The following is a 113607-nucleotide window of genomic DNA, read 5'->3' as shown; positions in this document are numbered from 1 at the left end:
GGTCTGCTGGCGCTGTGAGGCAGCAGTGCTAACCACTGTGCCACCGTGCCGCCCTTAAAGCAGTTATTCTTATCCCTGAACATTTGACCGACTTCTGCAGCTGTTAACAACTGCAGCAAAAACTTTACAAAAGCTGGGAACTGAATTCATTTGACAGATAGAAGGTATAATTGGGAACAATGCTTGTTGAATTCATTCCAAACTTTTAAATTTGAACAAATTGCGTAATAGGAATAATTGAGATTTTTTAACTGACCATTCGGACTCTGTCAGACTTTGATATTCAGTGTTGTTCTCTGCTGAAGTCAGAGTTTTCACCTAGCCCTGAATCTCTCATTGCAATGAGCAACTATCGGTTAGTCAAACCAATTTAATGTTTGCTAGACTTACTATTTGTCACTTTGCTCTGCTCCAATTGTAACATCAGGCTGTCAAAGCAAGTAATAATTCCTCCTAATGCAGAAGCAAACAATGCAGGGAGAACTTAATGGGTCAGACAACATCTGCTGAGTAGACAAATAATGTTTTGGTCACTTAGTCACAGAGATGTACAGCCCAGAAACAGGACCTTCGGTCTAACTCATCCATGCCGACCAGATATCTCAAACCCTTCCTATTCATATACCCATTCAGATGCCTTTTTAATTGTACTAGCCTCTACCACTTCCTCTGGCAGCTCATTCCATACACACACCACCCTCTGTGTGAAAAGGTTGCCCCTTAGGTCTCTTTTATATCTTTCTCCTCTCACCCTAAACCTTTGCCCTCTAGTTCTGGACTCCCCCCGCCCCAGGCAAAAGACCTTGTCTATTTATCCTATCCTTGCCCCTCATAATTTTATAAACCTCGATAAGATCACCTTCAGCCTCCGAAACTCCAGGGAAAACAGCCCCAGCCTGTTCAACCTTTCCCTAGAGCTCAGATCCTCCAACCCTGGCAACATCCTTGTAAATCTTTTCTGAACTCTTTCAAGTTTCACAACATCTTTCCGATAGGTTCTGCGAACCTTCCCCATTCTGAGCAATGGGTTATATCTAAAACCAAATCAGAAATTGCTGGAGAAACCCAACAGATTTGGCAGCATCAGTTGGAAGAAAGCAGAGTTAGTGTTTGAGTCCAGTGACTCTTCATCAGAACTAAGAAGGTTGACAGATTTCTGCACAAGCTGTCAGAGTATTGAGTACAGGAGTTGGGAGGTCGTGTTGCAGCTGTACAGGGCATTGGTTAGGCCACTTTTGGAACATTGAGTGCAATTCTGGTCTCTCTCCCTATCGGAAGGATGTCGTGAAACTTGAAAGGGCTCAGAAAAGATGTACAAGGATGTTGCCAGGGTTGGAGAATTTGAGCTATAGGGAGAGGTTGAATAGGCTGGGGCTGTTTTCCCTGGAGTGTCGGAGGCTGAGGGGTGACCTTATAGAGGTTTATGAAATCATGAGGGACATGGATAGGGTAAATAGACAAGGTCTTTGCCCTGGGCGAGGGGGAGTCCAGAACTGGAGGGCCTAGATTTAGGGTGAGAGAGGGTGGTGCATGTATGGAATGAGCTGCCAAAGGACATGCTGGAGGTTGGTACAATTACAACATTTAAAGGGCATCTGGATGGGTAGATGCTGGAAAAGCGCAGCCGGTCAAGCAGCATCCGAGGAGCAGGAGAATCAATGTTTCAGGCTTAAGCCCTTCATCAGGAATCAGGCTTGTGGCCCAAGGAAGTGGGGAGATAAATGGGAGAGGGATGGGGAAAGGGGCTGGGGAGACGGTAGCTGAGAGGGCAATAGGTAGATGGAGGTGGGGGTAATGATGATAGGTCGGAGAGGAGGGTGAAGCGGATAGATGGGAAGGAAGATGGACAGGTAGGACAATTCAAGAGGGCAGTGTCAAGTCGGAAGGTTGGATCTAGGATAAGGTAGGGGGAAGGGAAAATGAGGAAATTGGTGAAATCCACATTGATCCCATGTAGTTGGAGGGTCCCAAGGCGGAAGATGAGGTGTTCTTCCTCCAGGCATCAGGTGGCGGAGTGGGAGGGGGAGTTCAAGTATTCGGCCACAGGGCAGTGGTTGCAGTTTTTCGCAGTGGCACGTCGGTACTGGCGATCGATGAGTTGAGCACTGTATCTTTCAAAACATTTAGTTATCTGTATTTGTAATATTTTCCTTATTGTCCATCGCCTTGATAAATTATGATCTCTCTACCTGAATTAGTTTGTGTAGTTTTGGATGACTTATTACTTTGGTCAGACCCTTTGGCATGTCACTCTTCTGCTTACCATGTTATCCCAGTCAGGTAAAAACTGAAAGAACTGCAGATGCCGTAAATGAGGAGCAGGGGCAGGGGTTGCTGGGCTGTGGGAGGGAGGGAGGGAGGGGAAGCGGGGACAGCTCTGTGGGTCTGATGGCATCCATGAGGAAAAATCAGAGTTAATGCTTGGGGTCTGGACATCCTTCCCTCTGGTTTTTCTTCACAGAAGCTGTCGGACCTGCTGAGCTTTTCCAGCAGCTTCTGTTTTCATTGCATTGTATTATTTGCAGTCATTTGATTTGTTTCCAACACCAGCTTAATTTTAATTTTTTTTTTGGCATTATGTCTGTGCCTCATCTAATCGGATTATAGGGTTCGCCCAGAAATTCTGCTCTCTGTGTTCTTCCCTCTCACTTCACCCGACGGAAAGCTTATGATTTCAAATAAGCAGGTTGGACTGCAGCCTGGTTTGTCCTGTTTGGTTTCTGACCTGACCCAACACAACACCAGCCCCTCCACACGTCTCGTCTGCAAAGGCACGGCTGCCCCGCAGAAGTCCCGCCGTGCCCCCAACAAAGATGGCGGCGAGGCCCTCTACCGTCGTCCCGTCCCCGGCAAACCGCGGGACGGGGAGTTTCTTCAATCGGGTCTGACACCGTGCACCCGATACTCACTGAAACCCCGCAGACGCTACCACCTTTCTGCGGCTGCCAGCTGTCTCTGCCCCTTTAACCCCCTACACCCTCTAAGGCCACACTTCAGGCAGTGCGGCTGCGCGGTTCCTGCTGGGGGAGCATGCGTCACGTTCTTGGTCCCGCCCCACCTTCGTTTGGATTGGTTGGAGACGCGGTAGCGTGCACCTGCCAACAACCGCCCACTTCCTATTGGACGTAGGATGCCGTCAATCAAGCGGCTCCCACTGTGAGCTGGACATTGCGCAGTAAGGTCCCTGTTTTTATGAATGGGGTGCAGCAGCAAGAACTCTACTGAGTCTCTGCAAATCTCTGACTCATCCCGCCCATCAGGAAAGATGTCCAAGGTCTTGGAGGAAATACGGGCACAGTTTCCTCAGGATAATATCAGGCATCATTGTGTTTTTTTTAAGTCCTGGGAGGGACAGGAGAAACTACCGAGAGACCAACTCTCACTTCACGGAAGGAAGTTAAAAATCACACCAAATCACAGGTTATAACCCAACAGGTTTATTTGGAAGCACTAGCTGTTGGAGTTCTGCTCCTTCATCAGGTGGTTAGGGGAAGGAGACTTTGTTTGCTAAGTCCACCCTCCCAGCAAACCCCATCCTGCAATAATGGAGTTGCAATCCTACATAAAACAAATAACTGCAGGTGCTGGAGTCTGAAACAGAAACTGATGGCAAAACTGAGCAGTGTAGAGAGCCATACAGTATGGAAACAGACCCATTCGGTCCAACTCGTCCATACTGACTAGATATCTTAAACTGATCTCATCCCATTTGCCAGCACCCGGCCAATATCCCTCCAAACCCTTCCTATTCATATCCCCATCCAGCTGCCTCTTAAATGTTGTAATTGTACCAGCCTCCACCACTTCTTTGGGGCAGCTCGCTCCATGTATGCACCACCCTCTACCTGAAAAAGTTGTCCCTCAGTTTTAAATCTATCCTCTCTCACCTTGAACCTATTTACCCTATCCATGCCCCTCATGATTTTACAAATCTCTAAAAGATCACCCCTCGGCTTCCGATGCTCCAGTGAAAACAGCCCCAGCCTTTTCAGCCTCTCCCTATAAGTCACACCTTCCACACCTGGCAATATCCTTGAAAAATCTTTTCTGAACCCTTTCAAGTTTAACACTTTTCCCATAACAGGGAGACCAGAAGTGGACAAAAATCACACACCAGGTGAGAATGCAACAGGTTTACAAACTTGACTTTTAACTTTGTCCAGCCTAGTCCAACATCTGCACCTCTGTGGAGAGATAGTAGAGTTAACATTTTGAGTTAGGTGAGTCTCTCAGAACTGCTAACCAATCTTACCAATTAATCCACTTCAATTCATCTATGACAGGGAAATACGATTGTTCTTCTTCACTTTGTATTTACTCAAGATGATCAGATCTTTAATTGGAACAATCAGATGATTTTGTCCTCGATGGAGCTTGACTTTTGAGGATTGCAATGTTTTCACTAATCTCCGTCGATCGTATTCAGAAAAGCTGCAAAGGTTGGGAGTCAGAGTTTCACAGCATGCAAAAGAGGCCCTTCAGCCCATCACGTCTGCACCAATACGATGGGAGAGATAACACAGCATTTGTGTGTCAAAGTTCAGTGACATGTGATCACTTACCAGTGGACGTGAGACACATAACTCAAATAGTGATAGCCACTGAAAGTGACCCTACAGACTCATAGAGATGTACAGCATGGAAACAGACCCTTTGGTCCAATCTGTCCATGCCGATCAGATATCCCAACCCAATCCCACCTGCCAGCACCCGGCCCATATCCCTCCAAACCCTTCCTATTCATATACCCATCCACTGTTGCAATTGTACCAGCCTCCACCACTTCCTCTGGCAGCTCATTCCATACACGCATCACCCTCTGTGTGAGAAAGTTGACCCAAAGGTCTCTTTTATATCTTTCCCCTCTCACCCTAAACCTATGTCCTCTAGTTCTGGACTCCCCGACCCCATGGAAAAGACTTTGCCTATTGACCCTATCCATGTCCCTCATAATTTTGTAAACCTCTATAAGGTCACCCCTCAGCCTCCGACGCTCCAGGGAAAACAGCCCCAGCCTGTTCAGCCTCTCCCTGTAGCTCAAATCCTCCAACCCGGGCAACATCCCTGTAAATCTTTTCTGAACCTTTTCAAGTTTCACAACATCTTTCCGATAGGAAGGAGACCAGAATTGCACGCAATATTTCAACAGTGGCCTAACCAATGTCCTCTACAGCTGCAAAATGATCTCCCAACTCCTGTACTCAATAGTCTGACCAGTAAAGGAAAGCATATCAAATGTCTTCTTCACTATCCTATCTACCTACCTGTGACTCCACTTTCAAGGAGCTATGAACCTGCACTCCCAGGTCTCAATAAGGAAAGAACCAAGATGGTGCAGACCCACCCAGCTGGAGAGGTACAAAGGGGATCATGGATCTACTGAACCTCTCTCTCACCTCCTGTTTTCTGATTTCCGGCATCTTCAGTTTATCGCTTCAATAAAAAGCTGGTCCCTGTGATACTGACGTTGTCATTGTAACTCACCAGTCCCGCTAATGGTGTTTAAGAAAAGGGATCTGTTGTCCTGGTATATATGTGACTCCAAACTCACCCTGATGTGGCTGACTCTTAACAGTAAAACAGTGAGCTAGCTGATAATGTTTAAGGTCAATTAGGGTTGGACAACAGATGTTGAAGTTGCCAGTCACGCCCATGTCCCTGAAAGAATACTGAAAACAAAGGGTTGACTTTATGGAGGAGGAGTTGATGACGGCAATTGGTTTGTACTGGGTAGCACAGTAGTTAGCACTGCACCCTCACAGTGCCAAGGACCTGGATTTGATTCTAACATAGTGCAAACTCTACACAGACAGTCGCTCATTCTTCCCGTGACTGCGTGGGGTTTTCTGCTCGCTTTCCTCTCATAGTCCACAGATGTTCAGGTTGGGTTGGACGAAATGCAGGATTATCGATCAAGAGTTGGGGAGGGCTGGGGTTTGGGTGGGATTTACTTCGGAGGGTCGGTGCAAACTTGATGGGCCGGACGGCCTCTTTCCCTGCTGTCGAGAGTCTAAAACTAAACAAAAAATCCTCGTCTTTTGGTGCAAACCTCCGAGCAGGGAGGTTTTATTCCGAAGCTGAGCATTCTGCAAAGCTCAATCCAAGTCTGAGCACTGGCTGAGGGCTCATCAGTATCATGTGACTCCCTTCTTAAAGGGACACCATCCACCATAACGTGCACCAACTATAATACCTACCTGTAATCATGAATCCCTTTACAGGGAATGGACATGTATTTGAAGATAATCAGAAGATTCGACACAGTATCTGTTGACGCAAAATTGATTTATTTGACTTTTATCTGGAATACTAACACCTACAACTGGGCTGGAGCTTATCAACGTCAGCAATAAACAGATGCCAATGGATGTGGCTGTGACAAAACCGCAGTATGTAATCACTGTTGTTACTTGTGAACGCGCTTATGCCCAAGGAGGTGGGATGACCGAGTGAATCCCTTCCCGCACTCGGAGCAGGTGAATGGCCTCTCACCGGTGTGAGCACGTTGGTGGACAGTGAGCTGGGACGAGTGCTTGAACCCTGTTCCGCAGTGGGAGCACCTGAACGGTCTCTCATTCGTGTGGACACGTTGATGGGACATCAGTTCCCCGGAGCTTTTATAGCCCTTCCCACAGTCCGGGCACTGAAAGGGTCTCTCATCGGTGTGAACGCGCCGGTGTCTCAGTAAGTTGGACGACTGAGTGAAGCCCTTCCCGCACTCAGGGCAGGCGAACAGCCTCTCCCCGGTGTGAAGCCGCTGGTGTATCAGCAGGGTGGACGACTGAGTGAATCTCTTCCCGCAGTCCGAACAAGTGAACGGCCTCTCCCCGGTGTGAATGGTCTGGTGTCTCAGCAAGATGGACAACCGGGTGAATTCCTTCCCGCACTCCGAGCAGGGGAACGGTCTCTCCCCGGTGTGAACGCGCTGGTGCCTCAGCAGGGTGGAAGACTGAGTGAAGCCCTTGCCACACTCTGAGCAGGTGAAGGGCCTCTCCCCGGTGTGGCTGCGCCGGTGAGTTTCCAGCTCAGAAGGGGATTTGAATCCTTTCCCACAGTTCCCGCATTTCCACGGTTTCTCCACCATGTCGCTGCGCTGATGCCTCAACAGGCCCGAGGACCGGCTGAAGCCTCGTCCGCACACAGAACAGACGTACGGTTTCTCCCCGCTGTGAATGGCACTCTCTCCTTTCATGTTCAAAATCCGACGATATTCAGGTTAAAGGTAAATTGGCTGCCCCAGTCGGATCCTGATGTGATGCTTTGTAGTTTCCCGACTGCAAATCTCCTTGCTCTAATATCCTCTGACTTTGATTTGAAACAGTAACAAGGTGAAGTGAGAGGACCCCCACAGAAACACAACGGTGGACTCTGACACCGAGCTGAATGAATGTTGCAATTTATGGGGTTGACACTCAGCAAAGTGAGCCCGAAAGCTGCCAGACTCTCAAAAACACAACTGGTTCACTACTGTCTAGATTAGAGTTGTGCTGGAAAAGCACAGCAGGTCAGGCAGCATCCGAGGAGCAGGAAAATCGACGGTTCAGGTAAAAGTCCTTCATCAGGAATCTGTCCACCCTGTCTGGACGTACACAAGACTGGCCACAATGAAGCAGAGACACAGAGAGAGGGGCGAACAGAGAGAGAGAGAGAGAGAGAGAGAGAGAGAGAGAGAGAGAGAGAGAAAACATGAATTTTATTTATTTACAAACTCAAGCAAAACTTTAAGAGCATCTCCCAAATCCTGAACTTCCAGCCCCTCAGAGGACCAGGATAGTAGGTGTATCTGAACACACCAACTTCCCTCAATGTCACACACCCCATCCTGACTGGTCTGAAATTCAGTAGCGGATAAGCAGGAACCCCCTCCATTTCAAATCTTGGCAAGATTGAAGCTGTTGACTTTAATTCTCACTACAAACCCCCACTCCCTCACCAGTGACTCCATTCCTCTCCCTGCTAACTGTCTGACGAGCTGAACCAGACTGTTCACAATCATGGGAAAATATTTAACCTCAAGAAGAGCTTCCACGTACATCATCCCCCGTTTCCATCTCAGTAACACCACCTGACTCCACCCTGGTCGCAGCTCATTTGCTGCTGCAAATCCCATCCATTGGTTTGTCATCTCCAGACTGAATTGTTCTTTAACAATCTCCTGTTCGGCCTCCCACATTCAACCTTCCTTTCTCCTCAAAGTCATCCAAAAGTCACGTGCTTATTGTCAACAACTGTTGTTCGTCTCCCACCCATGTGCTTACTGACCCATAAATGCTCCCATTTGAAAAATACACTTCTAAAACTAAGTAACATAATATATAGAACATCCAAACAAACTCTAACAAATTTGTAAAATACTTTCACTGGTTACAATTTGAAACCCTCCCGTGAAACCTGCAGCTAGAAAGGCATCTGCAAACTGGAGTCAGAGAAAAATCTCACAGAGGAGGTAAGGTCACTGTGCAATCGTCGCCCACAGGAACCCAGGGCCTTCGGGTCTGTGCAAACCAGAGATCACCACACATTGTGGGAGGATGGGAGATTCTCACAACAGCTTCAAATAAGGCAGAGAGAAACAATTTATTGCCAATAACTGATCTCCTGTGGAGTAGGGACGGATTGAAGGTTTGAAGTTCAATACATGGGGAGATGTGCTTACAACATTTTCACAACAGCGACTGGTAACCATCTGCAATTTGCTGCAAGGGGGTGGGGGAATAGAATGGGGTGATTGATTTCAAAGCAAAATTTAATACATGGTTTAGAGAAATAAACATGCAAGACTAAAGGTCTTATATCTGAACGGACACACACATATGGAATAAGGTAAATGAGCAGTTCGAAATTGGCTTTCCTTTATTGGTCAGAGTATTGAGTACAGGAGTTGGGAGATCATGTTGCGGCTGTACAGGGCATTGGTTAGGCCACTGTTGGCATATTGCATGCAATTCTGGTCTCCTTCCTATTGGAAAGATATGGTGAAATTTGAAAGGGTTCAGAAAAGATTTATAAGGCTGTTGCCAGGATTGGTGGATCTGAGCTATAGGGAGAGGCTGAACAGGCTGGGGCTGTTTTCCCTGGAGGCTGAGGGGTGACCTTACAGATGTATACAATATCATGAGGGGCATGGATAGGGTAGAGATACAAAGTCCTTTCCTTGGGGTCATGGAGTCCAGAACTAGAGGGCTTAGGTTTAGGGTGAGAGGGGAAAGATAGAAAAGAGACCTAAGGGGCAACTTTTTCACACAGAGGGTGGTACGGGTATGGAATGAGCTGCCAGAGGAAGTGGTGGAGGCTGGTACAATTTGCAACATTTAAGAGGCATCTGGATGGGTATATGAATAGGAAGGGTTTGGAGGGATAAGGATCAGGTGCTGGCAGGTGGGACTAGATTGGATTGGGATATCTGGTCGGCGTGGACGGGTTGGACCGAAGGGTCAGTTTCTGAGCTGTACATCTCTATGGCGGGCATCATGGAGATGTGGCTGCAAAAGAATCAGGATTTTGAGCTGAATATTCAAAAAGGTGGGCAGAGGGGGTGGACTGTCTTATTAGTAAGAAATGAAATTAAATCAATAGTAAGAAACCAAGTAGGGTCAGATGGTGCAGAATCTGTGTGAGTGGACTTGAGGAATCACGAAGGTTAAATAAAAAACATAGTTGGTGTTGTGTACAGGCTTCCAAACAGTAGTCAGGAGCTGGGGCACAAGATACACCAGGAGGTCAAAAAAAATGTGTAGAAAAGGCAAAGTTAAAGTGATCGTGGGGGAATTTCAATATGCAGGTGGACTGGGAAAATCAGGCTGGTAGTGGATTGCATTTGTGGAATGTCTATGAGATGACTTCTTGGAGCAGCTTGTGGTGGAACCCACCAGGGAACAGGCAATTCGGGATTCAGTGTTGTGCAATGAGGCAGACTTGATAAGGGAGCTTGAGGTGAAGGAACCCTTGGGAGGCAGTGATCATATTATGATTGAATTTACGCTGCAATTTGACATGGAGAAGGTAGAGTCAGAGCGCTCACAGTATTACAGCTGAATAAAGGCAACAAGAGAGGCACGAGGGAGGAGCTGGATAGAATTGACTGGGAGAAGAGCCGAGCAGGAAAAACCGTGGAATGGCAGGGGTTTCCAGGAGTACTTCCGGAGACGTAGCAGAGCGTGGTACAGGGAGAAGGGCTCATGCCCCGAAACGTCGATTCTCCTGCTCCTTGGATGCTGCCTGACCTGCTGCGCTTTTCCAGCACCACATTCTCAGCTCTGATCTCCAGCATCTGCAGTCCTCACTTTGTCCTACAGGGAAGGTGAGGCGACCATAGCTGACTAGGGAAGTCAGGGATAGAATAAAAGCAAAAGAGCATATAATGTGGCGAAGGGCAGTGGGAAACCAGAGGATTAGGAACATTACAATGACCAACAGAGGGCAAAAAAAAGTTAGAAGATTGTAAGCTAGCCTGTAATATAAAGGAAGATTGGAACAGGACAAGAGAGAGGCAAAAGTGGATATTGGTCTGCTGGAAAATGACGCTGGAGAGATCGTTGTGGGGAACAAGGGAAATGGCTGAGGAACTTAATAGTTACTTTGCGTTAATCTTCATGATGGAAGACATGAGTAATATTGCAAAAATTCAAGAGAGTGAGTGGGCAGAACGGAGTATGGTGGCCATCACCAAGGAGAAAGTGTGAGAAAAACTGAATGGCCTGAAGGTGGATTAATTACCCGGACCAGATGGACCATACCCTAGAGCTCAAAGCGAGATAGCTGAAGAGATAGTGAAGACATTAGTCGTGATCTTTCAGGAATTGCTAGAGTCAGCAAGGGTCCCAGAGGACTGGAAAAATCGCTAACGTAACGGTTCTGTTTAAAAAGAGAGAGGAAGGAAAAAGACAGAAAATTACAGAGCGATTAGCTGAACCTCGGTCGTGGGTAAGATCCTGGAATCCATTGTGAAGGATGAGATTTCCGAATACTTGGAAGTGTATGGTAAAATAGAGCATGGGAGGCCATGCCTGACAAATCTGCTAGAATTCTTTGAGGAGGTAACGAGCAGGTTAGACCAAAGACAGCCAATGGATATTATCTCCCTGGACTTCATGATGGCCTTTGACAAGGTATTGCACAGGAGGCTACTGAGTAAGATAAGGGCCCATGGTATCAGAGGCAAGCTGCTAGCATGGATAGAAGCTTGGCTGCCTGGCAGAAAGCAGAGTGGGAATAAAAGGGGTACTTCTTAGGATGACAAGTGGTGTTCCACAAGGGTCGGTGTTGGGACCAAAACTTTTCACTTGATATATTAACGATCTAGAAGAAGGAACTGAGGGAATTCTGACTAAGTTTGCAGATGATATAAAGATAGGTAGAGGAACAGGGAGCATTGAGGTGGTGGAGAGGCTGCAAAAAGATTTGGACAGGATAGGAGAGTGGGCAAAGAAGTGGCAGATGGAGTACAATGTGGGAAAGTGCGAGGTCATGCATTTCGGTGGGAAGAACAGAGGCATGGACTGTTTTCTAAATGGGGAGAAAATTCAGAAGTCTGAAGTGCAGAGACTCTTGGGCGTTCTAGTCCAGGATTCTCTCAAGGTAAGCTTGCAGGTTGAGTCAGTAGTTTGGAAGGCTAATGCAATGATGGCATCTATTTTGAGAGGATTTGAATATAGAAGCAGGGATGTACTTCTGAGGCTCTATACGGTTCTGGTCAGACTTACATTTGGAGTATCGTGCGCAGTTTTGGGTCCCATATCTCAGGATGGATGGATTGGCCCTGGGGTGTGTTCAGAGGAGGTTCACCAGAATGGTCCCAGGAATGAAAAGCTTAATATATGAGGAACTTTTGAGGACTCTGATGAAGTTTAGACGGATGAGGGAGGATCGAGCTGAAACATACAGATTATTGATTGGCCTGGACAGAGTAGATGCTGGGAAGACGTTCCCATTGGTAGGAGAGACTAGGACTTGAAGGCATAGCCTTGGAGTAAAGGGAATACCTTTTAGAAAAGACGTAAGGAGAAATGTCTCCAGCCAGACAGTGACGAATCTATGGAATTCACTGCCTGAGAAGGCCATGTCTTTGACTATGTTTAAGGCTGAGATAGATAGGTTCTTGAGTATCAAGGGAATCAAGGGTTATGGAGAAAAAGTGGAAGAATGGGGTTGAGAAATTTTTCAGCCATGATTGAATGGCAGAGCAGACTGGATGGGCTGAATGGCCAAATTTCTGCTCCTCTGTCTTATGATACGAGGTTACAGCAGGGACAGTGACTGACTGGCTTGGAGAGCTGCGTGTACTCAGTGGACAAATGGTCTTGTCTGAGTCATATTGACTCAATCATACTTTGTCATCTGTTACAATCCTTCCAAGGCCATTAGATCCTTCTGAAGGTTTGCTATCCACAGCAGAACACATTTCTCCAGATGCGCTCTAACCAGGGTTTGTTGCAGTTCTGTGCAACTCTCACTGATACCTGAAATCTTTTCCCACGGATCAGCAAACAAACCTTTCCCTTCCACATTCAGAGGAGGATGACATCCAGGTCCTGGTGGATCCAGCCAATCTGTTCAATCTTGATGTGGCGTTCCGGTCTCTCAGCCCTCGACTTCCAGGACCCTGTAGGTTTACAAAATTCCTCACCGTCAGTGCAAAATAGAAAATCAGGAGAGACCAAGATTTCTCTTGGTTCCAGGTTGCTGTGTGCAACGCCTCTCCCTCCCTGACCAGCTGCAGAACAAGGTAGCGCATGCGCCCTGCCAAAACCTGCCCCCTACAAAGATGTCGACCGCGCAGGCGCCCTGATGTCCCGCTGCCCCCAACAAAGTTGGCGGCGGTGGGGGTCCCGTGCCTGAGCAAAAAGGAGAAACACAGTAACGTCGCCCCTCGCTGCGAGGAAGGAGGGGGGGGAACCAATCCGCTCTCAATTCTGCGCCACTAACCTTCACTTCGGCTTTATGAAAACTTTCTTGCCCACCTCGCTTGCTCTAACCCTTCCTCCGCCGCCCACTTCTATTGTTTTTTTCTGTCACACGTCGCCATTTCCCCACCAACTTCGTCCAGCTCCAAGCACCGTCTGACAATGCGCATGCTCGGATCCCGATGTGACACTGCGCATGCCTGAGGCCAGGCCGTCCGCACACCCTGAGCCCAACCGCCCCGCGCATGCGTCCGGGGCTGAGCCAAGTTCGAATCTCATGTTCGTCCCGCTGTGAATGCTGGGTAAAACCTTGACCATTGAATGAGATTTAGATGAGATTGGATTCCCTACAGTGTGGAAACAGGCCCTTCGGCCCAACCAGTCCATACTGACCCTCTGAAGAGTAACCCACCCAGACCCATTTCCCTCTGGCTAATGCACCTAACACTATGGGCAATTTAGCATAGTAAAAAGTGAGGTCTGCAGATGCTGGAGATCACAGCTGAACATGTGTTGCTGGTTAAAGCACAGCAGGTCAGGCAGCATCTAAGGAACAGGAAATTTGACATTTCGAGCATAAGCCCTTCATCAGGAATGAGGAGAGTTTGCCAAGCAGGCTAAGATAAAAGGTAGGGAGGAGGGACTTGGGGGAGGGGCGATGGAGATGTGATAGGTGGAAGGAGGTCAAGGTGAGGGTGATAGGCCGGAGTGGGGTGGGGGGGCGGAGAGGTCAGGAAGGAGATTGCAGGTTAGGAGGGCGGTGCTGAGTTGAGGGAACCGACTGAGACAAGGTGGGGGGAGGGGAAATGAGGAAACTGGAGAAATCTAAGTTCATTCCTTGTGGTTGGTGGGTTCCCAGGCGGAAGATGAGGCGCTCCTCCTCCAGCCATCGTGTAGTTATGTTCTGCCGGTGCAGGAGTCCAAGGACCTGCATGTCCTCGGTGGAGTGGGAGGGAGAGTTAAAGTGTTGAGCCACGGGGTGGTTGGGTTGGTTGTCCGGGCGTCCCAGAGGTGTTCTCTGAAGCGTTCCGCAAGTAAGCGGCCTGTCTTCCCAATGTAGAGGAGGCCACATCGGGTGCAGCGGATGCAATAGATGATGTGTGTGGAGGTACAGGTGAACTTGTGGCAGATATGGAAGGATCCCTTGGGGCCTTGGAGGGAAGTGAGTGAGGAGGTGTGGGCGCAAGTTTTACATTTCCTGCCGTTGCAGGGGAAGGTGCCGGGAGTGGAGGTTGGGTTGGTGAGGGGTGTGGACCTGACGAGGGAGTCACGAAGGGAGTGGTCCTTGCGGAACACTGATAGGGGAGGGGAGGGAAATATATCCCTGGTAGTGGGATCCGTTTGGAGGTGGCGGAAATGACAACATGATATGTTGTATGCGGAGGTTGGTGGGGTGGTAGGTGAGAACCAGTGGTGTTCTGTCTTGGTGGCGGTTGGAGGATCGGGGCTCAAGGGCGGAGGAGCGGGAAGTGGAGGAGATGCGGTGGAGGGCATCGTCGATCACGTCTGGGGGGAATCTGCGGTCCTTGAAGAAGGAGACCATCTGGGCTGTGCGGTGTTGGAGCATAGCCAATTCACTTGAGCTGCACGTCTTTGGACTGTGGGAGGAAACCGGAGCAGTTGGAGGAAACCCACGCGGACAAGGGGAGAACGTGTTAACTCCACACAGACAAGTCGCCCAAGGCTGGAATCGAACTTGGAACCCTGTTGCTGTGAGGTAGCCGTGGTAACGCTGAGCCACCCTGGCCCCCCCACTGCCTTTTTAACGGCCCTTCATCCCAACAGGTCCACACCAACCCTCTAAAGAGTAGCCCACTGTTGGGACAGGTCTTCTGTCCCCGTGTTCGTTTGGAGGAGAGAGACACCGGGTCTGATTAGAAGTATAAACAGGTTTAATGAGAGAGAATCGTACACAGAACAGTGAGGTGTCTAGCTCACTGGAGAAGGCACGTTCTGAAATCTTTCCAAAACCCCTGCTTGATATATTGTTCGCTAAGCTAACGCTACGTAATCACTCACACACGTGATCTCTCACAGACAAAGGCCTCCTGTGAACAGGCCTCGGCCTTGGCAGGTATCCATGAGATGGTCTGTCTCGTAAACAAGGTCTCCGAGTAAAGGCAGCCATTGTATTGGTCTGACCTTGGTAGTCCAGCTGCACAGGCAGTTTCGGTAAACAGTCCAAACAACATCTCCGTAGCGCCCCCCGATTTCCCAAGAAGTAACTACATCTCTACCCTCCCTAGGCCTATGATATATCCATCCCAACACCACCCAGACCCATTCCCTTACCTTATATTCACCCCTGACTAATGCACCCAACAGATGCTGCCAGCCCCACTGGCAGTTACCAATGGCCAATTTACCTCAACTACACATCTTTATACTGTGGGAGGAAACCAGAGCAAATCCGCATAGAGACAGGGAAAATGTGCAAACTCCACATAGACAGTCACCCAACATGGGAATTGAACCTAGGTCCCTGATGCTGTGAGGCAGCAGTGCTAGCCACCGTGCCACCCCATGGGAAAAAAAACATTTTCCATTACAAATCTTCAACATGTGACTGTGCAAACTGTTTTCTCAATCCTCAACTGCCACTTAACAGTCGAGTATTTCCACCATTTTCTGTTTTCAATTTGCTTCTGAATAGCTCAAGATTAGAGTAATTAACTTTTAATCGGATTCATTGACAAACAGAAATAGCTTCCACACACCTATCCTGCAAACCTTGATGGTGGAAATATTGAATACCAGACGCTGTGGTTACTGGCTGGGTCCAGCTGGCTTTTTTTTTAAATCTTCAATTCTGGCTTTGCCTCAAATCTCTCCAAAACACAAAATAAAATTTCCAGATGGACATTAGAAGAATGATTTCCTCATGTGAGACACTAGAAGCAGAGCCACCATTTAAACATAAGGAGTCTTCTATTTAAGATGGCGTCTTCTTATCTTTTCGCCCTATTAAACGGTCCCGAGTATTGAGAACTCATTTCCTGGACTGTGGGGATGGCAGAGTCATTTAATTAATTTTTTTAAGGCAGGAGGTGGAAATAACCATAGAAAAGGTACAATGCAGGAAAAGGCTGTTCGGTCCGTGTGGTCAAAAAGCACGCATTCCATTCTAATTCTACCTTCCAGCACCTCGTCTGTCACCTGGCAGGTTACGGTACAAATCCAATTACCTTTTCACTGCAGAGAGAGATTTTCTACAGCGAATTCCAGGCAAACACCATCCCTCCAAGGTGAAAAGATCCTTTCCCCACATCATGCCCTGTATACAAAGCCTACCTCATCAACATGCATCAGGAAGGAAAGAGATCTACAAAGTGAACCCACGTGCAAACCAACTGCACACCTTCAAGCAATCCAAATCCAACTGTTATTGGCTACAACGTTTACTGATGCCTAGCCAATGCTGTATCTATGTTGCGAATGCTCCTTGCATTCATTAGCTCTTAGATCTGCTCAGCAGACAGCTCAGTGGCTTCTTTCTAATTTTCCAGTCCGCGTTCATCACACAAACACACCCAGAATACTGAAGGGAACTTATGTCCTCTTGAGGTTCTGCACTTTCTTCCTCACGGTTCGACACGTTTCTTGGCTTCACACCACCTGCAGGTTTTAAAGGCTGCATCTGCTGACATTGTGGAGCATGGACACTACCAGCCATGAACACGAGCTGTGTATTAACGGCTGTGGACGGGCAGAAGGACAGTGCAGGTAGGGGAGAGATCAGCCTGGAGTTGGTGCAGACCCATCCCCGTTGTTCTCTCCCCATCCCTACAAACCTTAACTCCTACGATGATGGATGGTGGTGCCGGCTTCAAGGCCTACCCCCGTTTGGAACTTGTGTGTGTCCCCGGTCGGCTCTGACATTGGATAATGGACGTAAAGGAAACGGAGATGATTTGAAGCAATGAGCTGGCCACAATGAACGAGGGACAGCACAGGCAACAGCAAACATTTAACAAATGCCTCGAGGAACTGCAACAATTGTTCCATCCCGTCTGTCACAGAAATAAAACGGGAAAGGTGGCCCAACTCTGGCTAACGATGAGAATCAGGGACAGTAGTAGAACCAAGAAAGGGGCATACACCAATGACTACCTTCAAGGTGGCGGGGTGGAGAATAGAGAAAGCTTTTGGGGAAACAAAACTGTCTGTAAAAGTCAGAAGGGTGCTCCCAATGACAGAATCAGGTGGGGTCGAGATCTAGGAATATGTGGTTTGCCATTTGGGATTGTAACGGGCAGGACATTTGTCACCCGGAGAGCGGTGGGACAGTGGAATTCTCCACCACAGAAGTTGGTTGAGGCTAAAACACAATGTTTTCAAGGAGGAGGAATATATCGTTCTTAGGGCTTAACGGGTGTGGGATGAAAGGGAGAACAGCTTACTTAGTTGGACGATCATCCGCGATCACACTGAAAGGCCGAACAGTTTCTCTCCAGTGTGAATGTGATGCTGTCCAATGAGTCAGGAATTCTACAATCCCACGCTATTGTTTGACTTTTATTGGGCCCAATACTCGGGCAGGAGTTTACCAACATCAGCAGCACCAGTCCATGAACATGGTTCAGACCGGGGTGTGAAGAAGATCAAAACCTAGTCACTGCGGGTGACCGTGAACCCGCTGGTGGGTCAGCAGGTTGGTCGAACGGGTGAATCTCCTCCCGCACTCGGAGCAGGAGAACGGCTTCTCGCCGGTGTGGACTCGCTTGTGCCTCAGCAAGGTGGACGAATCAGCGAATCCCTTCCCGCACTCGGCGCAGGAGAACGGCCTCTCCCCGGTGTGGACTCGCTTGTGCCTCAGCAGGGCGGACGAATCGGCAAATCCCTTCCCGCACTCGGCGCAGGCGAACAGCTTCTCCCCGGTGTGCACCCGCTGGTGGGTCAGCAGGGTGGACAGCTGAGTGAACCCCTTCCCGCACTCGGAGCAGGTGAACGGTCTCTCCCCGGTGTGCGTGCGCTGGTGTATTTGCAGGTTGTACGACTGAATGAAGCCCTTGCCGCACTCGGAGCAGGTGAACGGCCTCTCCCCGGTGTGGACTCGCTTGTGCCTCAGCAGGGTGGACGGATCGGCGAATGCCTTCCCGCACTCGGCGCAGGCGAACGGCTTCTCCCCGGTGTGCACCTGCTGGTGGATCAGCAGGTTGTACGACTGAGTGAACCCCTTCCCGCACGTGGAGCAGGTGAACGGCTTCTCCCCGGTGTGCACCCGCTGGTGTGTCAGGAGGTGGGACGAATCAGTAAATCCTTTCCCACACACCGTGCAGGTGAACGGTCTCTCCCCGGTGTGCGTGCACTGGTGTAATTGCAGGTTGTACGACTGAATGAAGCCCTTGCCGCACTCGGAGCAGGTGAACGGCCTCTCGCCGGTGTGGACTCGCTTGTGCCTCAGCAGGTTGGACTGCTGAGTGAACCCCTTCCCGCACGTGGAGCAGGTGAACGGCCTCGCCCCGGTCTGAAGCCTCGCCTGCACACCGCGAGTGGGCCTTTGTCGATCCATGTTCAATTCCCAGCGACATTCAGGTTACCAAAGGCCGGACGGATGGGGTCAGATCCTGATGTGGCCTTCGCACTGTATCTGGCTGCAACTCCTGCACAAATCGCTTAAACAGGGGAAAAAGAAACGGAGATGAGACAGTATCCACAACCACAAAACTGCCAGGCACAAAAGGTGCATTGGAGCGGAGTCATTCTGCGGGGTTAATGCCATAGAACGGAACAGACCACAAGTGCTGCTGCTAGGATGTCTTCAGCACCACTCACGTCACTATGTGCCCACCAGCACAGCAAAACTGCCAACCCGTTGTGGGCTGGCACAAGACCCAGGCTTCAGTAGAAGCACTGGGAACAAAGGAAGTGGTAGTGGTGGTGGTGGTGGTAGAGGTCAGGGTGAAGGAGAGGGACTTTTATAAACGGCTGCATTTACTGCGAATAGGTGATGAAATTAGGACACAGACAAAAACACATCAGTGCAAAGGACAGTTGTCTGTCACAAAGGTACGATTACACGGTTGCAAGGAACACAGCACGTATATTTTGGGAACAATTCAAAAGCTCGCCAACCTGTTATCATTCATTTTATGCAAGTTTGAGCTCAAGAATAATGAAGTCTTACAGTAAGAAACTGGCAGCAGTCTGGACGGTTGTTGCTTCAATCTAAGACAGAACCGTCCTCTCAATAGTGGTGGGGGGAGGAATATTCTTACAAACGTACATTTTGTACACAAACTAAATCCTGCTCGATCTCAGTTGTAATTCACAGGTAATGCTGAGAGTCTGCACTTGTTGAATGTAGGAATGATAGTTTATCGATGTCTCTGTGCTGCACTAAGAGACTCTCCTCTGCAATCCCCTAGGATTGAGGAACTGTAGATCAAGACACCACATGCAGGTCTACATCAAGGCAGGCTGACATCCTCACAACTTGAGGGTGGACATCAGATGCTAACAGTAGTCCTGTTGCAGCCAACTGACATTAAGGAGGTGCCATCTGCAATGGGTGCAGGTTCTCAGTTCCACCTTTCATGTTCGGGACAGATATTCACTTCAGGCATGAAAGGTTGGGAGAAATCGATTGGTCAAATAAATCAGAGAACTGCTGATGCTGGAGAACACAAGCAAAAACAGAAATTGCTGAGAAATCTCAGCAGGTCTGCCCGGGTCAGTGGAAAGGAAGCTGCGTTAACATTTTGAGTCCAGTGACTCTTCATCCTAACTGTCAGCAGTGAGAAAGACTGGTGGTTGCATTAGTTGAAGAGGTTCGGTGATGGGATTGGGGTGGGAGTGAGCAGATAGGTGGAGACAGAGCACAGAGAGAGAGAGAGAGAGAGAGAGAGAGAGAGAGAGAAAGAGAGAGAGAGAGAGTAAACAAGGAGGAAGATAATTGATAGCAGGCCAGGTCAGACGAAGAGCTGAATAAGAGATAACAAAAGATAAAGAGTGAGAAAATGTGTTGGCTGTGCTGAACGCAACACTTTTTTAAAAAAAATCCCTACAATGCGGAAACAGGCCCTTCGGCCCAACAAGTCCACACCGACCCTCCGAACAGTAATCCATTCCCCAATCCTATGATTCTACATTTACCCCTGACTAATGCACCTAACCTATACATCCCTGAACACTATGGGCAATTTTAGTATGACCAATTCACCTAACCTGTGCATCTTCAGATTGTGAGCGGCACGGTGGCACAGTAGTTAGCACTGCTGCCTCACAGCGCCTGAGACCCGGGTTCAATTCCCGCCTCAGGCGACTGACTGTGTGGAGTTTGCACGTTCTCCCCGTGTCTGCGTGGGTTACCTCCGGGTGCTCCGGTTTCCTCCCACAGTCCAAAGATGTGCGGGTGAGGTGAATTGGCCATGCTAATGTAGGGGCAAATGGGTGGGTTGTGCTTCGGTGGGTCGGTTTCCACACTGTAAGTAACCTAATCTAATCTGTGGGAGCACACCCACGCAGACACGGGGAGAATATCCGAACTCCACACAGACAGGCGCCCGGAGCTGGAATCAAACCTGGCTCCCTGACGCCGCGAGGCAGCTGTGCTAACCACCGAGCCACAGGTATGATATGATGATGGGCCTGGGTGTACGTGGGAATGGCTGACTGTGCTAAAAGCAACCCATGTTATATCAGGACCGGGGGTGGGGTGGGTTAAAGAAAGGAAAAGGATGGGAATCAGGGTCTAAAGTTATTGAACTCGATGTCGAGTCCTGGAGGCTGCCAAGTGGAAAGTGAGATGCTGTTCTTTGAACTTGCACGAAGGTTCACTAGAGCACTGCAGTGGGCCTGCCACAAACAGGCTGTGATGAGGAGGAGCCGGTGTTGGACTGGGCTGGACCAAGTTAAATATCACACAACACCACATTACAGTCCAACAGGTTTATTTGGAAGTACTAGTTTTCAGAGCACTGCTCCTTCACTGGGCAGCAGGAGGATAAGAAACAGAATTTATAGCAAAAGAATTACAGGGCCATGTAACTGAAATGATATATTGAACAAACCGAGATTGCTGTTAAGTCTTTCATAGAGTCATAGAGATGTACAGCATGGAAACAGACCCTTCGGTCCAACCCGTCCTTGCCGATCAGATAAGCCAGCACCCGGCCCATATCCCTCCAAACCCTTCCTATTCATATACCCATCCAGATGCCTCTTAAATGCTCTAATTGTACCAGCCTCCACCACTTCCCCTGGCAACCCAGTTCACACATGCATCACCCTCTGTGTGAAAACCTTGCCGTTTAGTTGTCTTTTATATCTTTCACCTCTCACTCTAAACCGATTCCCTCTAATTCTGGACTCCTCAAACCCAGGCAAAAGACCTTCTGTATTTATCCTATTTATGCCCCTCATTATATTATAAACGTTTATAAGGTCACCCCCTCAGCCTCCGACGCTCCAGGAAACAGCCCCAACCTATTCAACCTCTCCATATAGCTCAAATCCTCCAATCTTTTAGAATGGGTTGTGGTTCATTAATATGTAAATCCCAAATCTCCAGAATCTGACTTGAAAGAAGTTCTGGGATGTACATATTAATGCACCGAAACCTGTAACCCATTCTAAAAGATGAAAAACTTAACAGCAATCTAGATTTGCTCAACATATCATTTCATTACACGATGCTGTAATCTTGTGCTATAAACTCTGTGTCTTATGATCCTCTTCCACAACCACCTGGTGAAGGAGCAGCGCTCCGAAAGCTAGTGCTTCCAAATAACAGACATGTTGGTTAGGGAACACAGTGGAACTGACAGGCATTTGGAAGCTCAGGATCATTTTTGCAGACAGGCTCTAGGTGTTCTGCAAAATTTGCATTACATCGCCCTAAGACAGAGGGGGCCACATTGGGAGCAGAGAATACAATAGATTAGACTGAGTGAAGTGCAGGTGAATCACTGCTTCTCGCGGAAGGTGTGTTTGGAGTCTTTGGATGGGGAAGAGGGAAGAGGTAACTGGGCAGGTGTTACATCTTCTGCAGTTGGATGGAAAGATGCCATGGGAGTGTGAGAATGTAGGAGAAGCGGACCAGTGTCCTGGAGGAACGCTGACAAGACAGGGAAGGAAAGAACTGTTGGAAATAGGAAATTGGCATCCCGTTGGAGGTAACTGACAATTGGTTGGACGTGGAGCCTGGCGGGTCAGTAAGCGAGGACCAGAGGGACCCTATTGTTGTTGTGAGGGGGAAGAGGTGAAGGCAGAAGTGCGGGAAATGGGTCGAACATGGCTAAGGGCCCTGTCAGTTGAGGGAAATGGTAGACATTTTGGAGACCCCTCTGCAGAAAGTGGCATCATCGTCAGTGTAGCTGAGATGGAGAAACTGGGTGAGTTGCCTGGACTCCTTAAAGGAAGCAGAGTGTGATGGTGGATGGTCTGGGTAACTGCAGGAGTCAGTGGGTTTACAGAGGTAATTGGAGGCCAAAGTATGCAAACAGAGATATGAAGGAAGGGAAAGGAGCAGTCAGGAATGAGCCAGGTGAAGGGGAGGGCAGGATAGAAATGATTTTTTCCAATTCCGAGCAAAAGAAGGAAGCAAAATCAATGACGCCATTGATATACTGGAGAAAAAAAGTCATGGGGAAGAAACTGAGTAAATTTGGAACAAGGAATGCTCTATATTTCCCACAAAGAGACAGGCATAACTGAAGCCCATGAAATATGTATGGCCTTTGAACTGAAGAAAGTTGGAAAAGCCCAAGGTTGTAACTTGGTCAAATGCCTTTAAAGAAAACTTACTCGCTTTTGTTACAAGCAAATGATGTAGAATTTAAAGCTTTTGTTGGACAGGTTTGACGATAGTAATAATATTTGTTTTACATGGACTTGCAAAAAAAAGTAATACAGTGGCACAGAAGAAACAAGTGAGCAAGGATTAGAGATCATGTAAGTATCACGACAGCAGATACATGGATATGCTTAGGCCAGGAGACCGGATAACAAAGCAGTCATGAATGATTTTGGGCCAGAGGAAGATTTCTATTGGAGTTCCACAGGCATTCATACAAGGACCCATCTTTAGCCAAGGGAAATATGGAGCAGGGTGTGCAGAGCACTACTTCAATATTTATGGACAATGATTCAGACTGTTTTACAAAAGATGAACTTGGTAGGCTTAATGCATTTGTTCTATGTCATAATGAATGTAGTCATGATTTGGAGACGCTGGTGTTGGACTGGGATATACAAAGTTAAAAATCACACAACACCAGGTAATAGTCCAACAGGTTTATTTGGAAGCACTAGCTTTTGGAGCACTGCTCCTTGATCATCCAAACGCTAGTTGGACTATAACCTGGTGTTGTGTGATTTGTGTAATGAATGTGTACTGCCTATGTTTTACCTTGCCTCATAATTCAACTGCTAGACTCCAGGTATTATTCGGATAAATCTTATCTGTGCATCCTCCAAGGATAGTAATGTTTGTACTTCCTCAGGTGCAGTGCCCAGAACTGAGTACATGCTCCAGGTGTGATTTAAACAGGATATTGAACAATGCCTCAGTCTATTCAGTCACACGCAGTCCTGAAACCTTACCCCCTCAAAGTACAGAGAAACCTTTTCCCCTCCACGGTAAAAGGCCAGAGATATTCAAGTGCTGACGAATCGAGTTACTTGGACTTCTGCTCTGACATCATATGGTCATCTGATCAGATCTTGATGGAATAATGAGTTTCCAGGCTACAAATTTAATATCCTGCAAAGAGAGTTGACAAAAAAAATGCTTCTGTCAGTACACAACAGAAATCGAGAACAGACCAAGATTTCTCTTGGTTCCAGGTTGCTGTGTGCAACGCCTCTCCCTCCCTGACCAGCCGCAGAACAAGGTAGCGCATGCGCCCTGCCAAAACCTGCCCCCTACAAAGATGTCGACCGCGCAGGCGCCCTGATGTCCCGCTGCCCCCAACAAAGTTGGCGGCGGTGGGGGTCCCGTGCCTGAGCAAAAAGGAGAAACACAGTAACGTCGCCCCTCGCTGCGAGGAAGGAGGGGGGGAACCAATCCGCTCTCAATTCTGCGCCACTAACCTTCACTTCGGCTTTATGAAAACTTTCTTGCCCACCTCGCTTGCTCTAACCCTTCCTCCGCCGCCCACTTCTATTGTTTTTTTCTGTCACACGTCGCCATTTCCCCACCAACTTCGTCCAGCTCCAATCACCGTCTGACAATGCGCATGCTCGGATCCCGATGTGACACTGCGCATGCCTGAGGCCAGGCCGTCCGCACACCCTGAGCCCAACCGCCCCGCGCATGCGTCCGGGGCTGAGCCAAGTTCGAATCTCATGTTCGTCCCGCTGTGAATGCTGGGTAAAACCTTGACCATTGAATGAGATTTAGATGAGATTGGATTCCCTACAGTGTGGAAACAGGCCCTTCGGCCCAACCAGTCCATACTGACCCTCTGAAGAGTAACCCACCCAGACCCATTTCCCTCTGGCTAATGCACCTAACACTATGGGCAGTTTAGCATAGTAAAAAGTGAGGTCTGCAGATGCTGGAGATCACAGCTGAACATGTGTTGCTGGTTAAAGCACAGCAGGTCAGGCAGCATCTAAGGAATAGGAAATTCGACATTTCGAGCATAAGCCCTTCATCAGGAATGAGGAGAGTTTGCCAAGCAGGCTAAGATAAAAGGTAGGGAGGAGGGACTTGGGGGAGGGGCGATGGAGATGTGATAGGTGGAAGGAGGTCAAGGTGAGGGTGATAGGCCGGAGTGGGGTGGGGGCGGAGAGGTCAGGAAGAGGATTGCAGGTTAGGAGGGCGGTGCTGAGTTGAGGGAACCGACTGAGACAAGGTGGGGGGAGGGGAAATGAGGAAACTGGAGAAATCTAAGTTCATTCCTTGTGGTTGGTGGGTTCCCAGGCGGAAGATGAGGCGCTCCTCCTCCAGCCATCGTGTAGTTATGTTCTGCCGGTGGAGGAGTCCAAGGACCTGCATGTCCTCGGTGGAGTGGGAGGGAGAGTTAAAGTGTTGAGCCACGGGGTGGTTGGGTTGGTTGTCCGGGCGTCCCAGAGGTGTTCTCTGAAGCGTTCCGCAAGTAAGCGGCCTGTCTTCCCAATGTAGAGGAGGCCACATCGGGTGCAGCGGATGCAATAGATGATGTGTGTGGAGGTACAGGTGAACTTGTGGCGGATATGGAAGGATCCCTTGGGGCCTTGGAGGGAAGTGAGTGAGGAGGTGTGGGCGCAAGTTTTACATTTCCTGCCGTTGCAGGGGAAGGTGCCGGGAGTGGAGGTTGGGTTGGTGAGGGGTGTGGACCTGACGAGGGAGTCACGAAGGGAGTGGTCCTTGCGGAACACTGATAGGGGAGGGGAGGGAAATATATCCCTGGTGGTGGGATCCGTTTGGAGGTGGCGGAAATGACAACATGATATGTTGTATGCGGAGGTTGGTGGGGTGGTAGGTGAGAACCAGTGGTGTTCTGTCTTGGTGGCGGTTGGAGGATCGGGGCTCAAGGGCGGAGGAGCAGGAAGTGGAGGAGATGCGGTGGAGGGCATCGTTGATCACGTCTGGGGGGAATCTGCGGTCCTTGAAGAAGGAGACCATCTGGGCTGTGCGGTGTTGGAGCATAGCCAATTCACTTGAGCTGCACGTCTTTGGACTGTGGGAGGAAACCGGAGCAGTTGGAGGAAACCCACGCGGACAAGGGGAGAACGTGTTAACTCCACACAGACAAGTCGCCCAAGGCTGGAATCGAACTTGGAACCCTGTTGCTGTGAGGTAGCCGTGGTAACGCTGAGCCACCCTGGCCCCCCCCCACCCGCCTTTTTAACGGCCCTTCATCCCAACAGGTCCACACCAACCCTCTAAAGAGTAGCCCACTGTTGGGACAGGTCTTCTGTCCCCGTGTTCGTTTGGAGGAGAGAGACACCGGGTCTGATTAGAAGTATAAACAGGTTTAATGAGAGAGAATCGTACACAGAACAGTGAGGTGTCTAGCTCACTGGAGAAGGCACGTTCTGAAATCTTTCCAAAACCCCTGCTTGATATATTGTTCGCTAAGCTAACGCTACGTAATCACTCACACACGTGATCTCTCACAGACAAAGGCCTCCTGTGAACAGGCCTCGGCCTTGGCAGGTATCCACGAGATGGTCTGTCTCGTAAACAAGGTCTCCGAGTAAAGGCTGCCATTGTATTGGTCTGACCTTGGTAGTCCAGCTGCACAGGCAGTTTCGGTAAACAGTCCAAACAACATCTCCGTAGCGCCCCCCGATTTCCCAAGAAGAAACTACATCTCTACCCTCCCTAGGCCTGTGATATATCCATCCCAACACCACCCAGACCCATTCCCTTACCTTATATTCACCCCTGACTAATGCACCCAACAGATGCTGCCAGCCCCACTGGCAGTTACCAATGGCCAATTTACCTCAACTACACATCTTTATACTGTGGGAGGAAACCAGAGCAAATCCGCATAGAGACAGGGAAAATGTGCAAACTCCACATAGACAGTCACCCAACATGGGAATTGAACCTAGGTCCCTGATGCTGTGAGGCAGCAGTGCTAGCCACCGTGCCACCCCATGGGAAAAAAAACATTTTCCATTACAAATCTTCAACATGTGACTGTGCAAACTGTTTTCTCAATCCTCAACTGCCACTTAACAGTCGAGTATTTCCACCATTTTCTGTTTTCAATTTGCTTCTGAATAGCTCAAGATTAGAGTAATTAACTTTTAATCGGATTCATTGACAAACAGAAATAGCTTCCACACACCTATCCTGCAAACCTTGATGGTGGAAATATTGAATACCAGACGCTGTGGTTACTGGCTGGGTCCAGCTGGCTTTTTTTTTAAATCTTCAATTCTGGCTTTGCCTCAAATCTCTCCAAAACACAAAATAAAATTTCCAGATGGACATTAGAAGAATGATTTCCTCATGTGAGACACTAGAAGCAGAGCCACCATTTAAACATAAGGAGTCTTCTATTTAAGATGGCGTCTTCTTATCTTTTCGCCCTATTAAACGGTCCCGAGTATTCAGAACTCATTTCCTGGACTGTGGGGATGGCATAGTCATTTAATTAACTTTTTTTTAAGGCAGGATGTGGAAATAACCATAGAAAAGGTACAATGCAGGAAAAGGCTGTTCAGTCCGTGTGGTCAAAAAGCAAGCATTCCATTCTAATTCTACCTTCCAGCTCCTCGTCTGTCACCTGGCAGGTTACGGTACAAATCCAATTACCTTTTCACTGCAGAGAGAGATTTTCTACAGCAAATTCCAGGCAAACACCATCCCCCCAAGGTGGAAAGATCCTTTCCCCACGTCATGCCCTGTATACAAAGCCTACCTCATCAACATGCATCAGGAAGGAAAGAGATCTACAAAGTGAACCCACGTGCAAACCAACTGCACACCTTCAAGCAATCCAAATCCAACTGTTATTGGCTACAACGTTTACTGATGCCTAGCCAATGCTGTATCTATGTTGCGAATGCTCCTTGCATTCATTAGCTCTTAGATCTGCTCAGCAGACAGCTCAGTGGCTTCTTTCTAATTTTCCAGTCCGCGTTCATCACACAAACACACCCAGAATACTGAAGGGAACTTATGTCCTCTTGAGGTTCTGCACTTTCTTCCTCACGGTTCGACACGTTTCTTGGCTTCACACCACCTGCAGGTTTTAAAGGCTGCATCTGCTGACATTGTGGAGCATGGACACTACCAGCCATGAACACGAGCTGTGTATTAACGGCTGTGGACGGGCAGAAGGACAGTGCAGGTAGGGGAGAGATCAGCCTGGAGTTGGTGCAGACCCATCCCCGTTGTTCTCTCCCCATCCCTACAAACCTTAACTCCTACGATGATGGATGGTGGTGCCGGCTTCAAGGCCTACCCCCGTTTGGAACTTGTGTGTGTCCCCGGTCGGCTCTGACATTGGATAATGGACGTAAAGGAAACGGAGATGATTTGAAGCAATGAGCTGGCCACAATGAACGAGGGACAGCACAGGCAACAGCAAACATTTAACAAATGCCTGGGAGGAACTGCAACAATTGTTCCATCCCGTCTGTCACAGAAATAAAATGGGAAAGGTGGCCCAACTCTGGCTAACGATGAGAATCAGGGACAGTAGTAGAACCAAGAAAGGGGCATACACCAATGACTACCTTCAAGGTGGCGGGGTGGAGAATAGAGAAAGCTTTTGGGGAAACAAAACTGTCTGTAAAAGTCAGAAGGGTGCTCCCAATGACAGAATCAGGTGGGGTCGAGATCTAGGAATATGTGGTTTGCCATTTGGGATTGTAACGGGCAGGACATTTGTCACCCGGAGAGCGGTGGGACAGTGGAATTCTCCACCACAGAAGTTAATTGAGGCTAAAACACAATGTTTTCAAGGAGGAGGAATATATCGTTCTTAGGGCTTAACGGGTGTGGGATGAAAGGGAGAACAGCTTACTTAGTTGGACAATCATCCGCGATCACACTGAAAGGCCGAACAGTTTCTCTCCAGTGTGAATGTGATGCTGTCCAATGAGTCAGGAATTCTACAATCCCACGCTATTGTTTGACTTTTATTGGGCCCAATACTCGGGCAGGAGTTTACCAACATCAGCAGCACCAGTCCATGAACGTGGTTCAGTCCGGGGTGTGATGAAGATCAAAACCCAGTCACTGCGGGTGACCATGAACCCGCTGGTGGGTCAGCAGGTTGGACGAACGGGCGAATCTCCTCCCGCACTCGGAGCAGGAGAACGGCCTCTCCCCGGTGTGGACTCGCTTGTGCCTCAGCAGGGCGGACGAATTGGCGAATCCCTTCCCGCACTCGGAGCAGGTGAACGGCCTCTCGCCGGTGTGGACTCGCTTGTGCCTCAGCAAGGTGGACGAATCGGCAAATCCCTTCCCGCACTCGGCGCAGGCGAACGGACTCTCCCCGGTGTGCGTGCGCTGGTGTATTTGCAGGTTGTACGACTGAATGAAGCCCTTGCCGCACTCGGAGCAGGTGAACGGCCTCTCCCCGGTGTGGACTCGCTTGTGCCTCAGCAGGCTGGACGGATCGGCGAATGCCTTCCCGCACTCGGCGCAGGCGAACGGCTTCTCCCCGGTGTGCACCTGCTGGTGGATCAGCAGGTTGTACGACTGAGTGAACCCCTTCCCGCACGTGGAGCAGGTGAACGGCTTCTCCCCGGTGTGCACCCGCTGGTGTGTCAGGAGGTGGGACGAATCAGTAAATCCTTTCCCACACACCGTGCAGGTGAACGGTCTCTCCCCGGTGTGCGTGCACTGGTGTAATTGCAGGTGGTATGACTGAATGAAGCCCTTGCCGCACTCGGAGCAGGTGAACGGCCTCTCGCCGGTGTGGACTCGCTTGTGCCTCAGCAGGTTGGACTGCTGAGTGAACCCCTTCCCGCACGTGGAGCAGGTGAACGGCCTCTCCCCGGTCTGAAGCCTCGCCTGCACACCGCGAGTGGGCCTTTGTCGAACCATGTTCAATTCCCAGCGACATTCAGGTTACCAAAGGCCGGACGGATGGGGTCAGATGCTGATCTGGCCTTCGCACTGTATCTGGCTGCAACTCCTGCGCAAATCGCTTAAACAGGGGAAAAAGAAACTGAGATGAGACAGTATCCACAACCACAAAACTGCCAGGCACAAAAGGTGCATTGGAGCGGAGTCATTCTGCGGGGTTAATGCCATAGAACAGAACAGACCACAAGTGCTACTGCTAGGATGTCTTCAGCACCACTCACGTCACTATGTGCCCACCAGCACAGCAAAACTGCCAACCCGTTGTGGGCTGGCACAAGACCCAGGCTTCAGGAGAAGCACTGGGAACAAAGGAAGTGGTGGTGGTGGTGGTGGTAGAGGTCAGGGTGAAGGAGAGGGACTTTTATAAACGGCTGCATTTACTGCGAATAGGTGATGAAATTAGGACACAGACAAAAACACATCAGTGCAAAGGACAGTTGTCTGTCACAAAAGTACGATTACACGGTTGCAAGGAACACAGCACGTATATTTTGGGAACAATTCAAAAGCTAGCCAACCTGTTATCATTCATTTTATGCAAGTTTGAGCTCAAGAATAATGAAGTCTTACGGTAAGAAACTGGCAGCAGTCTGGACGGTTGTTGCTTCAATCTAAGACAGAACCGTCCTCTCAATAGTGGTCGGGGGGGAATATTCTTACAAACGTACATTTTGTACACAAACTAAATTCTGCTCGATCTCAGTTGTAATTCACAGGTAATGCTGGGAGAGTCTGCACTTGTTGAATGTAGGAATGATAGTTTATCGATGTCTCTGTGCTGCACTAAGAGACTCTCCTCTGCAATCCCCTAGGATTGAGGAACTGCGGATCAAGACACCACATGCAGGTCTACATCAAGGCAGGCTGACATCCTCACAACTTGAGGGCGGACATCAGATGCTAACAGTAGTCCTGTTGCAGCCAACTGACATTAAGGAGGTGCCATCTGCAATGGGTGCAGGTTCTCAGTTCCACCTTTCATGTTCGGGACAGATATTCACTTCAGGGATGAAAGGTTGGGAGAAATCGATTGGTCAAATAAATCAGAGAACTGCTGATGCTGGAGAACCCACAAGCAAAAACAGAAATTGCTGAGAAATCTCAGCAGGTCTGGCCGGGTCTGTGGAAAGGAAGCCGCGTTAACATTTTGAGACCAGTGACTCTTCATCCGAACTGTCAGCGGTGGGAAAGACTGGTGGTTGCATTAGTTGAAGAGGTTCGGTGATGGGATTGGGGTGGGAGTGAGCAGATAGGTGGAGACAGAGCACAGAGAGAGAGAGAGAGAGAGGGGGGGAGAGAAAGAGAGAGAGAGTGTAAACAAGGAGGAAGATAATTGATAGCAGGCCAGGTCAGACGAAGAGCTGAATAAGAGATAACAAAAGCTAAGAGTGAGAAAATGTGTTGGCTGTGCTGAACGCAACACTTTTTAAAAATAAATCCCTACAATGCGGAAACAGGCCCTTCGGCCCAACAAGTCCACACCGACCCTCCGAACAGTAATCCATTCCCCAACCCTATGATTCTACATTTACCCCTGACTAATGCACCTAACCTATATATCCCTGAACACTATGGGCAATTTTAGTATGACCAATTCACCTAACCTGCGCATCTTCAGATTGTGGGCGGCACAGTAGTTAGCACTGCTGCCTCACAGCGCCTGAGACCCGGGTTCAATTCCCGCCTCAGGCGACTGACTGTGTGGAGTTTGCACGTTCTCCCCGTGTCTGCGTGGGTTTCCTCCGGGTGCTCCGGTTTCCTCCCACAGTCCAAAGATGTGCGGGTGAGGTGAATTGGCCATGCTAACGTAGGGGCAAATGTAGGGGTATGGGTGGGTTGCGCTTCGGTGGGTCGGTTTCCACACTGTAAGTAACCTAATCTAATCTGTGGGAGCACACCCACGCAGACACGGGGAGAATATCCGAACTCCACACAGACAGGCGCCCGGAGCTGGAATCAAACCTGGCTCCCTGACGCCGCGAGGCAGCTGTGCTAACCACCGAGCCACAGGTATGATATGATGATGGGCCTGGGTGTACGTGGGAATGGCTGACTGTGCTAAAAGCAACCCATGTTATATCAGGACCGGGGGTGGGGTGGGTTAAAGAAAGGAAAAGGATGGGAATCAGGGTCTAAAGTTATTGAACTCGATGTCGAGTCCTGGAGGCTGCCAAGTGGAAAGTGAGATGCTGTTCTTTGAACTTGCACGAAGGTTCACTAGAGCACTGCAGTGGGCCTGCCACAAACAGGCTGTGATGAGGAGGAGCCGGTGTTGGACTGGGCTGGACCAAGTTAAATATCACACAACACCACATTACAGTCCAACAGGTTTATTTGGAAGTACTAGTTTTCAGAGCACTGCTCCTTCACTGGGCAGCTGGGGAGCAGGAGGATAAGAAACAGAATTTATAGCAAAAGAATTACAGGGCCATGTAACTGAAATGATATATTGAACAAACCGAGATTGCTGTTAAGTCTTTCATAGAGTCATAGAGATGTACAGCATGGAAACAGACCCTTCGGTCCAACCCGTCCTTGCCGATCAGATAAGCCAGCACCCGGCCCATATCCCTCCAAACCCTTCCTATTCATATACCAATCCAGATGCCTCTTAAATGTTGCAATTGTACCAGCCTCCACCACTTCCTCTGGCAACCCAGTTCACACATGCATCACCCTCTGTGTGAAAACCTTGCCGTTTAGTTGTCTTTTATATCTTTCATCTCTCACCCTAAACCGATTCCCTCTAATTCTGGACTCCTCAAACCCAGGCAAAAGACCTTCTGTATTTATCCTATTTATGCCCCTCATTATATTATAAACGTCTATAAGGTCACCCCCTCAGCCTCCAACGATCCAGGAAACAGCCCCAACCTATTCAACCTCTCCATATAGCTCAAATCCTCCAATCTTTTAGACTGGGTTGCGGGTTTCGGTTCATTAATATGTAAATCCCAAATCTCCAGAATCTGACTTGAAAGTAGTTCTGGGATGTACATATTAATGAACCGAAAAGATGAAAAACTTAACAGCAATCTAGATTTGCTCAACATATCATTTCATTACATGATGCTGTAATCTTGTGCTATAAACTCTGTGTCTTATGATCCTCTTCCACAACCACCTGGTGAAGGAGCAGCGCTCCGAAAGCTAGTGCTTCCAAATAACAGACATGTTGGTTAGGGAACACAGTGGAACTGACAGGCATTTGGAAGCTCAGGATCATTTTTGCAGACAGGCTCTAGGTGTTCTGCAAAATTTGCATTACATCGCCCGAAGACAGAGGGGGCTACATTGGGAGCAGAGAATACAATAGATTAGACTGAGTGAAGTGCAGGTGAATCACTGCTTCACGCGGAAGGTGTGTTGGAGTCTTTGGATGGGGAAGAGGGAAGAGGTAACTGGGCAGGTTAACATCTTCTGCAGTTGGATGGAAAGATGCCATGGGAGTGTGAGAATGTAGGAGAAGCGGACCAGTGCCCTGGAGGAACGCTGACAAGACAGGGAAGGAAAGAACTGTTGGAAATAGGAAATTGGCATCCCGTTGAAGGTAACTGACAATTGGTTGGACGTGGAGCCTGGCGGGTCAGTAAGCGAGGACCAGAGGGACCCTATTGTTGAGAGGGGGAAGAGGTGAAGGCAGAAGTGCGGGAAATGGGTCGAACATGGCTAAGGGCCCTGTCAGTTGAGGGAAATGGTAGACATTTTGGAGACCCCTCTGCAGAAAGTGGCGTCATCGTCACTGTAGCTGAGATGGAGAAACTGGGTGAGTTGCCTGGACTCCTTAAAGGAAGCAGAGCGTGATGGTGGATGGTCTGGGTAACTGCAGGAGTCAGTGGGTTTACAGTGGTAATTGGTGGTCAAAGTATGCAAACAGAGATATGAAGGAAGGGAAAGGAGCAGTCAGGAATGAGCCAGGTGAAGGTGAGGGCAGGATAGAAATGATTTTTTCCAATTCTGAGCAAAAGAAGGAAGCAAAACCAATGACGCCATTGATATACTGGAGAAAAAAAGTCATGGGGAAGAAACTGAGTAAATTTGGAACAAGGAATGCTCTATATTTCCCACAAAGAGACAGGCATAACTGGAGCCCATGAAATATGTATGGCCTTTGAACTGAAGAAAGTTGGAAAAGCCCAAGGTTGTAACTTGGTCAAATGCCTTTAAAGAAAACTTACACGCTTTTGTTACAAGCAAATGATGTAGAATTTAAAGCTTTTGTTGGACAGGTTTGACGATAGTAATAATATTTGTTTTACATGGACTTGCAAAAAAAAGTTATACAGTGGCACAGAAGAGACAAGTGAGCAAGGATTAGAGATCATGTAAGTATCACGACAGCAGATACATGGATATGCTTAGGCCAGGAGACCAGGTTAGCGGGTTAGTTAGTGTCAATCTACAAAAGAAAAGCTTTGCCCATTTGTAACCGACAAAAGAACATGATGGGAGAGCAAACTTTTTCACAGTCAGAGTCAAGGCATGGAGAGCACTGGCTGATTGGGTAGAAATGGTAAGCAGCACAATGGAGAATCCGCAGGATGTTGTCACTAGGGAATGGAACATGCTCGGAGTGTGATGAAGTACTCTCCAGTTAACTGAACTGGCGCATCTCCCAACAATACAGTAACTCAAAAAAGAGAAAATGCTGGAAAATCTCAAGTCTTGCAGCAGCATCTGTAAGGAGAGAAAAGAGCTGACGTTTCGAGTCTAACTGACCCTTCGTCAAAGCTGTGTCAGCTCTTTTCTCTCCTTACAGATGCCGCAAGACTTGCTGAGATTTTCCAGCATTTTCACTTTTTTGGTTTCAGATTCCAGCATCCGCAGTAATTCACTTTTAATACAGTAACTCACCCTGGCTCCAAACCCATGACCTCTATCACTGAGAATGACAAAGGCAGCATTATCATCTGCACAATTCTCTCCAAGCCATATATCATCCTGACCTGCACCTGTACCACTGCCGTATGTTCACTGTTCCAGGTTTGACTTTTAACTGTTACTGTTCCCAACTGTGTCTGAAAGACATAGTACATAGAAAAATACAGCGCAGTACAGGCCCTTTGGCCCTCAATGTTGCGCCGATCCAAGCCCACCTAACCTACACTAGCCCACTATCCTCCATATGCCTATCCAATGCCCATTTAAATGCCCACTGCTGATCAGCTCCTGAGCCATGTGCTGTTTACTTACCAGTTTTGTCTTCTCATGCAATCTTTCATTGTTTCTCCTGTGCTAGAGTCAGTTTCCCTTCCATTTTGAGTTGGTATTGACAATCTCATTCTGTACGGTTATTTTTTACCTGATAATTCATTCTGCGTATCACGAAACATTAATTTTGCTTCACCGGTGTAAAAGGGCGACCCTCAACTGGGGACAAAGAGTCAGGAAGCTGACATGATTCAGGCAAGTGGTGGACTTTTATTCAAACAATAATCAGTTAGTGCAGGGAGAGGCCCAAGAATCTTCCCCGAACCTAGCTTCGAATGTGAGAACACGATGTGTAGCTCAGATTGGAAGAGAGATCAATGACATACGCTCATTTTTACAGTGAAAATTAGAATTTTTATACATTTCTTGTTACAACATTATTCCCTCCTCTTTTTCCCTACTACCAAAATATGTAAAATACCTGATCAACGGTGGACATCCCTATGGACAGCCCTACGTTTCCTTAGTTTTTTTTATGATTTTTAACAATTCTTATAATCGCAAGGCCTTGGGATCTTTCAATGTTGCATTCCAAAGTTACTGGCTGTTCTATTTTGGGCATGTCCCTGATCGTTTATCTCTAAGGACTGCCTGAATTCATTGTACTCTATCAAATTCCATTCCCACTTATAAAGTAAGTTGATGCTGTTATAGAAACTCAATATTAATAATACTATAATTTTTATAATTATTTCTACTGTAAACAGTTTTTAGCTAATCAAACAAGATAAGCCAGGCATCTCTTTCATGGTTTCTCTTGGTGCTTTCATTATAAGGTTTTAAAGTTATATTGAAATCTATCTCTGTAATTATTTAACGATTCTTTAACTAGAACTTATTAATATTGTGAACAGCTTCAAACAGACAATAATTTCTGCAAGACAACTTCAGCTGTTGTTTTTGTGGTTGAATACATTCTTAACGAGACTAGCATTAATTACTTGCTGTAGTTTAGTGATTTTTCAACTTTTTCATAAGTTACAATTTCATTGTTTCTTCTGTGTTTTGTTACAAATCATTGAAATGTACATCCTTAAATATTTCTTGTTTAGATAATGCTCCCTTTTGCCTTGGAAAGGCCCCTTCTCAAAGGCACTATTGTTTTCGCTAAACTGCTGAAGCAAGCTTTTTTTCCGAAAAGTCCAGTCATTTTGTGTCTCTTAGGAACAGGTAGCTCCAACAAGAGATACCAGCAGAAAGTTGGTAATTCCCAGTCGACTATGGATGTTTGACCTTCCCGAATTCATACTTATGGTGAAGATGCTCCCACAATGGGTAGACAGTTACAGGTTATTCACCTAGCGATGAAGAAGCAGTGACATATGTAGAAATCAACAATTTGTATTTAAATAGCACCTTTCATAGAATATGCCAAGATGTTCCCCAGAAATTAACATTTGACAAGGTGGAGAGGTTAGGGCCTGTCGCAAAAAAACTGTGAGCTAGACAGGGGTTTCTGGGATTACTGTAAATGAGGTTGAGAGACAGAACGTTCTAGGGAGTAAATTCCAGAGCAGACGGCCTTGGAACTGGAAACAGGAGCTTTTGGGTTATAAAACCCGGTTGGATAGACTGGGACGTTTTTCACTGGAGCGTAGAAGGCTGAGGGGTGACTTTATCGAGGTTTATAAAATCATGAGAGGTGTTGATAAGATAAATAACGAGGGTCTCTTTCATAGGGTGGGGGAAATCCATTATAAACAATTTAAAAGCAGAGCATTTTGATATTGGTGATAGGATTTGGAGTTGGGAGGTCATGTTGCAGCTGTACAGGGCATTGGTTAGGTCTCTGTTGGAATATTGCGTGCAATTCTGGTCTCTTTCCTATTGGAAAGATGTTGTAAAATTTGAAAGGGTTCAGAAAAGATTTACAAGGATGTTGCCAGGGTTGGAGGATTTGAGCTATAGGGAGAGGCTGAACAGGCTGGGGCTGTTTTCCCTGGAGGCTGAGGGGTGACCTTACAGATGTATACAATATCATGAGGGGCATGGATAGGGTAGAGATACAAAGTCCTTTCCTTGGGGTCATGGAGTCCAGAACTAGAGGGCTTAGGTTTAGGGTGAGAGGGGAAAGATAGAAAAGAGACCTAAGGGGCAACTTTTTCACGCAGAGGGTGGTGCGTGTATGGAATGAGCTGCCAGAGGAAGTGGTGGAAGCTGGTATAATTGTAACATTTCAGAGGCATCTGGATGGGTATATGAATAGGAAGGGTTTGGAGGGATATGGGCCGTGTGCTGGCAGGTGGGACTCGATTGGGTTGAGATATCTGGTCGGCATGGACGGGTTGGACCGAAGGGTCAGTTTCCGAGCTGTACATCTCTATGACTCTATGGTGGGTATCACATGGTGGGAATCGTGGAGACGTGGCTACAAAGGAATCAGGATTTTGAGCTGAATATTCAAAAAGGTGGGCAGAGGGGGTGGACTGTCTTATTAGTAAGAAATGAAATTAAATCAATAGTAAGAAACCAAGTAGGGTCAGATGGTGCAGAATCTGTGTGAGTGGACTTGAGGAATCACGAAGGTTAAATAAAAAACATAGTTGGTGTTGTGTACAGGCTTCCAAACAGTAGTCAGGAGCTAGGGCACAAGATACACCAGGAGGTCAAAAAAAAAGTGTAGGAAAGGCAAAGTTACGGTGATCGTGGGGGAATTTCAATATGCAGGTGGACTGGGAAAATCAGGCTGGTAGTGGATTGCATTTGTGGAATGTCTATGAGATGACTTCTTGGAGCAGCTTGTGGTGGAACCCACCAGGGAACAGGCAATTCGGGATTCAGTGTTGTGCAATGAGGCAGACTTGATAAGGGAGCTTGAGGTGAAGGAACCCTTGGGAGGCAGTGATCATATTATGATTGAATTTACGCTGCAATTTGACATGGAGAAGGTAGAGTCAGAGCGCTCACAGTATTACAGCTGAATAAAGGCAACAAGAGAGGCACGAGGGAGGAGCTGGATAGAATTGACTGGGAGAAGAGCCGAGCAGGAAAAACCGTGGAATGGCAGGGGTTTCCAGGAGTACTTCCGGAGACGTAGCAGAGCGTGGTACAGGGAGAAGGGCTCATGCCCCGAAACGTCGATTCTCCTGCTCCTTGGATGCTGCCTGACCTGCTGCGCTTTTCCAGCACCACATTCTCAGCTCTGATCTCCAGCATCTGCAGTCCTCACTTTGTCCTACAGGGAAGGTGAGGCGACCATAGCTGACTAGGGAAGTCAGGGATAGAATAAAAGCAAAAGAGCATATAATGTGGCGAAGGGCAGTGGGAAACCAGAGGATTAGGAACATTACAATGACCAACAGAGGGCAAAAAAAAGTTAGAAGATTGTAAGCTAGCCTGTAATATAAAGGAAGATTGGAACAGGACAAGAGAGAGGCAAAAGTGGATATTGGTCTGCTGGAAAATGACGCTGGAGAGATCGTTGTGGGGAACAAGGGAAATGGCTGAGGAACTTAATAGTTACTTTGCGTTAATCTTCATGATGGAAGACATGAGTAATATTGCAAAAATTCAAGAGAGTGAGTGGGCAGAACGGAGTATGGTGGCCATCACCAAGGAGAAAGTGTGAGAAAAACTGAATGGCCTGAAGGTGGATTAATTACCCGGACCAGATGGACCATACCCTAGAGCTCAAAGCGAGATAGCTGAAGAGATAGTGAAGACATTAGTCGTGATCTTTCAGGAATTGCTAGAGTCAGCAAGGGTCCCAGAGGACTGGAAAAATCGCTAACGTAACGGTTCTGTTTAAAAAGAGAGAGGAAGGAAAAAGACAGAAAATTACAGAGCGATTAGCTGAACCTCGGTCGTGGGTAAGATCCTGGAATCCATTGTGAAGGATGAGATTTCCGAATACTTGGAAGTGTATGGTAAAATAGAGCATGGGAGGCCATGCCTGACAAATCTGCTAGAATTCTTTGAGGAGGTAACGAGCAGGTTAGACCAAAGACAGCCAATGGATATTATCTCCCTGGACTTCATGATGGCCTTTGACAAGGTATTGCACAGGAGGCTACTGAGTAAGATAAGGGCCCATGGTATCAGAGGCAAGCTGCTAGCATGGATAGAAGCTTGGCTGCCTGGCAGAAAGCAGAGTGGGAATAAAAGGGGTACTTCTTAGGATGACAAGTGGTGTTCCACAAGGGTCGGTGTTGGGACCAAAACTTTTCACTTGATATATTAACGATCTAGAAGAAGGAACTGAGGGAATTCTGACTAAGTTTGCAGATGATATAAAGATAGGTAGAGGAACAGGGAGCATTGAGGTGGTGGAGAGGCTGCAAAAAGATTTGGACAGGATAGGAGAGTGGGCAAAGAAGTGGCAGATGGAGTACAATGTGGGAAAGTGCGAGGTCATGCATTTCGGTGGGAAGAACAGAGGCATGGACTGTTTTCTAAATGGGGAGAAAATTCAGAAGTCTGAAGTGCAGAGACTCTTGGGCGTTCTAGTCCAGGATTCTCTCAAGGTAAGCTTGCAGGTTGAGTCAGTAGTTTGGAAGGCTAATGCAATGATGGCATCTATTTTGAGAGGATTTGAATATAGAAGCAGGGATGTACTTCTGAGGCTCTATACGGCTCTGGTCAGACCACAATTGGAGTATCGTGTGCAGTTTTGAGTCCCATATCTCAGGATGGATGGATTGGCCCTGGGGTGTGTTCAGAGGAGGTTCACCAGAATGGTCCCAGGAATGAAAAGCTTAATATATGAGGAACTTTTGAGGACTCTGATGAAGTTTAGACGGATGAGGGAGGATCGAGCTGAAACATACAGATTATTGATTGGCCTGGACAGAGTAGATGCTGGGAAGACGTTCCCATTGGTAGGAGAGACTAGGACTTGAAGGCATAGCCTTGGAGTAAAGGGAATACCTTTTAGAAAAGACGTAAGGAGAAATGTCTCCAGCCAGACAGTGACGAATCTATGGAATTCACTGCCTGAGAAGGCTGAGGAGGCCAGGTCTTTGACTATGTTTAAGGCTGAGATAGATAGGTTCTTGAGTATCAAGGGAATCAAGGGTTATGGAGAAAAAGTGGAAGAATGGGGTTGAGAAATTTTTCAGCCATGATTGAATGGCAGAGCAGACTGGATGGGCTGAATGGCCAAATTTCTGCTCCTCTGTCTTATGATACGAGGTTACAGCAGGGACAGTGACTGACTGGCTTGGAGAGCTGCGTGTCCTCAGTGGACAAATGGTCTTGTCTGAGTCATATTGACTCAATCATACTTTGTCATCTGTTACAATCCTTCCAAGGCCATTAGATCCTTCTGAAGGTTTGCTATCCACAGCAGAACACATTTCTCCAGATGCGCTCTAACCAGGGTTTGTTGCAGTTCTGTGCAACTCTCACTGATACCTGAAATCTTTTCCCACGGATCAGCAAACAAACCTTTCCCTTCCACATTCAGAGGAGGATGACATCCAGGTCCTGGTGGATCCAGCCAATCTGTTCAATCTTGATGTGGCGTTCCGGTCTCTCAGCCCTCGACTTCCAGGACCCTGTAGGTTTACAAAATTCCTCACCGTCAGTGCAAAATAGAAAATCAGGAGAGACCAAGATTTCTCTTGGTTCCAGGTTGCTGTGTGCAACGCCTCTCCCTCCCTGACCAGCTGCAGAACAAGGTAGCGCATGCGCCCTGCCAAAACCTGCCCCCTACAAAGATGTCGACCGCGCAGGCGCCCTGATGTCCCGCTGCCCCCAACAAAGTTGGCGGCGGTGGGGGTCCCGTGCCTGAGCAAAAAGGAGAAACACAGTAACGTCGCCCCTCGCTGCGAGGAAGGAGGGGGGGAACCAATCCGCTCTCAATTCTGCGCCACTAACCTTCACTTCGGCTTTATGAAAACTTTCTTGCCCACCTCGCTTGCTCTAACCCTTCCTCCGCCGCCCACTTCTATTGTTTTTTTCTGTCACACGTCGCCATTTCCCCACCAACTTCGTCCAGCTCCAATCACCGTCTGACAATGCGCATGCTCGGATCCCGATGTGACACTGCGCATGCCTGAGGCCAGGCCGTCCGCACACCCTGAGCCCAACCGCCCCGCGCATGCGTCCGGGGCTGAGCCAAGTTCGAATCTCATGTTCGTCCCGCTGTGAATGCTGGGTAAAACCTTGACCATTGAATGAGATTTAGATGAGATTGGATTCCCTACAGTGTGGAAACAGGCCCTTCGGCCCAACCAGTCCATACTGACCCTCTGAAGAGTAACCCACCCAGACCCATTTCCCTCTGGCTAATGCACCTAACACTATGGGCAGTTTAGCATAGTAAAAAGTGAGGTCTGCAGATGCTGGAGATCACAGCTGAACATGTGTTGCTGGTTAAAGCACAGCAGGTCAGGCAGCATCTAAGGAATAGGAAATTTGACATTTCGAGCATAAGCCCTTCATCAGGAATGAGGAGAGTTTGCCAAGCAGGCTAAGATAAAAGGTAGGGAGGAGGGACTTGGGGGAGGGGCGATGGAGATGTGATAGGTGGAAGGAGGTCAAGGTGAGGGTGATAGGCCGGAGTGGGGTGGGGGCGGAGAGGTCAGGAAGAGGATTGCAGGTTAGGAGGGCGGTGCTGAGTTGAGGGAACCGACTGAGACAAGGTGGGGGGAGGGGAAATGAGGAAACTGGAGAAATCTAAGTTCATTCCTTGTGGTTGGTGGGTTCCCAGGCGGAAGATGAGGCGCTCCTCCTCCAACCGTCGTGTTGTTATGTTCTGCCGGTGGAGGAGTCCAAGGACCTGCATGTCCTCGGTGGAGTGGGAGGGAGAGTTAAAGTGTTGAGCCACGGGGTGGTTGGGTTGGTTGTCCGGGCGTCCCAGAGGTGTTCTCTGAAGCGTTCCGCAAGTAAGCGGCCTGTCTTCCCAATGTAGAGGAGGCCACATCGGGTGCAGCGGATGCAATAGATGATGTGTGTGGAGGTACAGGTGAACTTGTGGCGGATATGGAAGGATCCCTTGGGGCCTTGGAGGGAAGTGAGTGAGGAGGTGTGGGCGCAAGTTTTACATTTCCTGCCGTTGCAGGGGAAGGTGCCGGGAGTGGAGGTTGGGTTGGTGAGGGGTGTGGACCTGACGAGGGAGTCACGAAGGGAGTGGTCCTTGCGGAACACTGATAGGGGAGGGGAGGGAAATATATCCCTGGTGGTGGGATCCGTTTGGAGGTGGCGGAAATGACAACATGATATGTTGTATGCGGAGGTTGGTGGGGTGGTAGGTGAGAACCAGTGGTGTTCTGTCTTGGTGGCGGTTGGAGGATCGGGGCTCAAGGGCGGAGGAGCAGGAAGTGGAGGAGATGCGGTGGAGGGCATCGTTGATCACGTCTGGGGGGAATCTGCGGTCCTTGAAGAAGGAGACCATCTGGGCTGTGCGGTGTTGGAGCATAGCCAATTCACTTGAGCTGCACGTCTTTGGACTGTGGGAGGAAACCGGAGCAGTTGGAGGAAACCCACGCGGACAAGGGGAGAACGTGTTAACTCCACACAGACAAGTCGCCCAAGGCTGGAATCGAACTTGGAACCCTGTTGCTGTGAGGTAGCCGTGGTAACGCTGAGCCACCCTGGCCCCCCCACCGCCTTTTTAACGGCCCTTCATCCCAACAGGTCCACACCAACCCTCTAAAGAGTAGCCCACTGTTGGGACAGGTCTTCTGTCCCCGTGTTCGTTTGGAGGAGAGAGACACCGGGTCTGATTAGAAGTATAAACAGGTTTAATGAGAGAGAATCGTACACAGAACAGTGAGGTGTCTAGCTCACTGGAGAAGGCACGTTCTGAAATCTTTCCAAAACCCCTGCTTGATATATTGTTCGCTAAGCTAACGCTACGTAATCACTCACACACGTGATCTCTCACAGACAAAGGCCTCCTGTGAACAGGCCTCGGCCTTGGCAGGTATCCACGAGATGGTCTGTCTCGTAAACAAGGTCTCCGAGTAAAGGCAGCCATTGTATTGGTCTGACCTTGGTAGTCCAGCTGCACAGGCAGTTTCGGTAAACAGTCCAAACAACATCTCCGTAGCGCCCCCCGATTTCCCAAGAAGTAACTACATCTCTACCCTCCCTAGGCCTATGATATATCCATCCCAACACCACCCAGACCCATTCCCTTACCTTATATTCACCCCTGACTAATGCACCCAACAGATGCTGCCAGCCCCACTGGCAGTTACCAATGGCCAATTTACCTCAACTACACATCTTTATACTGTGGGAGGAAACCAGAGCAAATCCGCATAGAGACAGGGAAAATGTGCAAACTCCACATAGACAGTCACCCAACATGGGAATTGAACCTAGGTCCCTGATGCTGTGAGGCAGCAGTGCTAGCCACCGTGCCACCCCATGGGAAAAAAAACATTTTCCATTACAAATCTTCAACATGTGACTGTGCAAACTGTTTTCTCAATCCTCAACTGCCACTTAACAGTCGAGTATTTCCACCATTTTCTGTTTTCAATTTGCTTCTGAATAGCTCAAGATTAGAGTAATTAACTTTTAATCGGATTCATTGACAAACAGAAATAGCTTCCACACACCTATCCTGCAAACCTTGATGGTGGAAATATTGAATACCAGACGCTGTGGTTACTGGCTGGGTCCAGCTGGCTTTTTTTTTTAAATCTTCAATTCTGGCTTTGCCTCAAATCTCTCCAAAACACAAAATAAAATTTCCAGATGGACATTAGAAGAATGATTTCCTCATGTGAGACACTAGAAGCAGAGCCACCATTTAAACATAAGGAGTCTTCTATTTAAGATGGCGTCTTCTTATCTTTTCGCCCTATTAAACGGTCCCGAGTATTGAGAACTCATTTCCTGGACTGTGGGGATGGCAGAGTCATTTAATTAATTTTTTTAAGGCAGGAGGTGGAAATAACCATAGAAAAGGTACAATGCAGGAAAAGGCTGTTCGGTCCGTGTGGTCAAAAAGCACGCATTCCATTCTAATTCTACCTTCCAGCACCTCGTCTGTCACCTGGCAGGTTACGGTACAAATCCAATTACCTTTTCACTGCAGAGAGAGATTTTCTACAGCGAATTCCAGGCAAACACCATCCCCCCAAGGTGGAAAGATCCTTTCCCCACGTCATGCCCTGTATACAAAGCCAACCTCATCAACATGCATCAGGAAGGAAAGAGATCTACAAAGTGAACCCACGTGCAAACCAACTGCACACCTTCAAGCAATCCAAATCCAACTGTTATTGGCTACAACGTTTACTGATGCCTAGCCAATGCTGTATCTATGTTGCGAATGCTCCTTGCATTCATTAGCTCTTAGATCTGCTCAGCAGACAGCTCAGTGGCTTCTTTCTAATTTTCCAGTCCACGTTCATCACACAAACACACCCAGAATACTGAAGGGAACTTAGGTCCTCTTGAGGTTCTGCACTTTCTTCCTCACGGTTCGACACGTTTCTTGGCTTCACACCACCTGCAGGTTTTAAAGGCTGCATCTGCTGACATTGTGGAGCATGGACACTACCAGCCATGAACACGAGCTGTGTATTAACGGCTGTGGACGGGCAGAAGGACAGTGCAGGTAGGGGAGAGATCAGCCTGGAGTTGGTGCAGACCCATCCCCGTTGTTCTCTCCCCATCCCTACAAACCTTAACTCCTACGATGATGGATGGTGGTGCCGGCTTCAAGGCCTACCCCCGTTTGGAACTTGTGTGTGTCCCCGGTCGGCTCTGACATTGGATAATGGACGTAAAGGAAACGGAGATGATTTGAAGCAATGAGCTGGCCACAATGAACGAGGGACAGCACAGGCAACAGCAAACGTTTAACAAATGCCTGGGAGGAACTGCAACAATTGTTCCATCCCGTCTGTCACAGAAATAAAACGGGAAAGGTGGCCCAACTCTGGCTAACGATGAGAATCAGGGACAGTAGTAGAACCAAGAAAGGGGCATACACCAATGACTACCTTCAAGGTGGCGGGGTGGAGAATAGAGAAAGCTTTTGGGGAAACAAAACTGTCTGTAAAAGTCAGAAGGGTGCTCCCAATGACAGAATCAGGTGGGGTCGAGATCTAGGAATATGCGGTTTGCCATTTGGGATTGTAACGGGCAGGACATTTGTCACCCGGAGAGCGGTGGGACGGTGGAATTCTCCACCACAGAAGTTAATTGAGGCTAAAACACAATGTTTTCAAGGAGGAGGAATATATCGTTCTTAGGGCTTAACGGGTGTGGGATGAAAGGGAGAACAGCTTACTTAGTTGGACGATCATCCGCGATCACACTGAAAGGCCGAACAGTTTCTCTCCAGTGTGAATGTGATGCTGTCCAATGAGTCAGGAATTCTACAATCCCACGCTATTGTTTGACTTTTATTGGGCCCAATACTCGGGCAGGAGTTTACCAACATCAGCAGCACCAGTCCATGAACGTGGTTCAGTCCGGGGTGTGATGAAGATCAAAACCCAGTCACTGCGGGTGACCGTGAACCCGCTGGTGGGTCAGCAGGTTGGACGAACGGGCGAATCTCCTCCCGCACTCGGAGCAGGAGAACGGCCTCTCCCCGGTGTGGACTCGCTTGTGCCTCAGCAGGGCGGACGAATTGGCGAATCCCTTCCCGCACTCGGAGCAGGTGAACGGCCTCTCGCCAGTGTGGACTCGCTTGTGCCTCAGCAAGGTGGACGAATCGGCAAATCCCTTCCCGCACTCGGCGCAGGCGAACGGACTCTCCCCGGTGTGCGTGCGCTGGTGTATTTGCAGGTTGTACGACTGAATGAAGCCCTTGCCGCACTCGGAGCAGGTGAACGGCCTCTCCCCGGTGTGGACTCGCTTGTGCCTCAGCAGGCTGGACGGATCGGCGAATGCCTTCCCGCACTCGGCGCAGGCGAACGGCTTCTCCCCGGTGTGCACCTGCTGGTGGATCAGCAGGTTGTACGACTGAGTGAACCCCTTCCCGCACGTGGAGCAGGTGAACGGCTTCTCCCCGGTGTGCACCCGCTGGTGTGTCAGGAGGTGGGACGAATCAGTAAATCCTTTCCCACACACCGTGCAGGTGAACGGTCTCTCCCCGGTGTGCGTGCACTGGTGTAATTGCAGGTGGTATGACTGAATGAAGCCCTTGCCGCACTCGGAGCAGGTGAACGGCCTCTCGCCGGTGTGGACTCGCTTGTGCCTCAGCAGGTTGGACTGCTGAGTGAACCCCTTCCCGCACGTGGAGCAGGTGAACGGCCTCTCCCCGGTCTGAAGCCTCGCCTGCACACCGCGAGTGGGCCTTTGTCGAACCATGTTCAATTCCCAGCGACATTCAGGTTACCAAAGGCCGGACGGATGGGGTCAGATGCTGATCTGGCCTTCGCACTGTATCTGGCTGCAACTCCTGCGCAAATCGCTTAAACAGGGGAAAAAGAAACTGAGATGAGACAGTATCCACAACCACAAATCTGCCAGGCACAAAAGGTGCATTGGAGCGGAGTCATTCTGCGGGGTTAATGCCATAGAACGGAACAGACCACAAGTGCTACTGCTAGGATGTCTTCAGCACCACTCACGTCACTATGTGCCCACCAGCACAGCAAAACTGCCAACCCGTTGTGGGCTGGCACAAGACCCAGGCTTCAGGAGAAGCACTGGGAACAAAGGAAGTGGTGGTGGTGGTGGTGGTAGAGGTCAGGGTGAAGGAGAGGGACTTTTATAAACGGCTGCATTTACTGCGAATAGGTGATGAAATTAGGACACAGACAAAAACACATCAGTGCAAAGGACAGTTGTCTGTCACAAAAGTACGATTACACGGTTGCAAGGAACACAGCACGTATATTTTGGGAACAATTCAAAAGCTAGCCAACCTGTTATCATTCATTTTATGCAAGTTTGAGCTCAAGAATAATGAAGTCTTACGGTAAGAAACTGGCAGCAGTCTGGACGGTTGTTGCTTCAATCTAAGACAGAACCGTCCTCTCAATAGTGGTCGGGGGGGAATATTCTTACAAACGTACATTTTGTACACAAACTAAATTCTGCTCGATCTCAGTTGTAATTCACAGGTAATGCTGGGAGAGTCTGCACTTGTTGAATGTAGGAATGATAGTTTATCGATGTCTCTGTGCTGCACTAAGAGACTCTCCTCTGCAATCCCCTAGGATTGAGGAACTGCGGATCAAGACACCACATGCAGGTCTACATCAAGGCAGGCTGACATCCTCACAACTTGAGGGCGGACATCAGATGCTAACAGTAGTCCTGTTGCAGCCAACTGACATTAAGGAGGTGCCATCTGCAATGGGTGCAGGTTCTCAGTTCCACCTTTCATGTTCGGGACAGATATTCACTTCAGGGATGAAAGGTTGGGAGAAATCGATTGGTCAAATAAATCAGAGAACTGCTGATGCTGGAGAACCCACAAGCAAAAACAGAAATTGCTGAGAAATCTCAGCAGGTCTGGCCGGGTCTGTGGAAAGGAAGCCGCGTTAACATTTTGAGACCAGTGACTCTTCATCCGAACTGTCAGCGGTGGGAAAGACTGGTGGTTGCATTAGTTGAAGAGGTTCGGTGATGGGATTGGGGTGGGAGTGAGCAGATAGGTGGAGACAGAGCACAGAGAGAGAGAGAGAGAGAGGGGGGGAGAGAAAGAGAGAGAGAGAGTAAACAAGGAGGAAGATAATTGATAGCAGGCCAGGTCAGACGAAGAGCTGAATAAGAGATAACAAAAGCTAAGAGTGAGAAAATGTGTTGGCTGTGCTGAACGCAACACTTTTTAAAAAAAAATCCCTACAATGCGGAAACAGGCCCTTCGGCCCAACAAGTCCACACCGACCCTCCGAACAGTAATCCATTCCCCAACCCTATGATTCTACATTTACCCCTGACTAATGCACCTAACCTATATATCCCTGAACACTATGGGCAATTTTAGTATGACCAATTCACCTAACCTGCGCATCTTCAGATTGTGGGCGGCACAGTAGTTAGCACTGCTGCCTCACAGCGCCTGAGACCCGGGTTCAATTCCCGCCTCAGGCGACTGACTGTGTGGAGTTTGCACGTTCTCCCCGTGTCTGCGTGGGTTTCCTCCGGGTGCTCCGGTTTCCTCCCACAGTCCAAAGATGTGCGGGTGAGGTGAATTGGCCATGCTAACGTAGGGGCAAATGTAGGGGTATGGGTGGGTTGCGCTTCGGTGGGTCGGTTTCCACACTGTAAGTAACCTAATCTAATCTGTGGGAGCACACCCACGCAGACACGGGGAGAATATCCGAACTCCACACAGACAGGCGCCCGGAGCTGGAATCAAACCTGGCTCCCTGACGCCGCGAGGCAGCTGTGCTAACCACCGAGCCACAGGTATGATATGATGATGGGCCTGGGTGTACGTGGGAATGGCTGACTGTGCTAAAAGCAACCCATGTTATATCAGGACCGGGGGTGGGGTGGGTTAAAGAAAGGAAAAGGATGGGAATCAGGGTCTAAAGTTATTGAACTCGATGTCGAGTCCTGGAGGCTGCCAAGTGGAAAGTGAGATGCTGTTCTTTGAACTTGCACGAAGGTTCACTAGAGCACTGCAGTGGGCCTGCCACAAACAGGCTGTGATGAGGAGGAGCCGGTGTTGGACTGGGCTGGACCAAGTTAAATATCACACAACACCACATTACAGTCCAACAGGTTTATTTGGAAGTACTAGTTTTCAGAGCACTGCTCCTTCACTGGGCAGCTGGGGAGCAGGAGGATAAGAAACAGAATTTATAGCAAAAGAATTACAGGGCCATGTAACTGAAATGATATATTGAACAAACCGAGATTGCTGTTAAGTCTTTCATAGAGTCATAGAGATGTACAGCATGGAAACAGACCCTTCGGTCCAACCCGTCCTTGCCGATCAGATAAGCCAGCACCCGGCCCATATCCCTCCAAACCCTTCCTATTCATATACCAATCCAGATGCCTCTTAAATGTTGCAATTGTACCAGCCTCCACCACTTCCTCTGGCAACCCAGTTCACACATGCATCACCCTCTGTGTGAAAACCTTGCCGTTTAGTTGTCTTTTATATCTTTCATCTCTCACCCTAAACCGATTCCCTCTAATTCTGGACTCCTCAAACCCAGGCAAAAGACCTTCTGTATTTATCCTATTTATGCCCCTCATTATATTATAAACGTCTATAAGGTCACCCCCTCAGCCTCCAACGATCCAGGAAACAGCCCCAACCTATTCAACCTCTCCATATAGCTCAAATCCTCCAATCTTTTAGACTGGGTTGCGGGTTTCGGTTCATTAATATGTAAATCCCAAATCTCCAGAATCTGACTTGAAAGTAGTTCTGGGATGTACATATTAATGAACCGAAAAGATGAAAAACTTAACAGCAATCTAGATTTGCTCAACATATCATTTCATTACATGATGCTGTAATCTTGTGCTATAAACTCTGTGTCTTATGATCCTCTTCCACAACCACCTGGTGAAGGAGCAGCGCTCCGAAAGCTAGTGCTTCCAAATAACAGACATGTTGGTTAGGGAACACAGTGGAACTGACAGGCATTTGGAAGCTCAGGATCATTTTTGCAGACAGGCTCTAGGTGTTCTGCAAAATTTGCATTACATCGCCCGAAGACAGAGGGGGCTACATTGGGAGCAGAGAATACAATAGATTAGACTGAGTGAAGTGCAGGTGAATCACTGCTTCACGCGGAAGGTGTGTTGGAGTCTTTGGATGGGGAAGAGGGAAGAGGTAACTGGGCAGGTTAACATCTTCTGCAGTTGGATGGAAAGATGCCATGGGAGTGTGAGAATGTAGGAGAAGCGGACCAGTGCCCTGGAGGAACGCTGACAAGACAGGGAAGGAAAGAACTGTTGGAAATAGGAAATTGGCATCCCGTTGAAGGTAACTGACAATTGGTTGGACGTGGAGCCTGGCGGGTCAGTAAGCGAGGACCAGAGGGACCCTATTGTTGAGAGGGGGAAGAGGTGAAGGCAGAAGTGCGGGAAATGGGTCGAACATGGCTAAGGGCCCTGTCAGTTGAGGGAAATGGTAGACATTTTGGAGACCCCTCTGCAGAAAGTGGCGTCATCGTCACTGTAGCTGAGATGGAGAAACTGGGTGAGTTGCCTGGACTCCTTAAAGGAAGCAGAGCGTGATGGTGGATGGTCTGGGTAACTGCAGGAGTCAGTGGGTTTACAGTGGTAATTGGTGGTCAAAGTATGCAAACAGAGATATGAAGGAAGGGAAAGGAGCAGTCAGGAATGAGCCAGGTGAAGGTGAGGGCAGGATAGAAATGATTTTTTCCAATTCTGAGCAAAAGAAGGAAGCAAAACCAATGACGCCATTGATATACTGGAGAAAAAAAGTCATGGGGAAGAAACTGAGTAAATTTGGAACAAGGAATGCTCTATATTTCCCACAAAGAGACAGGCATAACTGGAGCCCATGAAATATGTATGGCCTTTGAACTGAAGAAAGTTGGAAAAGCCCAAGGTTGTAACTTGGTCAAATGCCTTTAAAGAAAACTTACACGCTTTTGTTACAAGCAAATGATGTAGAATTTAAAGCTTTTGTTGGACAGGTTTGACGATAGTAATAATATTTGTTTTACATGGACTTGCAAAAAAAAGTTATACAGTGGCACAGAAGAGACAAGTGAGCAAGGATTAGAGATCATGTAAGTATCACGACAGCAGATACATGGATATGCTTAGGCCAGGAGACCAGGTTAGCGGGTTAGTTAGTGTCAATCTACAAAAGAAAAGCTTTGCCCATTTGTAACCGACAAAAGAACATGATGGGAGAGCAAACTTTTTCACAGTCAGAGTCAAGGCATGGAGAGCACTGGCTGATTGGGTAGAAATGGTAAGCAGCACAATGGAGAATCCGCAGGATGTTGTCACTAGGGAATGGAACATGCTCGGAGTGTGATGAAGTACTCTCCAGTTAACTGAACTGGCGCATCTCCCAACAATACAGTAACTCAAAAAAGAGAAAATGCTGGAAAATCTCAAGTCTTGCAGCAGCATCTGTAAGGAGAGAAAAGAGCTGACGTTTCGAGTCTAACTGACCCTTCGTCAAAGCTGTGTCAGCTCTTTTCTCTCCTTACAGATGCCGCAAGACTTGCTGAGATTTTCCAGCATTTTCACTTTTTTGGTTTCAGATTCCAGCATCCGCAGTAATTCACTTTTAATACAGTAACTCACCCTGGCTCCAAACCCATGACCTCTATCACTGAGAATGACAAAGGCAGCATTATCATCTGCACAATTCTCTCCAAGCCATATATCATCCTGACCTGCACCTGTACCACTGCCGTATGTTCACTGTTCCAGGTTTGACTTTTAACTGTTACTGTTCCCAACTGTGTCTGAAAGACATAGTACATAGAAAAATACAGCGCAGTACAGGCCCTTTGGCCCTCAATGTTGCGCCGATCCAAGCCCACCTAACCTACACTAGCCCACTATCCTCCATATGCCTATCCAATGCCCATTTAAATGCCCACTGCTGATCAGCTCCTGAGCCATGTGCTGTTTACTTACCAGTTTTGTCTTCTCATGCAATCTTTCATTGTTTCTCCTGTGCTAGAGTCAGTTTCCCTTCCATTTTGAGTTGGTATTGACAATCTCATTCTGTACGGTTATTTTTTACCTGATAATTCATTCTGCGTATCACGAAACATTAATTTTGCTTCACCGGTGTAAAAGGGCGACCCTCAACTGGGGACAAAGAGTCAGGAAGCTGACATGATTCAGGCAAGTGGTGGACTTTTATTCAAACAATAATCAGTTAGTGCAGGGAGAGGCCCAAGAATCTTCCCCGAACCTAGCTTCGAATGTGAGAACACGATGTGTAGCTCAGATTGGAAGAGAGATCAATGACATACGCTCATTTTTACAGTGAAAATTAGAATTTTTATACATTTCTTGTTACAACATTATTCCCTCCTCTTTTTCCCTACTACCAAAATATGTAAAATACCTGATCAACGGTGGACATCCCTATGGACAGCCCTACGTTTCCTTAGTTTTTTTTATGATTTTTAACAATTCTTATAATCGCAAGGCCTTGGGATCTTTCAATGTTGCATTCCAAAGTTACTGGCTGTTCTATTTTGGGCATGTCCCTGATCGTTTATCTCTAAGGACTGCCTGAATTCATTGTACTCTATCAAATTCCATTCCCACTTATAAAGTAAGTTGATGCTGTTATAGAAACTCAATATTAATAATACTATAATTTTTAAAATTATTTCTACTGTAAACAGTTTTTAGCTAATCAAACAAGATAAGCCAGGCATCTCTTTCATGGTTTCTCTTGGTGCTTTCATTATAAGGTTTTAAAGTTATATTGAAATCTATCTCTGTAATTATTTAACGATTCTTTAACTAGAACTTATTAATATTGTGAACAGCTTCAAACAGACAATAATTTCTGCAAGACAACTTCAGCTGTTGTTTTTGTGGTTGAATACATTCTTAACGAGACTAGCATTAATTACTTGCTGTAGTTTAGTGATTTTTCAACTTTTTCATAAGTTACAATTTCATTGTTTCTTCTGTGTTTTGTTACAAATCATTGAAATGTACATCCTTAAATATTTCTTGTTTAGATAATGCTCCCTTTTGCCTTGGAAAGGCCCCTTCTCAAAGGCACTATTGTTTTCGCTAAACTGCTGAAGCAAGCTTTTTTTCCGAAAAGTCCAGTCATTTTGTGTCTCTTAGGAACAGGTAGCTCCAACAAGAGATACCAGCAGAAAGTTGGTAATTCCCAGTCGACTATGGATGTTTGACCTTCCCGAATTCATACTTATGGTGAAGATGCTCCCACAATGGGTAGACAGTTACAGGTTATTCACCTAGCGATGAAGAAGCAGTGACATATGTAGAAATCAACAATTTGTATTTAAATAGCACCTTTCATAGAATATGCCAAGATATTCCCCAGAAATTAACATTTGACAAGGTGGAGAGGTTAGGGCCTGTCGCAAAAAAACTGTGAGCTAGACAGGGGTTTCTGGGATTACTGTAAATGAGGTTGAGAGACAGAACGTTCTAGGGAGTAAATTCCAGAGCAGACGGCCTTGGAACTGGAAACAGGAGCTTTTGGGTTATAAAACCCGGTTGGATAGACTGGGACGTTTTTCACTGGAGCGTAGAAGGCTGAGGGGTGACTTTATCGAGGTTTATAAAATCATGAGAGGTGTTGATAAGATAAATAACGAGGGTCTCTTTCATAGGGTGGGGGAAATCCATTATAAACAATTTAAAAGCAGAGCATTTTGATATTGGTGATAGGATTTGGAGTTGGGAGGTCATGTTGCAGCTGTACAGGGCATTGGTTAGGTCTCTGTTGGAATATTGCGTGCAATTCTGGTCTCTTTCCTATTGGAAAGATGTTGTAAAATTTGAAAGGGTTCAGAAAAGATTTACAAGGATGTTGCCAGGGTTGGAGGATTTGAGCTATAGGGAGAGGCTGAACAGGCTGGGGCTGTTTTCCCTGGAGGCTGAGGGGTGACCTTACAGATGTATACAATATCATGAGGGGCATGGATAGGGTAGAGATACAAAGTCCTTTCCTTGGGGTCATGGAGTCCAGAACTAGAGGGCTTAGGTTTAGGGTGAGAGGGGAAAGATAGAAAAGAGACCTAAGGGGCAACTTTTTCACGCAGAGGGTGGTGCGTGTATGGAATGAGCTGCCAGAGGAAGTGGTGGAAGCTGGTATAATTGTAACATTTCAGAGGCATCTGGATGGGTATATGAATAGGAAGGGTTTGGAGGGATATGGGCCGTGTGCTGGCAGGTGGGACTCGATTGGGTTGAGATATCTGGTCGGCATGGACGGGTTGGACCGAAGGGTCAGTTTCCGAGCTGTACATCTCTATGACTCTATGGTGGGTATCACATGGTGGGAATCGTGGAGACGTGGCTACAAAGGAATCAGGATTTTGAGCTGAATATTCAAAAAGGTGGGCAGAGGGGGTGGACTGTCTTATTAGTAAGAAATGAAATTAAATCAATAGTAAGAAACCAAGTAGGGTCAGATGGTGCAGAATCTGTGTGAGTGGACTTGAGGAATCACGAAGGTTAAATAAAAAACATAGTTGGTGTTGTGTACAGGCTTCCAAACAGTAGTCAGGAGCTAGGGCACAAGATACACCAGGAGGTCAAAAAAAAAGTGTAGGAAAGGCAAAGTTACGGTGATCGTGGGGGAATTTCAATATGCAGGTGGACTGGGAAAATCAGGCTGGTAGTGGACTGCATTTGTGGAATGTCCATGAGATGACTTCTTGGAGCAGCTTGTGGTGGAACCCACCAGGGAACAGGCAATTCGGGATTCAGTGTTGTGCAATGAGGCAGACTTGATAAGGGAGCTTGAGGTGAAGGAACCCTTGGGAGGCAGTGATCATATTATGATTGAATTTACGCTGCAATTTGACATGGGGAAGGTAGAGTCAGAGCGCTCACAGTATTACAGCTGAATAAAGGCAACAAGAGAGGCACGAGGGAGGAGCTGGATAGAATTGACTGGGAGAAGAGCCGAGCAGGAAAAACCGTGGAATGGCAGGGGTTTCCAGGAGTACTTCCGGAGACGTAGCAGAGCGTGGTACAGGGAGAAGGGCTCATGCCCCGAAACGTCGATTCTCCTGCTCCTTGGATGCTGCCTGACCTGCTGCGCTTTTCCAGCACCACATTCTCAGCTCTGATCTCCAGCATCTGCAGTCCTCACTTTGTCCTACAGGGAAGGTGAGGCGACCATAGCTGACTAGGGAAGTCAGGGATAGAATAAAAGCAAAAGAGCATATAATGTGGCGAAGGGCAGTGGGAAACCAGAGGATTAGGAACATTACAATGACCAACAGAGGGCAAAAAAAAGTTAGAAGATTGTAAGCTAGCCTGTAATATAAAGGAAGATTGGAACAGGACAAGAGAGAGGCAAAAGTGGATATTGGTCTGCTGGAAAATGACGCTGGAGAGATCGTTGTGGGGAACAAGGGAAATGGCTGAGGAACTTAATAGTTACTTTGCGTTAATCTTCATGATGGAAGACATGAGTAATATTGCAAAAATTCAAGAGAGTGAGTGGGCAGAACGGAGTATGGTGGCCATCACCAAGGAGAAAGTGTGAGAAAAACTGAATGGCCTGAAGGTGGATTAATTACCCGGACCAGATGGACCATACCCTAGAGCTCAAAGCGAGATAGCTGAAGAGATAGTGAAGACATTAGTCGTGATCTTTCAGGAATTGCTAGAGTCAGCAAGGGTCCCAGAGGACTGGAAAAATCGCTAACGTAACGGTTCTGTTTAAAAAGAGAGAGGAAGGAAAAAGACAGAAAATTACAGAGCGATTAGCTGAACCTCGGTCGTGGGTAAGATCCTGGAATCCATTGTGAAGGATGAGATTTCCGAATACTTGGAAGTGTATGGTAAAATAGAGCATGGGAGGCCATGCCTGACAAATCTGCTAGAATTCTTTGAGGAGGTAACGAGCAGGTTAGACCAAAGACAGCCAATGGATATTATCTCCCTGGACTTCATGATGGCCTTTGACAAGGTATCGCACAGGAGGCTACTGAGTAAGATAAGGGCCCATGGTATCAGAGGCAAGCTGCTAGCATGGATAGAAGCTTGGCTGCCTGGCAGAAAGCAGAGTGGGAATAACAGGGGTACTTCTTAGGATGACAAGTGGTGTTCCACAAGGGTCGGTGTTGGGACCAAAACTTTTCACTTGATATATTAACGATCTAGAAGAAGGAACTGAGGGAATTCTGACTAAGTTTGCAGATGATATAAAGATAGGTAGAGGAACAGGGAGCATTGAGGTGGTGGAGAGGCTGCAGAAGGATTTGGACAGGATAGGAGAGTGGGCAAAGAAGTGGCAGATGGAGTACAATGTGGGAAAGTGCGAGGTCATGCATTTCGGTGGGAAGAACAGAGGCATGGACTGTTTTCTAAATGGGGAGAAAATTCAGAAGTCTGAAGTGCAGAGACTCTTGGGCGTTCTAGTCCAGGATTCTCTCAAGGTAAGCTTGCAGGTTGAGTCAGTAGTTTGGAAGGCTAATGCAATGATGGCATCTATTTTGAGAGGATTTGAATATAGAAGCAGGGATGTACTTCTGAGGCTCTATACGGCTCTGGTCAGACCACAATTGGAGTATCGTGTGCAGTTTTGAGTCCCATATCTCAGGATGGATGGATTGGCCCTGGGGTGTGTTCAGAGGAGGTTCACCAGAATGGTCCCAGGAATGAAAAGCTTAATATATGAGGAACTTTTGAGGACTCTGATGAAGTTTAGACGGATGAGGGAGGATCGAGCTGAAACATACAGATTATTGATTGGCCTGGACAGAGTAGATGCTGGGAAGACGTTCCCATTGGTAGGAGAGACTAGGACCTGAAGGCATAGCCTTGGAGTAAAGGGAATACCTTTTAGAAAAGACGTAAGGAGAAATGTCTCCAGCCAGACAGTGACGAATCTATGGAATTCACTGCCTGAGAAGGCTGAGGAGGCCAGGTCTTTGACTATGTTTAAGGCTGAGATAGATAGGTTCTTGAGTATCAAGGGAATCAAGGGTTATGGAGAAAAAGTGGAAGAATGGGGTTGAGAAATTTTTCAGCCATGATTGAATGGCAGAGCAGACTGGATGGGCTGAATGGCCAAATTTCTGCTCCTCTGTCTTATGATACGAGGTTACAGCAGGGACAGTGACTGACTGGCTTGGAGAGCTGCGTGTCCTCAGTGGACAAATGGTCTTGTCTGAGTCATATTGACTCAATCATACTTTGTCATCTGTTACAATCCTTCCAAGGCCATTAGATCCTTCTGAAGGTTTGCTATCCACAGCAGAACACATTTCTCCAGATGCGCTCTAACCAGGGTTTGTTGCAGTTCTGTGCAACTCTCACTGATACCTGAAATCTTTTCCCACGGATCAGCAAACAAACCTTTCCCTTCCACATTCAGAGGAGGATGACATCCAGGTCCTGGTGGATCCAGCCAATCTGTTCAATCTTGATGTGGCGTTCCGGTCTCTCAGCCCTCGACTTCCAGGACCCTGTAGGTTTACAAAATTCCTCACCGTCAGTGCAAAATAGAAAATCAGGAGAGACCAAGATTTCTCTTGGTTCCAGGTTGCTGTGTGCAACGCCTCTCCCTCCCTGACCAGCTGCAGAACAAGGTAGCGCATGCGCCCTGCCAAAACCTGCCCCCTACAAAGATGTCGACCGCGCAGGCGCCCTGATGTCCCGCTGCCCCCAACAAAGTTGGCGGCGGTGGGGGTCCCGTGCCTGAGCAAAAAGGAGAAACACAGTAACGTCGCCCCTCGCTGCGAGGAAGGAGGGGGGGAACCAATCCGCTCTCAATTCTGCGCCACTAACCTTCACTTCGGCTTTATGAAAACTTTCTTGCCCACCTCGCTTGCTCTAACCCTTCCTCCGCCGCCCACTTCTATTGTTTTTTTCTGTCACACGTCGCCATTTCCCCACCAACTTCGTCCAGCTCCAATCACCGTCTGACAATGCGCATGCTCGGATCCCGATGTGACACTGCGCATGCCTGAGGCCAGGCCGTCCGCACACCCTGAGCCCAACCGCCCCGCGCATGCGTCCGGGGCTGAGCCAAGTTCGAATCTCATGTTCGTCCCGCTGTGAATGCTGGGTAAAACCTTGACCATTGAATGAGATTTAGATGAGATTGGATTCCCTACAGTGTGGAAACAGGCCCTTCGGCCCAACCAGTCCATACTGACCCTCTGAAGAGTAACCCACCCAGACCCATTTCCCTCTGGCTAATGCACCTAACACTATGGGCAGTTTAGCATAGTAAAAAGTGAGGTCTGCAGATGCTGGAGATCACAGCTGAACATGTGTTGCTGGTTAAAGCACAGCAGGTTAGGCAGCATCTAAGGAATAGGAAATTCGACATTTCGAGCATAAGCCCTTCATCAGGAATGAGGAGAGTTTGCCAAGCAGGCTAAGATAAAAGGTAGGGAGGAGGGACTTGGGGGAGGGGCGATGGAGATGTGATAGGTGGAAGGAGGTCAAGGTGAGGGTGATAGGCCGGAGTGGGGTGGGGGGGCGGAGAGGTCAGGAAGGAGATTGCAGGTTAGGAGGGCGGTGCTGAGTTGAGGGAACCGACTGAGACAAGGTGGGGGGAGGGGAAATGAGGAAACTGGAGAAATCTAAGTTCATTCCTTGTGGTTGGTGGGTTCCCAGGCGGAAGATGAGGCGCTCCTCCTCCAACCGTCGTGTTGTTATGTTCTGCCGGTGGAGGAGTCCAAGGACCTGCATGTCCTCGGTGGAGTGGGAGGGAGAGTTAAAGTGTTGAGCCACGGGGTGGTTGGGTTGGTTGTCCGGGCGTCCCAGAGGTGTTCTCTGAAGCGTTCCGCAAGTAAGCGGCCTGTCTTCCCAATGTAGAGGAGGCCACATCGGGTGCAGCGGATGCAATAGATGATGTGTGTGGAGGTACAGGTGAACTTGTGGCGGATATGGAAGGATCCCTTGGGGCCTTGGAGGGAAGTGAGTGAGGAGGTGTGGGCGCAAGTTTTACATTTCCTGCCGTTGCAGGGGAAGGTGCCGGGAGTGGAGGTTGGGTTGGTGAGGGGTGTGGACCTGACGAGGGAGTCACGAAGGGAGTGGTCCTTGCGGAACACTGATAGGGGAGGGGAGGGAAATATATCCCTGGTGGTGGGATCCGTTTGGAGGTGGCGGAAATGACAACATGATATGTTGTATGCGGAGGTTGGTGGGGTGGTAGGTGAGAACCAGTGGTGTTCTGTCTTGGTGGCGGTTGGAGGATCGGGGCTCAAGGGCGGAGGAGCAGGAAGTGGAGGAGATGCGGTGGAGGGCATCGTTGATCACGTCTGGGGGGAATCTGCGGTCCTTGAAGAAGGAGACCATCTGGGCTGTGCGGTGTTGGAGCATAGCCAATTCACTTGAGCTGCACGTCTTTGGACTGTGGGAGGAAACCGGAGCAGTTGGAGGAAACCCACGCGGACAAGGGGAGAACGTGTTAACTCCACACAGACAAGTCGCCCAAGGCTGGAATCGAACTTGGAACCCTGTTGCTGTGAGGTAGCCGTGGTAACGCTGAGCCACCCTGGCCCCCCCACCGCCTTTTTAACGGCCCTTCATCCCAACAGGTCCACACCAACCCTCTAAAGAGTAGCCCACTGTTGGGACAGGTCTTCTGTCCCCGTGTTCGTTTGGAGGAGAGAGACACCGGGTCTGATTAGAAGTATAAACAGGTTTAATGAGAGAGAATCGTACACAGAACAGTGAGGTGTCTAGCTCACTGGAGAAGGCACGTTCTGAAATCTTTCCAAAACCCCTGCTTGATATATTGTTCGCTAAGCTAACGCTACGTAATCACTCACACACGTGATCTCTCACAGACAAAGGCCTCCTGTGAACAGGCCTCGGCCTTGGCAGGTATCCACGAGATGGTCTGTCTCGTAAACAAGGTCTCCGAGTAAAGGCAGCCATTGTATTGGTCTGACCTTGGTAGTCCAGCTGCACAGGCAGTTTCGGTAAACAGTCCAAACAACATCTCCGTAGCGCCCCCCGATTTCCCAAGAAGTAACTACATCTCTACCCTCCCTAGGCCTATGATATATCCATCCCAACACCACCCAGACCCATTCCCTTACCTTATATTCACCCCTGACTAATGCACCCAACAGATGCTGCCAGCCCCACTGGCAGTTACCAATGGCCAATTTACCTCAACTACACATCTTTATACTGTGGGAGGAAACCAGAGCAAATCCGCATAGAGACAGGGAAAATGTGCAAACTCCACATAGACAGTCACCCAACATGGGAATTGAACCTAGGTCCCTGATGCTGTGAGGCAGCAGTGCTAGCCACCGTGCCACCCCATGGGAAAAAAAACATTTTCCATTACAAATCTTCAACATGTGACTGTGCAAACTGTTTTCTCAATCCTCAACTGCCACTTAACAGTCGAGTATTTCCACCATTTTCTGTTTTCAATTTGCTTCTGAATAGCTCAAGATTAGAGTAATTAACTTTTAATCGGATTCATTGACAAACAGAAATAGCTTCCACACACCTATCCTGCAAACCTTGATGGTGGAAATATTGAATACCAGACGCTGTGGTTACTGGCTGGGTCCAGCTGGCTTTTTTTTTTAAATCTTCAATTCTGGCTTTGCCTCAAATCTCTCCAAAACACAAAATAAAATTTCCAGATGGACATTAGAAGAATGATTTCCTCATGTGAGACACTAGAAGCAGAGCCACCATTTAAACATAAGGAGTCTTCTATTTAAGATGGCGTCTTCTTATCTTTTCGCCCTATTAAACGGTCCCGAGTATTCAGAACTCATTTCCTGGACTGTGGGGATGGCAGAGTCATTTAATTAATTTTTTTAAGGCAGGAGGTGGAAATAACCATAGAAAAGGTACAATGCAGGAAAAGGCTGTTCGGTCCGTGTGGTCAAAAAGCACGCATTCCATTCTAATTCTACCTTCCAGCACCTCGTCTGTCACCTGGCAGGTTACGGTACAAATCCAATTACCTTTTCACTGCAGAGAGAGATTTTCTACAGCGAATTCCAGGCAAACACCATCCCCCCAAGGTGGAAAGATCCTTTCCCCACGTCATGCCCTGTATACAAAGCCAACCTCATCAACATGCATCAGGAAGGAAAGAGATCTACAAAGTGAACCCACGTGCAAACCAACTGCACACCTTCAAGCAATCCAAATCCAACTGTTATTGGCTACAACGTTTACTGATGCCTAGCCAATGCTGTATCTATGTTGCGAATGCTCCTTGCATTCATTAGCTCTTAGATCTGCTCAGCAGACAGCTCAGTGGCTTCTTTCTAATTTTCCAGTCCGCGTTCATCACACAAACACACCCAGAATACTGAAGGGAACTTATGTCCTCTTGAGGTTCTGCACTTTCTTCCTCACGGTTCGACACGTTTCTTGGCTTCACACCACCTGCAGGTTTTAAAGGCTGCATCTGCTGACATTGTGGAGCATGGACACTACCAGCCATGAACACGAGCTGTGTATTAACGGCTGTGGACGGGCAGAAGGACAGTGCAGGTAGGGGAGAGATCAGCCTGGAGTTGGTGCAGACCCATCCCCGTTGTTCTCTCCCCATCCCTACAAACCTTAACTCCTACGATGATGGATGGTGGTGCCGGCTTCAAGGCCTACCCCCGTTTGGAACTTGTGTGTGTCCCCGGTCGGCTCTGACATTGGATAATGGACGTAAAGGAAACGGAGATGATTTGAAGCAATGAGCTGGCCACAATGAACGAGGGACAGCACAGGCAACAGCAAACATTTAACAAATGCCTCGAGGAACTGCAACAATTGTTCCATCCCGTCTGTCACAGAAATAAAACGGGAAAGGTGGCCCAACTCTGGCTAACGATGAGAATCAGGGACAGTAGTAGAACCAAGAAAGGGGCATACACCAATGACTACCTTCAAGGTGGCGGGGTGGAGAATAGAGAAAGCTTTTGGGGAAACAAAACTGTCTGTAAAAGTCAGAGGGTGCTCCCAATGACAGAATCAGGTGGGGTCGAGATCTAGGAATATGTGGTTTGCCATTTGGGATTGTAACGGGCAGGACATTTGTCACCCGGAGAGCGGTGGGACAGTGGAATTCTCCACCACAGAAGTTGGTTGAGGCTAAAACACAATGTTTTCAAGGAGGAGGAATATATCGTTCTTAGGGCTTAACGGGTGTGGGATGAAAGGGAGAACAGCTTACTTAGTTGGACGATCATCCGCGATCACACTGAAAGGCCGAACAGTTTCTCTCCAGTGTGAATGTGATGCTGTCCAATGAGTCAGGAATTCTACAATCCCACGCTATTGTTTGACTTTTATTGGGCCCAATACTCGGGCAGGAGTTTACCAACATCAGCAGCACCAGTCCATGAACATGGTTCAGACCGGGGTGTGATGAAGATCAAAACCTAGTCACTGCGGGTGACCGTGAACCCGCTGGTGGGTCAGCAGGTTGGTCGAACGGGTGAATCTCCTCCCGCACTCGGAGCAGGAGAACGGCTTCTCGCCGGTGTGGACTCGCTTGTGCCTCAGCAAGGTGGACGAATCAGCGAATCCCTTCCCGCACTCGGCGCAGGAGAACGGCCTCTCCCCGGTGTGGACTCGCTTGTGCCTCAGCAGGGCGGACGAATCGGCAAATCCCTTCCCGCACTCGGCGCAGGCGAACAGCTTCTCCCCGGTGTGCACCCGCTGGTGGGTCAGCAGGGTGGACAGCTGAGTGAACCCCTTCCCGCACTCGGAGCAGGTGAACGGTCTCTCCCCGGTGTGCGTGCGCTGGTGTATTTGCAGGTTGTACGACTGAATGAAGCCCTTGCCGCACTCGGAGCAGGTGAACGGCCTCTCCCCGGTGTGGACTCGCTTGTGCCTCAGCAGGGTGGACGGATCGGCGAATGCCTTCCCGCACTCGGCGCAGGCGAACGGCTTCTCCCCGGTGTGCACCTGCTGGTGGATCAGCAGGTTGTACGACTGAGTGAACCCCTTCCCGCACGTGGAGCAGGTGAACGGCTTCTCCCCGGTGTGCACCCGCTGGTGTGTCAGGAGGTGGGACGAATCAGTAAATCCTTTCCCACACACCGTGCAGGTGAACGGTCTCTCCCCGGTGTGCGTGCACTGGTGTAATTGCAGGTTGTACGACTGAATGAAGCCCTTGCCGCACTCGGAGCAGGTGAACGGCCTCTCGCCGGTGTGGACTCGCTTGTGCCTCAGCAGGTTGGACTGCTGAGTGAACCCCTTCCCGCACGTGGAGCAGGTGAACGGCCTCGCCCCGGTCTGAAGCCTCGCCTGCACACCGCGAGTGGGCCTTTGTCGATCCATGTTCAATTCCCAGCGACATTCAGGTTACCAAAGGCCGGACGGATGGGGTCAGATCCTGATGTGGCCTTCGCACTGTATCTGGCTGCAACTCCTGCACAAATCGCTTAAACAGGGGAAAAAGAAACGGAGATGAGACAGTATCCACAACCACAAAACTGCCAGGCACAAAAGGTGCATTGGAGCGGAGTCATTCTGCGGGGTTAATGCCATAGAACGGAACAGACCACAAGTGCTGCTGCTAGGATGTCTTCAGCACCACTCACGTCACTATGTGCCCACCAGCACAGCAAAACTGCCAACCCGTTGTGGGCTGGCACAAGACCCAGGCTTCAGTAGAAGCACTGGGAACAAAGGAAGTGGTAGTGGTGGTGGTGGTGGTAGAGGTCAGGGTGAAGGAGAGGGACTTTTATAAACGGCTGCATTTACTGCGAATAGGTGATGAAATTAGGACACAGACAAAAACACATCAGTGCAAAGGACAGTTGTCTGTCACAAAGGTACGATTACACGGTTGCAAGGAACACAGCACGTATATTTTGGGAACAATTCAAAAGCTCGCCAACCTGTTATCATTCATTTTATGCAAGTTTGAGCTCAAGAATAATGAAGTCTTACAGTAAGAAACTGGCAGCAGTCTGGACGGTTGTTGCTTCAATCTAAGACAGAACCGTCCTCTCAATAGTGGTGGGGGGAGGAATATTCTTACAAACGTACATTTTGTACACAAACTAAATCCTGCTCGATCTCAGTTGTAATTCACAGGTAATGCTGAGAGTCTGCACTTGTTGAATGTAGGAATGATAGTTTATCGATGTCTCTGTGCTGCACTAAGAGACTCTCCTCTGCAATCCCCTAGGATTGAGGAACTGTAGATCAAGACACCACATGCAGGTCTACATCAAGGCAGGCTGACATCCTCACAACTTGAGGGTGGACATCAGATGCTAACAGTAGTCCTGTTGCAGCCAACTGACATTAAGGAGGTGCCATCTGCAATGGGTGCAGGTTCTCAGTTCCACCTTTCATGTTCGGGACAGATATTCACTTCAGGCATGAAAGGTTGGGAGAAATCGATTGGTCAAATAAATCAGAGAACTGCTGATGCTGGAGAACACAAGCAAAAACAGAAATTGCTGAGAAATCTCAGCAGGTCTGCCCGGGTCAGTGGAAAGGAAGCTGCGTTAACATTTTGAGTCCAGTGACTCTTCATCCTAACTGTCAGCAGTGAGAAAGACTGGTGGTTGCATTAGTTGAAGAGGTTCGGTGATGGGATTGGGGTGGGAGTGAGCAGATAGGTGGAGACAGAGCACAGAGAGAGAGAGAGAGAGAGAGAGAGAGAGAGAGAGAGAGAGAGAGAAAGAGAGAGAGAGAGAGTAAACAAGGAGGAAGATAATTGATAGCAGGCCAGGTCAGACGAAGAGCTGAATAAGAGATAACAAAAGATAAAGAGTGAGAAAATGTGTTGGCTGTGCTGAACGCAACACTTTTTTAAAAAAAATCCCTACAATGCGGAAACAGGCCCTTCGGCCCAACAAGTCCACACCGACCCTCCGAACAGTAATCCATTCCCCAATCCTATGATTCTACATTTACCCCTGACTAATGCACCTAACCTATACATCCCTGAACACTATGGGCAATTTTAGTATGACCAATTCACCTAACCTGTGCATCTTCAGATTGTGAGCGGCACGGTGGCACAGTAGTTAGCACTGCTGCCTCACAGCGCCTGAGACCCGGGTTCAATTCCCGCCTCAGGCGACTGACTGTGTGGAGTTTGCACGTTCTCCCCGTGTCTGCGTGGGTTACCTCCGGGTGCTCCGGTTTCCTCCCACAGTCCAAAGATGTGCGGGTGAGGTGAATTGGCCATGCTAATGTAGGGGCAAATGGGTGGGTTGTGCTTCGGTGGGTCGGTTTCCACACTGTAAGTAACCTAATCTAATCTGTGGGAGCACACCCACGCAGACACGGGGAGAATATCCGAACTCCACACAGACAGGCGCCCGGAGCTGGAATCAAACCTGGCTCCCTGACGCCGCGAGGCAGCTGTGCTAACCACCGAGCCACAGGTATGATATGATGATGGGCCTGGGTGTACGTGGGAATGGCTGACTGTGCTAAAAGCAACCCATGTTATATCAGGACCGGGGGTGGGGTGGGTTAAAGAAAGGAAAAGGATGGGAATCAGGGTCTAAAGTTATTGAACTCGATGTCGAGTCCTGGAGGCTGCCAAGTGGAAAGTGAGATGCTGTTCTTTGAACTTGCACGAAGGTTCACTAGAGCACTGCAGTGGGCCTGCCACAAACAGGCTGTGATGAGGAGGAGCCGGTGTTGGACTGGGCTGGACCAAGTTAAATATCACACAACACCACATTACAGTCCAACAGGTTTATTTGGAAGTACTAGTTTTCAGAGCACTGCTCCTTCACTGGGCAGCAGGAGGATAAGAAACAGAATTTATAGCAAAAGAATTACAGGGCCATGTAACTGAAATGATATATTGAACAAACCGAGATTGCTGTTAAGTCTTTCATAGAGTCATAGAGATGTACAGCATGGAAACAGACCCTTCGGTCCAACCCGTCCTTGCCGATCAGATAAGCCAGCACCCGGCCCATATCCCTCCAAACCCTTCCTATTCATATACCCATCCAGATGCCTCTTAAATGCTCTAATTGTACCAGCCTCCACCACTTCCCCTGGCAACCCAGTTCACACATGCATCACCCTCTGTGTGAAAACCTTGCCGTTTAGTTGTCTTTTATATCTTTCACCTCTCACTCTAAACCGATTCCCTCTAATTCTGGACTCCTCAAACCCAGGCAAAAGACCTTCTGTATTTATCCTATTTATGCCCCTCATTATATTATAAACGTTTATAAGGTCACCCCCTCAGCCTCCGACGCTCCAGGAAACAGCCCCAACCTATTCAACCTCTCCATATAGCTCAAATCCTCCAATCTTTTAGAATGGGTTGTGGTTCATTAATATGTAAATCCCAAATCTCCAGAATCTGACTTGAAAGAAGTTCTGGGATGTACATATTAATGCACCGAAACCTGTAACCCATTCTAAAAGATGAAAAACTTAACAGCAATCTAGATTTGCTCAACATATCATTTCATTACACGATGCTGTAATCTTGTGCTATAAACTCTGTGTCTTATGATCCTCTTCCACAACCACCTGGTGAAGGAGCAGCGCTCCGAAAGCTAGTGCTTCCAAATAACAGACATGTTGGTTAGGGAACACAGTGGAACTGACAGGCATTTGGAAGCTCAGGATCATTTTTGCAGACAGGCTCTAGGTGTTCTGCAAAATTTGCATTACATCGCCCTAAGACAGAGGGGGCCACATTGGGAGCAGAGAATACAATAGATTAGACTGAGTGAAGTGCAGGTGAATCACTGCTTCTCGCGGAAGGTGTGTTTGGAGTCTTTGGATGGGGAAGAGGGAAGAGGTAACTGGGCAGGTGTTACATCTTCTGCAGTTGGATGGAAAGATGCCATGGGAGTGTGAGAATGTAGGAGAAGCGGACCAGTGTCCTGGAGGAACGCTGACAAGACAGGGAAGGAAAGAACTGTTGGAAATAGGAAATTGGCATCCCGTTGGAGGTAACTGACAATTGGTTGGACGTGGAGCCTGGCGGGTCAGTAAGCGAGGACCAGAGGGACCCTATTGTTGTTGTGAGGGGGAAGAGGTGAAGGCAGAAGTGCGGGAAATGGGTCGAACATGGCTAAGGGCCCTGTCAGTTGAGGGAAATGGTAGACATTTTGGAGACCCCTCTGCAGAAAGTGGCATCATCGTCAGTGTAGCTGAGATGGAGAAACTGGGTGAGTTGCCTGGACTCCTTAAAGGAAGCAGAGTGTGATGGTGGATGGTCTGGGTAACTGCAGGAGTCAGTGGGTTTACAGAGGTAATTGGAGGCCAAAGTATGCAAACAGAGATATGAAGGAAGGGAAAGGAGCAGTCAGGAATGAGCCAGGTGAAGGGGAGGGCAGGATAGAAATGATTTTTTCCAATTCCGAGCAAAAGAAGGAAGCAAAATCAATGACGCCATTGATATACTGGAGAAAAAAAGTCATGGGGAAGAAACTGAGTAAATTTGGAACAAGGAATGCTCTATATTTCCCACAAAGAGACAGGCATAACTGAAGCCCATGAAATATGTATGGCCTTTGAACTGAAGAAAGTTGGAAAAGCCCAAGGTTGTAACTTGGTCAAATGCCTTTAAAGAAAACTTACTCGCTTTTGTTACAAGCAAATGATGTAGAATTTAAAGCTTTTGTTGGACAGGTTTGACGATAGTAATAATATTTGTTTTACATGGACTTGCAAAAAAAAGTAATACAGTGGCACAGAAGAAACAAGTGAGCAAGGATTAGAGATCATGTAAGTATCACGACAGCAGATACATGGATATGCTTAGGCCAGGAGACCGGATAACAAAGCAGTCATGAATGATTTTGGGCCAGAGGAAGATTTCTATTGGAGTTCCACAGGCATTCATACAAGGACCCATCTTTAGCCAAGGGAAATATGGAGCAGGGTGTGCAGAGCACTACTTCAATATTTATGGACAATGATTCAGACTGTTTTACAAAAGATGAACTTGGTAGGCTTAATGCATTTGTTCTATGTCATAATGAATGTAGTCATGATTTGGAGACGCTGGTGTTGGACTGGGATATACAAAGTTAAAAATCACACAACACCAGGTAATAGTCCAACAGGTTTATTTGGAAGCACTAGCTTTTGGAGCACTGCTCCTTGATCATCCAAACGCTAGTTGGACTATAACCTGGTGTTGTGTGATTTGTGTAATGAATGTGTACTGCCTATGTTTTACCTTGCCTCATAATTCAACTGCTAGACTCCAGGTATTATTCGGATAAATCTTATCTGTGCATCCTCCAAGGATAGTAATGTTTGTACTTCCTCAGGTGCAGTGCCCAGAACTGAGTACATGCTCCAGGTGTGATTTAAACAGGATATTGAACAATGCCTCAGTCTATTCAGTCACACGCAGTCCTGAAACCTTACCCCCTCAAAGTACAGAGAAACCTTTTCCCCTCCACGGTAAAAGGCCAGAGATATTCAAGTGCTGACGAATCGAGTTACTTGGACTTCTGCTCTGACATCATATGGTCATCTGATCAGATCTTGATGGAATAATGAGTTTCCAGGCTACAAATTTAATATCCTGCAAAGAGAGTTGACAAAAAAAATGCTTCTGTCAGTACACAACAGAAATCGAGAACAGACCAAGATTTCTCTTGGTTCCAGGTTGCTGTGTGCAACGCCTCTCCCTCCCTGACCAGCCGCAGAACAAGGTAGCGCATGCGCCCTGCCAAAACCTGCCCCCTACAAAGATGTCGACCGCGCAGGCGCCCTGATGTCCCGCTGCCCCCAACAAAGTTGGCGGCGGTGGGGGTCCCGTGCCTGAGCAAAAAGGAGAAACACAGTAACGTCGCCCCTCGCTGCGAGGAAGGAGGGGGGGAACCAATCCGCTCTCAATTCTGCGCCACTAACCTTCACTTCGGCTTTATGAAAACTTTCTTGCCCACCTCGCTTGCTCTAACCCTTCCTCCGCCGCCCACTTCTATTGTTTTTTTCTGTCACACGTCGCCATTTCCCCACCAACTTCGTCCAGCTCCAATCACCGTCTGACAATGCGCATGCTCGGATCCCGATGTGACACTGCGCATGCCTGAGGCCAGGCCGTCTGCACACCCTGAGCCCAACCGCCCCGCGCATGCGTCCGGGCCTGAGCCAAGTTCGAATCTCATGTTCGTCCCGCTGTGAATGCTGGGTAAAACCTTGACCATTGAATGAGATTTAGATGAGATTGGATTCCCTACAGTGTGGAAACAGGCCCTTCGGCCCAACCAGTCCATACTGACCCTCCAAAGAGTAACCCACCCAGACCCATTTCCCTCTGGCTAATGCACTTAACACTTTGGGCAGTTTATGCATGGCCAATTCACTTGAGCTGCACACCTTTGGACTGTGGGAGGAAACTGGAGCACCCAGAGGAAACGCATGCAGACACGGGGAGAATGTGTTAACACCACACAGACATTCGCCCAAGGCTGGAATCAAACCTGGGACCCTGGTGCTGTGAGGTAGCCGTGCTAATCACTGAGCCACCATGCCACCTATTGCATTGCAATGGGACAGAAAATTATATCTTTTGCTTCAAATGATTGTAGCCAGAGAGCCAAGACATGAGACTGCTCAGTCTATTGCCACAGCAACCAAGGTGCACCAGCTCTCCACCACAGTTCTACACAGCAGAAGAAACTGTTAGATGGAAATTCACTGGAGTCTCAAGTGAAAGGAAGCAAAATGAACAAAATGCTGGATAAACGGAAGCAGGTTTGGCAGCACGGCTGAAGAGAAAACAGAGTTAAAGTTTCAAGTCCAATGGCAGTACTTTGGAACTGTTAACTCAGTTTCCTCTCCACAGATGCTGCCAGACTCACTGAGTTCCTCCAGCAATTTAAGTTTTCAGTTTCAGATTTCCAGCTTCTGCAGTTCTTTGATTAGTGATGATCAAGTGATTTTACGTTCCATGCTCAGAGCATCCAGACAGTAAGAATGAGCTGACTGTAGACCAAATTCTGGGATCTTTTAAAGACTGGCTGTAGGTGGGGAAGTGAGTAATGTCTTTCACATACGAAAAGCAACTGAAAGGTGCTACTGCATCAGCTAATTACCGAATGGTTAAATAACTTTACACTTCCGCATGGACAGCTGCCTTCACGAGTTTCCAACACAGATGTCAATCTCACTGATAATGGGTTCCACATTCTCATCACTGTCTGTTGGGATGGATATATCATAGGCCTAGGGAGGGTAGAGATGTAGTTACTTCTTGGGAAATCGGGGGGGCGCTGCGGAGCTGTTGTTTGGACTGTTTACCGAAACTGCCTGTGCAGCTGGACTACCAAGGTCAGACCAATACAATGGCAGCCTTTACTCGGAGACCTTGTTTACGAGACAGACCATCTCGTGGATACCTGCCAAGGCCGAGGCCTGTTCACAGGAGGCCTTTGTCTGTGAGAGATCACGTGTGTGAGTGATTACGTAGCGTTAGCTTAGCGAACAATATATCAAGCAGGGGTTTTGGAAAGATTTCAGAAGGCGCCTTCTCCAGTGAGCTGAAAACCTCACTGTATTTGTGTACGGCTCTCTCTCATTAAAACAGCTTATATTTTGAATCAGATCCAGTGTTTCTCTCCTTCAAACGAACACGGGGACGGTAGCCCGTCCTAACATGTCCAACAACATATGCTCTAATCTGAAGTTTTAAAAAACACTATAAATTCCAGAAGATTCAGCAAATCTACCAATTTCGGAGGAGAGGGATTAGATTAGATTCCCTACAGTGCAGAAACAGGCCCTTCAGTCCAACCAGTCCACACCAACCCTCCGAAGAGTAACCCACCCAGACCCATTTCCCTCTGACTAATGCACCTAACCCTATGGGCAATTTACCTGACCTGGACATCTTTGGACTGTGGGAGGAAACTGGAGCACCCGGAGGAAACCCATGCAGACACGGGGAGAATGTGCAAACTCCACACAGACAGTCGCCCAAGGCTGGAATTGAAACTGGGACCCTGGTGAGGCAGCAGTGCTAACGCTGAGCCACCGTGCCCCCCCGCCTTCTTTTTAACAGGCCCTTCATCCCAACAAGTCCACACCAACCCTCTAAAGAGTAGCCCACCCAGACCCATTCCCTTGCCATATATTCACCCCTGACTAATGCACCCAACACTATGAGCAGTTACCATGGCCAATTCACCTGAAATGCACATCTTTATACTGTGGGAGGAAACCAGAGCAAATCCACACAGAGACAGGGAAAATGTGCAAACTCCACACAGACAGACAGTCACCCAACATGGGAATTGAACCTAGGTCCCTGATGCTGTGAGGCAGCAGTGCTAACCACTGAGCCACCGTGCCACCCCATGGGAAAAAAAACATTTTCCATTACAAATCTTCAACATGTGACTGTGCAAACTGTTTTCTCAATCCTCAACTACCACTTAACAGTCGAGTATTTCCACCATTTTCTGTTTTCAATTTGCTTCTGAATAGCACAAGATTAGAGTAATTAACTTTTAATCTGATTCATTGACAAACAGAAATAGCTTCCACACACCTATCCTGCAAACCTTGATGGTGGAAATATTGAATACCAGACGCTGTGGTTACTGGCTGGGCCCAGCTGGCTTTTTTTTAAAATCTTCACTTCTGGCTTTGTCTCAAATCTCTCCAAAACACAAAATAAAATTTCCAGATGGACATTAGAAGAATGATTTCCTCATGTGAGACACTAGAAGCAGAGCCACCATTTAAACATAAGGAGTCTTCTATTTAAGATGGCGTCTTCTTATCTTTTCGCCCTATTAAACGGTCCCGAGTATTCAGAACTCATTTCCTGGACTGTGGGGATGGCAGAGTCATTTAATTAATTTTTTTAAGGCAGGAGGTGGAAATAACCATAGAAAAGGTACAATGCAGGAAAAGGCTGTTCAGTCCGTGTGGTCAAAAAGCAAGCATTCCATTCTAATTCTACCTTCCAGCACCTCGTCTGTCACCTGGCAGGTTACGGTACAAATCCAATTACCTTTTCGAGGCAGAGAGAGATTTTCTACAGCGAATTCCAGGCTAACACCATCCCCCCAAGGTGGAAAGATCCTTTTCCCACGTCATGCCCTGTATACAAAGCCTACCTCATCAACATGCATCAGGAAGGAAAGAGATCTACAAAGTGAACCCACGTGCAAATCAACTGCACACCTTCAAGCAATCCAAATCCAACTGTTATTGGCTACAACGTTTACTGATGCCTAGCCAATTCTGTATCTATGTTGCGAATGCTCCTTTCATTCATTAGCTCTTAGATCTGCTCAGCAGACAGCTCAGTGGCTTCTTTCTAATTTTCCAGTCCACGTTCATCACACAAACACACCCAGAATACTGAAGGGAACTTATGTCCTCTTGAGGTTCTGCACTTTCTTCCTCACGGTTCGACACGTTTCTTGGCTTCACACCACCTGCAGGTTTTAAAGGCTGCATCTGCTGACATTGTGGAGCATGGACACTACCAGCCATGAACACGAGCTGTGTATTAACGGCTGTGGACGGGCAGAAGGACAGTGCAGGTAGGGGAGAGATCAGCCTGGAGTTGGTGCATACCCATCCCCGTTGTTCTCTCCCCATCCCTACGAACCTTAACTCCTACGATGATGGATGGTGGTGCCGGCTTCAAGGCCTACCCCCGTTTGGAACTTGTGTGTGTCCCCGGTCGGCTCTGACATTGGATAATGGACGTAAAGGAAACGGAGATGATTTGAAGCAATGAGCTGGCCACAATGAACGAGGGACAGCACAGGCAACAGCAAACATTTAACAAATGCCTCGAGGAACTGCAACAATTGTTCCATCCCGTCTGTCACAGAAATAAAATGGGAAAGGTGGCCCAACTCTGGCTAACGATGAGAATCAGGGACAGTAGTAGAACCAAGAAAGGGGAATACACCAATGACTACCTTCAAGGTGGTGGGGTGGAGAATAGAGGAAGCTTTTGGGGAAACAAAACTGTCTGTAAAAGTCAGAAGGGTGCTCCCAATGACAGAATCAGGTGGGGTCGAGATCTAGGAATATGCGGTTTGCCATTTGGGATTGTAACGGGCAGGACATTTGTCACCCGGAGAGCGGTGGGACGGTGGAATTCTCCACCACAGAAGTTAATTGAGGCTAAAACACAATGTTTTCAAGGAGGAGGAATATATCGTTCTTAGGGCTTAACGGGTGTGGGATGAAAGTGAGAACAGCTTACTTAGTTGGACGATCATCCGCGATCACACTGAAAGACCGAACAGTTTCTCTCCAGTGTGAATGTGATGCTGTTCAATGAGTCAGGAATTCTACAATCCCACGCTATGGTTTGACTTTTATTGGGCCCAATACTCGGGCAGGAGTTTACCAACATCAGCAGCACCAGTCCATGAACGTGGTTCAGTCCGGGGTGTGATGAAGATCAAAACCCAGTCACTGCGGGTGACCGTGAACCCGCTTGTGGGTCAGCAGGTTGGACGAACGGGTGAATCTCTTCCCGCACTCGGAGCAGGTGAACGGCCTCTCCCCGGTGTGCACCCGCTGGTGTGTCAGCAGGCTGGACGAGTCAGTAAATCCTTTCCCACACACCGTGCAGGTGAACGGTCTCTCCCCGGTGTGCGTGCGCTGGTGTATTTGCAGGTTGTACGACTGAATGAAGCCCTTCCCGCACTCGGAGCAGGTGAACGGCCTCTCCCCGGTGTGGACTCGCTTGTGCCTCAGCAGGGCGGATGAATCGGCGAATCCCTTCCCGCACTCGGCGCAGGCGAACGGCTTCTCTCCGGTGTGCACCCGCTGGTGGGTCAGCAGGTTGGACAGCTGAGTGAACCCCTTCCCGCACATGGAGCAGGTGAACGGTCTCTCCCCAGTGTGAACCCGATGGTGAGCCAGCAGGGTGGACGAGCGGGTGAACCCCTCCCCACAGTCGGAGCAGGTGAACGTCCGCTCCCCGGTGTGGGTGCGCCGGTGCCTCAGGAGAGCCGAGGAGTCCGCAAATCCCTTTTCACACTCGGGGCAGGTGAAGGGCTTCTCCCCGGTGTGAGTCCGCCGATGAGTCTCCAGCTTTGACGGGGAAATGAATCCCTTCCCACAGTCCCCGCACTTCCACGGTTTCTGCACGCCGTGACTGCGCTTGTGCCTCGACAGAGCAGACGACTGTCTGAAGCCTCGCCTGCACACCGGACACATGTACAATCGCTCCCCACTGCGAGTGGGGCTTTGTCCGTCCATGTTCAAAACCCAGCGACATTCAGGTTACCAAAGGCCGGACGGATGGGGTCAGATCCTGATCTGGCCTTCGCACTGTATCTGGCTGCAACTCCTGCGCAAATCGCTTAAACAGGGGAAAAAGAAACTGAGATGAGACAGTATCCACAACCACAAAACTGCCAGGCACAAAAGGTGCATTGGAGCGGAGTCAATCTGTGGGGTTAATGCCATAGAACGGAACAGACCACAAGCGCTGCTGCTAGGATGTCTTCAGCACCACTCACGTCACTATGTGCCCACCAGCACAGCAAAGCAAAGCTGCCAACCCGTTGTGGGCTGGCACAAGACCCAGGCTTCAGTAGAAGCACTGGGAACAAAGGAAGTGGTAGTGGTGGTGGTGGTGGTAGAGGTCAGGGTGAAGGAGAGGGACTTTTATAAACGGCTGCATTTACTGCGAATAGGTGATGAAATTAGGACACAGACAAAAACACATCAGTGCAAAGGACAGTTGTCTGTCACAAAGGTACGATTACGCGGTTGCAAGGAACACAGCACGTATATTTTGGGAACAATTCAAAAGCTAGCCAACCTGTTATCATTCATTTTATGCAAGTTTGAGCTCAAGAATAATGAAGTCTTACGGTAAGAAACTGGCAGCAGTCTGGACGGTTGTTGCTTCAATCTAAGACAGAACCGTCCTCTCAATAGTGGTTGGGGGGAGGGGGGAATATTCTTACAAACGTACATTTTGTACACAAACTAAATCCTGCTCGATCTCAGTTGTAATTCACAGGTAATGCTGGGAGAGTCTGCACTTGTTGAATGCAGGAATGAGTTTATCGATGTCTCTGTGCTGCACTAAGAGACTCTCCTCTGCAATCCCCTAGGATTGAGGAACTGTAGATCGAGACACCACATGCAGGTCTACACCAAGGCAGGCTGACATCCTCACAACTTGAGGGTGGACATCAGATGCTAACAGTAGTCCTGTTGCAGCCAGCTGACATTAAGGAGGTGCCATCTGCAATGGGTGCAGGTTCTCAGTTCCACCTTTCATGTTCGGGACAGATATTCACTTCAGGGATGAAAGGTTGGGAGAAATCGATTGGTCAAATAAATCAGAGAACTGCTGATGCTGGAGAACACAAGCAAAAACAGAAATTGCTGAGAAGCCTCAGCAGGTCTGGCCGGGTCTGTGGAAAGGAAGCCGCGTTAACATTTTGAGTCCAGTGATTCTTCACCCTAACTGTCAGCAGTGGGAAAGACTGGTGGTTGCATTAGTTGAAGAGGTTCGGTGATGGGATTGGGGTGGGAGTGAGCAGATAGGTGGAGACAGAGCACAGAGAGAGAGAGAGAGAGAGAGAGAAAACAAGGAAGAAGATAATTGATTAATTGATAGCAGGCCAGGTCAGATGAAGAATTGAATAAGAGATAACAAAAGCTAAGAGTGAGAAAATGTGTTGGCTGTGCTGAACGCAACACTTTTTTTGTAAAAAGAATCCCTACAGTGTGGAAACAGGCCCTTCGGCCCAACAAGTCCACACCGACCCTCCGAACAGTAATCCATTCCCCAACCCTATGATTCTACATTTACCCCTGACTAATGTACCTAACCTATACATCCCTGAACACTATGGGCAATTTTAGTATGACCAATTCACCTAACCTGCGCATGTTCAGATTGTGAGCGGCACGGTGGCACAGTGGTTAGCACTGCTGCCTCACAGCGCCTGAGACCCGGGTTCAATTCCCGACTCAGGCGACTGACTATGTGGAGTTTGCACGTTCTCCCCGTGTCTGCGTGGGTTTCCTCCCACAGTCCAAAGATGTGCGGGTCAGGTGACTTGGCCATGCTAAATTGCCCGTAGTGTTAGGTAAGGGGTAAATGTAGCCACGAATGATTTTGGGCCAGAGGAAGATTTCTATTGGAGTTCCACAGGCATTCATACAAGGATCCATCTTTAGCCAGATACATATTAATAATATGGAGCAGGGTGTGCAGAGCACTACTTCAAATATTTATGGACAATGATTCAGACTGTTTTACAAAAGATGAACTTGGTAGGCTTAATGCATTTGTTCTATGTCATAATGAATGTAGTCATGATTTGGAGACGCTGGTGTTGGACTGGGCTATACAAAGTTAAAAATTACACAACACCAGGTTATAGTCCAACAGGTTTATTTGGAAGCACTAGCTTTCGGAGCACTGCTCCTTGATCACCCAAAAGCTAGTGCTTCCACATAAACCTGTTGGACTATAACCTGGTGTTGTGTGACTTTTAATAATGAACGTGTGCTGCCTATGTTTTACCTTGCCTCATAATTCAACTGCTAGACTCCAGGTATTATTCGGATAAATCTTATCTGTGCATCCTCCAAGGACAGTAATGTTTGTACTTCCTCAGGTGCAGTGCCCAGAACTGAGTACATGCTCCAGGTGTGATTTAAACAGGATATTGAACAATGCCTCAGTCTATTCAGTCACACACAGTCCTGAAACCTTACCCCATCAAAGTACAGAGAAACCTTTTCCCCTCCACGGTAAAAGGCCAGAGATATTCAAGTGCTGACGAATCGAGTTACTTGGACTTCTGCTCTGACATCATATCAGATCTTGATGGAGTAATATCTTTGAGTTTCCAGGCTACAAATTTAATATCCTGCAAAGAGAGTTGACAAAAAAAATGCTTCTGTCAGTACACAACAGAAATCGAGAACAGACCAAGATTTCTCTTGGTTTTGAGTTTGCTGTATGTAAACACTCCACTGCTCTGTCAGTGAAGGACAGCAGAGCATGCGCTCTGCCACAGCTCGCCCCCTACAAAGATGGCGTCTACAAATACAGCCCGCGGCAGGTGCCCCTGACAAAGATGGCCGCGGCAACCGGAGCCTGTCACCGCCTTCGGCCCGGAGTCGTTTACCGCAAACGCGGGGCAGGGAGTTTGCTAACTCTATTCCGGGGGGGGGACCTACAGCGGACATTTACGCAAGTTCTTAGTCCACACTGTCTTCATTTCGTTGTCTGCTCGAACTCCCTCTTTACCGTCGCCTGCAGCAGCAGCGGCGTTCGGCCAGACCGCGGTCGCCGCAGTAACGCGCATGCGCGGGCATCACGTGGCTGGACGTTAGCCCCACCCCGATTGGTTGAAGGAGCTTGTCCTGTTCAATGGAGGCAGAGGGGACAGGGAGGGTGGTAGGAAAATGAGTTGGAGCTTAAGATGGGATAAAGGGAGGAAAAGCTCGACCTTAATGCACTCATAGAGCCGCCGTATTTGTCAATAGCAACGTGTTGCATTGACTGGGAGGAGCTTGCTGCCCATCAAGCTGTCAATTTTTTTTGGATACAGCTGAGCAAGGATGGTTCCAGCAAAAATGAAGAACTTCAGCTATTAGGATAGATGAAAGAAGTTGGTGCTGTTCTCCCAGGAGAGGAGAAGGAGAAGGAGATTTGATAGAAGCTTGCCAAAGCGGGTTAGTTAGTGTCAATCTACAAAAGAAAAGCTTTGTCCGTTTATAACAGACAAAAGAACATGATGGGAGAGCCAACTTTTTCACAGTCAGAGTCAAGGCATGGAGAGCACTGGCTGATTGGGTAGAAATGGTAAGCAGCACAATGGAGAATCCGCAGGATGTTGTCACTAGGGAATGGAACATGCTCGGAGTGTGATGAAGTACTCTCCAGTTAACTGAACTGGCGCATCTCCCAACAATACAGTAACTCAAAAAAGAGAAAATGCTGCAAAATCTCACAAGTCTTGCAGCAGCATCTGTAAGGAGAGAAAAGAGCTGACGTTTCGAGTCTAACTGACACTTTGTCAAAGCTTTGTCAGCTCTTTTCTCTCCTTACAGATGCTGCAAGACTTGCTGAGATTTTCCAGCATTTTTACTCTTTTGGTTTCAGATTCCAGCATCCGCAGTAATTCACTTTTAATACAGTAACTCACCCTGGCTCCAAACCCATGACCTCTATCACTGAGAATGACAAAGGCAGCATAAGACCATTATCATCTGCACAATTCTCTCCAAGCCACATATCATCCTGACCTACCGTTCGTTCACTGTTATAGGTTTGACTTTTAACTGTTACGGTTCCCAACTGTGTCTGAAAGACTTTCCACTGCTGATCAGCTCCTGAGCCATGTGCTCCCATGCAATCTTTCGTTGTTTCTCCTGTGCTAGAGTCAGTTTCCCTTCCATTTTGAGTTGGTATTGACAATCTCATTCTGTACGGTTATTTTTTACCTGATAATTCATTCTGCGTATCACGAAACATTAATTTTGCTTCAAAGGTGTAAATGGGGACAAAGACTCAGGAAGCTGACATGATTCAGGCAAGTGGTGGACTTTTATTCAAAGAATAATCAGTTAGTGCAGGGAGAGGCTCAAGAATCTTCCCCGAACCTAGCTTCGAATGTGAGAACACGATGTGTAGCTCAGATTGGAAGAGAGATCAATGACATACACTCATTTTTACAGTGAAAATTAGAATTTATATACATTTCTTGTTACAACATTATTCCCTCCTCTTTTTCCCTACTACCAAAATATGTAAAACACCTGATCAACGTGGACACCCCTATGGACAGCCCTATGTTTCCTTAGTTTTTTTATGATTTTTAACAATTCTTATAATTGCAAGGCCTTGGGATCTTTCAATGTTGCATTCCAAAGTTACTGGCTGTTCTATTTTGGGCATGTCCCTGATCGTTTATCTCTAAGGACTGCCTGAATTCATTGTACTCTATCAAATTCCATTCCCACTTATAAAGTAAGTTGATGCTGTTATAGAAACTCAATATTAATAATACTATAATTTTTAAAATTATTTCTACTGTAAACAGTTTTTAGCTAATCAAACAAGATAAGCCAGGCATCTCTTTCATGCTTTGCCTTGGTGCTTTCATTATAAGGTTTTAAAGTTATGTTGTTTTTATGGTTGAATACATTCTTAACGAAACTAGCATTAATTACTTGCTGTAGTTTAGTGATTTTTCAATGTTTTTCATAAGTTACAATTTCATTGTTTCTTCTGTGTTTTGTTACAAATCATTGAAATGTACATCCTTAAATATTTCTTGTTTAGATAATGCTCCCTTTTGCCTTGGAAAGGCCCCTTCTCAAAGGCACTATTGTTTTCGCTAAACTGCTGAAGCAAGCTTTTTTTCCTAAAATTCCAGTCATTTTGTGTCTCTGAGGAACAGGTAGCCCCAACAAGAGATACAGCAGAAAGTTAGCAATTCCCAGTCGACTATGGATGTTTGACCTTCCCGAATTCATACGTATGGTGAAGATGCTCCCACAATGGGTAGACAGTTACAGGTTATTCACCTAGCGATGAAGAAGCAGTGACATATGTAGAAATCAACAATTTGTATTTAAATAGCACTTTTCATAGAATATGCCAAGATGTTCCCCAGAAATTAACATTTGACAAGGTGGAGAGGTTAGGGCCTGTCGCAAAACAACTGTGAGCAAGACAGGGGTTTCTGGGTTTACTGTAAATGAGGTTCAGAGACAGAATGTTCTAGGGACTAAATTCCAAAGCAAACGGCCTTGGAACTGGAAACAGGAGCTTTTGGGTCATAAAACCAGGTTGGATAGACTGGGACGTTTTTCACTGGAGCGTAGGAGGCAGAGGGGTGACTTTATCGAGGTTTATAAAATCATGAGAGGTGTTGATAAGATGAGTAACAAGGGTCTCTTTCGTAGGGTGGGGGAAATCCAAAACTAGGGGGCATTTTTTATGGTGAGAGGAGAAAAGTTGTCCTGAGGGGCAATGTTTTTACATAGCAAGTATGTGCAATGAATTGCCAGAGGAAGTGGTGGATGCAGGTACAGCTACAACATTTAAAAGATATTTGGGTAAGTACTTGAATAGAAATGTTTGGAGGGAATACAGGCCAAACACAGGCAAGCAGGACTAGTTTAGATTAGGAACACGGTCGACATGGACTGTTGGACCAAAGGGTCTGTTTACATGGTGTATGATTCTATGATACGGTCACCAATGGTGAAGTAATTAAAATCCACAATATTCAGGAGGACAGGAAAAGAGAAACCCAAGATATGGAAGGTGTAGAATCTGAAGAACCGCAAAGGATCCTGATGCGAGTTATGTACAGGCCTCCAAGCAGGAGTCAGGATGTGGAGCAGAAAATAAATCGGGCGGTTGTGCCGCTACAGAGTACAGAGCTCAGAAGGTTTGTGAGGCTGGAGGGGATTGGAGATTGGTAGGAATTTGAAAATCAGGAATGAGAATTCCTGGCAAGGTGGCTCAGTGGTTAGAACTGCTGCCTCATAGTGCCAGGGACCCGGGTTCGATTCCCATCTCGGGCAACTGTCTGTGTGGAGTTTGGACATTCTCCCTGTGTCTGTGTGGGTTTCCTCCGGATGCTCCAGTTTCATCCCACAGTCCAAAGATCTGCAGTTCAGGGTGAATTGCCTATGCTAAATTGCCCATAGGGTTAGGTGCATCAGTCAGAGGAAAATGGGTCTGGGTGGGTTACACTTTGGAGGGTCGGTGTGGACTGGTTGGGCCGAAGGGCCTGTTTCCACACTGCAGGGAATCTAATCTGATCTGCAAAAGATCCTGATGGAAGTTATGTATAAACCTCTGAGCATTCATCAGGATGTGGGGCAGAAAATAAATCACGAGATACGAAAAGCATATAAGGAAGGCAAGTAAATTGGTCCGCACATTGAGTATAGGAATTGGGAGGTCATGTCCCAGCTGTACAGGTCATTGGTGAGGCCACTTCTTGGATACTTCATTCAATTCTGGTCTCCCTGTTGTAAGAAAGATGTTATTAAACCTGAAAGTGGGCAGAAAAGATTTACAAGGATGTTGCCAAGGTTGGAGGGTATGAGCTACAGGGAGAGGCTGAATAGGTTGGGGTTATTTTCCCTGGAGCATCGGCGGCTGAGGGATGACCTTATGGAAGTTTATAAAATCTTGAGGGCATGGATAAGGTGAATAGTCAAGGCCTTTTCCCCAGGGTAGGGGAGTCCAAAATTAGAGCGTTTAGGTTTAAGATGAGAGGGGAAAGATATAAAAGGGACCGAAAGGGCAACTTTTCCATGCAGAGGGTGGTGTGTGTATGGAATGAGCTGCCAGAGGAAGTGCTAGAGGCTGGTACAATTACAACAATTAAAAGGCATCTGGATGCGTATGTGAAGAGGAAGGGTTTAGAGGGATATGGGACAAATGCTGGCAAATGGGACTACTGGGAGTCCCTGGGTTATGAACGCCCGTCTTACAAACATCCCATGCTACAAACCAACCTTTGGCTTCTCATTTTCAAAGATTATTTTAAAATATCCGAGTCACATACAATGTTTCGTCGTAATGAACGGGTGGATTAATTAGCCCGTATCTGTTCCGACTTCCTCACAAATTTGGTGTAACGAACAGCGCAAAAAAAACTGAACTCGTTCGTAACCTGGGGACGTAAATTAACTCGGGCTGTCTGGTCGGCAGGAAGGAGTTGGACCGAAGGCTCTGTTTCCCTGCTGGACATCTCTGTGACTCACATGCATCTTCGATATGCAGACGGACTGGGATAATCAGGTTGGTAGCAGAATGTGGAATGTCCATGAGACAGAACTCTCTCGGGAACAGGCAATAGTGGTGTGTCATGAGACAGACTCGATTAGGTGCGTAAAGTGAAGGAACCCTTGGTGGCAATTATCATAACGTGATAGAATTCACCCCGCAGTTTGACAGGGAGAAGCTGTAATCGGATGCAATGGTATTCTAATTGAGTAAAGGAAACTGTGACGACATGAGGGAAGAGCTGGCCAGAGTTGATTGGAGAGGGTAGGCAGGGAGGATGGTGGGGCAGCAATAGCACTGGGGTTTCTCGGGATAAATCGGGAGAGACAGCAGAAATTCTTTCCGAGAAAGAATAACGCTCCACAAACAGTCCGGAATACAGGATCTAGTGAGATGGAGGAACTGAAGGAAATCAGTATCAGTAGGAAAATAGCCTGGGGGATATTGATGATATTGAAGGCTGATAAATCTCCAAGATGCGATCACCTACATCACAGAGTACCTAAGGAAGCAGCCCAAGATTTAGTGGATGATTAGATTAGATTAGATTCCCTACAGTGTGGAAACAGGCCCTTCGGCCCAACAAGTCCACACCGACCCTCCGAAGAGCAACCCACCCAGACCCATTACCCTACATTTCCCTCTGGCTAATGCACTTAACACTTTGGGCAATTTAGCATGACCAATTCACCTGACCTGCACACCTTTGGACTGTGGGAGGAAACTGGAGCATCCGGAGGAAACCCACGCAGACACGGGGAGGACGTGAAAACTCCACACAGACAGTTGCCCAAGGTGGGAATTGAACCCGGGTCCCTGGCGCTGTGAGGCAGCAGTGCTAACCACTGAGCCACCGTGCCCTTTCTTTAAGAATCTAGAGACGCTGGAATTTCCTATGAATTGGAATGTAGCTGATACAACGTCACTACTTAAAGGAGGTAGAGGAGGTATGGATTGGTTAGCCTGAAATCAGTAGTGCAGAAAACGTAAGAGTCCATTATAAACAATTTAAAAACAGAGCATTTTGATATTGGTGATAGGATTGGCCAGAGTTAGAATGGAATTTATGAAAGGGAAATCAAGTTTGACAAATTCACTGAAATGTTTCGACCGATAAGAGGAGGGGCAGTGGATACAGTTTACCTGGACTTTCAGAAGGCTTTCAATGAGAGACCACATAAGAGATTAGCGTGTAAAACTGAAGCGCATAGGATTCGGATACTGTACTGACGCAGATAGAGAACTGGTTTGGCAGACGGGAAACAAGGAGTTGGAATAAATGGGTCTTTTTTCAAGTGGCAGTCACTGATGAGTGGGGTACCACAGGGATCGGCGATTGGACTCCAACTGTTCACAAAAATATGAATGATTTTGATGAGGGAACAAAATATAGTTTCTCCAAGTTTGCAGGCAATTCAAAGATAATTGGGAGGGCAAACCGAGGAGGCTACAGTGATGTTTCAGTGTGATTTGGATGAATTGAGTAAATAGTCAAATGCATGATCAGTTAAGTATAATCTGGATAAATGCGAGCTTATCTGTTTTAGTCACAAAAACAGAAAGGCAGATTATTATTTGAATGGTGATTGGGGGAGATGTTAGGAGGTACCTGAGACCTGGGTGTCCTTGTACACCAGTCACTGAAGGTAAATACGCAGGTACAGCAGGCAGTGAAGGAGGCAAATGCTATATTGTTCTTAGTAGTCAGGAGATTCAAGGATAGGATCAGGGATATCTTGCTGCAATTGTGCAGGGTCTTGGTGAGACCACAGCTGGAATACTGAATGCAGTTTTGGTCTCCTTTATCTGAGGGAAGATTTTCTGGATCTGAGGGAGTAAAATAAACTAACGTTCTGGTATGGCAGAACTGATGTATGAAGAGGGATTGCATCGGTTAGGACCATATTCATTGGAGTTCAGAAGACTGGGGAGGTGGAGTGGTTCTCATGGAAACCTACTAATGTCTAACAGGGCAAGACAGGGTAAACACAAGGGTTTCCCAATGACCGAAGTGCCCACAAGCAGGGATTAAGGTTCAGGATATAGGATAGGCGGTGTAAGATTGAGGTGAGCAGAAATCTCTTCACCCAGGTAGTGGCAAACCTGTGGAAATCTCTGCCACAGAACTCCACTGTGGAGCTAAAACATTGAATACTTTCAAGAGGATAGATACAGTTTTTTGGACTCGAGGGATCAGACAACATAGGATGAAAGCAGGAACAGGACACTGAGTTGGATGATCAGCCGTGATCGCATCAGATGGCAGGGAAGGCTCAAAGGACCAAATAGTTTCTCTCATTGTGAACGTGATCCTACAAATCCATATTTGACATTTACTGGCCCTCATACAAGGGGTGGAGTTTACTAACATCAGCAGAGGTGGACCAAGAGCATACATCATTACTGGATGTAATTAATATCAAAATCCAATCACTGTATCTGATTGTGAACTCTCTGGTGTGTCAGCGGGTTGGATGAATGAGTGAATATCTTCCCACAATCAGAGCAAATGAATGGCCTCTCCCCAGTGTGAACTTCTTAGTGTGTCAGCAGGTTGGATGAAGCAGTAAATCCTTTTCCGCACAGACGGCGGGTGAATGGTCTCTGCCGAGTGTCGGTGTGCTGGTGTACCTACAGCTTGCCTGACTGAATTAATCCCTTCCCACATTCAGAGCAGGTGAATGGCCTCGACCAAGTGTGCATCAGTAAGGTGGATGAATCGGTGAATCTCATCCCATACTCTGTGCAAATGAATGGCTTCTCTGCAAGTTTCAGTTCATTAATACGTAAATCCCAGTGCTTCTTTTAAGCCACATTCTTGACATAACTTAAGGTTTTATTTAAAAAGTGATATCTCAGCTCAGACAATCTCTGAAATGTGTGAGTTTAGAGTCTGTCTGTATCACAACCTTGAGTCACACAGGTTCTATTTCCAAAGTAGGAATGGATAGAATGTTATATAGATTGATTGTCTGCAGGTTGTGTGCTTTTTGAGCAAAAATATAATGTAAGATGTTCATGAATCGACACCTGCAACCCAGTCTAAAAGATGACAGACTTAACAGCAATCTAGGTTTGTTCAATGTATCTATGTATCATGTTCTATGTTTTTAATTGCATGACACTGTAATGTTTTGCAATAAATTCTGTATTTATGATTCTGCCCCATGAGTTACCTGATGAAGGAGCAGCGCCCTGAGAGCTGGGGCTTCGAAATAACCCAAGTGTTGTGTGATTTCTAACTTTCCCAAAAAAAACACATTCAAGTTTGTGAGACACGATTCCCCTCGCACAAAGCCATGCTGACCACCCACTACTTGCCTCTCCAAATGCAAGTAAATCCCATCTTTCAGAATCACTTACCCACCACCAAAGGCTGAAAATGAAGGACACCCTGCTGCAACTCGCCCCCGACAAAGATGGCGCCTGCGGCCGTGTGTCGCCAAATCTCGCCCCTAACAAATATGGCGGCGGCAAACGGGCCTGTCACCACCTGAGGCCCGCAGCCCGTTTTTCTTCCTCTTTGCCTCAAACACGGCACTGGTCGTTTCTAATTCAGACATGGGAAAGTACACCGGATGTTTATGAAATCTTCCAACCGAAACGAGCGTCCTTTCGTTTCCCCTCTCCATTATTATTGCACTTTTACAGTCGCGTTAGTTCTGGCAAGCGGCCAGACGTCGCGCACGGTAGACCCGCCCCCACTTCACTCCGATTGGTTGGAGGACCGGTCCCCTGCGGTCCTCCAGCCCCGCCCCCGTGCTGGCTACTGGCCGGACTGGACGGTCGATCATTCGCCGCCAGCGAGAGCGTATGCGCAGTGCGTCCCGGAGGCGGCCGGTGGTTTGTCAGGCGCACGCGCAAGCCGCCATTTTCCTCGCGCCGCCGGCGATCGGACGGAACGTCGGCTCCCAACGGTCGCGGGAGAGGAGCCCGGGGTCAGTTTTGGGGCCGGGGCCCTGGGTGATGGGGGATACTGTGTTGGTGGTGGTGGTGGTGGTGGTGGTGGTGGTGGTGGTGGTGGGGGTGGGGGGGGGGAGAGAGGGGATACTGTGTAGGGGGAGAGGGGATACGGTGTTGGGGGATACGGTGTGGAGGAGGGTTGGGGGTGTGATTTGGGGGGATACGGTGTGGAGGAGGGTTGGGGGTGCGATTTGGGGGGATACGGTGTGGAGGAGGGTTGGGGGTGCGATTTGGGGGGATACGGTGTGGAGGAGGGTTGGGGGTGCGATTTGGGGGGATACGGTGTGGAGGAGGGTTGGGGGTGCGATTTGGGGGGATACGGTGTGGAGGAGGGTTGGGGGTGCGATTTGGGGGGATACGGTGTGGAGGAGGGTTGGGGGTGTGATTTGGGGGGATACGGTGTGGAGGAGGGTTGGGGGTGTGATTTGGGGGGATACGGTGTGGAGGAGGGTTGGGGGTGCAATGTGGGGGGAGTTTGGGGGGGATACGGTGTGGAGGAGGGTTGGGGCTGCAATGTGGGGGAAATTGGGGGGGTACACGGCGTGGAGGGTGGTTGCAGGGTGGGGTTGGGGGGATAAGGCATGAAGGGGGTTGGGGTGCGATGTGGGTGGGTTTGGGTGTACGGTTTTGGGGGGGGGATGCGATGAGACGATGCAGTGTTGGGGGAGTGGCAGGATAGGGGGTGACGGGATGAATGGGGAGGGGGTGCGAGGTTGGGGGGGGTTGAGGCCGCTACAACATTGGGGGTTATTGTGAGGGGCTGTGACGTTGTGGGGAATGGGGTTGGACATTGGGAGGGAATGGGTGTTGCGAGAAGAATTGTGGAGAGGGCAAAGAGGGTGGTGGGGGCAAGAGGGGAGTGGAGGGCAGAGAGGGAAGGGGTAGGTGGGAAGGAGCAGAGTGTCAGGAAGGAGTGGCACATCGTTTGTGCACATTCACAGCTGCCATGTTTGTTAAAAGATATTATTTGGATTGACTTGGAGGAGGTTGCTGCCCATGAAGCTGTGATTTCTTTGTATTGGATGGTGAAATAATTTGCAAGGGTGATTCCGGCAATGAGAAACTTTAGTTGTTTGGATAGATTGACGAAGTGGACCTGTCCTCTCTGGAGTGAAGGGGACTAAGAGGAGATCTGAGTTTTTCAAAATCATGAATGGAAACTATCGATGGGAGGAAGGTTTTTGCCATTTTGGAAAAGAAAAACAAATCCGATGTGCAAAAGATTCAAGGGGGTTGTGAGAGAGAACATTTTCACACAATACTCATTAGGATGTGGAATGTATTGCCTGGAAATGTGAAGGCAGGTTCAGTTGAAGTATTGAAGAGCGCGTTGGATCATTGTTTGGATGGAAATGCCTTGCAGTGACATTGGGAAAAGATGTGAGATTGTCATCAGGGAATGGAGTCATAGAGATGTACAGCACGGAAACAGACCCTTCTGTCCAACCTGTCCATGCTGACCAGATATCCCAACCCAATCTAGTCCCACCTGCCAGCACCCGGCCCATATCCCTCCAAACCCTTCCTAGTCATACACCAATCCAGATGCCTTTTAAATTGTACTAACCTCCACCACTTCCTTTGGCAGCTCATTCCATACACGTACCACCCTGTGCATGAAAAGAATTGCCCCTTAGGTCTCTTTTATATCTTTCCCCTCTCACCCTAAACCTACGCCCTCTAGTTCTGGACTCCCCTACCTCAGGGAAAAGACCTTGTCTGTTTATCCTATTCATGCCCCTCATGATTTCAGAACTTCTTTAAGGTCACCTCTCAGCCTCCGACGTTCCAGGGAAAACAGCCCCAGCCTATTCAACCTCTCCCTGTAGCTCAAATCCTCCAACCCTGGCAACATCCTTGTAAGTCTTTACTGAACCCTTTCAAGTTTCACAACACCTTACCAATAGGAAGGAGACCAGAATTACACGCAATATTCCAACAGTGGCCTAACCAATGTCCTGTGCAGTCGCAACGTGACCTCCCAACTCCTGTACTCAATACTCTGACCCATAAAGGAAAGCATACCAAACGATAAGATAAAAACATCTTTGGCCCAACGACCATTTTCTGTCACATTGAATGGGCCTTGCAAATCCGAGGGTCGCAGACTAAGCATTCTTCTAGTCTACGTGAGATTGAGATGAGAAATTTCTTCATGCAGTGAGTGAGGATCCTGTGGAATTCTGTTAGAGAAAAGAGGCTAAAGGATATGGGGTGAAGGTGGCAATAGTACACTGAGTTGGATGAGCATGTGTGGTAATGCTGGCTAGGAGGAGGGGATACAGTTAATTTCTGTCCTGAACTGACAGTGATGGATTTTGGTAACTCCTTTGACGGGTGGTTAAGGTTCGGAGAATTGAGAAACCGCAAGTGGCAGACCCAAATGTATGGAGAGCCTGAGCAGTATGACAGCATCTGTGGAGAGAGAACATGCTGATGTACCTGCTGAGTTTCTGCAGAAACGTGTGCTTGTTTTTTGATTCTCACCGTCCACAACTCTTTTATGAAACCACAAATAATGTTTAGCACTTTTGATTTCCTATCCTTGACCTACTGCCTGTGATTGCTTTTGTATTCGACTTTTACAGGATGTTACAAAAGGATTTGCAAGCAGGAATCTGAAATCAAACGTCACGTGATGGATTCAACTGTTCTTCAGAACTGTATTAGAAGCTTTTTGCTCTAACTGTCCATTTCCAGGTAATTAGCACTCACTGCATAAAATTTCTGATTGCCTCATAGTCATACAGCACAGAAACAGATCCTTCAGGTCCAACCAGTCTATGCTGAACATTATCCCAAATTAAATTAGTCCCATCTGTCTGCTCCTGGCCCATATCCCTCCCAACCTATGCGTCTATCTATCCAAATGTCTTTAAATCTTGAAAGTGTACCTGCATCCATTACAACTGAACCACCCAGTATGTTTAAAAAAAAAGCTTCTCTTCTCTCACCTTAAAACTGTGTCCCCTGGTCTTGAAATCCCCCATTCTAGTGAAAAGACAACTACCATTAACTCTACACCTCTTATTATTTTACAAACTTCTATCAGGTCACCTCAAAGTCCAGTGAAAAAAAAAGTCCTAGCCCATCAGACTTTTCTTAATAACTCAAACCTTCTATACCCGGCAACATCCTGATCAATCTCTTCTAAACATTCTCCCTCATGTTAATATCCTTCCGATAACTGGGTGACCGGAACTGGACACAGTATTCCAGGAGAGGCCTCCCCACTGTCCTGTACAAACTCGAGTGTGACTTCCTAGCTCAAAGGACTGAGCAACAAAGGCAAGCATGTCAAACACCTTTTTAATCACCCTGCAAATTTCAAAGAATTATACACCAGCACTCCCATGTCCCTCTGTTCTATAACACTACCCAGTGTCCAGCCATTAATTGTATAAGGCCTCCCCTTGTTTGTTGTACCAAAATGCAATACTTTGCATTTATCCATTTCTGCCATTTTTCAACCCTTTCATCAATGGGTAAAAACTTTGCCATTGAATTAGATTAGATTATATTAGATTCCCTACAGTGTGAAAACAGGCCCTTCAGCCCAACCAGTCCACACCGACCCTCTGAAGAGTAATCCACCCAGACCCATTTCCCTCTGACTGATGCACCTAACACTATGGGCAATTTGGCATGGGCAATTCACCCTAACCTGCACGTCTTTGGACTGTGGGAGGAAACCGGAGCATCCCCACACAGACGCGGGGAGAATGTGCAAACTCCGCACAGACAGTCACCCGAGGTTGGAATCGAACCTGAGACCCTGGCGCTGTGAGGCAGCGGTGCTAACCACTGAGCCACCATGCCGCCCCATCTTAGAAAGCCGCCTTCAGCGTCCACTTATGGCACCAATTTTGCTGTCGTCCTCTTTGAATCTCCTTCAATAATCTGTCCCGTAATCCTTTTACCATCAGCTAGTCGGAAAACTTTTTCTACCTTATTTAACATTATTTTTTCGATCGCACTTCGGTCAAATCTCCTCTTGATATCGTTTGCAGCAAGGAGGAAATCTGTTTCTCCAACCTCCTGACTCCCCAGTTTCTCCAAAGCACAGCTCAGAAGTGTGAATGAGACACCCTCGATTTAAGTGAATTGGTGCAGCTCCCAACAGAGGGTTTTAGAAACCCGGCACCATCCAGGGTCAAGCAGTGCATTCGAATTTTTCTTTCTTTCTTTTTGGTTTTATCGCCTTCAGCATCCACTGACGCTGCAAGGTCTACCACACACAAGAATGCACTGCAGTAACTCACCCTGTCTCCAAACCTATGACCTCTACTACTGAGAACAACAAAGGCAGCATGAGAGAATCGCCATCTGCAAGTTTTCCCTCCAAGCCCCCCCACAGTCTTGACTCACCTGTATCACTGCCATTCCATCACCGTCATGGCCGAAATCCTGGAAGTCACTTGCTGCCGGCACAACGGATGTACCTACCACCCAAAGAATTTTGAGAAGGAAATTATGGACGAGCATTAAATGTTACTTTAGCCAAGGATGCCCCCTTAACCGTGGGCCAAATATGAAAAATTCCCGAACCTTGCAACTCCAGTTCCTCATCCCTCGAACCATTCTGGTAAATCTCCTCTGCATCTTCTTGGAGATCCTCCCCATCTTTCACAGTGTGTGTTGATCACTGGTGTGCAGAGACACAGATGCTCTGTGTTCCCTTGTGTGTTTTTGAGCTCTCGGGATTCCTTCAGCTGAGGTTTTTCTCTGACTGACTGAGGTGAAAGATGAGTAATTGTGTTAAAAATTTGGAGCAGCTGTAGTTGGCTGAAGAGCCACCATCTGCACCATAACGTTTTCCTGATTGTCCAGAGGATGTGGGTGTCGTAGAGTATGGGAACAGACCCTTTGCCCCAACCCGTCTATGCTGACCAGGTTTCCCTAGACTGAACTAGTTCCATATGGCTCATATCCCTCTAAACCATTCCTATCCCATTTTGGAGGAATTCTGGTCTCCTTTCTGTTGGAAAGATATTGTGAAATTCGAAAGGGTTCAGAAAAGATTCACATGGATGTTGCCAGGATTTGAGCCATAGGGAGAGGCTGAATAGGCTCGGGCTGTTTTCCCTGAAGGCTGAGGGGTGACCTTGTAGAGATTTATAATATCATCAGGGTGCATGGATAGGGTAAACAGACAAGGTCTTTTCCCTGGGCTAGGGTAGTCCAGACCTAGAGGGCATAGGTTTATGGTGCGAGTGGAAAGATTTTAAAAGGGACATAAGGGGCAACTTTTTCACACAGAGGGTGGTGCGTGTATTGAATGAACTGCCAGAGGAAGTGGTGGAGGCTGGTACAATTCCAGCATTTAAGTTATCTGGATGGATGCATGATTAGGAAGGGTTTAGAGGAATATGGGCCAAGTCTGGCAAATAGGACTAGATTAGGTTAGGATATCTGGTCGGCATGTTGGACTGAAGGGCCTGTTTCCATGCTGTGGACCTCTGACTCAGTCCATGGACCTGTCCAAATGTCTTTTGAATGTTATAATTGTAGCCACCTCTTCTGCTTCCTCTGGCAACTCATTCCATATATGCACCACCTTCAGGAAGGAAAGGTTGTCCCTCAGGTCCTTGTCCAGTCTTCCCCCTCGCCCTCTTAAACCAACTGCCTCTATTTTGGGCACCCCTTCCCTGGTGAAAAGACTTTATGTAAGTCCGTCATGACTTTATAAACCTCTGCAGATCGCCCCTGAGCCTCCCAAGCTCCAAGGAAAAATGTCCCAGTCTACCTCGCCTCTCCTTATGATGCACCCCTGGCAGTCACAGTCGCATGGCTGTACCTCTTTTTTTGTGGCTTTCCTATATCAGAATTGTACACAGTATTCCAGACGTGGCCTTAACAATATCTTGTATAGCTGTAACACGATGTCCCAATTTCCGTACTCGATGCTCTGACCTGTGAAGTCAAGTGTGCCAGACACCGCCTTCAGCCTGCCTAGCTGTGATACCACTTTAAAGGAACTATGTTACTGCACCCCTAGGTCCCTGTTTGACAACACACCCCATGGCCCTCATATTAACTATGCAAGTCTTGCCCTGTTTGTCTTAGCAGAAAGCAACACCTTCCATTTGTCTACATTAAACTCCATCCACCATGCCTTGACTCACTGTCCCAATTCATCAAGATCCCATTGTACTCTTAGATAACCATCTTCACTGTCCGCTCCACCACCAGTTTATGTTGTCTGCAAACGCACTAACCGTGCCTCCTATATTCTCATCCAAATTGCTCATATAAATGACAAACAGCAGTGGACCCAGCACTTAGCCACTGGTCACAGACCTCGTACCTGAACAACAATCCTCTACCACCAGCCTCTCGCTCCAATTGCCATCGAGCCAATTTTGAATCCAGTTGGCTATCTCCCCTTGGATCCTATGTGATCTAACTTTACTAGCCAATTCACAATGTGGAAGCTCGCTGAAGGCCTTGCTGATGTCAGTATAGGCAGGGTGGTTTAACATAACACCAGAAACCAGGGAATCTGAATAATTTATAACAGTGGGCAGCACAGTGGTTGGCACTGCTGCCTCACAGCACCAGAGACCCAGGTTCAATTCCCGCTTCAGGCAATTGACTGTGCGGAGTTTGCACATTCTCCCCGTGTCTGTGGATTTCCTTCCACAGTCCAAAATTGTCCAGGTTAGGTGAATTGGCCATGCTAAATTGCCCGTAGTGTTAGGTGCAGGAGTAAATGTAGGGGAATGGGTCTGGGTGGGTGCGCTTCGGTAGGTCGGTGTGAACTTGTTGGGCCGAAGGGCCTGTTTCCACACTGTAATTAATCTAATCTTAAAAAAAAAAGTCTGCTCTCATCTCAAACTCAGTCAAGTTTGTGAGGCGTGCTTTTCCACGTACAAAGCTCTGCTGACTATCCCAAATCAGTCCTTGCCTTTCCGAATGCATGTAAATCCTGTCTCTCCGAATCCCCTCCAATGACTTACACACTGATGATGTCAGGCTCCTTGGTCTGTAGTTCCCTGGTTTTCCTTGCAACTTTTCTTAAGTAATGGTGCAACATTGGCCACCCTCCAATCTTCTGGCACCTCACCTGTGGCTGTCAACGATACAATTATTTATGCTTGGGACACGACAATTTCTTCCCTAGCTTTCTACAATGTCGTGGGATACACTTGATGAGGTCCCAGGGATTAATCTACCATTAAGACGTCCAGCACCACCTCTTCTGTAATACGGACCCTTTTCAAGCCATCACTATTTATTTTCCCCGGCTCTTAAGGTTCCATGTTGAATATTGATTTGAAATGTTCATTTAGGATCATTCCCCCATCTCCTGTGGTTCCACATATAGACAGCCTTGCTGATCTTTATGGGTCCCTATTCTCTCCCTTGTTACTCTTTTGCTGTTAATGTACTTAGTAGAATCTCTTTGGATTCTCCCTAATGTGATCTGCCAAAGCTATTTCATTCCCCCTTTTATTTTGCCTTCCTGATTTTTGTCCTTGAGCACACTCCCTATACTTCCCTACCACCTCAAGGGATTCCCTTGACCCCAACTCTCTATTTTGACATATGCCTCCTTTTTCTTGATCGGGGCCTCAACATCTGTCGTCATCCCATGTGCCCTACTCCTGGCAGTCTTGCCCTTCACACTAAGAGGAACATGCTGATCCTGAACTCTTGTTTTCTTGCTTTTGAAAGCCTCTCACTTGCCGGCCCTTTACCTATAAACAACCTCCATCAATTAACGTTCCTGTCTAGCACCATCAAAGTTGGCCTAGCTTCAATTTCGAACTTGTGGGCCAGGCCTGTCTCTTCCGAAGCAATTTTAAAACGAATAGAATTGTGGTCACTGGTCCAAAAGTGCTAGGCTAACACCGGAGTCACTTGGCCTGAATTATTTCCCAGGAGGAGGTCAAGTTATTGCCCCATCTCTTGTCAGGCGCTGAGGGCATCTCGCGGGTGTTTGTGCTCCCATGTGTCTGCTGCTTTTGACCTTCAAGATGGAAGTAGCTGTGAATTTGTAGCTGATGTCTTTGAAGACCTGAGGCTGAAGTCTATCAGGACCGAGAGATGGGTTTCAGAGGTGCTGTCCAAGTAGGAGAAAGCGAGGACTGCAGACGCTGGAGATCAGAGCTGGAAAATGTGTTGCTGGAAAAGCGCAGCAGGTCAGGCAGCATCCAAAGAGCAGGAGAATCAACGTTTTGGGCATGAGCCCTTCTTCAGGATTTTCAATAATAATCATTCCTGAAGAAGGGCTCATGCCTGAAACGTCGATTCTCCTGCTCTTTGGATGCTGTCTGACCTGCTGCGCTTTTCCAGCAACACATTTTCAGTGCTGTCCAAGAGGCCTAGGTGAATATCTGCGGTGTTTATTTGTAGATGCAACACACTTGCTCCAGAGTGCTGGTGGTGGAGTAAGGAGATGTTTGTGGATGTGATGCCAGACAAGCGTGGCTGCTTTGTCCTGCACAATGTCAAGCTTATTGAGGGTTGTTGAAGCTCCACTCGTCCAGGGAGGTGGGGAGTACTCCATTACACCTCTGGCTTGTGCCTTGGAGATGTGGACAAACTTCAGGGAGTCACTGACCTTCTCACTGTCGGATTTCTAGCCTCTGACCTGCTCCTCGGCCCGCTTATTTCTATGGCTTGTTCCATTTCTGGTCAAAGGTAACTGCCGGCAAGTTGAGAGTGGGAATCCAGTGCTAGTGTTGAATGTCAAGAGATGATGTTTACACACTGTGAAGCGAATCTTGCTGTTAGAAGTATTTCCAAGGCTTTGCTGCTGGTGTGGCTCCTTTACTGTTGATCTCGCCCATGTCCATCCATTGCTGTGTTTCAGTTAGAGTCACAGACGTACAGCTCGGAAACAGACCTGTCAGTCCAACCCGTCCATGCTGACCAGATGTCCCAATCCAATCTAGTCCCATTTGCCAGCACTTGGCCCGTATCTCTTGAAACTCTTCCGCTTCATGTCCCCATCCAGCTGCCTTTCAAATGCTGCAATTGTCCCAGCCCCCACTACCTCCTCTGGCAGCTGATTCCATATACACACCACCCTCTGCATGAAAAAGTTGCCCCTTCGGTCTCTTTTATATCTTTGCCCTCTGACCCCAAACCTATGCCCTCTAGTTCTAGATTTTCCCACCCCAGGGAAAAGACCTTGTGTATTTATCTTGATTTTATAAACCTCTAAAAAGGTCACCCCCTCAGCCTTCGACACTCCAGGGAAAACAGCCCCAGCCTGCTCAGCCTCTCCCTATACTTAAATCCTCCAACCCTGGCAACATCCTTTTCTGAGCCCTTTCAAGTTTTACAACATCTTTCCGATAGGAAAGAGATCAGAATTACACACAATATTCCAACAGTGGCCTAACCAAAGCCCTGTACAACCGCAACATGACCTCCCAACTCCTGTACTCAATACTCTGACCAATAAAGAAAAACATACCAAATGCCTTCTTCACTATCCTAAGTACCTGCGACTCTACTTCTGCCCTCCTTGGTCACTTCTCTGCCAGTGTGTAAAAATAATAATAGTTTTAAACAGACTTGATATTTAAGCCCAACTTCCTACCACTGACTGTCCCCTGAGTATGTGCTGTTGACTTACCAGCTTTACCTTCCCACAGGAAGGTACTTTCACAGTCAGGATTTGGTTTTCCTGCACTAGTGTCCATTTCCCTTTCACTTTTCGGCTCACATTAGCCACTTTCTGCCCCGTTTTTGTTCCCAAAAGTTCATTCTGCACATTGTGAAATTCAGTTTCACAGATGGGGACAGCACGATGGCTCCATGGTTAGCCCTGGTGCCTCACAGCGCCAGGGACCCGGATTTGATTCCATCCTCGTGCGACTGTCGCTGTGGAGTTAGCACGTTCTCCCTGTCTGTGTGGGTTTCCTCCCACAGTCCAAAGATGTACAGGTTAGGTGCGTCCGTCATGCTGATTTGCCTCATAGTGTCCATGGGTGTGCAGGCGGGGTAGTGTAGCCATGGGAATTGCAGGGTTGCAAGGATAGGGTGGGGGAATCTGGGTGGCACGGTCTTTGGAGAGTCTGTTGGGTTCGGACTGAATAGCATGCTTCCATACTGCGTACAGTTCTGGTCGCCACAAGACCAAAAAGATGTGGAGGCATTGGAGAGAGTGCAGAGGATGCTCATCAGGACGTTACCTGGCATGGAGGGCGCCAGCTATGAAGAGGGGTTGAGTAGACGAGGATTATTTTCATTAGAGGGAGGTTGAGAGGGGACCTGATTGAGGTCTACAGAGTCATGAGAGGTATAGACAGGGTGGATAGCAAGAAGATCCCCCCCCCCCCCCCCCCCCCACCAGTGTGGGCGACCCAATTACAAGGGGTCACGAGTTTAAGGTGAGGCGGAGGGAAATTAAGGGAGATATGCGTGAAAAGTTCTTTCCACAGGATGCCTGGAAAGTGTTGCCAGCAGAGATGGTAGAGGCAGGCACGATAGCATCATTTAAGATGTATCCTGGGCAGAGAGCAGAGGGGTACAGATCCTTAAGGAAATGGCGACAGGGTTAGATACAGGATCTGGATCGGCGCAGGCTTGGAGGGCCGAAGCATCTGTTCCTGTGCTGTAATTTTTTTGTTCTTTTGTTTTTATCATGGGGAATTCTACGATTCTGAAATTTCAAAGAGACCAGCAGACATTGCCAATCCGCAGTGGCCTGTGGAAAAGGTAACATTTTATTTCCTTGAGCTGTTGGGTCCGCGTGAAGGTGCTCCCACTATTCCGTTAGCTAAACAGCGACAGGTTATTCACCCAGCAGTGATGCAGCAGTGACGTATCTGAGCTAGCAACAACTATTTCTTACTTGGGTAGCGCCTTTTACATAATAGAATATTTTAAAGGTGTTCCACAGCAACGGCTGACACAGTGCCACAAATGGGGCTATGAGGACCAGGGTAAAAAGCTGAGGAAAAAGAAGGGGTTTCAAGGGAGGTTGAGAGACAGAGTGTTTCAGGAGGCAACCTCCAGAGCAGGCTGCCCTAGCAATCGAAGGTACGGCCCCCATTGGTGGAACAATTCAAATCTGTATTATTCAGGAGGAAAGAGAAACCATGATTTGTGTGTCGAGATGAGAGACAGGGAAGTTTGAGAGGCTGGAAGACATTAGAGATGGGTAGGAATTTGAAAGACACGGATGAGAGGTTAAGTATTTTGCTGATTCTGAAGCGGGAGCCTGTTTAGGTCAGTGAGCACAGGGGTGATTGGTGCGAGTCAGCACGTGGACAGCGGAGCTTTGACTGGCCTTGAGATTGCAGGGAGGTTTACTGTGGGAATCTGACCAGGAGTGTGGTAGGACAGTTAAATCTTGAGGTAACCAAAGAAGGAATGACAGTTTCAGCATCAATCTGCTGGAGTTGTCACCGAGGTGGAAATGGCTGGTCTTGATGAAATTTGAGATGTGGGTGGAAGCTCATCTTGGGCTGAGATACTTCACTGTGGTTGTGAACAGTTGAGGTCACACATCAGACAGTTGCCAGGGTGGGGAGAGAGAGTGAGTCGGTGGTGAGGGAGTGGAGTTTGTAGCAGGGACCGAAGGTATTGGCTTCAGTCTTCTCAAATTTAAATTGATGGAATTGTGTTCATCCAGACTTGGATGTCAGACAAGTCAGAATGGAGTGTGACTGGGAGGTGATAGAATTTACAGGCAGTGGAGGTGGAGGGCTTGGGAGAATCGAACAGTGTTGTCATCCGGTTACAGCTGAGATAAAATCTGCCCCTCTCACTGATTCTCTTCCCAATCATCTTTTGTCAGTGGAGTCCAAGTGACCAATTCCCTTCCATGAACGATGGTTAGTGAACTGGTTGGGCTTTCATGACAATCCCAGGAGCTTTTGTGATCACTTTTTTTTTCTCTCCAGAGCTGGCCTTGCAAGTTGCCATATTCGTTCAGCTGCAGTTTCACAACCTGCCTCTTGTTTTTTTTTAGATTGTCTCACGCTCCCTGTATTTTTTTTTTTCTGTTTCATATCTGGTTTCACAGGGTGTAAAAAGGATAGAATTAGCAATTGGGAAACAAAACGTGAACGTCCCTCTGGAGCTGCTGACGTTGCCCAGTTTATCGTAATCTGGACCTCGATGGATTTGGAACATGGACGACAAAAGGACTGTTGACAATGAAGAGAAACTGTACATGTGTTCTGTGTGTGACCAAGGCTTCAGTCGATCGTCTGACCTGTTTGAACATAAATGCAGTTACAGTGGTGAGAAGCAATGTAGGGATTGTGAGATTGGATTCCGATCCCAGTCTGAGTTGGAAACACATCGGCGCAGTCACGTTGGAGAGGGGCTGTTGATCTGTTCAAAGTGTGGAAAGGGATTCACTTCCTCTTCCACCTTGCAGACACACCAATGCACTCACACTGACGAGGGACCATTTAAGTGTCCAGTCTGCAGCAAGTGCTTCACTAGTTCTTGGGACCTGATTTTCCACCAAAGTGTTCACACCAATGAGAGACCGTTTGGGTGTTCTCACTGTGGGGCTGGCTTCAAATCGTCATCTGACCTCACCGCACACGAGTTAGTTCACACTGGGGAGAGGCCGTTCAGCTGCTCAGAGTGTGGGAAGGGATTCACGCGCACCTCCCACTTGCTGAGGCACCAGCGAGTACACACTGGCCAGAAACCATTCACCTGCTCCCAGTGTGGGAAGGGATTTGCCCAGTCCTCCCACCTCCTGAGACACCAGCGGGTTCACACTGGGGAGAGACCGTTCACCTGCTCTGACTGTGGGAAGAGATTCGCTCAGTCATCCACCCTGCTGGCACACCAAAGACTTCACACCGGGGAGAGACCATTCATCTGCTCATTGTGTGGGAAGGGATTCGCCCAGTCATCCAAGCTGTTGATACACCAGCGGCTTCATACTGATGAGAGACCATTTCAGTGCCCAGACTGTGGGAAGTGCTATAAAAGTTCTGGGGAACTGATGTCCCACCAGCTTGTTCACACTGACGAGAGACCATTCAGGTGCTCTCACTGTGGGACTGGGTTTAAACGATCATCTGACCTTACGGTACACCAGCGAGTTCACACTGGGGAGAGGCCGTTCACCTGTGCAGAGTGTGGGAAGGATTTCACTTCCTCATCGACGCTGGTAATACACCAGCGGATTCACACTGGGGAGAGGCCGTTCATGTGCTCTGAGTGTGGGAGGGGCTTCACTGAATTAGCCAGCCTGACGAAACATCGGAGTATTCACACTGGCGAGAAGCCGTTCATCTGCACTGAGTGTGGAAAGGGATTCAGTCGGTCGTCTACGCTGGTGATTCACCGGCGGGTTCACACTGGGGAAAGGCCTTACACTTGCTCCGAGTGTGGTATGACGTTCACTCAATTATGCAGTCTGTTGAGACACCAGCGGGTTCACACTGGGGAGAGGCCATTCACCTGCTCAGATTGTGGGAAGGGATTCACTCGATCATCTGCATTGCAGAAACATCAGAAAATTCATAACTAACTTCAGTCATTGGATTTTGCTGTTAGTTGCATCCAAGCCTGTGTTGTGTGTCTTGGGTCCATATATTGTTAATGTTAGTGAACCCCACAGCATTAAAAGGGGTTAATATTGTGGATAAAGGTCAAATAAAGTAACTTAGCTTTAAATTCTTGCTGTGTTAAATCACTTTTAATACCTTTGATTAACATTGGGTCCTGTTTGAAGTGCTGTCCCTCCTCCATTCTCATTATTAGCAAGAGGAATGAGGTCATATAGCTTCTTTGTCACTAAGATTGAGGCAATCCAAACAGTTGCTTCCATCTTTTCCTCTGGCCCACCGGGACAAACTCTCTCTTAAAGCTTACTCCTTTTCCGAGACTGCCCCTCATAGTTCTCTCTGTCGTCTCCCTATCTCACTTTGTGGCCTCTGGGCTGATAACTCAACTCGCCCCCAGCCCCCTAAGCCTGTCACTGAATGTCCTTTCCCACTGCACTTTGTGAATCCCTAAGGTAATTGCTGTTGTGTCCTGAGTAAATCCGTTTCAGTAACGAACATTGCAATGTTTGCTATAATCGCACAGGGTCCAAATCCACAAACCCAAAAGGCCCAGGTTTCTCCTGGAGTTCAGCTCGAATCCCACTCTCAATGAGGATCCATTCCCATTGTTTGGAGGACCAGCCTCTCCAGTTCGGTCCTCCAGGTCCGCCCCCTGTTATTTATTGGTCCGGACCAGCCGTCAATCAGATGACGTTTCCATTGTGATTTAAAACATGCCGAACGACCCGATTGGTAAGGCGCATGCGTGGTTGACATCGTTCCATTTCCCCCCGCCCCGGCCATCGATGGTCCGTCCGTCGTATCTCAGACCTCAACAAACGGTGAGAATCGGAGGGAGCGATGAAATGAATAGTGGAAGCGTGGGAGAGGCTTCGAACGTACTTTATGTTCAGCCTCAAAGCCTGAATAGGATCCTCGCCCGGTCCCCCACGTCGGCAACAAAATGGACGATGTGTCGCGGCTTGCTCGCAGTGACAGGCCCCAGGGAACGGCAGCCATCTTTGTTAGGGTCACTGGGCCACGAGTGTCCGCCATCTTTGTAGGGGGCAGTGTTTGGAATGAATGGGCGGAGCTTGCTGCCCATTGTTCAGGATGGAGACAACTTGTCCATCAGGCTGCATTAGCCTTTCACACCCAATGTCTTATTGATGAGGCAGAGCAGAGACACAGAAGAAAGCAAAGTCTGCTCCCTGTAACCCATTACCTGTTGGACATCCTGACACTAGTGGGTGGCACAGTGGTTAGCACTGCTGCCTCACAGCGCCTGTAGACCCGGGTTCAATTCCCGACTCAGGTGACAGACTGTGTGGAGTTTGCACATTCTCCCCGTGTCTGCGTGGGTTTCCTCCGGGTGCTCCGGTTTCCTCCCACAGTCACAAAGATGTGCGGGTCAGGTGAATTGGCCAAGCTAAATTGCCCGTAGTGTTAGGTAGGGGGTAAGTGTAGGGGTATGGGTGGGATGCGCTTCGGCGGGTCGGTGTGGACTTGTTGGGCCGAAGGGCCTGTTTCCACACTGTAAGTCTAAAAAAAATCTAGTGACCTGCAGAGTCACGTGAAGATCCTGTGCATAAACTCCCAACCCTGAGTTGATGTTATCCTCAAATTGAGGGACGCTGACCACAATGTGTAACTGGCAATATCTGCAATCTCCCTGGGCTGACATTGATGTGTTTTGTAAATTATTTTACAGATATTGGAAGATGATTCACAGTCAAGAAACTGAAACCAGACACCACATCAAAATTTGACAGTGTCCTTTGATTCATCAGTACATCAATATTATTGGCTTCTGAATGTAAGCATTGAGATCCATGTCATTACTACTTACGGTATAATATTTTTGCTTTTATTATTTGTTATTCACACAAATGATCTGGATGTGAATGTACAAGGCATGATTAGTAAGTTTGCGGACGATATAAAATTAGTGAGTATCATTGATAGGAAAGTTATCAGAAATTACGAAGAGATCATGATCAGATAGGGAAGTGGGCTGAGGAGTTTGGGGGGGGGTGGGGGATGCAAATACAATTCAATACAGATAAGTGTGAGGTGCTGCACTTTGGAAAGTTAAACCAAGGTAAGACTTGCACAGTCTTGAGGAGCGTTGTGGAACAGTGGGACCTAATGGTACAAGTATATAGTTCTTTAAGAGTGGTGTCACAGGTAAACAGGGCGGTGAAGAAGGTATTTAACATGCCGGCCTTCATCGGTGGAGACATTGAGTGTAGGAGTTGGGACGTTATGTTACAGTTGTGTCAGTCATTGGTGAGGCCGCACCTGGAGTATTGTGTACGGTTTTGGTCAGCCTGTTATAGGAAAGGCATAGTTAAACTGAAAAGAGTGCAAAGAAGATTTATGAGGATGTTGTCAGGACTAGTAGGCCTGACCTTTAGGGAGAGATTGGCCAGGATAGGACTTTCTTTCTTGGAATGTAGGAGGATGAAGGGTGACCTTATTGAAGTGTATAAAATCATGAGGAGCATAGATTGGCTGAATGCATATAGTCTCTTTCCTACAGATGGGGAATTGAAAACTAGAAGGCATAGGTTTAGGTGAGAGAGGAAAGACTTAAGAAGGACCTGAGGGACAACGTCTTCATACTGACAATGGTGCGTGTATGGAATGGGCTGAGAAAGTGGTTAAGGGAGGTACAATAGCAACATTTTAATAAAAACAGTCAGATAGCTACACGGATGGCAAGGGTTAAGGGGGATATGGACCAAATGTAGGCAGTTGGAACTAGCTGAGTGGGCACCATGGTCAGCATGGAGCAGTTTGGGCCGAAGGGCCTGTTTCCATGCTGTATTACATTATGACTCTAAATCCTACCTGTAGGTCTTGCCTGAATTAGTAAGTCTGAGTGTTCCCTGTGATCCTTTTACAATGGCCTAATGAGAATATAATTTCTTTATCCAGGTTTTCTGAACCTAAAATAAATGGAACACCTTTCTGAAATCTTCCCTCAACCACAATACCTCTATCCATATATTGCAACTAAAGTTCCTCATTCCTCAAACCATTCTGGTCGACCTCCCCTGCTCCATCACTCTCGGGCACCCTCCCATCCTTCACAATGTGTGGCTGCTCTCTGATCTGGACAGATTCCAATGCTGTGTGTTCCTGTCTGTGATGTCATCAGGCAGTGACGAGTGCGTGGTGACATCACCTCCCTCCCTGGGACTTCCTCAACTGAGACTTTTCTCTGACTCCAATGCTCCTTTTGGTTGGTTTCTTTCAGTGGACTTTAAAGTGGAAAGCAATATAGTTTTTTTTTAGCTTTCAATGACAATGTCCATCTTTTAGTGCTGTGTTCTGTTATCTGTCAAAGGGTTTGTGTGTCCCTGGGACTGATGCAGCTCCTTTACTGTGGATCTGAATCCATGCCTATCCACTGCTCTATCTCACCTATCACCTCTCTGCCAATGTCTAACTTCCTATGGCTCTAATAATTACAGTAGTCCCCCCCTTACCCATGACGGTTATGTTCCAGGACCTACTATGAAAGCCCGAAACCGCTGATAAGAGTGAACCCATTTACTTAACTGAGAAGCATACCTTCCCAGCAGCCTCCCAGTCCCTGGTGCTGGAACGTCCCCTATAATATGTTTGGGCTGTGGTAAACCGCAGACAACTGAAACCGCAGAAAACGATTCCACAGATGCAGGGGGTCGCCCTCTAGCGTATTTTAACCGTGTTTAGTATTCTGCTGTTCCTTTTGCTGATTTATGTAAAAATGAAATTCTGACAATTGATTATATGTGGCAGACTGACCAGTTTTATTTTCCCTGCTTATCTTTCACAGCCTGGAGTTGTTTGTGGATTATTGTCCAATTTCCACTTCTGCTTCGGAGCTTACACTGTCCACCAAATTCTGCACCGTTTTTGTTTCCTGTAGTTCATTCTGCACAGCCTAAAATACTAACTCCTCTTCTCCCTCCACAGAAAATCCCTGAACTGCTGAATCCTTACAGCGTTTGGTCTTATCATTTCATTTTTGCTCTGATTTTATGACAGGTCTTGGTTCGAGAACCAAAATATTAAACACAGAGGGAGCTAATAAGTGCAGCTTTGTAGTAAATGGGCTGAAGTTACTGCATTTTTGAGGACTTTGCAATCCAGTCAGAGCCAGCAATTTCCACTGTGAAATCATCAAACAAGATCAAGTCTTGAGATCAGGTTAATAAGCGTGTGTTGTTCTTCAAATGTAATGGGATGTTGTTAGTAGAAGAGTTTCTAAAGAGATGTTTTTAGTTTAATCTTGTATGGATATATTGTGAAATGTTATTCTTGGGATTTTAGCATGTCTTGCAATTTTGAGCTCTCCTGTTGTTCTCTGTTACCTGTGAGAGGTTCGTGGCTCTGAGACTGTTGTGGTTGCATTATTGTGGATCAGAATCCATGTCCAACCATTGCTTGGTTTCACCTCTGTGCTCCTTGATTACCTCGCTGCCATTGTCTAACTTCCCTGTGTCAGTAAGAACGATTTTAGTCAGCTTTGGTGTTTAGCTTTTACTTTGCCGAACTGATGTCTCAAAGAGGTTTCACAGCTGACCATCCCTGACAGTTGTGCTGTTGCATTGACAGCTTTATCTTCTCACGGCAAGAAATCGTTTTTCCTGCCCTATGGTCCACTTCTGAGCTTATATTAACCATCAAATTCTGCACTGTTTTTAGTTCTGATGATTCATTTTGCACATCCTGAAACATCAACTGTGTTTTTCTCTCTCTCCACAGCAATGAGCCAATATTTGTCAATCTCCCATTGCCAGTGGAGATGATGATGATGTTTGACCTTCCTGAATTACTGCAGTCCATATGATGAAGGTGCTCCCACAGCAAGGTAAGGAGTTACAGGTTATTCACCCATCAATGATGAAGGAGCAGCACTATACATTTTTGTATTTGCAACCTGTATTCTTTTAAAAATGTTCGCATTTTATGGAAATGTCATAAAACAACATTGCGGAGCCGTACACAGAAGGAGCCATTTGGGAAGGAGACTCAGAAGGTTGTTGAGAAAGGTCAGTTTGAAGGATAACCTTGGAGGAGCATGTGAGGTGGACAGGATTAGGGAAGACATTCCAGAACCTCAGGATTTCCGAAACTGAAAGGAGAGCACCGAATGTGGAGCAATGAAGGTCAGGGATACCCATGAGACCGGATCTACCTTGGAGAGTTGTGAAGCCTGAGGAGAATATAGAAGTAGGGAGAGGCCATCAAGGGATTTGAATATCAGGATAAGGATATGGAATGTTTGGCGCTGCTTAGCCAGGAGAATGTGTCGGTCAGTGAGCACACATGAACGACCAACACTTAGTGGGAGTAAGCACACAGGCAACAGAGTCTTGGGTGACCTCCAAGATTTCAGGGAGTTTGAATATGGGAGGGTGGTCAGGAATGTACTGGGCTGGTTAAATCAGGACATAACAAAGGAATGGACGAGAGTTTCAGCAGCAGATGAGCTGAGACTGGGGTGGTGTTGGGTAATGTTATTGAGGTGGAAATCGGGGTCTTGGTGGTGATGGGAATGTGTGGTTCAAAGCTCCTCTTGGGATGACATGTTTTATCTAGTTTGTGAACAGCCTGGTCAGTTGGCAGGGATTGGGATCGGTTTGGTGGTGACGGAGTGGCGTTGATAGCAGGGATTCAAAGCAGTGGCTTCAGTGTTCCCAATACTGGGATGAACTTTCAGGAAACTGCTGGGTGTTTGTGACAATCGACAGTTTATGTAGTCGCTTTTTCCCCTTGCCAGCCCCTCGCGTCGCCAGCTTCATTCAGCTCAGTTTCACAAACTGCCTGTGTTTTTGTGGGCTTTCTCACTCCCCTTTTTTTCTGAATCAACTGTATTAAATAGGTTGTTTGAAAGGGAAGATTTTCAGTCGGGCAAGTGGAAACGGCATGACGTCGGGATCCCACATCATTCGGACTCTGAACACGGAAGGAAAAAGCACCATTCTCGGTATGGAGAAACCATACACATGTTCTGTATGTGAGCGACATTTCAGCCGGTCCTGTGACCTGTCAAGGCACAGGCGGTGTCACACCGGGGATAAACGGTGGGAATGTGGAGACTGTGGGAAGGGATTCCGATCCCCATCCGAACTGGAAAGGCATCGGCGCATTCATACCGGGGAGAGACCGTTCACCTGCTCTGAGTGCGGGAAGGGGTTCAACAATTCATCTAACCTACTGAATCACCAGCGGGTTCACACTGACGAGAGGCCTTTTAAATGTCCGGACTGTGGGAAGTGCTGCAAGAGTCCCGGGGACCTAATGTCCCATCAACTTGTTCACACTGAGGAGAGGCCGTTCAGATGCTCTCACTGTGGGACTCGGTTCAAGCGATCGTCTGAATTTAGCGTCCACCAGCGCACTCACACTGGGGAAAGGCCATTCGCTTGTGCTGACTGTGGGAAGGGATTCACTCGGTCATCCCACCTCCTCACACACCGACAGGTTCACAGTGACGAGAGAGCGTTCCGATGCCAGGAGTGTGAGAAGTGCTACAAAAGTTCTCGGGAACTGATGTCCCACCAACGTATTCACACTGACGAGAGACCTTTCAAGTGCTCTCACTGTGGGTTCGCGTTCAGACAATCCTCTCAACTCTCTGTACACCAGCGAGTTCACACCGGGGAGAGACCGTTCACTTGCTCCGAGTGTGGGAAGGGATTCACTCAGTCATCCCACCTACTCAGACACAAGCGAATTCACAAGTAAATACAGTGATTGGATTTTGCTGTTAATTACACCCAGGACTGAACCAAGTTCATTGATGTCTATTTCTGTTGATGTCAACCATTTCCAGCCCAGTTATAGGTGTTAATATTCTGGATAACAATCAACTCCGATCGTTTCTTTTTGTTAACCATATCACGTGGGTCATTTTAATATCTCTAGTTCCTTTAGAAGGGCTCTCCTTCTCACCTATCTCGTCCATTCCCACCTCCAAAGCTTATGAAGCTTCTTTGTCACTCAGACTGAGAAAGCCTTATCACCTGGCTCCGCTGCCTCTCTCCCTTCCAACATATCTAAGTTCCAGATTCTCTCCTTAAAGTCTGGCTGTGGTTGAACTTCCCCACTCCTGTATGATTATTACATCACTAACGTCATGAGTATCCACATTTAATTTGAAGAGAAATAAATAGGGTATAATATAGTAACGATGCCCAGATCAAAGCATATGAAAGTTCATCTCCAGAAGTTTAACTTCAGGAGTTGCCTCAGGCACAGTTTTGATGCCCTTACTTGAGGAGAGATACAGTTGAATTCGAGGCAGTTCAGAGGAGGTTGACTGATTCTAGGCATAAGGAATTTGTCTTGTGAAGTGAGATCGAGCAGTTTAGATGAGATGAGATTCCCTGCAGTGTGGAAACAAGCCCTTCGGCCCAACCAGTCCACACCGACCCTCCGAAGAGTAACCCACCCAGACTCTTTTTCCCTCCGACTAATGCACCTAACACCATGGGCAGTTTAGCATGGCCAAGTCACCCTGACCTGCACATCTTTGCACAGTGGGAGGAAACCCATGCAGACACAAGGAGAATGTACAACCTCCACACAGACAGTCGCCCAAAGCTGGAATCAAACCTGGGACTCTGGCGCTGTGAGGCAGCAGTGCTAACCACTGTGTCGTCCTTTAGGGCTATACTCTCGTAGTTTGGGAGAATGAAAGGAGATCAAATTGATGTATATAAGATGCTCAAGCAGATTGACAAAGTAGCTGTAGACAGACAGGATGCTTCCTCGTGTGGCTATCTAGATCGAGAGCTGGTAGTTTTAAGGTAAGGGGTAGCAGATGTAAAACCAAGATGAGAAATTACTTCCCTTTAAAAGGTCAAGAATCTGTGGAATTCACTCTTCCAGAGTGTGGCGAATGCTGGGATATTTTGTGTATTTAAGAGGGGGATAGACAGGTTTTTAATTAGTATTGGGTTGAAGGGTGACAGAGGGCAGGCAGGAAAGTGGAGTTGAATCCAAGATGATCATATTAAATGGAGGAGCAGGCTTAAGGCAGCAAATGGACTACTCGTGCTCCTAGGTCTTACGTAGTCTGGTTTCCTCAAAGTTAAAAATCATACGCCAGGTTATAGTCCAACAGGTTTAATTGGAAGCACTAGCTTTTGGAGTCTTGCTCCTTCATCAGGTGATAGTGGAGAGCTCACTGCCACCTGATGAAGGAGCGATGCTCCAAAAGCTAGTGCTTCCAATTAAACCTGTTGAACTATAACCTGGTGTTGTGTGACTTTTAACTTTGTACACCCCAGTCCAACACCGTCATCTCCAAATCATGGTTTCTTCAAGTTTACTGGAGCTGTAAGATGTCTAACAATGAAACTGTTTGTGAAAGCTCATGCACAGCTACGTGGGAAATAAATGACAACACGGTGCGACAGGAGGAAAACAGGACAACTATATAAAATACACAGAACATCCCGTGATGAACTGAGATGAGCATTTCTCACATGAACAGTGCCCAGGCACAGGGAGGGATTCATAAAAGATTCCCTTCTGAGAAAACGCTGTGCCACAGAGAGGAACCAGAAAGTATGATTTATTCTCTTTCACAATATTCTCATTTCAATGCATAAACCCAAAGGAACATGACTACAGTTTTGTGGATAGTCCTTAAGGATACCTTGAAGCAGTAGTTACTTCAGTGAAACTGTTTTGCCCCTCTGGAGCAAGTGGATTTTTCTGGTCATAAACACTGCACCACAAGTCTTTTCCAATTTCATTGATACCAGGATTTAATTGTCTTCCTCATTCTTAATTGTACCTCCCAGTTTGGAATAAATGCAACAGTTAATAATTTATTGTGTTTTTTGAGCAGCCTGCTATCGATTTTAAAGATTTAATGAACTCTACAATCATCAACTGTAAATTACTAAATGTTTTTGTGACTCGCGGCAAAAATCTTACAATCAAAGTTTTGATCACTGAGTTTTCGAATATAATTGACCAGAGAGGAACTGTCAAAATCTACAATACGAAGGAAATTGTGGATAATTGTGCACAGAATACAAAGCTAGCACGCGGGTACAGCAGGTAATCAGGAAGTGTAATCGATTATTGGCCCTTATTTAAAGAGTGTTGGGAGGATAGAAGTAGGGAGGTCTTATCGCAACTGTACAAGGTGCTGATGAGACCACATCTGGAGTACTGTGGACAGGTTTGATCCCCTTATTTAAGGAATAATATCATTTCGTGGAGGCAGTTCAGAGAAGGTTTATTGGGATGATCCCTGGTATGGAAGGATTGTCTTGTGAGCAAAAGCTAACCAGGTTGGGACTCTATTTGCTGGAATTTAAAAGAATGAGAGGTGATCTCATTTGAAGCATGCAGGATTCTCAAGGATCGAGAGCGTGGTGCTGGAAAAGCACTGCAGGTCAGATAGCATCTAAGGAGCAGGAGAATCGATGTTTCGGGCTCCACTTATTCCCGATGAAGGGCTTATGCCCGAAACATCAATTCTCCTGCTCCTCAGATGCTGCCTGACCTGCTGTGCTTTTCCACCACTGCACACTCGACTCTGATGTCCAGCATCTGCAGTCCTCACTTTCTCCTAGGATTGTCAAGGGGCTTGCCAGGGTGAATGCTGAGAGGATATTTCCCCCCAATGGACAGTCTAGGACCTGAAGGCATAGTCTCAAAACAATTTAAGACTTGGATGAGGTGGAGTATCTTCTTTTAGATGGTTGAGAGACTTTGAAGCTGCTTTTAACAGAAAGCTGTGCTGGCAGATTCCTTGAATGTATTGGGTGGCTCAGTGGTTAGCACTGCTGCCTCACAGTGCCAGGGACCCAGGTTTGATTCCAGCCTCGGCTAACTGCTGGGTGGAGTTTGCACATTCTCCCTGTGTCTGTGTGGGTTTCCTACCACGATCCAAAGATGTGCAGGTTAGGGTAAATTAGCCATGCTAAAGTGCTCAGGGATGTGTGGGTTAGGGAAAATGTAGAGTAATAGAGTAAGGAAATGGATCTGGGTGGGATACTCTTCGGTGGAACGGTATGGACATGTTGGGCCAAATGGCTTGTTTCCACACTGAAGAGGTTCTATGATGATATTTAAACCTGAGCTAGATTCTTGATCAAAAGGGGAATCAAAGGTTATGCGGAAATCTCAGGAAAGTGGATAGTGGATATGAGGAATGTCAGAGCAGGCCTGACAAGCAAAATGGCTTTCTCCTGTTCCTATTTGTTATCGGGTTTTCTTTTGATCTTGTAGTGAGGAAAATACAACGCGTTAATGCTTTAAACCTGATACAACAAACCCTCTGAATACATACCAAGGAGACTATCAGTACTCATTCATTGTCTGAAGATTTTTATTTTGCGCTTTACGTCATTAACCTTCCGCAACCTATCCTAACCCTTCTGCCTGTTCATTTGTTGAAACCAGTGACATTTCCTTTCTGTTCAATTATTGCTTTAAGTCAGCGCTTGAATTTTTTGTGCATTGTTTCATGTGTTCCCTCAAATGTTGAGATGTTTGCTCCAGCCCTGTAGGGTTTTCAATGTTTAAAGCCACATATAGAAAGATCCAGGTTTCTGCTGAGGTTTAATTGGTTTACAAATGATCCACAGCTTCAGCCAGTGAGGAGGATCTGGGCTCAGCCTTCGACTCCAATTGATCAGTTTACAACCTGCTCCTGCTCCATGCTTCTCTTCATATTGGTCTGGAACTGCCATTAATCACCCAGGCCCCAAAGGGAGCAAAAGCATGCACGGTGTAGAAGCTGTAGTGGAACTGAAATTATAATCAAATTCTCCATCGGAAATTATAGGTTATTAAAAAAAGCAAAATATTGCAGATGATCAGGACCTGATGTAAAACAAAGTGCTGAAGAAATTCAGCAAGTCTGGCAGCATCCATGTAGAGAAAATCAGTTAACATTTCCAATTCAATAGAAGAGAGTGAGATGAAGGACATCTTCTCAGAGGGTTGGAGGTCCAACCCGTAGAGAGCTGTGGAGACATAAGCTTTGTGTATGTTTAAGGCTGAGGTAGATTCTTGACGAGGGGTGACGATCAAGGATTAGGAGAAAAGGCAGGAAAGTGGACTGAGAAATGTTGGATCAGCCACGATCCGACTGAATGGCGGCGCGGAATCGATGGGCCGAACGGACAATTCTTCATCCCTTTTTTCCTCGTGTTGACCGAGATTAATGGTGCGGCCCTGTACCCAGCAGCCCCTGCGGCGGTGCAAGTCCCCTATTCACAACAGGAGAGTTGGACACATGCGCAGTACAGCACTGTCCCGCACGCGTGTTGGACGAGATGGCGGTGGGGCTGAGAAACCGACGCTCTGCTCCCGGTGAGAGGCGGCAGGAGAGCAGGGAGGCTGCAGTAGTACCACCAGCTCTGCACGAGTATCTCCAGGACCCTTGTGCTACAACTCCGGGGGTTCCTCCAAGGAACCTGTCCGTGGCTAAACTGGTAGCCGTCGCCATGTTTACCCTTGGAGAGGCGCGCGTGCGCGTTGAGGTGTTGTGCTCAGGGTGCACGTGACCGGAAGCAGAAATGATTGACCCTATTGATTTTCTTGTGAGTCCCTGAAGAAATGGAGCCAACCTGGGGAGAGGGAGAGGGATGGGAAAACTGGGAGTGGGAAGAAGGGACAGGGAGTTTACTGCTTTGGGGAGCTAAGAAAGAACAAATTGTACAATAGAAAGTAGGATTCTCTGTCCTTAACCTTGTCAACTTCCTCTCACAGGGAATTAAAAGATCTGACTGAATCTCTCAATTCGACAGGACCCGACTATCATTCACCTCTGATTGTCTGACTGCCACCTGAGGGGAAAGGATTCCAAACATCAGTTTGACTGGAAAAGCAACGACACGCGTGAGCTGGAGTATCCCTGTGAACTGACAGCAGGAAGAGCTTTGTTGCAGTCCCACAGACAGCAGGGAGAAAGATTCGCAGGAAGCTTTGATGGATCGTTCAACCTGCAGTGACACGCCACCCATGGATAAATCATGGAAATGCACGGATTGTGGGAAAGGATTCAGATTCCCATCTATGCTGGAAAGCCATCGGCGTCGACACACTGGGGAAAGGCCATTCACCTGCAATGACTGTGGGAAGGGATTCGCTCATTTATCCACCTTGCAAAAACATCAGAGAACTCACACTGGGGAGAAACCATTCACCTGCCATCAATGTAGGAAGAAATTTGCTCAGCTATCCACGTTACGTACGCACCAGAGAACTCACACGGGGGAGAAACCGTTCACCTGCTCTGAGTGTGAGAAAGGTTTTGCTTATTTATCCACATTACATGCACACCAGAGAACTCATACTGGGGAGAAACCATTCACCTGCTCTGAGTGTGAGGAGGGTTTCAGTCATTTATCCAGCTTGCAGAAACACCAAAGTACTCACACAAAGGAGAAACCATTCACCTGCCCCGAGTGTGGTAAGCGATTTACCCAATTCTACAGTTTACGGAGACACCAAAGAACTCACACTAGGGAAAAATTGTTCACTTGTCCCAAGTGTGGGAAGGGATTCACTCAGTCATCTGCCCTGATGACGCACAAAAGAGTTCACACTGGGGAGAGACCTTTCCAATGCCCAGACTGCAGGAAATGTTATAAAAGTTCTGGGGAATTGATGTCCCATCAACTTGTTCACACTGACGAAAGACCGTTCAGGTGCTCTCACTGCGGGACTGGGTTCAAGCGATCCTCTCACCTCACTGCACACCAGCGAATTCACAGAGTGGAACCACTGTTTACCTGCTCCAAGTGTGGAAAAGGCTTCTCTCAGTCATCCAAGCTCCTGAGGCACCGGCGAGTTCACAAGTGACTGTAGGAGTTGGACTTTGCTGTTTACTGCTTTTATGAATCACATCAGGCCTGAATATGTGGATAATCCAAGGTGGGTAAGAAATAGTGTCTCAGCTGCTCTCTTCCCTGGCTCAGTGCTCCCAGAAGTGGAACAGAAACTCCTTTACAGCTGGGTTTAGAATCTGGAAGAGAAACCAGCTGTAAAGTCAGAGATTGAGTTCAAACTGGGATCTGTTACTTAACTGAAACTGAAACAGCAGGTTTAAGTTCTAAGTCTGAAAATGACCATTGGTCACAATGGTCTGAGGATTTTAAAAGTTCATGTGAGATTCCTGATTCTCTTAATGTAAGGCCAAGAACAAAATCAACTTGCATTTATAGCGAACATTTCACATTGTCGTGTCCATGGGTGTTTCACACATGATCAAAAGCTTGGTTGGAAAGTTTGAGTTTCAGAATTATCTTGGGGGGGTGGGGGAGAAAAAGAGAGGAAGGGAAGGAATTACAGAACTTGGGGCCTTGGCAGGATGGCCACTGATTGTGGAAGGATTTCATTGCGGAACAGTAAAGGCTCAGAATTAGAGAGGGACTGGAAGCTGCAAGGCCAGACAAGATCCCAAGACAGTGACTGGCTCCCACAGAACTTCAAAACTCTATGCAATGGGTGCATGCAGGTTGTTACCATGGCAGTGCGGGTCATGTCTGCTGCTTTAAACAGCAAATGACAGATACTGTCTCCATGAGCTTATAGTATGTCAGTGATTCCCCACCAAGCTTGTCTGCAGTGAGCTGGGAGTAATGGTTTAGTGCTGCTGCAGGAGAGAGTTGATGGAGAAAGGCGACACAGAAATGGGAATCCCACTCAAAGCGCTCCCATTGCTCACCCTGTAAACACCATTCCCCCCTCACCCCCCGCATCCCTGAGGCAGTAGGCGACACATTGCCTTCTACCTCACAAGTTCAGTTTGTAACTCTCACAGATAGAATTGGAACAGGCTTTTCAGGGACTCTCAAGGACTCTGAAACCCAGACAGAGAAACTCAAAACATCTGAACAGGGATTTGAGCATCCCAGCACCAGGTTGAAGTGACAGGAAGACTCTGTGCTAGAAAATGTAACTCACCAAGAGTTGTGCACATGGGGGTTTGGAAAACTATTAAGTTTTTTTTGTATGGATTGGAACCACTTCCAGCTCTTGTCCATTCTCACTTCCTGAGACTTGCTCACTTTTCCTCTGGTTCCTTGTTGTAGGATAATTAGCTATAATTTAATCAACCCGGTTGGACGTATCACAACACACTTCTGGGGCAGTGGCCTGACAGAGGTAAAGGTGAAATTCCATGGCCAAGCCAGACCATAGGACTGCTGTCTTATCAAAGTTAAAGATCACATAACACCAACTTACAGTCCAACAGGTTTATTTGGAAGTACAAGCTTTCGAAGCACTGCTCCTCCATCAGGTAACGAGTGGGGCAGGATCATAGGACACAGAATTTATAGTAAAAGATCAAAGTGTTATACAACTGTAGATAGATATGACTGGTGGTGGTTTAACCTGAGGGTCACCATCCCTCAGGCAAGGGGAAGAAGTCGCAAAAGCAGTCCTTCATGATAACCTTATTCCATGTGGGAAATGAATCTATGCTGTTGGCATCACCCTGCATTGCAAGTCAACTGAGTGCACTGACAGACCGTCAGATGATTAAGGGAGGTGAGCATTGCTCGCATGAACTGTGATTGGGAACAGGGAGGTGGACCCTTTCGAGAAAATGCCATGCTGTGAAGAGGAACCCAAATCTCTGATTTCTCCTCTTTTGAAATCTCAAAATATACTCTGATTGGAACATTAAAACCTGCAAGATTTTAATCTTGTTGCAATCACTTCTCATTGATGAAACAGGAGGATTCAACTGGTCCTCGCATTTACAGTATTAAAAAATAAAGATCTTACAAAATGTTTACTCAGAAAATGGTTTCTCTGACTCCAGGGATGGTCTGATTTTGACCCAGTTTAAAGTTGGGCCTTGAGCATGTATAATTAGGCCTAAATACACGGAATACCATTAGTAAATCCCCTTCATCCCCAATATTAATTACCCTAACATAGGTTACTGGGCCTTCAGCTGCCTGGGACCTAAACTCTGGAATTTCCTCCCTAGCCCCCTCCAACTTTCTATTTCATTTTCCTCTTTTCATATACTCCTTATCATCCACCTCTTTGGCTTAGAGTTTGGTCATCTGATTTAAAATGTCCCAATGAATCTGGCAAATCTTTGGGCCTTTCCTTAGTTGATCAACCCAATATTAGTAGTTGCTATAGTTCAGTGAGATCTGATCACTGATTGAGTGAGTGAATCTATATAAATGTATCTCAGAGATCTCAATAAGGTCACCCCTCAGCCTCCGACGCTCCAGGGAAAACAGCCCCAGCCGGTTCAGCCTCTCCCTGTCGCTCAGATCCTCCAATCCTGGCAACATCCTTGTAAATCTTTTCTGAACCCTTTCAATTTTCACAACATCTTTCCGATAGAAAGGAGACCAGAATTACAGGCAATATTCGAACAGTGGCCGA

The 113607-nt window shown here is 47.6% G+C and overlaps 6 protein-coding genes and 1 long non-coding RNA gene across 11 annotated transcripts; 3 read left to right on the top strand and 4 right to left on the bottom strand.

The window, feature by feature from the left end:
* Positions 1-6268: 6268 nt before the first annotated feature.
* LOC132828699 (zinc finger protein 239-like) lies at positions 6269-13048 on the bottom strand. Of its 2 annotated transcripts, none has more exons than XM_060845783.1 (3): positions 12925-13048; positions 12492-12601; positions 6269-7595 (listed from the first exon to the last, which is right to left on the bottom strand). In XM_060845783.1, exon 3 carries the CDS (start codon positions 7190-7192, stop codon positions 6407-6409), a length of 786 nt encoding a protein of 261 aa, XP_060701766.1. In that variant the 5' UTR covers positions 7193-7595; positions 12492-12601; positions 12925-13048; the 3' UTR covers positions 6269-6406. The 2 variants fall into 2 exon arrangements, with proteins under 2 accessions (XP_060701766.1, XP_060701767.1); XM_060845784.1 differs by having other exon boundaries at positions 12960-13045.
* A 1728-nt stretch (positions 13049-14776) lies between these two features.
* LOC132828629 (zinc finger protein 721-like) lies at positions 14777-68041 on the bottom strand. Its single transcript, XM_060845677.1, has 9 exons — positions 67915-68041; positions 67426-67585; positions 61487-62485; positions 56679-56802; positions 45008-45840; positions 40203-40326; positions 28532-29364; positions 23723-23846; positions 14777-18438 (listed from the first exon to the last, which is right to left on the bottom strand). Exons 3-9 carry the CDS (start codon positions 62380-62382, stop codon positions 17515-17517), a joined length of 3858 nt encoding a protein of 1285 aa, XP_060701660.1. The 5' UTR covers positions 62383-62485; positions 67426-67585; positions 67915-68041; the 3' UTR covers positions 14777-17514.
* LOC132828708 (uncharacterized) lies at positions 51266-57020 on the bottom strand. Of its 2 annotated transcripts, none has more exons than XR_009646141.1 (3): positions 56893-57020; positions 56428-56570; positions 51266-52373 (listed from the first exon to the last, which is right to left on the bottom strand). It is a non-coding gene; the product is annotated as an uncharacterized LOC132828708 (long non-coding RNA). The 2 variants fall into 2 exon arrangements; XR_009646140.1 differs by having other exon boundaries at positions 56461-56570.
* Positions 68042-72340: 4299 nt separating the features above from the next.
* LOC132828698 (gastrula zinc finger protein XlCGF49.1-like) lies at positions 72341-76307 on the bottom strand. The gene is made up of 3 exons (XM_060845782.1): positions 76201-76307; positions 75733-75887; positions 72341-73348 (listed from the first exon to the last, which is right to left on the bottom strand). Exon 3 carries the CDS (start codon positions 73243-73245, stop codon positions 72451-72453), a length of 795 nt encoding a protein of 264 aa, XP_060701765.1. The 5' UTR covers positions 73246-73348; positions 75733-75887; positions 76201-76307; the 3' UTR covers positions 72341-72450.
* An 8329-nt stretch (positions 76308-84636) lies between these two features.
* Positions 84637-98350, top strand: LOC132828682 (gastrula zinc finger protein XlCGF57.1-like). Of its 3 annotated transcripts, XM_060845748.1 has the most exons (5): positions 84637-84717; positions 87331-87442; positions 94484-94642; positions 95375-95416; positions 96729-98350. In XM_060845748.1, exon 5 carries the CDS (start codon positions 96837-96839, stop codon positions 98202-98204), a length of 1368 nt encoding a protein of 455 aa, XP_060701731.1. In that variant the 5' UTR covers positions 84637-84717; positions 87331-87442; positions 94484-94642; positions 95375-95416; positions 96729-96836; the 3' UTR covers positions 98205-98350. The 3 variants fall into 3 exon arrangements, with proteins under 3 accessions (XP_060701731.1, XP_060701730.1, XP_060701729.1); XM_060845747.1 differs by lacking the exon at positions 94484-94642; XM_060845746.1 differs by lacking the exons at positions 94484-94642; positions 95375-95416.
* Positions 98351-98994: 644 nt separating this feature from the next.
* LOC132828692 (gastrula zinc finger protein XlCGF7.1-like) lies at positions 98995-106376 on the top strand. Its single transcript, XM_060845771.1, has 4 exons — positions 98995-99062; positions 99932-100036; positions 102979-103084; positions 104099-106376. The coding sequence occupies exons 3-4, from the start codon at positions 103060-103062 to the stop codon at positions 104962-104964; spliced, it is 891 nt and encodes a 296-aa protein (XP_060701754.1). The 5' UTR covers positions 98995-99062; positions 99932-100036; positions 102979-103059; the 3' UTR covers positions 104965-106376.
* Positions 106377-109711: 3335 nt separating this feature from the next.
* Positions 109712-112994, top strand: LOC132828693 (gastrula zinc finger protein XlCGF7.1-like). Its single transcript, XM_060845772.1, has 2 exons — positions 109712-109790; positions 109960-112994. The coding sequence occupies exon 2, from the start codon at positions 110179-110181 to the stop codon at positions 111052-111054; it is 876 nt and encodes a 291-aa protein (XP_060701755.1). The 5' UTR covers positions 109712-109790; positions 109960-110178; the 3' UTR covers positions 111055-112994.
* Positions 112995-113607: the final 613 nt, after the last annotated feature.

This window comes from Hemiscyllium ocellatum, chromosome 27, assembly GCF_020745735.1.
Source record: "Hemiscyllium ocellatum isolate sHemOce1 chromosome 27, sHemOce1.pat.X.cur, whole genome shotgun sequence".
Lineage (NCBI taxonomy): Eukaryota > Metazoa > Chordata > Chondrichthyes > Orectolobiformes > Hemiscylliidae > Hemiscyllium > Hemiscyllium ocellatum.
Note: the sequence above shows the minus strand (reverse complement) of the source record. Positions and strands in the feature narration are given on the sequence as shown.

Excerpts from the sequence above, each read along its gene's own strand:
- LOC132828693 (XM_060845772.1), top strand. The coding sequence starts at position 110,179 with ATGGATCGTTCAACCTGCAGTGACACGCCACCCATGGATAAATCATGG.
- LOC132828629 (XM_060845677.1), bottom strand. The coding sequence starts at position 62,382 with ATGGATCGACAAAGGCCCACTCGCGGTGTGCAGGCGAGGCTTCAGACC. Across the intron at positions 45,841-56,678 it reads GCTACCTTGTTCTGCAGCTG|TGTCGCTGGGAATTGAACAT; the intron begins GTCAGGGAGGGA and ends TGGTAACCTGAA. Across the intron at positions 29,365-40,202 it reads GCTACCTTGTTCTGCAGCTG|TGTCGCTGGGAATTGAACAT; the intron begins GTCAGGGAGGGA and ends TGGTAACCTGAA.
- LOC132828692 (XM_060845771.1), top strand. The coding sequence starts at position 103,060 with ATGATGAAGGTGCTCCCACAGCAAG. Across the intron at positions 103,085-104,098 it reads GAAGGTGCTCCCACAGCAAG|GTTGTTTGAAAGGGAAGATT; the intron begins GTAAGGAGTTAC and ends TGTATTAAATAG.
- LOC132828682 (XM_060845746.1), top strand. The coding sequence starts at position 96,837 with ATGGACGACAAAAGGACTGTTGACAATGAAGAGAAACTGTACATGTGT.
- LOC132828698 (XM_060845782.1), bottom strand. The coding sequence starts at position 73,245 with ATGGACGGACAAAGCCCCACTCGCAGTGGGGAGCGATTGTACATGTGT.
- LOC132828699 (XM_060845783.1), bottom strand. The coding sequence starts at position 7,192 with ATGAAAGGAGAGAGTGCCATTCACAGCGGGGAGAAACCGTACGTCTGT.